Source organism: Coturnix japonica, chromosome 4, assembly GCF_054131305.1.
Source record: "Coturnix japonica strain WE chromosome 4, WE-NBRP24, whole genome shotgun sequence".
NCBI classification, from domain to species: Eukaryota; Metazoa; Chordata; class Aves; order Galliformes; family Phasianidae; genus Coturnix; species Coturnix japonica.
The window spans coordinates 26,313,823-26,456,202 of NC_140666.1; the positions used below are offsets into that span (position 1 = coordinate 26,313,823).

At 41.7% G+C, this 142,380-nt stretch overlaps 4 protein-coding genes and 1 long non-coding RNA gene across 26 annotated transcripts in view; 4 read left to right on the forward strand and 1 right to left on the reverse strand.

The window, feature by feature from the left end:
* The first annotated feature begins 3,002 nt into the window (after positions 1 to 3,002).
* Positions 3,003 to 79,860, forward strand: TMEM131L (transmembrane 131 like). Of its 14 annotated transcripts, XR_014945218.1 has the most exons (37): positions 3,003 to 3,151; positions 3,340 to 3,410; positions 9,474 to 9,517; positions 28,849 to 28,920; positions 29,312 to 29,435; positions 29,924 to 30,040; positions 32,307 to 32,417; positions 36,072 to 36,149; positions 37,633 to 37,786; positions 39,178 to 39,236; positions 39,581 to 39,689; positions 40,758 to 40,863; positions 41,436 to 41,589; positions 42,218 to 42,388; positions 42,678 to 42,747; positions 44,151 to 44,268; positions 45,077 to 45,221; positions 45,746 to 45,855; positions 47,178 to 47,250; positions 49,352 to 49,494; positions 50,080 to 50,222; positions 50,542 to 50,728; positions 51,718 to 51,903; positions 52,468 to 52,617; positions 53,192 to 53,808; positions 54,385 to 54,539; positions 55,819 to 55,943; positions 56,709 to 56,866; positions 57,280 to 57,465; positions 58,012 to 58,090; positions 59,122 to 59,207; positions 60,416 to 60,536; positions 61,449 to 61,537; positions 62,322 to 62,464; positions 73,401 to 73,558; positions 75,881 to 75,954; positions 76,874 to 79,860. XR_014945218.1 is itself a non-coding variant. In XM_015860914.3 (35 exons), exons 1-35 carry the CDS (start codon positions 3,028 to 3,030, stop codon positions 64,196 to 64,198), a joined length of 4,857 nt encoding a protein of 1,618 aa, XP_015716400.2. In that variant the 5' UTR covers positions 3,003 to 3,027; the 3' UTR covers positions 64,199 to 64,336. The 14 variants fall into 14 exon arrangements, 10 of the variants coding, with proteins under 10 accessions (XP_015716400.2, XP_015716401.2, XP_015716406.2 ...); XR_014945221.1 differs by lacking the exons at positions 73,401 to 73,558; positions 75,881 to 75,954; positions 76,874 to 79,860 and adding an exon at positions 63,920 to 64,336 and having other exon boundaries at positions 53,176 to 53,808; XM_015860914.3 differs by lacking the exons at positions 73,401 to 73,558; positions 75,881 to 75,954; positions 76,874 to 79,860 and adding an exon at positions 63,920 to 64,336.
* Positions 76,878 to 79,860, forward strand: LOC107313061 (toll-like receptor 2 type-1). The gene has a single exon (XM_032444347.2). The coding sequence runs from the start codon at positions 76,878 to 76,880 to the stop codon at positions 79,257 to 79,259; it is 2,382 nt and encodes a 793-aa protein (XP_032300238.2). The 3' UTR covers positions 79,260 to 79,860.
* Positions 79,861 to 80,002: 142 nt separating this feature from the next.
* On the forward strand, positions 80,003 to 91,967 carry TLR2 (toll like receptor 2). Of its 4 annotated transcripts, none has more exons than XM_032444349.2 (3): positions 80,003 to 81,049; positions 82,693 to 82,783; positions 84,411 to 91,967. In XM_032444349.2, exon 3 carries the CDS (start codon positions 84,442 to 84,444, stop codon positions 86,785 to 86,787), a length of 2,346 nt encoding a protein of 781 aa, XP_032300240.2. In that variant the 5' UTR covers positions 80,003 to 81,049; positions 82,693 to 82,783; positions 84,411 to 84,441; the 3' UTR covers positions 86,788 to 91,967. The 4 variants fall into 4 exon arrangements, with proteins under 4 accessions (XP_032300240.2, XP_085400900.1, XP_085400901.1 ...); XM_085544774.1 differs by having other exon boundaries at positions 82,716 to 82,783; XM_085544775.1 differs by having other exon boundaries at positions 82,731 to 82,783.
* A 20,537-nt stretch (positions 91,968 to 112,504) lies between these two features.
* SFRP2 (secreted frizzled related protein 2) lies at positions 112,505 to 117,035 on the reverse strand. The gene is made up of 3 exons (XM_015861006.3): positions 116,443 to 117,035; positions 115,505 to 115,585; positions 112,505 to 114,137 (listed from the first exon to the last, which is right to left on the reverse strand). The coding sequence occupies exons 1-3, from the start codon at positions 116,933 to 116,935 to the stop codon at positions 113,833 to 113,835; spliced, it is 879 nt and encodes a 292-aa protein (XP_015716492.2). The 5' UTR covers positions 116,936 to 117,035; the 3' UTR covers positions 112,505 to 113,832.
* A 1,881-nt stretch (positions 117,036 to 118,916) lies between these two features.
* The window catches only part of LOC107313078 (uncharacterized), a 32,783-nt gene continuing 9,319 nt past the window's right edge, over positions 118,917 to 142,380 (forward strand). For 5 of the 6 annotated variants that reach the window (XR_014945227.1, XR_014945226.1, XR_014945228.1 and 2 more), the window contains exons 1-2: positions 118,940 to 119,071; positions 141,085 to 141,156. This is a non-coding gene — a long non-coding RNA (uncharacterized LOC107313078). Of the gene's footprint in view, positions 119,072 to 141,084; positions 141,157 to 142,380 lie in introns of all 6 variants that reach the window. The other variant, XR_014945225.1, reaches the window with a different exon arrangement.

Consider the following 142,380-nt stretch of genomic DNA (forward strand, 5'->3'; position numbering starts at 1 on the left):
GATATGCTGTAAATTTCCTTCCTTAAAAATGAGCTAGCACTCTAGTGACTCACAGGGACTGTAACTCCAGCTGGGGTGAAACAGGGTGCGTGTTGTTGCTCGTGCTTTTATACCTGGGAGTAAGCTCATGGCTTGTAAGCAGCACCTAGTGAGGAGGAGAAGAAAAGTGGCATTAAACCCAGCTCCAGCAGGGAGAAAACTGAATGGAAAATATGCATTTTTAATATGCCACTGGGTAAGTGTATAAGAGCAAAACAACATTTGCTGTAACCTGATATCCCTCAGGAATGAGGGAAAAGCTGACTGCTCGCTCCTCTGAGCCAAAAAATAAGGAAACATTTAAGTGCAAGTGTGCATGAGAAGTAATGCTTCAGAAAGCCACGTGCAAAGCTGCAGCATTGAATAGTAAAAGGCAAACATTTTTACACCGAAATGCAGCCTGTTATTGTTTGTATGACGAGCTTTGGTACCTGAAAGAGAGCTCCCATCCTTCTGCATTTGCATAACTGACAGAAGGCTATTTTGGCAGGCCTTGAGGAAATATTGTACATTAACGATCTTCTCATTTTCTTGCTGGAACATAAACGAGTTTTAGTTGTAAACATGTGCATTCTTAGAGCCACCACCAGGATGGATGTGTTGCTTTTGCAGGGTGCACTGTTTGAGGAAGCAGCCCCATTGGGCAGTGGCACAGTGCGGAGCGCGTTCCCAACACCACACGTGCAGTTGTGAAGCAGCCTCTGTTTTTAGTGCAGCGCTTCTCTCTGTAGTGCCTGAGAGGCAATTAAGATGTTTCAATTACCTCGGCTACTGCAGGAATACATGAAAAGTTTGCTCTTTTGGGGCGATTTGGAACTCCTGCAGTGTTGAGGGACCACAAGCTTCAGCAAAGGCTCCAATGGAAAGAAACCGATGTGGAATGAAGGTGGGATGCAGTTTCAGGCCTGGGACATAGTGCTGCTTCCACTGGATCTCTCCTGTCTGCATGTTGGGGGCTGTGCATTGCCCCCAAGCTTGCAGCTCTCATGCTGTCTGACTGAGGGTCTCAGCTTTGTGTCACACCACTGACTTGATGCTGTAACTGTGAGGAAATAACTGTGTCCAGTTCCTCTGGACAACACATATGGGAGCCATCAGCGTGGCATCATGGCTCTTGGGGCTGGCTGGGGCAAATCCCACTTGGCAAATCCCTTGTGCTCACATGGGAGTGCAGACGTGCTGTTCTGCAGCGTTATTGCTGTGAGAGCAGCAAGTCAGGATTTCGGGAAGAGCTTCATCAATGTTTTGCTGCTTCAAAGCAGTCTTTTAACTGCAGCATTTCCACTTTGGATGTATTTCGAAACCATTTTTAGCTTCGTGCTGTGTATTTCCATACAATCAGTATCAGAATGCACCACTGCTGGCTCCCTGTACAGCCAGGCTTCCCGTCTTACTGCAGCACTAACTACTTCCAGTTGCTCTATGACTTTATCTGAGTTTAACCCTTTGGGCTCCCATTTCCCACGCCCCTTATCTTTCCCCAGCAGGTTTATTCTAGTCATTATTGGCTGCAGTGAAACACAGTGCAGCTGGAGCGACAGTAAGAAGAAATGTACTGTGCCTATGTGAAAACCTTTTGGGGTTGAAGGTGAAACCACATGGCAGCTCCTCCATCCCCTTCCCCTCTGCACCGAGCATCCCTCTTGCAGCTGGGCCCTGACAAAGGACAGAGACTGCAGAGCCAGCAGCAGGGCTGGCTGCGCACAGAGCAGCTTTCATCTGTTTATCCACAAAGCCCTATAAATGCACACAGCAGTGGCTCAGAAATCACTGCAGACTCAGACAATAAATATGTATGCGCGCTAATCTCAAGGGCAGGAGGAATTCAGAATGCGGGACATTTCCCCTATTCCCGTGTATGACCTACGGGCATACAAACCCAGAACCAGCCCAAACGCTCTGTATGTTGCAGCTACTGCAGGCCCAGCCCAGCCCAGTGCTTTGAGTGATGCTATTCCTCCCCAACGTGTCCAGCACCACAAGCCCAGCGTCATTGTCTCTGAAGCTTTCAAAGTTTCCCTTTAGTTTTAAATGCCTCTTTAAGCACAGACAATGCTCCAATAGGCTCTCTGAAAACAAATGAAGCTTATAAAGCTTTCAGTGCTATTGTAACACAGTGGGTCCCACGGAAGACTGCAAATCCTGCTGTGTGCAAGGATCCACCCCGCTTTCAAGTGGACGCGCTGTAAGTGCTAAAAAATGTGGGCAGATCAGGGCAAGGAGAGGACAATGTATGCCAGCATATTTTGTGGATTGCCTCGCATTTGGTGGTACCGCAGCACTGACAGCGCTTTGTAACATAAAGAGGTTATCTGTCCTCTCTTCTCTTTCTGTTAGATGGAGGGAATCTGGGGCTAGGCACACTGCTTAGGTGTGATGTCAGAGCAAGTGGCTCATTTCAAACACATTGCCTGACCAGAAAGGGCAATATGCTCTCGTTTATTGCAGTCTTGCAGATTAGCCCAGTGTTGTGTTGTCCTACACTGTTACAGCCCGTGGCAGAGCCCGGTAGCGACCTCCAGGCACTGGCAGGCAACACCCTCGTGGCACCTCGTTTCCCGACCGGGCCGAGGAAGGGCTGCCCTCGGGACCTGCAGCCTTATCGAGGAGCTCGGCGGCTGCTGCCGTATCCCGATACGGGGCTGCGGGCGAGCGATAGCGCTGGGGCGGGCAGCGCACCGCAGCGATGGGAGCTCCGCGAGGGAGACACGGCGCGCCGATTCTGCTTTTAGAATAAGCCCGTGGGTTGAAATGCTCCAAACTAATAACTTAAGTCCAGAGCGCGTTTTACGGCTTCATCGAGGAGGCGGGACGCTCGGAGCCGAACTCACTTCGGGGCCCGAATTTAACCTGCGCGACCCCCTCGAGCCCCACGTGCTCGGCGCGGTCCCAGGGGCGGGGCGCTGCGGCGCTGGGCGGGACCACCCGAGCGCTGCCCCTCCCGGCACCGCCCCCACCCAGCCGCAGCACCGCGCGGAGCGGTTCGGCATGGCGGGGCTGTGCTACCCGCAGCAGGGCGGCTACTGTCGCGCGGCTGCGGCCATGAACCTCTTGCTGGGCGTCTTCCACGTCCTCCTGCCCTGCTTCCGCCCCGGCGAGGCGCAGGGACAAGGTGAGCGCGGTGCGGGTGGGCGGCCGGGGAGGGAGACGACGCTGCGGGCGGGTCCCCGGGGCGGCCGCCGCGGTGGCAGCGCGGGGACACAAAGGAGCGGGGCCGCGCTCCCCTTCCCCTGCTCCTTCCTTCTGCCCCTGGGCCGGGCGCGGCCGGCACACGTGTGCTTTCTCTCTCTCTGCCCGCAGCCATCGAGCCCATTCCCGGAGTGGTGGAGCTGTGGCAGGCCGAGGAGGGCGAGCTTCTGCTGCCCGCGCAGGTGAGGGGGCCGGGGGCGGGGGGCGGCTTTGGGGTGGCCGCGGGGCGGGGGGGCGGCGGGGCCGGGCTGTCAGGCGGCGTCCATGTTCCCGGGGGCTGCTTCCCCTGCACGCCTTCCGCCCTTGGCCCCAGCTGGCCGCTTTCTGCCTGCGTGCGCTTTTTCGTTTCGTGAAGCGTTTATTTATTTATTTACTAATTGCGGAGCCTGAACGTGCCCGTCCGAATGCGCCTTCGCTTGGCAAATGCCGAACGTTCACACGGTAGTTTATGCATCTGTTTGTATTAAATCAGTCCGCTCAGGTGAAGCCATTTTTCCGCCCTCCTCTAATGACACATCATTTGTGATGTCACTCCCCCGTGTGCCGTGGTGCATTTTGGTTTTGTTGAGCTCCTTTTGTCGGGTAGTAACAGAATGCGTTGGATTCTGCCTGGAAAGAGGAGCAAGAATGGTAGAAACACGGGGCCGGGCCTGGGAGGGAGGAGCAGCGCTGGTAGCGAGGCTGAGCTTCTGGCACCGGAGGCAGCCAGTAGGCACTGAGGGAGCGGGGCTGTGTGCTGAGCTCTGCGCTCTCAGGCTGCACGGCAGCAAGCTGGGAGCTGTGTAGCAGCAGTCCTTGGGGGCATCAGTTTGAGGGGGAAGCAGTTCTTTTCTCTGGAGCCATTATAGGGTGCTTGGTGCTCAACCTCTGGTAGCCACTAGCGTAGGGAATGCAGCAGAGGTGTCGTTTTGCACCAAAGCTGGCTGGTATTGCCTGCTGATGCCCAATTTTCTGTAGTTAATGTATTTTGCTGTTCACTATGTGCCTGATGCTACTAAGAAGCAAAGATATGCTAGATGCTGAGGGGAGGTGTAGTCCCCAGGTGCCTGACTAACCTGCCTCTTGCTTGCTCAAGTCCTCACTTTGGCATTAGGATGCGTTGGGCGTAGGACCATGTAATGCAGTCATTTGTAGTTACTTGTCATTGCTGAAGAGTGATTAGGTCGCATTTACAGAATCACAGAATTGTAGGGGTTGGAAGGGACCTCTAGAGATCATCGAGTCCAACCCCCCTGCCAAAGCAGGCTCCCTACACCATTTACTTCCCAAAAAGATGAGATCTCTTCTGAGAATGCTTTCTTCTTGAGCATCCCAATGGAAATGAGCTCTGGTGTGGCTGCAGCTAAACTAGGTGTGAATGGTTCCTGAGCTTGGTGTGTTCAGTGAGTGACCCTGCTGTACCACTGAGGCAGCAAAAGAGGCTGATCTTTCATTGTTGTAGAGGCAGCACTGGGTATGCAGGAAATCAAACAGGTCTGATTCCAGTTGTGACAGAGCAAGAAGTGAAAAATCACAATAGGCTTGCTGAAATGCAGAGCTGGCAGTAAAAGCCAGATGAACTAGTATGTGTGAGCGCTAGTGGTGCAGAGGCTGCTTTGCATCACTTTCTGTTCAGAGCTGGAGGCTTGAGCAGCATCTGCCTCGTGGGAGGCTGCTTGAACAACAGTGGCAGGGCCTGGGTTCCTCATGCAGGTTTTTAGGACAAAAACTCAACCTTCCTGGCTCGGTTTTAACTATTCGCATTTCTACTTCCTGCAGGCATTGGCTTAGCACCTCTTAGACTTTTCCATTAGACAGAAGGAGTGAAGGAGACCTCTCCGTGTCCCTGTAGATGTGGGGTTGGACTCCTCAATGAGGAGTTCTGATGTTGCTGTTTGTAGCTGTTCTATGAGCTCCTGCGGAATAGACCATTTTTCTGTTTCAAGGGTCTTGGCCAGTGAAAGAAGTTCAGTGCCATTGCTCTGCTGCCCCCTGGTTAGTACAGAGCTTGGCAGAAGTGTTAGTAGGGCTCTTCAGATTCAGACAGACACTTTACCTGGTAACGTTTAAGTTCCCTTCTCCTGTTGGAAGGATGGTGAAACTCATTGGAGATTTGAAGCTTGTTGATAGACACTCTGCATGAAAAAGAGATCTGACGTGCTATTCCAAAGATTCTGCAGCGTTCCCTTATTTGCAAGAGCAGGCTTTCCCAGTTAGACACCCAGCAGGTTATTGCCCAATGTCCCTGCACCAGTGTGGTGATGGTGTACTGGGAAGGTAAGGGACTGCTGGGATGAACGGCTTCGTGCTCCTGGGTGGGTAGGAGACCTTGTTTGATAAAGGGGACTCCGTATGTTTAAAGGTACTCCTAGGGGAAGGCGTTGTGTTCCTTGGCCAAATTCTTCCTCGTCTGTTTTGGAGGCAGGCGGGAGGGAATGGGTGCTACACAGTAGCAAGGACTTTCCATGCAGGGAAGAAGGGAAGAACCTTAGGAGGGAGCCGTGTGTGCTGCCCTTCCAGAGCATCTCCATCCTGTCTGCATGTCCTCAGCACAGAGCGGGATAGAGATGAGCTTGCCTTGTCTGTCTAGGCCTTTGGCCTTTTGTTGGCAGCCTATCAGTGCTGTCTGATGCTTTTCCCTTTCTGTAGTGGCTTTGCACTATTATCTTGTTTTCCATGCATCATCAGTTGTCTGTGACATAGCAATTTTGAGCGTTTCTTGCTGCATGCAGCATTTGAGAATGGCAGTCAGATCGTTCAGTCTCCCAGTCAGCTGCCAAGTTGCCTGTGCCTGCTTTTGTTTGTAAGGTTGCAAGTGGAATAAAGACATCAAGCTAAAAGGAAAGGGGAGGCATTTCAGTCTTTGTATCCATCTCATAGAATCACTCTGCCAGCTTGCGCTGCATGTGCGCTCACTGGAGCACAGCTGCTGAGGCCTGCACGCCTCCACCCTCCTTGCTCTACCTTCTGTTTCCTCTTGCCTCCCTCTCATTGTTCACAGCCCTCCTCCCAGCTTCCCTCCTCTATATAGTAGTGTCATGCTGGTTTTTTTTGTTTTTTTTTTTATTTTATTTTTATTTTTTTAATATTTCCTTCTTCGGATTGTTTCTGTCAGTGTTACCTTTCTCTGCAGTTTGGCTGCAGAGTGGTAGGCTGGTGTCTGGCCTGTGTTGCCGTGCCTGAGCCTGAGTGATGATGGGGTATGTGAGAGGCTAGCATGCTTCCACTAGTCCTCTTCCAAGAGTAACATCTTTCTCCTGGGTTCCCTTCTTGCTTTAAAATGATGCAGTGTCCCAGCTTTCAGTGCTGCTGATATTCCCCTTGGGCCCAGTTCCCCTTTGTATACAAAGGTTGCTGTCAAGCATGGAGTGGTCTCAGAGCTCCTGCCTTCTCTTCCTCCTTTCCCTCAGCCTCCTTATTATAGCACGATGACAAACGTGGCTGGATTTTGGTTTTGCTTCCTGTTAGTTGTTCTTTAATTGCTGAAAAATGTGAAGCTTTGCCTACTCTGTCAGCTGGGAAATTAAGGGAAAGTCAGTGGGATTTTGGTGCTGGAAGTATAGTGAAGTGAGAAAGCCTTGATTAGAGCAGTTGTCTTTATTCAGATGCTTTATTATAGTGGGGATTTGGTTGTTTGTTTGTAGCTTGTTACTATTGACTTAAATGAAATGCTCAGGAGAAGTCCCTTTGTGTAGGACTTGATGCCCAAGCCCTACTCTGTTTTGCTAAAGAGGGGAGGAAAGAACTTGAAGTGAGGGGTTCAGGCCTTCAGTCTTCATGACCACAAACAATGAATACCATCTGTTATTTATGGTGGGCACTACTAGAGAATGTGGCAAGATTATCTCCATCAGAAAGTGCTCTGGTAAGTAACTGGAGGTTGGTTCATTGGGGGAATGCCTTGAATACATTTCAACTTATTTGCTGGTCCTTAGGAAGCTACAGTGACTGCTTATTTCAAATTATTATGATAACATTTCAGGTATTGAATTTCTGAGAAAGAGGAAGGTGCTCCAGTATTTGCTGTATCTTGATTGGTTACAGACACAAGGCAAATACAGAGCTGCATGGGTGTTTGCTATAAAGGTTCTGCCTACGTCTATAAGATTTTTTTTTTCCCTCTTTGGCCCATGTAGTAGAGATTTGTCTTCAGTTCTTTGGTGCTGATTGGGCTAACAAGGTTAATTTCTCATCTGGATTTGGAAGCTGGTGAACTCCTTGATCTAGTGCATGTACCTGTGATATGAGGCACTGTAGTATGTCATTCAGAGTGGCGTATCCTATCAGCTATGCTCAAATTAATACATGAAGTCACTTACTTCAAAGCAGGGCTTGTCTGAAGGCACATAATATATGTGAAAGCCTGAGATGGGCTTGGGGTGGGGATTATTTCTCTGGGCTGTGAAAAGGCTATTGCAGCCTCCCAGTTCAGCTGCTGGATGCTGCTGATATGACTTAAGGTGGGCTGGCAGTGCGGCTTGTGCAGGAACTGTCAGCCCAGGCTCTCATGCATTGTGTGACACAAGGGAGGCTCTTTCAGGGCATGAAATAAGCACCTGTCTGTGCTCAGGATGAGGTCTGGAGGGAGGAGGGATTTTATTTTCCTCTTAGGATAGGCTTCTGTAGCCTGCTGGCCTCATGAACTACTACTCCCTTGTATTACTTGGTTGGCAATATTGTAGACTTGCTTGCTTTGGTGGTTATGTGTTCTTTTTAAATAAATAAATAACACATCCTCAGTATAAGTGTATGTGTAGTCTGTTGTATAGAGAAGAGGGAAGAAGGTAGGATAATGCTAGAAATGGAGCATGGCATGTGTGCTCCAATTGAGGGGTGGTTTTATTTAGTTTTTTTTCTTGCACAGTTGTGTTTTCATGCTGTGACTGAACTGTAGATTGAGAAGGTTTTCTTCATCATTGCTTAATAAAATTGGAACTGTAGTAATCATAGCTAAGGTAGTGATGATTAGGAGCGAACACCATAGTGACAATCCCAGGTTTCCAATGTCTGACAGATGTTAAGCCATTTAAAGGGAGAATTAAGCCATTTAAAATAAGGATAGATTGCCAGCCTGCAATGGGAGAGGTGGGCGAGGAGCCTTCTCGTTTTCCTCAGCATTGTACAGAGATACTGGAAATTCATTGGGTGCTTGGAGGAACTGGAGAACAGGTGATGTCTTAGTGTCATGCCTTGCTGGAAGAGGCTGGCAGGCAAGGGTTGGCTCAATCCACAGAGGCAGAAAGTGCACTCTTAATTCTAAAGTGGATCATTTTTTCCCCTACTGTTCCATTGCTAAAGTTCATAGCTGGTGTATTATGGAACTACCGCCTGCTCCTGCAGGAGCTGGAAGAGCTATGCTTGGTGGGCTATCTGTGACCTTCTCTTGAAAATGTTAATCTCCCTAAAACTGTGCCTCATTTCATCAGCACAGATTGGGTTGTTGTAATGTGTTCCACTTTGAAAGTGTACCTACAGCTCTCCTGGAAATTTCAACTGATCCGGAACACAGTTACCTGCTTGTTTTAAATGAATTTCCTGCAGGGAGCTTATTGAACCAGCACATGAGTTCATTTCTGTAGGCAGCTCCAAGTGTTTAGTGGTAAACTGCAAGCTGGCACCATTTGTTTCCTACGTGTCTTGAAAATTACCATTGTCCAACCACTGAGCTAAGATGCTGTGCTTTCAGTTTACACTCCCTCCAATGTTTGTGTGTTTTGCTGATGGTTGGGAAGATCTGTATTTGGGATCTGAATGCCTTTGTTGGAACTTGCTGCTTTGTAGCAATGCTTTTGTCATTGCCGTGTAACTTGAACATTAAGGCATTTTACATCATTTTCTCAGATACTGGAAATGAATCTTACTGACACGGGGAGCATAATTGGAAGGTGGGAACCACCAGCGTTGCTGTACTTTGGGGTGGTGGTGGATGTTTTCAGATTTAAATTGGTTGTGTGAACAGAATTTTGGAGGGATGCATTTGTATAAATGGAAAAGAAGGCTGTTAAATCAGTGTCTGAAAAAATAACGAAATGGCCATAACTCATCACTTATTTGGCAAAATGAGCTGAGACCTCAAATGGAATGGCTAGTATCCACCTTAATTTGGATCACAAAGGAATAGCTGAAGGAGTTTCAGATTTTTCCTTTTTTTTTCCAGACAAGTCAGAGTGGTCCAACTCCAGCAGAATTAGAAATAGCGTGCATATCCTGAGTGTTGTATGGTGGTAATGCTGAGATCCTTACCATGTGTTCTCTTTCTTTGGTAGGCTGATTCTGAGGAGGATGTGGAAGAACATTCAGAAGAGCAGAGGTAAGTAAAACTCAAAAGAACACAAGAGTACTGAAGCTTTTGTTTGTGGTTTTTTGTTTGTTTGTTTTGTTTTAGGAATACATATTATTTTCAATATTTATGACTTACTGGTTTCTCTTCTAATATTGGTATTACTGTTGATATTATTGTTAGCAAATCCAGAAAGTAGCACGTATGAGACTGAAATACCCTCTTGCATCTGTTTCTTCTTACTTTATCTCTAGACTGTGTTAAATTTCATTGCTTTTACACACACACACACACACACACACACACACAATCCCATCAGTTCTGCTTTATGGTATATATTATAATTCATTTCTTTAAACAAGAGGATAATTTTGAGATCCAGAACATGCAAACATAAGTAGTCTTGGAGTGTTAATGTGTACCAGGAGGATAAGGCAGACTTAAAGCCAAAGTCTTATTATGCTGCTGTGGAACAATAAATAGTCCACTTTATTATTTGAAATCAGATAAATAATAAAGGTGTTAAGAAATGTGGCCTTCAGCTTTGCTGTTTCTATTAGTATCAAGCCGCCTCTACTTCAAGGTGTAAGGTAAATAGCATTGCAGATTATTTCATTTTTTGAATACACATTTTGTTTCCTCTGAGTGTCCAGATTAAAATGCTTGGACATCTACCAATGAAACACTTCCTTCCTTTGGTATGCGCTAATGTGGGTATGGCTTTTTGTGCCATGCCAGTCACAAAGATCACAGGACTTAAAATAAACATGTAACGCCGCTGTGTTCTGACGGCTGCAGTTAGCCAGAAATGCTTTTCTCGTTTATCTCCTGTCTTTGCCCTTAGCTGGGGTTTGAGAGCGAGTATATCTGATAAAACACAAATGCTGCTGGGATTTGGCAGCAGAGGTACACACAGGGATGGCAATGATTGACCAGTTCTGCGCTGGAGTGCTTCTTTGCAGAGCTTTTTTCTCCCCTCTTGCTGCCTCATCAGGAGCCTTCTCTTCTGAACCCAGCATCAACATAGGGCACTTGTGGCCTGTCTGTGTGGAGATGACAAAATGGCATAGAAAGAAGGTGGGAGTGTTACTGCTGCCTCTAACAGGTGTCGCTGACAGTTTGTGCTTGCTTACATCCCCTGATTCATATCTGCACAAGGGAAAAAGAACCATTTTTTTCTCCTCTTTGAGAAAAGAAGGGTGGGTGAACTGCTGAAAGCTGGCATTTTCCCTGTGTAAATACAGAACCTTCTGTCTTTCTGATGAGGATTAGTATGGCTTTGATGCATATTTTTTACTATATGCCTAAACATGCTCTGTTTCTTGCAATGTCATCAGAAGATAACAGCCTCAAATGCTGCACTTAAGGTGGTTACTGAGAAATAGGAAAAAATGATTTGACTTTTTGTCATTCCGGTGCTTAAAGACACTCTAGTAATTACTCATTTCCAAAATGAGCTCATTTTATGTAAATACGGCTTCTGGGGTTCACTGTTACATGGATGGAAGCATTCTTCTGTTGTCATACTCAGATGCTTCAGGAAACTTGCCTAAACACGTACTGATTTGTGCACAACTTTCAAATGGTTTTGGCTCTTATGCCTATAATGAGGGAATGTTATGAAGAAGACTTAGCAAAGATCTGTTGGAAGGGCTAGAACTTGCTAGGTTCTTTCCAGATTAACTTTGATTCCCTTGATTTATGTCACAGTGTGCTGAAGTCATGGGGATTTCCATTTCTTATAGCAGCAAAACCTGAGTACTTGCAGAATCTCCCATCTCATTGTCTGCCAGCATGCCCTAGGGAAGTCAGCTAAAGATGCTGCAGTCCCCAGGGCACTTGAAGAAAAGTATCTGGAAGCAGCAATGTTGAATGGAAGTTGGTGGAAACAGAGGATTCAGTTTTCCCCAGAGCTGAAGAAAGCAGAATGTTCAGAGTTTTGGGGCATGAATGAGAAGGTCTCTTCCCGAAATGCTGTTTTAATCACTTTTTAATTCTAGGCTAATGGGCTCTCTTGGGAACCTGTTAACCTACTTAAAAATGGTAAAATATTAACAGTCTGTTGGCTGACTTCCTGTCTATGTGCATTATGGGATCTTCCATTTGGGGGGATCTTCCTTTGCTGCTGTTTTTGTGTGATTGTGCTCGAGGAATGGATGTCATCACATTGTTTATGCCTTGATTAATTAAAGAAGATTGTGTGGAAGTGACGAGCTGTTGTCAAAATACCAGTTTTTGCAAAGAGCTGTTCCAGAGGTGAATGGGAAGTGGTTGTTTTGGAGGTCTGTAGGTTTGCAGTTGCCCTGAGTGAGAAGAGGGTAATTAGCAAGTCCTTGATCTCCATTCTGCAATTCCCAACCTTTCCATTGCTTGAATGCTACCATAGGTTGCTTTCTCCTGCTTTTTGTCTCCCTGGATCAGACTCTACAGTAAAAAATATTGGACCACAGATAATTGCGTTGCTGGATGTGCTGCTTCAAGCCACAGTCTGTGACAGACTTAGTCATGCTTGTTTGGTCTAACGTGTTAAAAGAAAACTTCACATTTCCTTAAGTTTTCTTGTACATTTGAAAGTTATTGGTGAAAAGTTGTCTTCTGGAAGGATAACTTTGGCTCAAAATACTAGAAGAATGTTGGTGATAGGTTTTTCTTCCCCTGTGCTGGGGAACAACACAGCCAGAATTAACAGGATTTGAAGATTTAAGTGCTTTCCTTATTACACTTGGACTAAAGCGGAATAATTCAAAAGGCACAGATAAAGGGACAGTACTGTTCAGCGTTGTGAGCAAGTAATTCATTTGAATTGTCTAGCTTTCCTGTTCAAGGAAGCGGACACTGATCTACCAAAAGAAAAAGGAGTTTTCCACAGGTGTGATATTCTTCATCTGTGGTTCTGAGGAATTAGAGAATTGAATTTCCAAGCTGAGGTGGTGAGCAACAGTTGCAGTAGTTTAAACAAAGTTGCACTCAGTAAAACAAGCCAAGCAGATGCTGTTGTGTGCACCTAATATGCACCATCCACCTCTGTTGGGTTCTTGCTACTGATACACTTCAGCCTCCAGAGTTGCAGCAGGCATTCAGCACTTTCACCTCTCCTGATCTGTGTAGTAGGATTGCTCCTTCAGTCAATTTTTTTGTTGTATCTGTGCTTTAGAAAAGGGGGGGAGGAAACAGGGAAAGTAAAGATAGCAAAGGAGTAGCGTACTGAAACATGGTTATTTCCTGGCATTGGTCAGCAAAATGTTTAATGTTGCTGAGGTGTAATAAGATCAGTAATCTGGAAGGATTTAAGCTAACAGCTGGGAAGTCCAGGGTGTATTGGTTGTCTGAGACAGCAGTGCAGTCATGGTACGCAAGTGCGAAATTAAGTGGTCAGTGCTCCTGCAAAGTACTTAGGAGGTGAAGGTACAATGCTTTGTCTGGGAACTAGCATACTTCACGTTGCAAATTTCTGTGTAGTAGCTTCTTACTGATGTCAATTTCATCCCTTCTGGTGGTTCAGAAGCACAGATGAGTTCTGGTGCTACGATCTGTTAAGTCACTTTGGAAATCTAAAAACTTACCCAGATGACTCATCCTTTAAAAATAAAAAGAAGCAGGCTATGACTTAGTGCCATAATTTGAAAACCCAGTTCTTGGAAAGTAATGGCATGGAAGTGGTGGTGTGCCAGAAATTGGGCTTTGGTGCTCAAGTCAGAAGAAGAAGGATTAAAGAATTAAGATTTTTTAAAATTATAATTTATTTATTTATTTGATATCAAAAGAAATCATAGAATTGCTCAGGTTGGAAAAGACTTTAAAGATCATCAAGTCTGATCAGAATTCAGAAAAGCATCCCAGCAAGGAGGAAAAACTAGTGTCCAAATACAGGCAAAGAACTGTTTTATGAGGTGTTTGCTTATTAAGCATTTTTACTAAGGTCAAAGTTGAGGAAGTTACTAAAATGAAGATCTGAAAAGTCACCTGAGAATGTTAAGGTATGATATTTAAATGGTTTGAAAGGAGCCAACGTCATCAAGTATTTTCAACCAAAGCATCAGTCCAGCACCACTAACCATTTAGGTTCCCATTATATTTACCATTTCCCCCCAAGCCAAGTATTTGAAAAAATTGTTGTGGTCTTTTCCTGGAATATATGCTTGACCTTAACTTGTAAACTGGAAATTGTTTAATTGGTTAAGGCTTTTCTTTGCACTTCATAAAGTAACACATTGCTGCAGTATGCACTAAACGGGTGTTCTCCCTGTATTATAAAAAAAACCCACTTGGTTAATTTTTGTTTTTAATTGTTATGTTGCTTTTGTTGCATCCTACTTACAACTTCTCCAGATCACCAGGGTACCTGTCATTTTAAGCTTGGTTGGATGCATGAGGAAATGAATGTTATGTAACTGTTAGAAGTGGGAAACACATACCTACCTGTTATCTTTGCATTCCTCATAGAGAACCCAGGGGATCCTGCGAAGCTATTATAATTAATAATTGTTGGAAGGTCAACAGAGTTAAGGAATCTCTTGTAGATGAAGTAGAAATAAATGGTTTTGGAAGGAACTATTGACATTACTGCTGCTTTCCTTGGTTTATGTCAGGCATGGCTGGGGTGGCACGCTGAATTCCTGCTTCTTTAATCTCTTTATCTCCATTTTAGAAGTTGTAATTCATTCACTGATGAACTTTGCCTTTGTGAACTTTGCATTGTATGCTGTTAGGGACAGCTGTGCTCCTCATGTGTGTTGCTCCTTCTAAAACATGGGGTCTTTTGAAGTTGTTGTTTGTCTGCTGATATGGGGAGTTAAATACATGCTTCCCTTCCTTACTAAATGTGAAAGCAACTTTCTTGTTTATTTCAGAGTCACTTTCAATCCTTTCTGAAATGAGAGCAGCAGCCCAGGGCAGCTACAATGCTTGAGGCCAGACCAGGAATCTCCTGTTCCAGCTGCTGGGAGCTGGAGTGTTTGCAGAAACTGTACTAGTGGATATATGCTTCTGAATGAAACTGTCTCCCGTGTAATCAAAACACAGAAATGCCGTGCTTTGCACTGTGGAATCCCGTCTTTTTCTTCTTTTGGCTTCTTCCTCATTTCCTCTTCCTGCTTAGTCTCTCCCACAGATCTTTTCCATACTTATGGAATCATTTCTTTCTTCTCTTGCTTCCTGCACAGGCCTGGAATGGTTGTAGTTCCAAGCCCACGTGGTAAGAGAAGGAGGCTGCCTTGCCTTCTCTGCTGTCCATGTGCTGTCCCCTGCCTTTGGCAGCCCTACAAGTCAGATCAGAAGACAACTCTTGTTTCAAAGCACTTCTTTGCCTTAGTTTTTGCCAGACTAACATTAGCCTGCCATCAATCTGTTTTCTTCTGCAGCTTCCCTTTCCTGCCCCCTTGCTTTCACACTGCCCACTGTTGAACAGAATGAAGGTGTGTGTGCATGCTCAAGCCTCGCTGTATAACATTTCAATTTCTTTTAGCCTTTTGCTAAGCTGTACATAGCCTGTACTTTAGGACAGAGTCTGTTCCAGATGTACACCCTTTAGGGCTCAACCAGGCCTTATCTGAGCACATGGAACAAGGGTGCTAGTCTCCTGCTCCATTGGTTTTGATATTGGTGCTGAAGCTGTGAGGAGTGGCGGCATGGGCTGCTAAGAGAGGTAGTACCTAAAAATGTGTGCGTGGGTTTGGAATGGCATGCAACCCCCCCCAATACCAGTGCTCCCCAGTGCTGCTGGGGAGCTGGGCTGCCTTCTGCTTTAGCAGAACCAGCCATGTTGTCACACAGAGGACAGGAGAGCACCGTGTGTTTAGAGAGAGAGGGGAAACAAAGTGGAAGCAAACAGCTGCTGTGGCATATTTGTCATTGTCTTAATCACTGTAATCTCAGTGTCACCTTAGCCAGTGTCTGTTATTTCTGTATTGTAAGTAGTTCAGAGCAAGAACTTTCCTCTTATGCTATTACTTTTATATTTTAATACACTAATGGTGATCTCACAGGTGCATTAATCTCAAGTTTATACTTTTGATTTGTAGACTGCTTTATACTTATAAGTTTATCTCAACTTACTCAATTAGTTTTGCTTCCGTAGTAACTGCTGCTTAGTTCTCTTTTTTTATGAGATCTTTATTCTTAGTAACTGTGTAATTACACTGATACGCAGTTAAAAGGTAGACATGTGGAATAATGGCCCATTTTCAGCAATCTCAAAATGGGCACCATGTAATTATTAGGAGTTTTAGTTTTCCTGCTGTTACAGATTGGAAAATCATTAGAAAGCAGAAGGAATAAACAGCTTGTTTGGGGATATGCAGCATTCTTTTTTGAATCATAAGCACCAGCCTGTTGGCTTGATTTCTCAAAGCTGACTATAAAATTACCTGAAATATCTCTGATGTGGCATGGTAAAGTGTTGCAGGCAATGCTGTTAGGTTCTTCTCATCTTCCTAGACAGTCAGAGGCAAAACAACCCTAGCTTCTAGCACCTCACCTATTTTAATTTGATGAGGAAATGTTCCCTGGGAAAGCAAAGTTCCCACCCTGGCAGTGTGTTAGTGGCATGACTTGTAGGTAGTTGGGTGAAGGACCCTACTTGTTGACTTCCAGTCTGGTACAAGAAGTTTCTGCTGCAGTAGCTGGTGAACAGTAGTTGGCAGAAATCCACAGACATCAAAATTAAGGAATTTCAAGCCCAGAATAGTGGATGTTGTTACCATGCTAAAAGCCAACTTTTGCAGTAAAGCTTTGTGAGAGCATGTGATGAAGCCTTGGAACTAGAAAGGAGCCAGTTAAAGTAGTGTAGAATGTTCATTGCTGTTGAAAGTGCAAAGTGTCTTATCTGTGATTCATGGTTTTCTTGTGTTTTGCTTAGAAGCTGAACTTTCTGACGTAGTATTTCTGTTTGGTGTTTGTTCACAACAGCATACTCCTTTAGTGAATGCGAGAAATGCAGAGAACAGCACACTGCTTTTTAAGCCTGGATTGTTCAGATACTGTTCTTTCAGGCTGTGGGATGGTGATTCTTACAGTAATGTAGCTGTGCCTTTGTTACAAGTGACCTCAGTTCATTTGCAGTCCTAAAATTTGAAGCTGACCTGGGCTGTGCAGGAGCTTGTACATCAGTGGAATGATAACTTGACCAACTTCAGACAGACTAGGAAGACTCTCAGAAACCTGAATGACATACGTAAAGAAGAAAGTGACCTTTAGTCAAAACTGATCTGACATTCTTATGTACATTCTCAGTATTTCTATTTTTGTAGGTAAATCTTTTCCCCCCCACTATGGTATGTTTCTCTCTGGAAACTAGTAATTTTCTTCAAGACAATGATGGATAGTCTCTTTTTTAATGTATCTCAGCAACTTTGTTTTGACAATAAAAAGTTACCTTTGAACTGAAATGGGTAGGCGGTCTCAGCTTTATGGAGTTGACTTAATGGAGTAATAGGTGAGCAGTTTACGTTCTGCTTATTTTATTCTCTGCTACTTCCTGTCTTGTTGGTAGCATATGTATATTTATTTCCTGAGTGAGACTTTCCCAGCTGTTTTTTAATCATGTGTGAATGCTTATACATAAGCTAGTGGAAAGTTAATGATCTTTTCTCTTTTTCTGTTCTTTGTTCCTCTTTATGCCTTTTCAATGCTGTTACTGCAGTGCTGTTCCCCTTCTTATTTACTAGGGGTTTTCTCCCTCTTGCCAGAGGCTCCAAAGTGAGATTATTCTTGATAGTCTCAGGCTTCCAGTAGCTTTAGAGACCAGTTTTGAGTCATTTAAACATCTGTGATCAACTCCTGAAAAGTTATTTCAAAGATGACATTGTTTGGCAAGCAGTGGATCCAAATGGTAATACTTAAGGCTTTAAGTTTGTCGGTGTGCTGAGGTCTTGACCTTTCCTGTGAAGCTGTTTCAGTTGTTTCTGCTGTTTCTGGTTATCAGAATTAAGTCAAGAAATGTCCACTTGTCATCCTACATCCCATGGTGCTCTGGCCTCTGTGAGCACCTTTGAAGAGATCCTCTATGGGCTTGGGCAAGAGTGTGCTTTGCATGAAATGTAGGAGCTGTGGATGTTGGGTGTCCTTCTGACAGATCAGGTTGTATTTGCTGGGATTAGTGCAAAAATTACTGTGTTTGTTCCACTTTTCAAGTGAGAGCAGTCTAATGTGACAGTGGTGATCATGTTGCACTGATCAGGATAAGTTTTGTCTGCAGTGGTTTTCCACATTGAATTGTGTTGTCTTACTGATTGAAGTTGTATAGACCTTAACTGTAAAATGCCAAGCCACGGTAGATGTACTGCCAATAAAAGGTAAAGACCTGAACAGAGGAAGAATGAAGGTGCTTACCCAATAAGTATAAACATGTAATTCCTGTATTTTTTTATGGGATTGTAACAGTGGAGTGTGTTGCAGTGCCCTTAGGAAGTGCAATACCGTAGACCATTTAGCAGCTTCTTTTCATGTTGTGGCTTTAATGTGCTTATTTTGATTTTGTGCTTGCCTGCCGTTAGTGCTTTGTGCCATGTGCATCGCTGATTTGTGTCTAAATTTTGATTCCTGGCAACTGGAGGAGCGTGGGGATTTGAAGGGCCTGTATTTGACCGACTCCTTGACCCGTGCTTTATGTGCTTTGTTTCTGTTAACTGCCTTTCTTCAATGGTTATTGTCCCGTTTCTGTCCTGATGTGCTCCCTCTTTTATTCACGGCCTTTGCTGCAAGCAGCTGCCTGCAAACCATGAGGTGCCTGCTGCCTGCTTAGGTATTTCTGTGGCCTGCTGGTGACCTACTTTTTAGGGCACTTAAATTCTCCTTCTGAAAAGGGGGAATTGCTGCCTTTTGTGAGTGGTCACAATGTTGCTTGGATAAAGCGTCTGGTCCTCCAGATTCATTTAGCTGCTCTTAACCACCAGAGCACTCCTCCATCCCCACGTTTTCAGGCTTGCTTGATGCTTTTCATCCCTGTAAGTTGTTAACGCCTTCTGCTGAATTTTACAAACTGTGGAAAGGTAATAAGGTGAGGTGTCAATAAGTAAATAAATGCGGTGGTAGCTACAGTTCCATGCATTATCTGCTGCTCGCTGTAGGTTGGAGTAGCACCTCATGCTTCCTGATTTTTCTCTATCGTTTTGCCACTGTTCTGATAGAAGCTATGTCTTCCAGCCATCTAAGATGGTTCTTCAAAGTTCTGTTGCTCCTTTTGTGTGTGTGTGTGTGTGTGTGTATGTGAGAGAGAGAGAGAGAGAAATATTACTGTGGGGTGTGTGTGTGTGTGTGTGTGTGTGTGTGTTTGGAGTTCCCACATGGGACCATGCAGAGAGAGGAGCAGGGAGAGGATCACAGGTGTAGCTGGTGAAGGTGTCCTTGGACCCCAGAAGAGTCCATGGTCTGTGAGTAAGTAACATCTGACTTCCTGCTGTTCTGGTTTTTTTTCGCCAACTCATTTTTGTCCTCTTCCTTACCTACCACCTATTGTACCCAAAGAAGCAGACAAGTCTCTGGGTGCCTGTCAGTTGGACATCAGAGCTTGTTTGCTAGCTGTAATATAGCGGAGTTTTTTGGCAGTGGACATTTGGTTAATAAACCTGTGTAACGGGAAGTGTTTCTTATGGTTCTCTTCTATTTAATATTAGAAAGCTGCAGTGTTGTGTACACCAGAAGAAACTGGCATATAGCTTGCTTTGCATTGGCTTCAGTGTGTTCCAGATGTTCTGTAAGGACCTGATTTCTGCAGTAAGCTTTCTAACTGCTAATCCTAGTAATGCTAAAATTTTTTGAGATTTTGCCAATTTGGATCCTCTGGTATAATTTTTTTCACATTGTATGTTTTTTATTCTTCAACAACACACTTTAATAGAGCATAAATGTTTGCTAGTACTGAGGAGCAGGTCACAAATATACTAAGAATGCTTCTTTTTATTAATAGCACTACATGGTGGAAGTGTCATTTCATTTTGCATGCCTGACCAAGAGAGCCAGTGATGTGAGACAGATGCACAAGCTCTGGGTATTTTGGAAGGTGCAGCAAGGGGAATTCTTCAGGTTTTCTGTGTGATGCTATGGTCAGAATGAGGAAATGATCTGATTCTGTGGGGGCTTTACCCCTTTTTCTGCCTGCAGATAGGGATGTGCTTGGAAATGTAAGCAGTGTTGTATTGGAAATGTAAATCTGTTTTTGAGACCAACTCCCTACTCTTCCCCTTTTCCCTTCCCATTTTTGGGCCATGGGGCCTACAGGCCTGCTGCCCCTGTCTTGAGCACAGATTGATCTAGATAATTCCATGACAGGGGATCTGGTTCTTGTTTCAAGAAACATTTAGATATACTAAGGGACATGGTTTAGTGGGGAAATACTGGTGGTACATTGGTGGTTGGACTGGATGATCTTGGAGATCTTTTCCAACCTCGGTGGTTCTGTGGGAAGGAAGAGCTTCTGGCTGGATGATTGGTGTGGATGGCTGGAGCATAAAAGTGTACAGATGGAGATGAAAATTCCTAGTGCAGTGAGTTAATAAAACATGAATGAATGGTAAGTCTTCAGTGTTTTATTGCTTTTAAAAATATAAAAAGTTCTTCAGTACTTCTGTAGAAAGTATATGTCTGGCATGATCAATATCATGTGTTGACTACATCAGATGGCAGACAATCTGGTAGGCTACTGCTAGAGAATGAAGAGCTTTGTGGAATGGCACTGAAACAAGGAGAGGGGGAGCAAAAAGGGTGTGATGCATCCCAGCTGGGAGGAGTGGGAACCAAGAGCAGGGTGATGCTCTTATGAGATGGAGAGGTGGTGATTTGGGGGTGAAGCTTGTTGTGGTTTTGTGATTTATTTATTTATTTATTCATTGCTGGTATTCCACATCAGAACATCATGAAAAACAGTGGGAGTTAAAGAGTCAATGTTCTGGTTCCATTTACTGCCTTTTATGAGCATTTGGGGTCTAAGGATGGGAGGGGCTGGGAAGGGAGGGGAGGCAGTCCTGAAGGACCTCATGGGCAGAGGAAGTGTGTGTGTGTGTGTGTGTGTGTGTGTGTTTATTTTTTCCCTTTGGGCTTTTTTGCCCCTTGTCACAGACTTGGATAACTCCATAGCAAAGCTGCTTTTTCTGTAATACTATTTGGTTATGGGCTGATACTTATCTTTTGCTTTCCCCCATGATTTTTCATAGTGGCCCAAGGGTTGGGAGCACAGTGTTTATCCCTTGCTCCTGGAGCTTACTGTGAATAAGGGAAGGTCATGTAATTGCAATTTCATTCTGTGGCATCATGCTTTAAAGTACCTTAAAGAAAAGTGAAGCCTTGCTCTTTTCATTTCTTTCTCCTTTTAAATTGTATTTCCGTGGTAATACGATACGGCTTGTGAAAATGCTGTTTGGTGACATGAAAAGTTAGAAATTCTTGGGAAGCCAGTGTGTACTGTTTAAATTTTGGATAGCTTGCGTGTACCTGAGAAAGTCTTGCATGAAGTTTCTTCTGCTGGAGGAGAGAAATAAGACCTTTAATAAGTGTGGCAATCAACTTCAGCTCCAACTTTTTCCCCCTGTAAATTTAAAATTAACATAGCTGTGAGAGCTGGGCTTGGAGTGAAAGGATGTTGAAAGAAGTACTTCTATGTTTTCATGGGATCATAGAATGGCTTGAGTTGGAAGAGACCTTGAAGATCATTTACTTTCAAGGCCCTGGGAAGTTACTATGCTTAAAGCTGTATGTTTAAAGGTTACTTTTTGTTTAAAGATTAGGGTGGAAATTGTCAAAATAGGAAACACACAATCCAGGCTGGTGTCAAAGCTGGTTTTTGCAGCTTTGTATGGCTGACTTCATGGCTTCTTTGGAGGGACAGACTATCAGTGGCATTGGCCATGCTAAAGGGGGTAAGCTAGAAGCAGATTTTCATTTATTCATTTCTTTTAAGTCCTAGGTCTGAATTTTATTTCTTTTGATTAGTTTCCTTTTTAGCCGTTATTTTCTTTTTTTCTGTTTTGGGGAGGGAGGGCATATTTAGTGCTTAACGGGTGCAATGTAAAGACTTCTTATCAGCTTTAAGATCTGTCATGAAAATTTTAGCTGTCTTTAAAAGTCTGGTTTTTGTTCATTGCAAGAGGAAACCAGAAGACTTGGATTAATGAGGAAACAGCAAGAGTTGACTACTGTAGGAAGATTAGTGCTCTTAATTATTAAGCAGGTCAAGCTTATCAGGAGCCACGGAGCTTTTTCATACATCTCACTGAACTGTTGTAATTTAAAATGGTTTTGGTCAAGTTGGACATTTTTTTGGCTGCAGATGTGAATAGAAAAAGGAAATGGTTGGGTGCAATGATTTTTGACAAGAATGTAACTTCCTATTAGTCTGAGCTTTGCAGCCCTTTTGGGTTTCTAGTCAATATCCTCCACTATGCTCTTAGGCTAGAGCAAGATGTGCTGTGCAGGATACATGTTGCATTGCTCTCACTCATGAAAGTGAAACGTTTGAAGTAGCATTGCTGCTGAATTGACAAACTGGCCCCGAACCTTGAGAGCTTTTTGAGTAAGATTGTGCCTGATTAAGTGATTTCTTTTATTTTTATTTTTAATTTATATTTAAGTCAGTAAAAAAAGAATGGTGATTGATGCATTTAAAGGCCAGTTTTATTTGGTCTGGGATCTCTTCTCTACTGTTACTGGTCCTCTGTAATGTTCATTTTTGAGTTTCAGCATCTTCTCTGCATCTTAGAAATAATTAGATCTTAGTTGTGAAGAACAAACCAGGACTCTGTAAGCAGTTTTAAGTTTTTGGAGGCTTTGGCAACTACAGGATAAATTAATTACTTGAGGAAGGGGTGAAAAAACATGATGTTGGCTAAAAATCTGAGGTTTGAAAAGCAGTACCAACTGATCTGTGTGCATTTAGGATTCATGCTTTTATTTCACATACTCTTGGAGTGGAAGCATTCATTAAATAGAGCTGAACAACATTATTTTCTCATAACTCCCAAGTTCTAGGACCTAATGATTCAGGATAAAACACTGAGAGTGCCCTGGCTTCTGAGGGAGCCACTGACTCATTAGGTGAGTGATTCTAAATAAAAGTAAACATGATAGATTTGGTGATATTTTACATTTGGGAGATTTAGTAACTATAAAACTAGATTACAAAGAAGGAGCAAATAAGGCAAATTGCAGGCTTTATTTCAGATAGTTATCATCCTCGTAGGTACTTAGAGGTGGCTTTCTGTACTGTTGCAAAAATGAAGAGGCAATTGTTTCACTGCAAGAAGGAAAAAGGAGAATGAAGGTAGTAGGTCTTTTGCCTGCCTGGATACTCCAGTTTTGCTGGCAGTGATGGAGATGCTTCTAAGGAAAATCTTTTGCATTTTAACAAGTGGGTCCAGGCTGATCATCTAAGACAAATAACTAATGATGCACCTTTGCCTGAATGAAACAAGACTGTGTGTGTGGCCACAAGTCGCAGGTTTGATGTAGGCCACTGGTGCCTGAGTACCTGATTTGCACAACCCTTGTGCTCACTGTGTGTGAGAGTGGCTGAACTGTGCTACAGCTGGAGGATCCTCTGTGATGCCCTCCCAGATCACTGCTTGGGGCTTTCGGGACTTTTTCTGCCCTCTGGTTTTTATAATCACTTGGGAAGGCTGGCTTAATAAAGCAGCATGGAGGTGTTGTTGGCTCCCTTTGTGTGGCACTGCTCTTTCATTGTTTTTGAAGCAGGCTGTCCAAGATGCCTAAAAAGTACAGGCTCCACCTGGAGCATCTCTATAGAGCTTTGGTTGTTGCTTGAAATCTGAGTGGCTGATGGATTTTGAAAGAAGAGGTTTCAGAGAACAATTTCAAATGTACCAAAGTCATTGTGAACTCATTTCTTAATGTACAGATTTCAGTTGTTGCAGAAATTGAGGACTGATTGGGCTGTGATTGATTGGGTAGTGGTTGATGGAGTTGAGTCCAACTGGTGACCCATTACAAGTGGTGTCCCGCAGAGGTCAGTACTGGGGCCCATCTTGTTTATTATCTTCATTGATGACCTAGATGAGTGTACCCTCAGTAAGTTTGCAGAAGACACCAAGCTGGGAGGTGGTTTTGGTCTGCCTGAGGTTAAGGAAGGTCCTTCAGAGTGATCTGGATGGGCTGGATGGGCTGAGGTGAATGTTGCCGTCTCTGGCAGTGTTCAAGAAGTGTCTGGATGAGGAGCTATGAGATATGGTTTAGTGCTTGTGGTAGCAGCAGCAATGGGAAGACGGTTGGACTAGATGATCTTGTAAGTCCTTTCTGACCTTGAGATTCCACGATTCTATGATTTACAGGAGGGAATAATTCTGTTCTGTTGTTAAACATGTTTTATTGTGCTGCGGCTGCTGCTCAAATATAAACCACACACACACCTGGGGAAGAAAGCATTTTCTTTTCACCAGGATATCTATAACAGCATCTCACATCTAACTGTTCTCTCCTAGAGTTCTTCACGGGTCTTCTGCTGATTTTTATCACATTGTGCATTTATTTTCTTTGGGTGTTTTTCAAGTAGTCTATTTAGGTGTGAGGAGGAAAAAAAAAGTAAATCTGTAGTCCTATTTTTTCTACCCTATTGTGAGCACTTTCCGATTACAAATTTGATGCACTTCTGGTTTTGTAATAAATGAAAATAAAACGCTGTTGGCCTAGGTGGCTATTCTTTAATATTCTTATATAAATCTTGCAGAGCTATACAGGAAGGGACTAGGTGGTGAGGTGAACAAAAGTTGCCTGCAAGAGCCATGAATGGTTGTGGAAACAACCTTGGCTCCACCGGGCTAGCTGGGAAAAAATATAAATAAAAAGGGTTGCTCGAGCCAACTGCCCCCTGAAGTCATGACTCCATCTGTAAAGCATGGGGTTTGGTTTTGGAGAGAAACTGCCTTGTCCTGTCCACTGATTTATTTTGGATCAGCTCCCCTTGCCTATTTTTAGCCAAAAGATGCAAGATTGCAGGCATGCAGGCCCAGCAGTTTTATGGTAGTAATGCTGTGTAGGCATCCCTGCTGGGATGTGTTCCCTGGTGTCTGTGGAGCAGCGTGCTTCTCCCACAGGCAGTGTTGTGCACTCACAAAGCCTGTAAAGGAATCCTGGTGACGAAATTGCCTGTCCCCAAGTGTGTGGAGGCAGTATGTCAGTCCTTCCCCTCCTCCCTAAACAGTGCAGAACTAAGAATAGCAGGGGCTTTTTGTCTTCTGAATTTCAGTGCCTGAAACCCTTACTTTTGTTCTTTTATCTGCTGGACTTAGATTTTTTATTTTTATTAATAAATCATGTGGGATGCTGGGTAACCTGGGTGTGTACAATTGGGGAAGACTGAAGGGGGGATCTGATCAGTGTTTATAAATGTCTAAGAGGAGATGGGAGGCAAATGGATGAGGCCAGGCTCTTTGCGGTTGTGCATAGCAATAGGACAAGGAATAGCGGCCTAAATCTTGAACACAAGAAGTTCCATACTAACATGCAGAAGAACTTCTTCATGGTATGGGTGGCAGAGCACTGGAACGTGTTGCCCAGAGAGTTTGTGGAATCTCCTTCTGTAGAGATATTCAAGACCCATCTGGATGCCTACCTGTGCAACCTGGTCTAGGGAGCCTCCTTTGGCAGGTGGGTTGGACTTGATGATTTCTTGAGGTCACTTCCAGCCTCTGAAATTCTATGATTCTGTGGCTCAGTGACCTGGCAAACAGAGCTATGCTCCTGGTCTGCAGAAGACTTCAGTTCAGTTGCTGCTGGGATGTGTTCCCATATCTACATTTATTTCTCCTTAATTAACAAATCTATTAATTCAACAGAGTACTTTCTTTGTGTTAGCAGTTGTCAGCACTGTTGAAAATACCTGGGTTTTGTTAAGGTGTCTGTCTCCTCTCAGTCGACATTTTATTTATCAGGTGTAGTTTGGGGGATGAATCTAAAATCGATCCATATATATATTGAAGTTTCATAGGATCACCAAGGTTTTGTTTCACTTATTCAGTTTACATACAAGAATTGTACTTTCCTCTACCATATGTACATGCTTTTGTATCTCAGAGCCTCATCCCTATGGGTCATAAAATTCATACACTGAGTTGTGCACTCTGTAAGTGTACAAAATGCCAAACATAAAAAGTCAGATTACATTTCTATGAATATACTGCAAGACCAAGAATCAAAAAAACCCCGTAGTACTGTCTGATTAGCGTCACTTGAAAAAGACCTCTTTCATGTTAAGGAATCCTGATCCTTTTGCCTGCTGTTTCCCACAACCACATGGATAAAAAAAATAACAATTAAATACCCCCTTTGTTTTTTCTCTATCTGTGATCAAAAAAAGGGCATGAGAGGAAGGATGGGAAGGACTACAAAGTAGCAAGTGTTGTTTTTCCCAACTACAGGTGTTTCTGTATGAATCCTCATATAACAGGTGTCCTAATTGTAGGATCTAAACTTATCAGCTAAAGAAAGAAGGAAGGTTTGAAAGAATTGATGGAAGAAAGTGTGATAAAATTCCTTGCAGTGAGCTCTGGACTTCAGCTCAGCTGCTGTTTGTCCTGCAGGTTGCTGAGGGTTCATATATGTCTATATATACCTGCACGTGTGTGTGTATGTATATATGCCAGATGGGTTGAGTCTTCTGAAGTTTTCTCAAAGAAGGCAATTTCTTCAGAGTAGACTTGTTTACAGTTTTATGGGAAACACTTTTCTTGTGTTCACCGTGGCCAGTGAAGTATGAGTAATACCTCTCTGGAACAAGATTTCCTTTTCTGTTCGGTATGGGTGGAGGATGGATAGAAAACCTGTTTGCTTATTCAGAGGAAATGTTTGTGAGTAGTATGTATTACATATAAATACTCACTTTGGGGACTGCAAGTTATTAATAAATAAGTTGTGCTGACCTGCTTGTCTACCGATATTCACTAGTAGTATCAAAGAATAATAAAACCTAAAGAAGGAAGAGCAAAACACTTTCAGCTGTGTGTCTAGTAGCACTTCATGTGTATGCATGATTAGCATCGCTGTGTTGGAAGCCTTTGGCTGGACTCACATGAACAGAACACCATGTCCCCTGAACCTTATGAAACACTGTGTCCCTCTGATGCCTTGTTCCCTACATGTGAGCATCTACAGGAATTCTTTGCAGAATGAATGGGATGCCTTAAGGTCTTACAGCTTGTGAAACAGTGAGCAGTAGCTGCCGGGAGTTCCTCTCCCCTCTTCTGTTTTTCTCCTGTTTCCCTCCAGTTTGGACTGCTTGTCCCCTGAGATTTTGGAATTTGGAAGATGGTGCTCTGTTGGTCAAAAAAAGCAACGGAGGAGGTGGAAACCCAGTGTCTCCACATCTGTTGTTTCAAGACTTCCATTCTTAGGTTGATATTTGTGGGCCTTTCCCAGGCCTGTTACTTTCTCGTGAAACATCCTATGTTTTTTTTGGTCATACAGTCTGCAGCCAACAGAAGTTTTTTGGCATAATTTGAAGTGAATCCATTTGTGAGAAGAATTTTTTTTTGTTTGTTTATTTTCAAGTAAGTGTTCTATTTTACAAGCAATTTCAGTTTTTAAGCATCTTAATAGATTTGTCTTTGAAATGTTCTTCTGTGTCAGATGCACTGCTGAGATCTGGATGGGGGAGCTCTGTTGATTGGGGTTGGTAAATGAGAGTGTCCTACCAGTCTCCAGCTCATTTGGAGAGATATGTTTACAAAGAGAGTTCTGCTTCTGGTGTTGGTGGACCTTTCTCTTTATAGCAGAGAGTTTGGGGGTGATAGGCAGAATGGCCCCCTCCCTTTTCCCGTGTTCCATCCCCATGGGTTAAAAGAAAATGAAACATGCAAAAGCAGTAGGTTTTTCCTTGCATAGGTTGTGCCATTTAGTGAGCATAGCTCTGCAGTTATTTTCTGGCACTGCTTCCTGGGTGCTGATGAGTGCTGCAGGCACTGGGAGCTGGCTGCCGGGCAGGGCCACGAGCAGCTGGAGGAATGTGGCAGCTCTGCTTTTGGGGCCAGGTGGGAGCTTACAGCAGCCCTCACGGCGTTCAGGGCAGAAGCAGCTGCTGTCCCATCCTGTGGGGTTGCCATGGGCAGAAGTGCTCATCAGTAATTCGTCACCACTGTGTGCTGTAGTAAGACTGGGCCCAGTGTATGCCCAGCATCCACTGAGGCTTGGTCTCAGCCATCCTAGGTCCAGACCGCCTTCTCCAGAACAAACAAGGTGTCAGTCCTGAGATGGTGCTTGTCACTTGGATATATCACATTCCTATTGCTATGACTGCAAGGGAGTTTGTTCCCTCTTAGGAGAAACATCATAAAAGTTGTGGGTTTTCATAGTAATAAACCTGTGTTGTTTTTTTTTCCTAACGGGTAATAAATTATGATGGCTCTATTGGTTTAGAATACAGCAGCAGAATTATGTGGGTACTTTAATAAATAAAAGGTGTAATGTTACAGGACTGCATTTTTAAACTGGGAGCAAATTAACCGTACTGCTGTTTTTTTATGCAAAGGGCCTGGATAACTAATGCTACCACAGCCCTTCTCTCCCACCTCATGCTTACCCTTGCTGGGTTGCTGATTAGCATCACCCAGTAATGACAAAGCTGGCTCTGGCAATGGATCTTGTAGACTCTTTTTAGGGAAGTTTTTAACAGTGTAACACTGGGTATGTAGCTGTAATAAGCGGGGCTGGGCTTGTGGTGAATGTTTTAGTTGAGAAAGTGGTGAAGATATGCTGGGATTTCTGTCTGCGTTATGGAGCATCAGCTTGTATGGAAATAAGGTGAAAAAGTGCTAGAGCTGTGGGGAACTTCACTGTAAATTTACCAAGGGAAAAGGAAAGATGATAATGATGACAGGCATGTTTCCACATGTTTCTTACTGTCTTCTGCGTGTAAGAAATGAGTTGGATTTTGTATTAAAGCCAATTAGGAAAGGACTTCTTTTGGTATCAGATTTTCACAAGCTGCTGTTTGCTTTTCTACATGCCTGTCTCTGCTGTGCTAGTACAAGTGATTCTCTGAATGTGAAACATTAAACCATGGGTCTGTTCCGTGCTGACACAATTTTCATAACTCAGGACTCTTATAAATGGATTCTCCTCTATAGTTCCCTGCCCAGGCTCAAATACAGGTGCCTCAGTGTGTCCAAGGAAATATGTGCAAGAAATGGAGGCTGTTCGAGCCAGCAGTGCCTCTGGAGTGAAATGCATTTCAAGCTCAGTTTTTATTAGTATGGGCTTTCCTGCATGTGCTGTTTTACCTTCTTAAAAGGTTGCTCTCATGTCAGGGGGAGGAATATATGAAAAACTTTGGAAATAGTGCCTAGCATAGCCTGTAGCAAACCTTCTTTCTCTGCTGTGTTGTGTCTTCTAAATACTAATTGTAGCTTCTTGTCTCCTTTTTTCAGCTTCTCAGCAAAAATGCCTCCAAATGGGAAGGCCTTACATTTTCACCCTTCAGTTCTGCATTTTGGAATGCAGTGAGTATCTTCCATTATCGTTATTTCAATTAATTGGGGAGGAACAGCTCTGCCAGGCTACATTTAGGTTGAAGCCATCAGTGAAGATCATTCCATTCTCTGGAAAAAAAAAAAAAAAAAAAAAAAAGAGAAGAAAAAGATAAGAGGGATAGTAAGCAGTTGTCACAGAGTTGGAATTATGTTTTGCACCTGGCTGTACTTTTAAAATTAAAATCAATGTGGTTATAGAAAGGAAGAAAAGGGAACAGGGAGCCATAACACATACTGGATAGATACAGAACAGCATTCATTTCATATCAGCGTGTTTCAGTGTGATTTGTTTGGATGCCTTTTGTGCATTGTCTAAACTTAAAAATGTGAATAACTTCCTTCTCTTTTTTCCCCCCTTTAGATTACTGGGTTTGCCAAGAGCTAAAATGCTGCATGCCTACAATCCTAGTAGAGATAGAGAAGTTGTAGTGAATTCAGTGTTTACAACTTCTAGACAGTTTCATGTGTCTCCCTCACATAGCCAGGTGAGTGTTGATGTACTTTTGGAAACTACATAATGACCAAGTGCAAAGCCTTCATGCTTCTTAAACTTTTAATTCCATGTTTTCTTTTGTGCCTTTTCTTTTTTTTTTTTTTTTTTTCTAGAACCTACAATTATTATTTTTTCTGTTTTTGCTAGCACTTTTCTGCTCATTTTTACTGGGACTGGTGGGGGAGAAGACATTCAAAACTTGCAGTAGAAAGTGTGTTTGACAGTAATTCAGAAAGAAAATAACTGTTCAGTGTTAAATTGACTTCAAGTCTCATTCTGTTATGTGCGGTGTTATGCAGTCATCCACAGATATGTTGGTGTATATTGTTCTGTTGATAGAGTTGAGAGATATGGGCAGGTGAAACTTCAGTGCTGAGGTTCTGCGTGTGGGACCTACATATACAGCTGTGTGCGTGGAAATGTCTGTGGGTGTTCTAACTAAATGCACTGAGCAAGCAGCCTTCTTTGTGGTCTCTGTAGGTGATTCCAGCTATGGGAAAAATTTCATTCAGAGTGCTTTTTCTGCCAACAGAGGAAGGCAATATTGAAAGCTCACTATTTATAAATACCTCATCTCACGGAGTACTTTCATATCAGGTAACTTCACTTATTTTTCATTTGAGCTTTGAATTTGTGTTTTTGAAAGTTGTATAAATACATTTTGAAGTTTAAAGAAAAAAAAAAGTAAAAAAAAAAAGTAAAAAATCAACTTCAAATGTTTGTTGAATTCCTGATACAAGTCAAGTGGAGTAGTATTTACAGTTGATCCCTTTTACCAGATCTTGCTGATCTCAATATTCCTTGTGCAAGTATGCATTTAAAATTACTTCTGCTAGTGGGGCTACCTGTGATAGTAAGTATATTTGTATTTGTTTCTGTGTACTTTGAACACTAGGGTCCTGTCATTGCTGCTTGGCTCCATATAATATTGCAGCCCTGGATGAACTGTTCTGGAATGTATTTGTCATGAGGGGGGGGGGGGGAATACCACTAAGACATTTAATAAGTGTTTCAGGTGATCTTCAGCCACCTCACAGGATTTTATGTAGATACGCTGGGGATGCAGCACAAGGTGAAAACTTCAAGGCATTGTAATGTGGAAGCAGAAGTAGTGAGTTTTGAATGGAGGTTGTCTACTACCTGATTAATCAGAGAAGAGAGCAAATATTAAGTTGTTTGGTGTTAAGATTTTTATAAGGGACGTTATGCGTTCCAAATTTTTTACTTTCATTGATTTATAAAAGAAAAAGTCTGAATTTGAATTTGATGACTTAAAAACAATGCCAGCTTTAATCAACCATTCAGTTATTCTATTCTCATAGTGAATTAGAAAACAAAGCCTGCTCATAAGGAAGCAGAGATAAGTTCACTGGAATACGGATTTTGGAATATGGATATTTCCCTTGGCTAGCACATACCGGGGGTGATGCCAAATGTTGTGGGAACTTCGTGTTCTAGAGTGATGGCTCTCTTCTTTTTTTGCATCTCTCTGCATTCACTCCTGACCCCTTGTTTTTGTTACCTGGCCTGCTCAGCCACTCCTTTTGTGAGCAAGTTGCAGGGAAGCAGTTGTCAGTGTCAGAAGAAACTGATTTTCTGGTGTTGGGCTGCTGCTAAAATCAGTAGCATGCTATTATTCATAGACCATTTCATTAGGCATATGTAAGATATGTAACAAGAAGTAACTGTCCATGGTTTCAGCTTTCATTAAGTTTAAGAGTTTCAGAATTGGATCTAACTGCAGCGGTTATACTAGCTATGGCACTCTTGAGAGCTCGAAAGCCTCAAAATATGTTCAGTATTGCTAACGTGTTTGTGCAAGAAGTGCATATGAAAAAGTTGCCCAAATGGAGAAAATGTAGCATTGTAGTGAAGTGTACTTTATAAATGTCTCCATCAAAAAGGAAACAGCCCAAAAATATTTCCTTTGATGTTATGTTTTCTATCCATAGCTGTCATAGGTTTTCAGTGAACGCTGCATTGACCTCTCACTTAAAAACATTGTTGTGTTGTTTCTTTTTTTTCAATTTAAAAAAGATTTCTTAGCTAGACATGAAAAACCTTAATGGATTTTTCATAGCAGGGAAAAATAAAACAAGCTGACATTATTTACATCTCATTTTCATAAACTAATCTTGACAGAGTGGAGTAGAAAGGCAGTAAAAAAAAGTAATAAAACATATTAACTTGCAAATATTAACTTGTGCTTCACTGAATATTGCAGACTTGTAAAAACAAAATGATCGATCAATATTTTACTCAGTTTTTGAAGACAAAGCCATTGAATTCAGAATGCTTTTGGGCTTGGAACGGAGTTTTCCAGCAATTCCCACACAGCCATAAAACTGTGAATGCAGTTGTTTGCCCTCTCTCCATTTTAGACAAAGACTCCCATGACATGTAAATGTTGTATGCGGTTTTGAAAAGTAGTTCTGCTTCACTTCATCATTTGTGAAGAAAACTTGGAAGGTGATGTCTCTATGGTTTAAAAAAAAGAAAAACAACTAAAAATGAGAGGAATGTCTGATAACCAGCTTAGCCAACATGGTTACAGTATAGAATTGCCATATTTTGGGTGTTTGTATTTTAATTGCCCGAAGAGCAGGTAGTGTTCAATTGCTCTTTCTTTCTGGGATAACCTGATGCTTTGCAGGTGAGCATTTTTCTTTTGGAAGAAGTGAGGTGAATGAAGATGCTGCTGTGCTTATTATGTATATAATTACTTTCCACACTGGAACTTTTCAAATTACATATGTTGTCTTTTAAAATAATATTTCCTCAGGTTCTTAGTAGCGAAGGAGTTCTGTGTATTACTGTGATAACTGAATGTTGACATAATGACTCATTTCTATTTTAATAACAGGTTTTTGGCATGGGAACTCTAGCATCTTCTCCAGAAGAGCCTAGAATACAGCTAGCAAATGCCTACTTACTGCTTCCACACATTCAGAGCATCCAGACATTGCAAACACAGGTACAGTAATACATTTCAAGCAGTAGTGAAATAGCCTACTCAGACATGAAAGAGTTTTGTTCTCAGGTTGTTGGGGTACAAGGAATTTTAACAGAAAGTCTAAGTGACTGTGGGAGAGAAGTAGTGAGTGATAAGAGTAGAGTGATAAGTGTGATAAGTGATGAGAGTGGGTAAGTAGTTTGATGATGAGCTGGTGTTTCTGGTTTTATTGAGAGAAACATCTTCTGGTCTTTAGACTATTTCCACTTTTTTATGATTCTGTGGTGTGTCATCCTCTCAGTTGTGCTAATAAAGCTCTAAATTAAAGAGGAGAATCGATCTTTTTAAAAAAAATAAAATAAAAAAATATCCATTGTGTAACAAGAGGAATGGGGGAAGGAGAAGCTGAGCATTTTATTTTATTTTATTTAGTTCCCAGTTTTACTTCAGATCCATTTCCCAGGCTGGTTCACAGCTGTGATATGCATGATTTATCACTTAATTAGAAATCATAGCATGCTGCATTCTTGGCAGTGCCACCTGGTACCAATCTTGTCTCAGTACACAAGATGCAAGAGAGCATTGACTTGGTTCTTCTAGCTCTGGGTATAATTTTTCTGCCTGGCTATAACTGGAGAATTCAGTGAATGCTGCCAATCTGGAGAGAAATGCTGCAGCAGTGGCACGGGCACATCTGTTGAATGTGGTAGGTGTGATCTAAATATTGAAAAGAAACTTGTGGCTTGTATTTGAGTCCCATTTGTGGAAGATATTTCTCTACAGATAGGTCTCTGCTCCAGAAGTGCCCCTTTCAGTTTGCCTTACTGATTTAGATCCCATAAAAGCTGATACGATTCCTTCTTGTCCAACTCATCTTTTAGGCTTAGAACCTGTGTGGGGAAGAGCTCTGTGAGATCTGAGTGAATAAAGACATGTAAACTTAAGGATATATGAATACTAAACCACAGAGATTTGAGTGAAAAAAATATTCAAGACGAATCAGTCATACCTGCAGAGCTGCACGCTAGTTTACCTCTATTATCTGAATAGAATACACTGTAATGTAAGTTGAGGATAGCATAAGCTTTTTTTTCTTTCCTCTTCAGAGCCTATAGCTGTTGGAAGTGCCCTGGAGATTGTAGGTGAAACCGTAATCTCATCAGAGGTGTGTGGCAGGCTTGTGTCTGCCTTTTTGGGGGTGATGAGCTTCCATGCTGCATCAAGTTTGTACTGATTAACTGTCGTCAAATCTGAAAGGGTACTCAGGCTGTTCTTCTGTCATTTCCCCACATCCTTGCCCAAATCTGAAATGAAAAAGAATGACAAAGTTGCCTTTTCTGCTGTTGAATTTTAACCTCTTTTTCTTACTGTTTTCATAGTTTCCGCTTGGGGAGGGTTTCATAATCTGTGTGCTCTGGCTGTGGTCCTGGATCTTTAGTTGAGTCGAAAGAAGAGTTGTATCCAACACTGAATTCATAGTGTGCCCACATCACCATTCAGCAGCAACTGGTTACTGCTAAGATTTGACATATGGTGGTGCACATATAGGCCATCTTTGTTTATTGAGTTTCGGTACCTACTCTGGTTGCCTGTTTTGGGGCATTGTTTAATATTTTCATGGCACTTAGCAGGCAGCCACATCAGTGCTTCATTATATTCAAAATGCTGCACAGATGTGGAGCTCATGTCAACAGGGAAGTGAACTGCAGGGATGGATGTGTTATCACAGGAGACTCAGGCATTCCTTTCCTGACTTTCCAGATGAGCTCAAAGCATGTGAACCAATGACAGGGGAAGTATTGTGGGTACCAACAGCAGCCGAGGGCTTAATTTCTATTTTGAGCTGGTGAAAAGGAGGTGAAAGGCAAATGTGATCAGTGTGATATTTGGGTGTGGAGGGGGATTGAAAGTAGGATAGCAGAGTTCTCTTGGTGTGGCATCCTGATAACTGCAGAAAACTTGAAACTGCTGAATCATTGCTACAAGAACAGTTTATTAACACCACTTCAGTGCTAAGAGTGGAAAGAGTGGAAATGGCTTTTTAGGTTCAGGGACTGTCTTAGAAGGAAAATAAAATAGCCTTCAGGAGCAAGAAGAAGCCTTGTTTAATGTTTCTTTTCAAATTATAATATAGCCAAACTGTAGGGTGTGGTTTGAACTCTATGAGTCCTGACAGTAATGCAAGAATATTTCTGTGAAAATCTTGTATAGAGCCTTGCCTGATTGCTGGCTCAATGGGGCAGAATAAAGAATTCTTCTCTGAAAGTGGCCATAGTTCAGCAATTACATTAAGTAGGTGCTAACACCTCATTTAGGACCTTGGAGATGATAGTGTTCTCTCAAGGACCACTGAGAAGGGAAATTTAAGTAACAAGCTTTATCCAACCAAAACACCTCAGATGTTGCTCTTGGTATGGTTTGACTGCCTCATTAAAACTCCAGTTAGCAGGTTTGGCTATGAGAGATTACTAAGTGATACATGCTTTGGAGTCAAGTGTTTTTCCTGCTCTCAAAACTGATGAGTACAAGAGAGCTCGCAGAAAGGAACAGCTGCTTGGGGTTGGTGCAGCCTGGCATCAGCCTGTGTTTTGGTGCTGCTGACAATCTTCACAGGGGTTGGATCGCCCTCTTGTGTGAAGCCTGGGTCATTGTGGTATGAAATCCACTTGAATTAGGGCTGCACAGTATGTGCTGTCCTTTCGGCTGTGCTTCTCTGAAACTGTTCCCTGTGTGTGTATGTCATGTAAATGGAATGCTCAGGTGCACCCTGCTCCTTTCTCACTGTCCTATGGAGGTACAGAGTAGGCGTTTGGATACTCTAAAACCTTTATTCATAGTCCTGCTTCTTAGCATCAAATGATTTAAATTCTTCAAAAGAAATTGCACTGACACCTTCAGAAACTTGAACCTCCATATACCGCATTCAGATGTTGTTATGTATGAAAAGAGACTGAATGGGATTTCACATCAGTCTCAAAGTCATCAAATAATGTTGCTGTGATCGTGTTACTGATAGTGACAGAACTCTCATTATAATTTTTTTGTAATTATTATTTAAAATTAACATCTGCATACTGGCTGAGCTGTGTGTGCAATTAAGATGACAGTCAAGATTTCTGAAGATTATCCATGAACTGTGCTTTGCTTTGTCACTCTTTAAGTGTGTTTTACAAGCCAGCCAAGTCACTGCCCTTTCTTTCCTTTTCCTTTCCCATTCAGTAAAAAGGTGAAGCATGTACTTTGTGTGTCCATTTGTACGCAAAACCTACATATCAGACTGTGGGAGTGCAGCATTATGTTCTTGGCTTAGGAACTGCGTTTCAGCAAAGTAATATATAGAAAATAAGTACTTGTATCATGTTTGAAAGGCTCTGTTGAGTGTATTTTGTTGTCTTATCAGAGTTTGTAAGGATTGCTCGTGTCGATGCTATACAGGTATTTAATAATCTTGTGTAATAATAGCTTGATAATTGCTATCTTTCTAATTCCTTTGTAGTGACTTGGAGTTGAGTTGCTGACCTACTGTACAGAATATTTATTTTCAAAGAAATCCTTTCATTGCTGTGTCATGCACATGTGGAGGCACTCTTGTTATCTTTATGCTATGTGAGCCAGATTTATATAACATCTTTCAAAACAATCCTCTTGAGGTGTTTTCACTTTCCTTTTTTGCAGGCAGAAACAATGAATAGCAGCCTCTTGCATGTTCACCTTGAATGCAGCTTACCTAATGATGCATATCAACAAGTTAAGGTATGTTTTATTATCATGTTCTACCTATTTTAGGTATTTCTTATTTCTACCTATTTTAGGCTTTCTTATTTTAAGCCAAGTTTAGAAGAATGTAGTTTTAAAAGCTGTAGCAACAATGCACTTTCAGATGATTAAGTTTAAAACTTCATAGAAAGGCCCCCTCACAGTCTCTGATCACTAAGGGCACTAGACTTCCTATTCCCAGGCAGTACCAGCAGAATCTCACTTTCTTCTTTGCCTGCAAAGGTTGACCTAATAACTAAGTAATAGTTCTCAGTGATGCTGGTGCTTGACTAGGTTCTTTATTCAAATATACAGGCTGGAGCTGTGGTCTGCAGCACCTTTCCTTCATTGGGTGTGGGTAGGTCAAGACTCCATAGCCATTTTTTCTCCACATTATGCATCACAGTGATTCTGTGCTGTTTTATTCCCGTGTTTTCCCCTGTGCATTGTGTAGTAAATGAGTCTAGGTTTGAGATGCACCTGGAAGTTTAGAGTTCCACACGGCACAGCTGCCCACCCTGATAGCAGCTACCCAAGGACACATCACCCGTGGCTTCCTCTGTGCATCTGGCAGCTATTGCAAGCACTGGGGATTTCTGTGATGCTGTGGAAGGGAGCTGACATCTGGGGAGGCTTCTCCTCCCATGTTACATGTTTTAAAAAAAACTGTTTTGCTACCCTTTCACTAGATCGCTTCACATGCCTCATGTGGAGGTCTGCTCTTACACCTCCTCCTCGCAGTACAGCAACAGAGCCCGGGCGTAGTGAGCTCTGTGGTGCGATGCAGGACAGATTTATGTTACTCACTCTTGATTGTCTAGTTTTGTTTTGCTTTTCACCTTTAGTATTTTGCAAAACGGTGTCTGTGTCTTTGTAGTTGCTGAGACTTAGCTGTCTTAACAGCAGCCACTGCTTAGAAAAAGGGGATAAGATCCAATTTGTATTTATCTGAAGTATTCTAGCCAGATGGCAGTTTGCTATTAAGAATTGTACATGTGTGTTTGTTTTTCTAAAATTACTTCAGTGAGAAATGGAGACAAAAAACACAGGATTTGGAAAAATTAACTGTAAACAGACCAGTGAACATGAACTGTTTTCCTACCATTAAGACACATGCATCAGTCTGTTTATGGCACATTTTATTGAAGTCAGAGGATTTAACAAAGGAAACTGTTTTGCAGTCCCTGAGGTGAGACTGACTAAGACAGTCCATAAATTTGCATTCTTTCAAGGTTCGGTGTTGTTTTTCAGTTGTTTTTCGTCTTTATTTTTGCTGTGTTGTCTGTATCTGCACTGTCCTTGGTTTCTGCTGAGAATTTTAGCACAGGTCCTAATTGCTCCTGCTTACCAGCATTTCTGTGCTGAAGATCATGTCTGTTAGATGATGCCTTCAATTAACTTCTCGAGATACTGCACATTAATGAATGACTGTGTTCCTTCCCCCACCACACACACGCTGTATCCCCTTGTCTCACTCTAGAGTTGCTGTTCTATGTCCGATGATCCAATGCTGCTAGAAATGAGCTTAACGGTAAGAATGGAAAATGCCCAACAAGATTTTGTGGAGCAAAGACAATACTTACTGGAGAATCTTTTTGTAGTTTTTGTAGCAATGGAAAAAACGAAGACCTCAGGTAAGTCCTAAGTATGACTGTTAATTGTAATACAATAGATTTTATATACGCATTATGATCTGATGTGCTAAATTGAATCAATTTCAGTGTCAGTCTGAATTTTGCAAATAAGGAAAATTGGCTGAACACAGCATAGCAGCCCCTTGTTTAGTACAAGGTTACTCATAGCTCAACCCTCTTTGTGAGGGTACAGACTGTAACTTACATTAATTTCATTCATATTTTCCCTGTGCTTTTACATCTGCTCAATCAGTGTGAAAAGATATTGTGGTTCTTTGATCTCTTCAGCTGTTTCCAATTCCCTGGTAACTAAATTAACAATAATAGGACAATGTACAAACAGAACAGTTTGTACGCTACTGGGAATAGTGTCTGTTGTGGAAAGTGGGATGATGTGTGCATTGTTTCTTTTAAGCTAAAATTCCACAGGCAAGACAATCAACTCCTCACAGTTCTTTCTGCTGTGTTTATTGGATGAGCAAATTTCATAAATAAAAGGTTTTCAAGTATTTATAGAGCTTTGCAATCTGTTTAGGTCACCACTCTGAGACATTTCTGCCCGTTCTACTTTCTGGTTGAAGGCAGAGCTGCCAGATTACGATAATATTTTTAACACACTAGTGAAAACTGGTGAAAACAAGAATATGATCTTTTTGACTTTTAAAAAGTTCTGATCAGGGTTTGATCACAGTATATGCAGTTCTTTCTGTACCTGTTCTGTGATGTGATATTTACACAAAGTTGATACACAAATACCCACTGTAAACCTATTTTCCCTGTTTGTGGGATGCTGATACGTTGTTGTGTTGAGTGGTGGATCTATGTTTATTCTGGTGCTGGCAGAGAATTTTCACATCTGTCATGTCAAGGGTGTTTGCTGTTAGTACTTCTGACAGTTAAAGTACTAGGCGTATGTTTATAAGGCTATTTGCTATTAAATACAGCACATTTATAAATGCTCATTGAATTGCAATTTGGTCATATAACCCTTTGGACTTGATGTCAGTGGGAAAATCCAAGTTGTTTTTTGTTTTTTTTTTTCCATCAGTACTGATTCTTTACTGTAAATCAAGAAATGGCACAGTGCTATCCTTTTGTGTTAGCCTGTATCTACTTATGTATTTTAAGTATAAGGAAAGGCAAGAACTCAGGCCTCCTTCCATAGAAGAATTAAGACCACCCTGGTGAAACAGGGCATGTCTTGGGGCAATTCTATACTCTATATTCTATACTTTTCCAGTGTTAAGTGCTGAATGTGGCTTTTCAAGGACAGCTGTTGCATGGAATGCTTTTTAAATTTAAATTATGATTGCTTCTAATTTGAGTGTCCTACTCAGCGAGAGTGCTTCAACCCCTGTTGAGCTCACCTTAATATTCATTCTTTTGAGCAGGTGATTTCACAGTGGATATGTACGTCTTACATTCTGGGAACAGCTGTGTGCGTATACAGGTAAGTATAGACTTCAGGTAGTTGTATTTTAGGGTGTTGGATTTGATTTGGGAATTAATTAGCCAACTGGTGTTATAGCAGATTGATCTTATTGGTGGCAAATATCACATTTCTGTATTTCTAAATTGTGCCCGGACATCTAATAAATCTCTTAGAAGGTCTACATTTGGTTTGGTGATGGATTTTTCCTTTTAAAAGCATAAGACTAATTAACTTGAATACCAAGGGCTCTGGCTTAGAAGTTGTGAGAAAATTGCAGATAGTGGCTTTCAAATGTAACACCAGAGCTACAATAATAATCATAGTAGTGCTGTAGGGTTCATTTATGTCTTGTCTTCATGCAGGACATCAGGCAGTTGTCACGAAAAGACAGAACACCTGTGGAGTTTGAGCCAGTACTGCTATCTTCATCATCTACTAACTTTACAAAAGTTGCTTCTATTCCTTGTAAAGGTACAGTATGCATATATCTATAGATAATGTTTAGGCAGGGTTTGATTATAAGAAACAGTAGCTTTTTTTTTTTTTAGCTGGTGGACTTTGAAAAAAATCTTAACAATTTGAAGTACATAAATTCCTTTTGCTAATGGTGTCCACCATTTTCTGTATATATGCTGCTTTTTGTGCTGACTTAGGACTCTATAAGTAATATGGTTTTCAAAAAGGGGAAGAAAACATTCACTGAAATTATTATCTGATTTTAAAAGAGGTGTAATTATTGTCTGTGCTTTTTCAACAGCCTTTTATAATTGGTGGTTATTTTCTGTTTCAAGTGTATTTTCTGAAGGACTATTGTATTTGTGTGGTCATTTTCTATGACATTTCTTGGCAAGGTCATTGAAGAGGTTTTTGCCCGAGACTAGGCATGTTGTGGAAGAGCAGAAGTTAAAGATGAAGATGCTTGGGGACATGATTTAGTGGAAGATTGTGAGAATTAGGGTAGCATGGTTAGGTTGTAGTTGGGCTTGATGATCTTGAACATCTTTTCCAATCTGAGTGATTCTGTGTGTGTGAAAGCAGACATTTCTGACTGCAGCCTGTTTCTTGTTCTGACCACTAGACTGCCATATGTAAACTTACTGTGTTACCGAAACAGGTTGTTTTCATAATGACGCGGACATTTGTTTTTCCTAATAAAATAAAGTCAAGTAAGGAGAAATAAGGGACTACGTTAAGTGATTTTTTTTTTCTTATTTTCAGAACACTTTTGCTGAAAGGGAGTACAGTTTTATGATAAATGAGAATGCTCTGCTGGTGACACGTGGTTAAGATTGGTCAGGTTACTCTTAGCAACCTTGTTGCATGCTTCATTAAAGTGTTGGGCATTGGTAAATTCTTAAACTGAGGTTTCAATCCTCTGAGAATTAAAATATAACCACTTAGTTTCTTTTTTCACCTGTGTGAAAATTGAGTGTTCCCCTTTGTTGTGTTCTTTGAAGTCCTCATGTGAAAACCACTGCAGATGTGCATTTGTTCTGCTGGCTGATGGTATATTCTCCTGTGTGCCTGTTCTTTACCCAGCTGCATTCTGTGACGATGCAAGGCCTTACTCTGATGACAAGAGGAATAGCCTAGTAGAAGGCAATACAGCACTACAAGCCTGCCTTTCCTGTCCAGTTTTAGAAGGGTAGGTCAAGGGTGGATTGTTGTTTGTCAACATTCATCGATATTACTCAAATATTTTAAACTACTTTAAGACACAAAGTTAGTTTGCTTTGTCGTGGAGTGATTCTAACTACAGTGAGGATGTTTCTTCCTGTTGTTGCTGTATCATTTGCTAAAGTGGAATTGTTATGTTTCAAATAATAACTCTTGTATTTTTAGGGGAATAGTTTCAGGAGGCGTTTAAAAAAAAAAAAAGGAAAAGAAAATGCCTTAACAGCTTAGATCTTAGAAGCTTTGTTTGGAGTCTGTGATATTTCCACTGTCCTTGTTCTTCCAATGCAGAAGCAGAATAGTCATAGAAAAAATCAGGAAACTCTACAGTTTTCTTTTGCCAGTTTCATCCCAGCTTACCTTATCACAAAGCAGTAGGTGATGTTGTATTATGACATATGTAAGTATTCTAATGGAAACTTCTTTATCCTTAAATCCTTAAGACAGGATTATTCAAGAATACTACAGTTATTGCGCAGACTGATTGCGTGTGCTCAGGGACAATTGCAGTTGTATTTATTTTTATTCTGTATTTACTTGCAGGTATTTTGATGTTGATCCTTCTGCAGCAATGTTTCATATTGAACCACACCATAATATTTCAGGATTTTGGTCCATATGGTTTACGAACAACTTTGAATTCAGCATTGAGCTGAATGAAGTCTACGTATCCAGAGAAACAAAGGACATCTTGAAGGTGAGTTTTATTTCAGCTTCATGCAGTGCTTTGTCCTTGATGACTGAAGAATTTGGTTCTTTGACATAAAGAGTGGATTCTTTTGAAAGACTGTTCTCAATGCCAATTGAAATTGGTGGGAAATAAAAGTGGCCCAGTGCCTGTAACTTAGGTCCAGCAAAGCCCAGTCTCTCAGTAGATATTATTCACCATCCAAACTTGCTTTTGTTTTGTTCATTAGCATTTTTCATTTTTTTTATTTCACTTGCAGCTACAGATGCATCAAATTATAGACCACTGCTCTGTTCTCTGAACTGTTGCTTGTGTTGTTTGTGCTCTGTAGGACTAAGCATTTCCTCATTGGCTGTAATGGATGTCTTTAGTACATAGATGAGCTTTGAAGTTTAGAAATCAGAATCAGTAATTTCCTTGTGCAGTGGCTTGATTCAATTAAGACAAAACAGATCTATAAATAAGCACACAATGTAGGCATCTAATTGGCCATTTGTATATTTAGATAAGAGATTTTCATGTGCACACTGGATGAATCGCTTATAGGCTTGTGTGTATTAACAGCAAAAATGCAAAGGCACTGCTTGCTCTAAAATTTGTTTGAGTTTTAATTCAAGTGTCTGTTGGTTCTTTATAGATTCTGAACTTCGCTGAGCCTTTGACTCTATCTCCAGGCTGTTGGAATGTATTTTCTTTGAAACTTGATGTGAAAAACAACGTAACAGATGTGCTTTCTAGTATTTGTTTGGCCACCAGTGTAGGAGTGATGATTGAAATACCTCTGCAGATATATTCAACTGTGTCCAAGGTATTGTATTCAGTTGTGCTGAATGATTGTTATGCACTGCAGATTGAACTGTAGCAGTCTCCTTCTTTGGCCAGAAATTTGCCTGATAGTCCTGAAAGAAAAACTCATTCTGCAGCTGCAAAGTTAAACCCACAGAACTGAATAGTGATGGAATTACATTTCTCTGGGTAACCTGAATTCTTGTCCTTATCTCATCCAAATTATGCACTAGGAAACAGAAATTTCTCCTGTTTTTGTTTTGTTTGCTTTTGTCATATGGTCAGTGGATTGTTTTGGTTTGTTTCTCCAGCAAGCAGATCTTCATTTTGAAGCCATTACCCACTGCGATATTCAGTGTTACCTGGGAAAGTCTGATTCAGGTAGGCTTGCCTTAAATTTTTTAAGCATGCAGTGGCGGTTCTGTAGCAGAGCTTATATTGAGAATATGGAGATTGTTAGTACAAGTCCTTCATTCTTTTAAAAAAATATGCTTTTCTGAGACTGTCTCCCATATAGTTGGCTCTGAGTAACCTGTAGTGATTATACTATGCCATATTTCAGATCTCTAATTCCATAGCACTTAATAAACCATAGTAATGTTATAACACAGTTTTGGACTTAGCGATATTTAAGACCATCCTCTAAGCTCTTAATGGAGGTGCGTTGCTCCTTGCTTTCTTCTTGTCACATCTTTCAGAGGCACTCAGGTACAATGATTAACCTGTCAACTAGCTCAAGGAGAGTTTAGAAAATGTACGTCATCTGGACCCAGATCCTGGAAATTCTGTGCTGAAAAAGCAAACAAACAAAAAAACAACCACATTGACCCTTTCTTTAGCCAGAGTTAATTTTGAATGCCTTCTCTATGTTTCTCATAGCAGTAATTTTATAGGTTCCTGCAAAAGATCAATTATCAGCCTTAGAAAACAGCACCAAAAGCTGTGTCCTATAAAACAAAATGATGCTTTTCTCTCAGCAACTGAGGAATCTCAGGATGGCTCCCAGCGCTGCACTGTTTTAAATACTTAATTGGCGTTTAGAGAAACACAGTGTTAGATGATATATGGACACAGTGCTGCTTGAAGAACGTGTAATTTGATGAAGGCTGATTCAGAATAGTGCATTTTAAAATTTTTTCATTTCTTCTTAAGAAGGAATTTCACTAAAAAGCTGGGTACCACACTCTTTAAATGTTTGTGTCCTCCTGAATGTGTTTCTCAAGGTGATGCTTTATTAAAATGTGATGCTGTGTGAGGTTTTGAAGAGGGCACTAATAGTCAGTCAAAGATTAAAGAGATTTGAGGAGACAAGTATGTGGCTTGAGGACTGATACATAGGCATGTTTTGGTAAACATCTAAAAAACAAAAGATATTTTAAAATAAAATTGAATAAAAGAATACTGCTGATATAAGTAAGTATTCAATGTTTTCAGACTTTCCATTCTAACAATACGTGTAATCAGATCTTTCTTTTAGGGGTATTCTACTTCATAATTTAGGATACTCGTACATTTAAAATAGAAAAGTCTAATGCACGTGCCTGAAAATACTGACCTGAACAAGCTGTAGTTGGTTTATTCAATTTGTCATCAGTCTCAATGGGTTATTTTAAACACTTGAGAGCCATGCATTAAGTTGTATTTTGTACTTTCAAACTAAGCTCACCTGTTTTTCTTTTGTAGAGTTCTGTGTAACGATTACTGATAATATAATGACTTTACAATAGCAACTGTTAGAAACAGCAACAGTATGAAAAAATATGAAAAACTTGTTATCGTTTTAGCAAATCTGCTTTGGCAGAGGAGTCTCTCTCTGGACCGTTCTGCCTGGGATGTGGATTCTGAGCTGGCAAGTGAGCTTTATGAAAGATGGCAAAAAATAAGACACGGGGAAGCCTGCAGGTTGGTACATAATCTGTTGAGTTGCTTAATTCAAACCAGTACAATGATGTAAGAGAATATTTTTATCCTGAAGCTTTCTTAATTATAATAAATGTTTTAGAACTTGCTTATACCCAAATTAGTTATCTTGAAGCCCCTGGAGTTTCAGAGCATCCCAAACTCTCCAACCATCTGTTCTGAGGCAGTGTCAGTGACAGTAAACATTTCAGATGACTGGACTTTAGAATGTAACTAATGTTTTGGTTGTGAGCTCCTCCATAAATACTCAGTATTAAAGCAGACAAAACACGCTTTACCTCATCAGTTATGGAGCTGTGCAAATCTTTTGTCAGCATGTCTCATAGCAGCATTCTCAAGATTAGGAGATTTGTACAGCTTTCCTGGCTTTTAGTCCTCAGCCTAATAGATGCTACATGTTGGGGATGAAGGGAAGGAAGCAGTCACTGTGTCTGAGCAATTTGTGTAGAGGCAGCGCATTAATGATACTGGCACCTTTCCAGAATAGAAAGATGGCGCTGTGAAAACTAGTTACTGTTGCAGGTCGAAAAGAGGAGATAGAATGAATGTGTGTTAAATTACACTGTCTGTGACTAGGTTAGAAGTTTATGGGCTTTATTTTGTGAAGAGAGTTTTAAAAGGTAAGATTAGTTGGTGTAATTAGTGTGCTGGCTAATTATCATCTTTTGGTTTTTGATTAAAAAATAAAAGGAGCTGGGCGGGGGGGGGGGGGGAGAGGGGGGATAGTGGGAGGGTGAAAGGAGGAAAACAACAACAAAACAACCAAATCTTTTTGATTTTACCAATAAAGGAGGAGAAACATTCTGGGATCAACTCACTTGATTCATAAGAAGCAGCCTGAGGAGGAGGTGTCATTTGCCTTTTTCTTGCCACGGTTGACTGCAGAGCCCAGCCTTACGCTCAGCTTCAATGCCACAGCAGTTAAAAGTAGCGTGGTGAGAATGGTTGTTCTTTTTCTCAGCTGATAAATGTTTGCTTGCTTAAGGAACAAGATCTGCAGTTAGTGTTTGGTGATGCTTAGCATTTTCATACTGCTTTTGTAGACTGATGTTTTGAGATCTTTATGCAAGTCTACTACAATTATTTATCCCTTTGACTCTCTGCTAAGTTCTCGGGCTGCTCACTTGTAATATTTTAATGGGAGGAGAGGAGTATAACTACTGATGTTGACAATTACAAACAAGCATTGAAGTTTTCTCACATCAAAATCCAAATAAGAGGGTTATTTTAAAGGGGGAAGAAGTTGGCATCTTTGCACATGTAGGTCTTTGTGCACTGTGAGCTGTTTCTGCAGTTGAAGCTGTTGTGGAGATGTGTCCTATTCCATGCAGTTTTGTACATGCATGGATAAATTAAGACTGAAGCCAGGTGGAAGTCCCTTGTAAATTCAACTCATATTACTAATGCTGACTTAATATCAAATATGTAGCTCTTAACTTTTTCCATCCCAACCTTTTAGGTGAAGTATTTCATACTGAGAAATCCTTCATCCTTTCCAGTTGCACTGCAGCTTCTGCCTCTCTCTTACTACCCTGATCCCCAAGCTTCACTGAGTCTGCTCAGCAAATGGTAATAAGTATAACTGTCTCAGAATACTGGTTTTTCTTTTCAAAATTGTACTTTCTATGCCTTATGATTGCTGCTTATTATTATGTGGGGATCGTATTCTTCTCCTTTTTGTAAGGTACAATCATGCTCAAAGCACCTCCCTGTTTGGCACTGACTGTGTAATGTACCTAATCAATAAAAAGAGCCAAACTGAGCATGTTTTCAGCAAATTTGTCTGCCAGCCACAAACTGTAATTGATGATCTTCTAAGATTTGAGGCTTAGTGCAATTTTGTGCCAGCTACCCAGGTGAGGGGAGCAACTCCCACATGTGGGGATGTACAGCTCCCAGCAAAGCTGGTTAGGAAGCATATGGTCTGTAGACTGTGATCAGCGAAGACAAAAGAAACTGAACCTAAACTAAGAGATAAATGTTCTTTTTTTCTTTTTATTTTTTTTCGTAAAAGCCCTTCTTTGGAGCTCCAGTCTTTATGTAGCTGCTTCCCTAACATCATTTATTTGTGTGTTTATGTGCAGTTATGTATATACACACACACACATATGTGTGCATGTATATAGACAGACACATAAATAACTGCACGTGTTTGCATACTAAATATAATTTCCTCACAGGCTCCTTATAGTGGCTTGAGATGACATGTTCTCTGTATTTTGACACTCATTTCAGGAGATTGCCTGGGTTTACTAGCAGTCGGGTTCACTAACTGATTCTTTTCAAACTAATGTCATAAAAAGTTGCAATAAATGAATTTCCAACTCAGTGGCTGGAGGTCCACTGATCCTCTGACTATAATTTTATTGGTTTTCTTATGTCTCTTGTTATTGCCTTAAGTACCAAATGCTTAGAACTTGTTTTCAGACATAAAATAAGTTTCAGTAAGTGGTTTTGATTTGCCAGCTACATGAAAGAATACATGAGTATGTCCCAAACTCTGAGCAGAAAAAGAGTCATAAAATTAAATTATTAATATTTTTAATGATTTGTTTCTAAACAGTTATGTAGCAGAAAAGCTGTGGGATATTTCTACTTATGTACAGCAAGAAATTGTCCTAATTGTGATCTTTTGCAATGCTGTGTGCTAAGAGAACTGAAATATCCAGGCAATTGTATGTTTTCCAAGCATATGCAATTCACATAAAACTGATTTGCAGGGTATTTTGTTAAAATGCAGATCTACGTTTGCACAGTATTTCACATCTCTCAAAGTGCAGTTGTAAAAGTATTCTGTTTTTCAGGACAGACGCCAATGTGTAAGAATAAGTCAGTGTAGTTCTGACAGGTTAGGTTTGAAGTGTTTGATTTTTTTGTTTTGGTTTGTTTAGGTTTGGCATAAATACTCAAGCTATTAATTTCACCACCACTGAGTTCAGGCTCTTGGATGAATATTCTCACAGGGTAAGATGTTTAATTTCACTAAGGGAAGTGATTTGACACACTAGTTGCGTTACATCTGAGTTGTTACCAAGTACTACTTAAAAGAATGTAACTGTGTTTTCTCAGTACTCTGTCAAGCCTGTGTTTTCGCAGTCAGTTTCTTTACAGAACTTGAGTCTGTTCTCCAAATTGAAGACAACCGTAGAGAACCTGTGCATGTGTGTGTTGAAAAGGTCATAGTTTGCTTTCTGTCTTGGGACTTCAGTTTAGCCCCAGGTTAACCAAGAAGCACAAGGTTTTTTGTGTTGGTAACCTTAAAAGATAACAGATAATTTTTCAGTGGAAGTAAATACTCGAGGATGGGGAAAGCTGCATTTCTGCTCTTTGCCTCAGTCTCATTGCAACTTCCAGGTTGAGGTTGAAAAGTCATAGCTGTATGTGATTCCCATTACTTCATTTTTAACACAGTCATAACTATGATTAACTGTACTTCCTGATGCTTAACTGTACTGCCTGCCGTTGCTGATCTGTGATTGTGCCCCAAAGTCTTTTGTCATGGATAGCAGCTAGACCATGTGCTGCCAACTTGAGTACTGTCAAGGTTGCCAGCAAGAGTTTATCCTTACGTTTTGTATGGGGCTCTGGGCAATCTGACCTAGTATTTGATCTAGCAGCTGGCAGCCCTGCCTATGGCAGGGAGGTTGCAACTGGATGATCCTTGAGGTCCCTTCCAACTTAAGCCATTGTACAATTCTAGTTTGTGCAAAAGCCTGGAACTCACATATGCTCCTTACTTTTTGTGCATGTTCTGTCTCTTTTAATTCTCTGTGTAGATGCAGTGGAAGATCCCTAGATTTTAAACACAAAAAGAGTCGGTTTGCTACACTAATCAAAACTGACCTTTGTTTTTTGGCAACGATGAAGAGTTGTAAAATAGTGTTAAAACCTTAATGTTAGCATGTGCGTTGCCTGTATTTCACACAGGGACTTAAGAAGCTATGGGAACACATGGTTATATAGTTACTTGTTATGTATGAATACAAGATGGAGCTTGTCTTGTTAGCCAAGATGACTAGTTGTTCACATTTTTGAACGTGTTCTCATTTTCCCAGTCACTTTAAATACACGTGTGATGAATAGTTAGGCTTACATTTGAGTGCAAGCACATCTGTGTAGGGAGTTACAGAGTGCAATTTGAAAATGTCATACGTATTTTGCTTCTAATGAATATTAATTGTTAAGTAAAGGCTCTGAAACTTTTTTAATGTTCTTTTTTGTTGTTGAATAGACTAAGAATAAAAGCATTTTGGACTAGAAGAGATCAGAAAAGCTACTAAGGTTCCAGCTATGAATTTTAAAACAACTAAGAAAGAGCCCATTTTGTAAAGATTATGGTAGTTTTGTGTGCATTTGGTTTCTCGTCTTGCTTTCCTGAGAGGAGACCCACAGTTCTGGAGTAGGAAGTTTCAGAGTAGCTCTCTCTCTGCTCCTCTCTCTGTCATTCTTCTCTCTCTCTCCCCCCTCCTCCCCTCCCCCCCTTTTTTAAGGGGAAAAAGAGAGTAGAGAGCAGTACTGAAATTAAAGTATATATATATTTTTATGCTATTTCCAGTCTCACTGACCTTCAATTAGTATGGTAGAGAGCTGGTAGAGAGTTCACTTCAGCTTGTTTCTGGTAACTCAGAATGATTAACATATTTGCCAACAATCAGTTTTTCTCTTAAATCAAGTTGCAAGCTCTGTGCCGAGGGTGTAATGGTTGCCACATTTCCCAGTTTATTTGGTATGCTGTCAGTTCTAGTTGTGTTGTGAAGTGTTTCAGCTCTCCTTAGATATGAAGGATGCTGTGTAATTTCTTTACCATCTGAGCAAATAAAGTCTGTTTTAAAAAATAAAGTAATACATTCTTCATAGGAAATGCAGTAATATGAACCCTTGCTCAAATAAATGACTTTATCTGATGTTTGTTATCAGATTGAAAGGTGTTAGTGTAACAGGTTAGTGTTTGTCGTACCTTGCCAGAAGTATCTTGTGCTGAGTAAAGAGGTGGTGCTTTGTTTTATTGATATCACTCAACATATATGTTTTCTGTTACTAAATAAATACGTTTTTTCTTTAACAGAATGCACACCAAGAGGATCTCATCAACAAGAAATGCAGTTCTGAGCTGCTTCAGTTAAATTTACAGCCACTAGAAACCAGAAAAATTGGTGTAATTTTTACACCAGTTGACTACAAAAGAGTGGCTTCAGTTATTTTAATCAGGTAAGCCAGATTTCACCTGTGAGAAGCAAACAAGTCAGTTAGCAAATGATTTTTCCACGTTGTGGAGTAAAGACAAATGGACCAAGTGTGGCAGTCAAAACACCTACAGTTTAATAAAAGTTGCTTGAGAGGTCTTTGTGCCTTAAATCTAGGTCGTTATAAAGTAGAACTTCAGCTTTCCTTTCTTTTTGGGGGGATTGCTGGGTTAGAAAATGCATATGAATGTGTACTGTGCTTATAGCCAAGGCTATTTTTCAGTCAGCAGACCAACAGCATTCTCATGTTGGGAGGCTTCGATACTTTAAACTTAACTCCTTAGTGATAGGATTTAAATACCCTGTTTGAAAGAGGTTATGGAAGAAAGCAACCATTTTGTAACATGATGTTACAAACAATGTTACAATGTTGTGATGGTGAATGGTTCCTGGGTGAGCCTGCATTTACAAGAAATCAGTCCTGGTGTGGCCAGTGATTATTACTGACGCACTGTTGTTTTGGTTGTTGGCATCTAGATAGCAAAGCCACAATCTTGCAAACTTTATTTATGTCCTAAAGGCTGATTGCTTGATTTTTATATTGTGGCAGAAACAACTTGACTGTTCTGGATGTGGTCAATGTAGAAGGCTATGGAGCCAGAGAATTACTTAAAGTAGGGGGAAGACTGCCAGGTGCAGGAGGATCTCTTAGATTCAAGGTTCCAGAAGCTACTCTGATGGACTGCAGACGACGTAAGTAAGAAGCAGCAGGACTGTGGTTTTGTAGCTGCCTGTGTTACTCCACAGTGGCACTGGCATAGTGCTATAATGTTAAATAAATGGAATATTGACGTAAAAAATGCTGAAGAGTGATCATGAGAGGTGTAGGTTCCGATGTCTCAAAACAACTGGCTGAGGCTAGTTACAAGTTCTGGAATTAAACTGCTGCAAAACAGTCTGTATTAAAAAGTTGGTCAATTCTGAATATTTAATTGAATTGAAAGTATTATTTCTGATGATGGAGTTTTTTAAGCACTGTAAAATAATAGTTCTGTTGTTTTGTTTGTTTAAGAACTGAAAGACAGCAAGCAAATTCTGTCCATCACGAAGAACTTCAAAGTAGAGAATATTGGGCCTCTTCCTATAACAATTTCATCAATGAAAATCAATGGTTACAGTTGCCAAGGATATGGATTTGAGGTGTTAGACTGTCAGGAATTTTTTCTGGCTCAGAACTCATCACGGGAGATCAGCATCGTGTAAGCACAAAGAAATTTGCTGACTAATTAACTTAATAGGAACTTTGAAGTAATTAGTTTCAGTAATAGACATTCCAGTAATGCAGACATGCACACAGAATTTAAACTCTGAAAATAAGTTTTGTGTTTCCCTTTTCAAGTGAATAATATAATGAATTTTGTAGTAGTTCATTGTTCTTAAAAAGCAGCATGCATGCTTTTCTCTGTGAGTTACAAATAAGCAAAAACAAGAGTTGTCACGGCAAATAAGGAATGCTCTACCAATGACTCTTTTTCATTCCTTGTTTTTCTTCAGTTTGTCCCAAGTAGCCTGACTACAATCTAATCATGTTTACCTAACATTGCACATAGGTCTAAAACTGGTTCCTATTAAAATCCTATCGAATTAGTCATGGCTTAAACATAAGGATAGGTAACATTACTGCATTACGGTAAGTATGGTTATGTATACAATCATTCTTCTGGTGATTGGAAAGGCAAGTCACACCTTTTAGCAGTACACATAGTAGCCAAACAGAACATTGGATAAGCCAGGGCAGTTAGCAGAAGAAGGGCAAAATCTGATGCTTTCTTATGCTTTCCCTTATCTTTCTAGCCTTGTCTGGACTTACCCTAGAACCTGACCCTTTCTGAACTGGCCGCCCATGCACTTCAACTGCTTTCAATAAGAGTATTTTAGTTTTCATGAGTTAGCTATCTTGCACCTTGAGAAAAGAAAATTCAATCACTGCATTGCGTTAAGTGCATGTGTTCACATGGACATTGCACATGTTTTACTCCTTGAGGATGAATACAAAGTCTTACTTCTGTTATACAGGTGCTAATGCATCTGTGTAGTTTTAAGCAGACAGTCATGTACTTTGTTGTATTTTTTTTATATTACTAAATTAAAAGTCACATTGTGTTTTGTTGTATTAACGTGAGTTCAGTAAATGAAATTTAACCCAGCAATGGAAGAATAACACCAGCTCTGTTTCCTTTCCTGACAGATTCACTCCTGATTTTACATCTTCATGGGTAATCCGGGAGCTTACACTGGTGACTTCTGCTGATCTAGAGTTCCACTTCACGCTTAATGTGACTCTTCCTCACCATTTGTTACCACTCTGTGCAGATGTGGTGCCAGGACCCAGCTGGGAGGAGTCTTTCTGGAGGCTCACTGTCCTTTTTGTAAGGTAATGTGTTCAGAGCTTCTGGTGGAAAATCAGCAAGCACTTCTGACTTCTAGATGTGAGAACAGGGCCTAGGTATTTGCTATATCTAAGTCTGTGGGAACTAGTGTGATCCAGTAGCTTGTAATAGAGTTTAAAAGCATTTCATTATTCTCCTCCTGTTAAACCCCCTTGTTAGGATTCGAAAGAAGGGTTGTTCTAACTGTCTTAGAATCTTATTAGGTCTTAGAATCAGATTATGGCTTTCTCTTCTAGGATAAATATTATTTTAGATTTTGTTTTCCTTATGAAGCTCAAGATTGAGATGTTTTTTTTTTCCAGATAACAACTAGTTATCTCTAGTAAGGACTCTTAAGATTTAAAAACAAAACAAAACAAACAAACAAACAAAAAAAAACCACCACAAAGACAAGAAACCACAACAAGAAACCACCATTAGGATAACTAGTTTGCTTCTTCTTATCTGCCTTCTTCCTTAAAACTGACTAACAGGATGTTTGAAAGGTACATCCTATTACAACATTGCTGACAATTGTAGACACTGGTATTTGTTTTCTTCTTTGACAGTTTGTCCCTACTCGGTGTGATTCTGATAGCCTTCCAGCAAGCCCAGTATATTTTAGCAGAGTTCATGAAATCAAGACAGAGAGCAAATCCTAGTTCTTCATTGCAGCAGAACAGCAACTCTGTTGATGTCATCAGCTCTGATACTTACAAGTAAAAATACTTTTTCTTCTTTTTTTTTAATGTGAAATAGTGCTTTGCCTGCTAGTGTTGCCTACTTTGATATTACTGTAGACTGCTTTAGATGAGATCCTGTTCAAGGTGACCTATCTCAGAGTGTTTTCAGTATTGTGGCATATGTTTGTCTTCACAGAAGGAAGAGGTAAGAACTCAAGGGTTTATTCACCTTGAATATTGTTGGTAGTACGTAGGGTAAAAACTGTGTGGTGGAATTAACGGATACACAATGTACAGCAGCCATGGAAAGCTAAGAGTGAAAAATAATGTGAATGGTCCTCAGCTCTGATCTCTCAGGTCTCTGAGCTTGGGCATTTGCTTAAGCATGCGTGTGTGTTTAAAGCACATACTTAGTCTTACTCAGCTCCCACAGAACTCAGAATGCGTTTGGCTGGGGTGATGTCATTTCCAGCTAACACATTTTCTTGGCTTGTGAATGTGCTCCCTTTGATTAAAAGAATATACAATTAAGCAATTCATGGTAACTTCATAAATTTCAAAAGCAACCAACAAAAACCAACAAGTCTCAAATAGTTTTTGTTTTCTACAGGGGCAGCTGTAAGACATTTATGGATTCCTATAGTTCCTCAGATAAAGGTAAAGGGAAGGGCTTCATGTCTGTAGGCGCTTCTTCTAGCCGAAGTCAGAATGCTGCAAAGAGGAGTCCTGCAACCTACAGCCACTCTCAGAAGAAACACAAATGTTCGGTTTACTACAGTAAGCAAAAGCCAAATGCAGCAGCTGGCAGTGCCATTGCAACTACTGAGGAGAAACAAAATCAGATTATGGAGAACCAAATCTCAGCACCAAAAGAGGACATTTGTGCTGATGTTGTCAGTGAGAACTGGGTAACTTTAAAATATGCAAATGGCATAAATGTTAACAAGAATTTAACTCTTCCAGAAAACTTTCTGGGCAAAGAAGAAAGTGCACTGAAAAATACAGTTCTCATTAAAAGTAGTTCTTCAGAGTGCAATCTGAAGGAAGATCTTCAAACATGTATGTTTCCTAAGGAAACTAACCTTAAAGCTTCTGAAAATCTAGCTGAGCTCAAGGAACAGGAATTCAGTCCTGTGAAGGTGTCAAAGAAGCTACCTGAAGGTCACTTGTCAAGAAGTTCACCTCAGCAACAGCCGGAACTGCAAGAAATTTCTAGGAAAATTAGTGGTAATTTTTTAAAAAATGATCAGTTACTGAATTGCCTTTATCTTTCCTGTGGACCCAAAGGACACACTAGAGACTTAAAATCCCCCCCGTCCCCCCCAGAATTAATCTGTCCTGTTTTGGAAGGTCTTCTCTCTGAGCTTGTGGGGTTTTTCTTTTGTCTATTATTATTATTATTATTATTATTATTATTATTATTATTATTATTATTATTATTATTATTATTATTATTTAAAGACCAGTATTCTCTAGCTTCCAGTTCTACCTTCTAAACCCCATGGCTGGGACCCAAACCATTCAAATTCAGATGAGTAGAAACTGGGTGATTTATGTGTGCCCACTAGCTTGCACTGATACGAAGCTACTTGTTACAGTTGCTGTCAGAATGTTTGCACAAGTATTAGCTTTGACATTTGAAGTTTTCAGCATCAGCAGCTTAATTGTTCTGGAAAGCTTATGGTTTGGGAAGTGTTTGTGTTTGTTTGAAGATGGGGGCCAAAGTGAAGGTAAAAAACAGTGTGGATGCAGCTGGGAGCTGCTTCTCTTCTCAGGCAAACTCGTGTTACTTTTTATTTGTAGGAAATAACCAGCAAGTGCTTCTCAGGAATGAGACAGAAAACTGTGAGACCTTAAAAAAGCAGATCAACATGAAGCCTTCCACTGAGAAAAAGATTAATAAAGGACGTAAAGAAGAGACGCTGTGCTGTACAAAAGAGGAGATCACTTCCTCTGAGGTTTGTATTTCTGCTTTTTAAATTTAAAATGATCTTTATTTCTTTTGTGTACATGTATAGGTATGTTTGTATGCATATGTAAAGACTACTACAGCCAGAGACATAGTTTGAAACACTGTAAATCAGATGAACGTGGAAGAATGCAGATCTGCTGTCTTGCATCCCTTGCATACTAATGCTGCGTTATAGAAAGATGATCAGTTTGGGTAAAAGCTAAAGCAGCCTTCATACTGTGATGTTGGTTGCATCACAGGCAGATGTTTTCTCCTGTATCATCAAAGCAAGCAGAGAAAGACTGGAGTCTGATGGCAGGTATCAGCCACAGCAATGATGTGGGAGTATATCCTAGAGAAGGGCACATCCTCCTTCACTTGCCAACCTGCTCTCTGAATCTAGGGCTTTGTGTCAGAGGTTTGCTGATGAGAATAAAGCAGGCAGAAGCCCCTTAGCAGATTGTGAAGCTGCTGAGAAGAATCATTCTTCATCCCTGGTTTCTGATCACAGGATAAACACAGTGCATTGTATGCATGTTGTAGACAGTGTAAAACATGAAAAGAGTGTCATCTGGCAATAAGAATTAGTCTAAGAACTTGGTTTATGTTTGTGACCTGTTTACTGTGTTATAGTTGTGTGGTAGTAAGATATAATGAGAATTTGGTTACCATGTGTGTTTAGAAAAGACAAGGTCTATTCTTGTTTTGGGAACTGTTGTTATAAACTCCTTTTCATGTGCAGTTGATAGTGCTTGTTTGTTTTGCCTTGTGTTCCTTAAAGTCACTGTTATATGTTGGTTAAGTTACCCCATAATTTCCGCAGTTTAATTCAAAAGAGTGCCCCCCCCCCCCCTTTCCAGTTGCTGAGGAAAGGGAGGATTTATTGCTGCTGAACCTGCAGACAGACTGCTCATAAATCTGGCAATGTTCGTTCTTTTTCTTTTTTTAGCACATGGGGGATTTTATTGACCGCCTTCCTTTTTTTCCCTGTATTTTTAATTTCCACGCAAGTCAGGGCTGGATGCTGTGAGGGTGAAACTTTAACACTAGGAATTCAGAAGTTCTTCTCTCATCATCTGTTGAAGGAAAGACTGATAAAGCTGATGATGTAGGAGAGAGAAAGTGCTGTGGAGAGGCACTGAACCTTACAGTAACCATGCAGTTGGGTTGGGTTGTTTTGTCCAGAAAAAAAAAAACCTTTGAAAATCTAATGGAGTTTGTTTTACTGAGGTAACTTTGTTTTATAATGTATGTATTACCTTAGCTCTTTATGTTTAAATCTTCAGCAAGAAGATGCATTTAGGAAGAAGAAGCCTCAAGAGAAGAAGGAAGGAAATGTACCAAATATGAATTGGAATAGAAATAGAACATCTCGGAAAAATAAGAAAAAGAATGTTAACATATCTACAAGGTATGTGTTGCTTCACTGAATCGTGAAAAAATCCAGAGTTGCAGTAATGTTTCTTCAGGGTTTTGCTGAGTTTTGTGTAGTACATTAGGCAGATTGCTTTATCTCTTTAAACAAACAGTCAGTAGCACTGGTCTGGGGCTTTATTGTTAAGAATACGCAGTATGAAATATCGCCAGCAAAAGAAATATTTATTCATTTGTAAACCTGCATGTGAATAGACTCAGTTCACTGCATTAACTGTGAATTACTCCATAAAATATATACTTTTTTTTCCATAATTCTAATGTTTGTGCTACATTGCTTGTTAGTAAAAACAAAATACAAATTTTAAATAACTGCTAGAACAGAAATACTTACTGGGAGAGAATCTTCATTTTTTCCCATTCCTTTGAGTTAAGCTCACAATTGTACAGAGCCTACATGGACTGACTTTTTAATGTGAGTGGTTCTGTTGAGGTCAGTGGACTTAACGTCAACCTAGATCTCCATACAATGCTAGATTGTGCTTATTGCTATAGCGTATAAATGCCTTCTTCGTTAGAGAATGGAATTATACTTGCATGCATTGTCTTGCCCTCTTGAGAAGTAGTAGTCTGAGTGATGGAATATTGCTTTTTGGGAAAGCCTTAACAGATAGTTTTTAGGTAAAATTGAGGGAGAAGACATTCTGACATTCTTGACAGCCTTTTGAGTTGGGGTGTTTAATACCTTAAAAGGAAAAAATAATGACGTGCAAATGTGTTTCTTTGGGTGTGGTTGTATTAGGGTCCCTGAGCAGAGTGAGTTGAAGCATCTGTGCAGTGAATATGAAAGACTGGACCTGAGAACGAATATTGGAATAAGAGCCTGGTGTCCTCAGGGTGATGGGGAAAATTGTAAAGCAGACCAAAAGCCTGGGAGCTTGCGTATGCAGGGAGAAACAGGTATGCAGTCTGAATTATCTTAAACTGGGGAATAATCATAAAATGTTTCCCTGGGAATAGAACCGTACACATTTCCTCTCTGCCCCTGCTGTGTTCAAACTCTGTCATGAAGATGACAGGGCTGGCAAGAGGAGCAGGCACCAATTCCTTCCCAGAGCTGGTCAGTGCAGTGGTAGGGCTGTCATTCCTGCTCGTTTTGCAAGGGCTGCATGTGCCACTAACTGTGCTGTATCCTCACTTGTGTTCATTGCACTGGAGGTGTCTCTTAGGCTGTAAGCTTCTCATGGTTGGGGCTGGCATGTTCATCTTGATGAGAATTTAAGTAGATACTACCTTCTCCTATCAGGAAATTTAGGGAATTGCTGTAAATACCTATTTTAGGTAACGTTTATTTATCTTAATTATTTCTTTAGAAAGCTTTTATCAACGACCCAAAAAGAAGTGTTTGGAGAAGTTTTGTTCTGATTCAAGCTCAGATTGCGGAAGTTCATCAGGAAGTGTTCGTGCCAGTCGTGGGAGCTGGGGTAGCTGGAGCAGTACCAGCAGTTCTGATGGAGATAAAAAGCCCATGATTACTGCCAGGCATTTTCTTCCATCCCGTAAGTTCTGTCAACATCATATACATCTGCAAATAGAGGGAGAGTTTCAGCCTTCCTGCTGAATGTAGAGCTGCCATGGCATGGAGCGTAACTTGCCTTTTTGTAAGGGAGAGCACCTCTCAGAGGCAGCGGGACACATTTAATAACTTGGTACCACAAGTTTGTGTGTGCATAAAGTGTCACAGTCTTATGTTAGCAAGAATGGTGTGTAAAGAGTCTGAACCTGTGATATGATGGATAATGATTTGTGGGCACGTTACTTTATTGTCAGATTTTATTACTTCTTTAGAAATCATATCAAATAAAGAATAACTTTGATAGTAACAAGGAATCTCTTAACATTTCGAGTGCTGGTAATTACTGAAATCAAAATACATTTAAGACCAAGTAGAAAATAACACTTTGCATGTTAATGCAGTTAGCGATACTCCAGTCTAAGAAGAAGCTTTGTTAACGCCATTGATGAGTCCGTCTGTGTGTATAAATATTCTGTACATACTTCTTTTTTTAGGATCTTTGATTTTTCACAGTCATTCTTTTCTTTAGGGGAGAATATTTCACAAAACGATTTTCCATCTGAAACTCCTATCACTTTAAATCTGTCTCATAACATCTGCAATACCAGGTAAAAAATTTGAATCTATGCCTGTAAGACATGAAAGTAATTCCACCAACTTGAAACCTTGTCTCATTTTGGTGAATTATACCTCTTGTTTTATTAGATTGGATTTCTTATATTTTTATCATATAATTGCACTTTCTGCTTGGAAGAAGAATCTTTCTCAGTATGTGGGAAGATCTGTGAAGTTGAGACAGAAAAAGGATTGTGCAGGGGAAATGTAAAACAAAATTTGAGAATGAAGGAAATGATTTTTCCCCACTGATTTCTTCCAGGTCTTAAGGACTTGATATATTTCCATTGGCCCTTAATTATATTCAAGTAATAATTGTTAAGAAAAAATAAATATATGTATATATGTATATGGAAGTGAGACTTTCAAGTTGATGTTATTCTTTTAATGAGAGTAATGCTCTCCTAGGAAATTGATTTCCCCCTCCCCTTCTTTCCTTTCTACTTCTTCAATATAGTAGAGATAGTGTCTATGATTCTTATCACTGTGAATCCTCATTTCACTTCTCATTCATGACTATCTGTTTTCACTAGCAAAAATTTAATGCTTTTCCTCTGGGTTTCTGTCACTTAAAAAGTGCTCCCTTTCCACTCAAAGTCATTTCTTTGATGGCATTTGATGAATACAGAATTGGTGTTCATGTGTGTCTTTATACACACAGAAGTCAACTTGTCTGAAAATTGTTGGGAGCACTGAAACATCATGAGAGATCTTATTCATCTTAATGGAATATAGCTTGTTTTCCAATTTCAAGAGAAGAGCTATTAAATTAATTTGCAATAGTTTAATGCTTGGATGACTTAAGTGAGGTTATTAAGGTGTATTCGTTTTGTGTGTGTAATTTGCTGATGCAGTGGTAATTCAAAATAAGGGGAAAATTGGGGAAAAACTGGGAAAGCAATAGCAAGAGTTGTATTCTCTAGAATATTTTTTCTTTCATCTGCATATCTTTCTTTTGAAATACTTTGGAATATGTATATTAAGAGTATCTTGATTTAAGAGATTCCATTTTCTTTTCATTTAGCAGAGACACAAATAGCATTCCTCAGTATCCTGATACCTTGTGTCCCAATTTCACTGATGTAGTTGCAGATCCTGAAAAGAATAAAGGTTAGTTACTGAATTAACAACTTAAGCTGGCTTTGCAGTCTTTGCCAAGCAGTGTCAGTGATGCTGCTGATGTATATTCAGTGTTCATACACATGCTGTTAGATCTTGACTTCTAGGCAAGTTAAGATTAAAGTTAGCAAACAGAATCTTACAGCTTTGATATTCTTCTTTATCTTCTCTGTGTGAATATAGCATTTTGCTTTCTGCTGTCATTTTAGGTCCTTTTCTTCTCCTGCTTTGAGGTTTAAGTCTAAAAGTAGCGTGGCTGGGATGTGAGACAACCAGTTCCATATGTTAAAATGAAGCTCAGCACTGGATCAGATGTGACCACTTTTTCCTCTCCAAATTTAAAGTCAGGACTTGCTCTTTTTGGAAGGAGTAATGAATGAGATAGGGTCAGAGTTTTGAAATGCTGAGTTCTCATCCTTTGCACCTCAAAAGGAAATAACTTGTTCAGTGGGATTCGTAGCAGCAAATGGTTTGATGTGGTCAGGGGGAGTTTGAAAACTGGTTAAAATGCATAGCTCTTTGAGTAGCATGCTGCTGTACATTTTGCTGCAGGGTGGATGTCTGGCAAAGAACAAACAAGGAAATGGTAATGAAGTGTCTTTGAGCAGTTAGGTTAGAATGATAGTTAATGGTGATAGGACAAGGGGGAATGGTTTTAAGTTTAAGGGGGGAAGGTTTACATTAGATGTCAGAGGGAAGTTCTTCGCAGAGAGAGTGGTGAGGTGATGGAACAGGCTGCCCAGAGAGGTTGTGGATGCCCTGTCCCTGGATGTGTTCAAGACCAGGATGAATGGGGGGGCCCAGGGCAGCCTGACTTGGTACCAAATCTGGAGGTTGATGGCCTTGTCTGTGGCAGGAGGGTTCAAGGTTAATGATCCTTTGGGGGTCAAGAGGAGGAAGGGCCTTTTCAACCCAAGCCATTCTGTGATTCTGTGATTGGTGACTTGAGAACTCTTGATTGTTTTGTGGAATTACAAATTCTTCATTCAAGTCTCTGCCTACATATTCTTTTTTAAGGAATAGAAATGTTGAGATTTGTTTGAAGATTGGTGTTGGTCATATAAATATGTTGGTTGATACCTCCAGATTTTTCATCTGCCATATAATCTTTATTGTGGAGAATCAAATGTTGCAGTGATATTCACAGTTGGTGAAAGCCTCCTTCCTGTTTTGCATGTCATATCTTTTTCCCTGTTTAGGTCTTTACCCAGCAGGAGACCTGTGGCCTCCCCAACCTGTCTGCCTGACAAACAGTTTAAACTACAACCTTGAGAATAATCTGCCATGCATGATCCAAGAAACACCCTCGATCCACAACAGGCAAGTTACGCTTCATGCAAACAGCACAGGTTATGTTTTGTTGAGGTTTTCTATGGTCAGAGGGCTGCACTTGAGTTCATCTTTAACTATCATTTACCTTGCAAATACTATAATTCATGCCATTGCTTCAATCCCCTGGTCTTCCATGTTTTTATTCATTATTATGTCATAACTTCGGTCATATGAACTCACTGGTCTTCCTATTCATATACAGGTATATGCCTTCAGTTCAAGTCATATCCTGTCATCTAAAATGAAAAAGGGGGTAACACAAATCCCCAGATGATAATGCTGTAATCTCAGCCAGGCTGTTAACCTCAACTGTAAGCTGTCATGTCTACAGACTGCAGACATGATGATTTAGAGTAATGGCTGGAAGTCTGCTCTCTAAGTCGAATCTAAGAATTACTCTTGAAAGTCTTCTAGAAATACTTGGAATTATTTGAATGGAAACAAGTATGATCCCTACACTAAGCATGCATAGTTTAGGAAACCTGTGGTGGGTGAGGTAAAAATCCCCTTATAGAGTGCTCTGCATAGAAATACTGAAGAATGCATGGCATTGCATCCTTTTTGGTTTTTGTTTTTTTCATCAAATAATGGTTTTTCACTTCTTTTTATGGAGGAAGAAGTTCAGTCCCACAAGGTGTTGCAGAACTTTGGTAGCTGTCACTACAGATCGTTCAACCTCCCAGGGGGAATAAGGAGTTCAGTGGGAGGATTGCCACGATTATGTGCTGGCAGAGAGCGGATGGTGGCAGGATTTGTATAGCAAGCAGAATGTGAAAAGCCTCATCATCAGTTACAGGCATTTTTCACCCAATAGCTTTACAGTGAATATGTATGTCTAAATAATTTTCAGAAGTTCTGCAGATTGTTTCTGACAGCACATTTTTCTTTTTCTTGGGACAGCTTCATTGACTGGAACGCAACTTGTGACAGCCAGTTTTCCAACATGTATTGTCCATTTGAGATGAACGAATATGGTGCTATTCCAGAAGGTAAGATGAAGTAAAAAAGTTATCACTGAGCATGTTTTTTCTCTAACACAACTTTGTAAACAAAAGGCTGAACTTGTCCATAAGCATCTGGGTGCTTGAACTTTATACTTTCCAGCTGACTGGGTACTCTACAGGAAAAAAGCACTGACTGAATGTGGTAGATGGGAAAGCTGATCTTTGTATAGAATCATTAAGCCTGAAAATACAGGACTTGGTACGAGAAGGAATAGAGAAAAATGCTCGTGATCACAGTATTTACACAGTTCTTTTTTGCACAGTTTTCTTTGTTTCTCCTCTGGCTTGCTTTCCAGTGTGTGAAACAGAAGGCCTCTTGTGATCAATTACCTTTGCAGGCTAGAGTTTCTTGGCTTGGGACACACTCTGGCAAGAACCTAAAATTCTTTAGCATTACCTAAGCAGTAATTAAAGATCAGGCTACAGTATCGCAGGCAGCAGGGTAATCTCTTGGGTGCTTAGAGCTAAGGCATGTTGGCAGTGAAGCCGGGATAGAGTCTGCCATGCTTCTGCAGCTAATAAAGACTGCTTTCTCCAGTAAAGAGATTGCCTACTCTTTATCCCATTCTCCTGACAGTGGTTTATTACTGGGTCCCTGGAACAAAATGGTAGTCTCGTTAACAGAAGTTATGCTTTGCTGCTGCATTGCCTGGAAGCTGCCTAAAGTCACCAAAAGCTTAGCTTAGTTCTAGTATGTCTCGCTCCAAGAAGGCTCAACATTAAATAAGGCAAAAGCCTTATTTTCTCTCCCCTGTTTTATAAACTGCAGAAAACATGAACTACCCCAGCAGCTTCCCGGGCACAGCTGCAATGCAGAACACAGCCTTCATTGACCAGAGCTGCACCTCCACCTGGAATGCACCACACAACATGCCGCCTACCTGGGAGCCCGCCAGTTATGTCAACTCCACAGTGAGTATTGCCATTGCCAGGCACTGCCTTCTCATGCCACTTGAAAAGCCTTCCCAGTGTGTATCTGCTTTGCCTTTACCTACTGCTTGTGTGTTGCCCGTATTTCCTTTAAGCGGCCTGATGTGTGTTTGATGTTGGTGTTGGTAGCATGGATTTCTCCCAGTTGTTGGTCAAGGTTGGTCCAGGGCTTTGTCTATGAAACTTTAAGATGGATTATTTTTGCTTGTGAATTGACTAAAATGATCTTACATATGGAAAAACATTTTGGACTTGCATAGTCTACTGAGACTTTTCCCTATCAAAATCAACCTTTCCAGATGAGGGTAAAATACAGAAAGTGCTGACAGCAAAACCCAGAGAGATGTGGAAATGGTAGTGCTAAGTGGACAGCTGCTCTCAGTGACTTTGGCAGTTGTTTTTCTTTTGTTTTTTTGGTTTTCTTTCCTGGGAAATCCAAGTGATTTAAGCTGGATTTGTGTAGATTTTGGAATGCTGACTTCAACCTCTTACTGTCTGGACTAGCCATGTCTTTGTCATCCCACAGTGCAGTGTGTGGCTGACCTCAGTTCCAGGCAGTCTTTACTTGCAACTATATTTTCTTCAGCTCAGATTTCAAAATCATTTATTATAGATTTATTTTTTTAACTACGTTTGTAATACGTTTGTTTTGAATAAAAGTATTCAAATAAAACAATAAATAATAAAATGCAGAACTGAAAATTCTACTCAATTTAAGAAGTAGCAAAACTGGTAGAAGGCTGTTTCCTAAAATAGACGTAGCTTTATTTCATACTTTATTCAAGAATGCCAAGAAACACACAAGGTAGAGATTGGAAAATACATTGGATAATTCAGTTCATTTCCCTGGCAAACTTTTCACTGCATTTCAGTGTTTCATTCAATTTTAAAAGTCCCAAGACTTCCTTGACCCTTCTGAGAGGTTTCCTTGCAGACTAATACATCTTGCTCTCCAGGAGGTTCTTCATAAGCTTGCGAAATTTTTCTGCCTGATCTCCCTAGCTCCCAGTTGGATTCTCTTGTCCATACTGAATATCCCTCTTCACTTCTGGCGTGCATGGTCTTTCATTACTGACACATACATCAGCCTTTTTCTTGTCATTCCTTAAGCATCCTTCTGTTTTAGTTTTAACTCTCCAAACCACATGTGATGCTCTTTATGTCATCCGTTTATCCCTTGTATTTCTTAATAACCCAACCAGAACTTAATACTGTATTCTTTTTACAGTGATATTGGTGCCATGCAGAGAGCATGCTAATGCTGCTGTAATCTTTCGGGCAACCATATTGCCTTGTCAGCTTGTTTAATTTTCAACTTGTGAGTTTCCAAAGTTCTTTGCATAAACGTAGCTTCTTCCCATTTCGTACACTTCCACGCTTTCTTTGGTGAGTAGGCTGTTTTGCAGCTCCCCGTGATGCTTTTATCTTGTTCTGCAGCCCTACCTCTCGAGCACCCGAAGCTTGTCTCCAATGTCTGGACTTTTTGGTTCCATCTGGGCACCACAGAGTGATGTTTATGAAAGCTGCTGCCCTGTCGGTGCCACGACCCAACACTCAACTCATGTTGAGAACCAAGCTGTTATGTGTAAGCAGGAATACTATCCGAGGTTTAACCCGTTTCGTGCCTACATGAACTTGGATATATGGACTACAGCAGCCAACCGAAATCCAAATTTCCCACTTTCGAGGGACTCGGGTTACTGTGGAAATGTGTGAAAGGAATTTGGTTTAAAAATGTGAATAAAGATGCTTGCAATTTTGATTACTAGAGTAAGCTGGTTGTTGAATAGATTACGATGTTGGTGGATATTTTGGCACTTTTATATTGAAAATAAATTTTTTTTTTTTTTTTTACTTAAGTCTGAGCATTCAGTGCATTTTGAAAAGAAAAACATTCAGGATGCTGCTATTGTCAGGTGAAGGGTATAAATTTAAACCTCAGAACTTTTCAAGAAGAAATGTTAGGTTCTTAAAAGCATCCATGAGCTGATACTGTGCGTATCTTTTGAGGTTTACATTCTGTGGTGTGAACTAGCTATCTTCTGGCATTTGCAGGTACAAAGTCACACCTGCAAATAATTGTGTTGTACTGAACAGCAGCACTGAGTGCTGCTTGTTGATGCAGGTCAGACATGTTCCAGGTGGTGCCGCTCTTGCTGCTGACATAGTTGTCAGTATAAACTTCTGGAAACAGATGAATGGCTGAATTGTGGCTTGCTTGAAACTGCAAGCCATCAGTTGGCTGACAATCATGCTTGTGCTTCGTGGGTGAGTGGGCACTTCCTGCAGGAGCTTTCCTTGCCAATGGCTCCTGATACCTTGTGTTTAGATGTTTAGCCTTTATGTTGCAGTGCATCATGTTTTCAGTGAGCTTAACTTGCCCTCGTCTAAGTGGCAGCACTTGAATTGGAGCAAATACTGCTTTAAGAGCAGAGTTCACACCACTCTCCAAATCAGAACAGCACTGTTCATATTTTGGAGGCTGAACCTTTGTAGTGGGAAGAGCAACCAAGGAAGGACTGTGACCCCATTCCAGGTGGAATTGTTACATCTGTGTCTGCTGATTGTCACAGTGGAGCCTATTCTTCTGGCATTACAGAGTGTGTTTGGGAGTCTTCACTCTTCAGGTGAAGATGGCAAAGTGATTGCGGCATGTCCTCTGCAAGTGGGCTTGTTAAATCTGAGGAAAGGGCAGGGGTGCAAGGAGCTGCCCTTCACTTGGAGGAGGATTATGAAGCAAAGTCTCTGTGGTGGCTCCAGACATGGCAGCAGCTGCAGGTTGCGGTTGAGGAAGCTCAGGTGGACCGGGAGGAGCAGTTTCCTGCTGCACAAAGATGAGTATTCTGTTTGACATAACAAACTGAAGCTCTTGCATTTCTTATTATGTGAAGGCAGAACAGCTAAGGTGCTGCAGTGTAGCCAGTGAGCCCCTGTGCAAGGCTTCTTGGCAACCTAGGCGCCCAGACACAAATTCCAACTCTGCAAGTCATGTCACATTGCTGAGCTATCAGACCAGCTCTTCTGACCTGCTGGTTTGGGTCAGAAATGCTATCTTGGTTCTTGAAATGTTACCTCAGAAACATTGTATTTCCATAGCTTTTTTTTCAATAAACTGACTATTACTATCAAACAAGTTTTGTTGAAAGATCCCCTAAGCGCTGTTCCTTAATGCATGTTTGAATTAGCTCACTAAGAAGAAGGTGATCAGAAAGCTGGATTTACTGTCAGAAAAATCAGATCATCCCTGAATGCTTTTCAGAACCAGGAGTCTTTGGCTGCTAACCCATGATGCTGAAAAGGACTCTGTGACAAGAGTTTAACAGTAGCTGCTGCAAAGTTCCCATTTCATATGAATTTTGTTTCCTGAATTCAGTGTTAAGCCACAGGAAGTAGTCTTAGCCACTGACATGCTTTAGTGCACCTGTTGCAGATGGCAGTGGGCTACAGAAACAGTAGAAGAGGAATGCATACGCAAGAAGGACAGTCATCTGGTTTAAAACGCAGTTCTCCCTGGAGCTGGATGGTATTAATCAAAATGGTTTGTATAACTTTTTTGTAACAATTACAAAGGAATGTAACAAGCTCATTAAGGTTACCAGGGATAATTGCTGCCATCGGGAGACATCTGTTACTTAATGAGCAGTCCACTGAATACAAGTAGAGATTAGGGCTCAATTAAAACCCTTCCCTCCTGCAGTAAAGGGGAAGATGAAATAATTCCACTATGCATTTCTTTGCACCAAAATAACTAATTCTGCTAATTCTGGAGAGGTTGTTTAAATGAATAGCTACAAAGGTATCTAATTGTTTTGAGCAATGTAATTTTGAATGTCTTGCTTCATGCCAGGGATTTCTATTAGCAGGTCTGGAAGCTTTGTTGTTCTTTCTGAAACTGCTGTTATTATTATTTTTTTTTTATGAGAATCTTCAAAAACTGGAAAAATAGTCATGATTGCAAAGGGAAGAAACAAAAGTAGTGGTATAAAAGAGGAGAAACTTGTACAGTTCACTAGTAGGGCTGGTTGTGGAGGGAGGGAGGGAGGAAATTATAGGCAGGGCCAAGCTTTCAGCATGGGTTTCTATCCTATTGTGAATGCTATGTAAACTCAGGACGTTCAGTATTTTTCCAAGGAGGGACTTGAAGAAGCAGCATCCTCTGCTGTTCCCTTCCTAAGAAGCCTGGTGGCATCTTGGCCATGCACTGGGAGCTGGAGGGACTGAGTCTGAAGTTACACTGATTTGCACAGGACACCTTGGCTGCCTGCCTGGTGTGTACCCATTTTCCATCCTGGAGCCAGCGTGCATTTTGTGGAAGTTTATAGGTACTATGCAAGACTGCATCGATTGAATGGAGCATTGAACTGACCCAGCCTAGCAGGGCTGCAGCGAGCCCCTCCTGTGGCTGAGGTCTGTGTGATTTGCACAGCTATGGGATGAAATGAAGTGGTGGAGCAGCTCCCTGGGACTCTGGTAAGTGAAGCAGGTCCGGGTGATGCTCCCCTCCTTTCGGAAGGGATTTGAACTGGACAGACTGGTTTTTGTGGTGGTGGGTGGGGCCTTGTTTTCTAGCATTTGCTCTTATCCTTTCCAGCCCTGGGCAATGCCTGTATCTTGTTTTTCTTAGTTGCTGAATCACTGCCATTGTTTGTCCTCTCTGCATGCCTACTGTGAGCTATGGGTGGAACAGATGGGTGTTATGTCTGCGTCACTGTGACCAGGTTCTGATTGTAGCTCTGCTTTCCCTGCCCTATCCAGCTGTTGGGTCAGCCGACCTCATGCTCCTCACAGCAGCTCTGGAGCTCATCATTGGTGCAGGGACCCAGGTGCACCCCAGTGCTGACAGTCTAGCATTGCTGCTACGTTAATCTATGTGCTGGTGACCCTGAAGAAGTGCCACACTGTACCTGCCTGATAAAAAGCCTGCCTTGTTGCTGTGGGTTGCATGCCGTGCACCTTGGTTTTTCCGTGGTCTCTGCTTTACTTTGTAGGTCTCTGCTTTTTTTTGTGGTCTCTGCTTACTTTGTTTCTTATTGCTTGCTTAAATCACAGCAGCACATCTCCCACCTGGGGGAGGCAGGGTGCTCAGGGTCACAGCTGTCTCGAAGCTAAGACCTATAGTTGTGCAGGGTGGTAGGTTGGGTGCTGCAGTGAGGCATCGACACCCTGCAAGGACCTGCTGGGGTTTCTGGCTCTGACTGAGTGACAGTGGGTTTTGCTTAGCATGGCTTCATGGTTTCATTAGTGTGAAGGTGTTACACCACGCCATGTGTGAAATGGCAGAGCATGCGAACCAGATGTCAAAAGTGAGCACAGAGTCTTGCAGAAGATTTAAAGAAAAAGCACTATGACCTTTCCACTCCTCAGATGGTGACAGAGCTGTGGAATGCCTTGTTGGCTGCTCAGTGCTACAGAAACAAAGCAGGGTGATGGTAGTGCTGGTGAGCAAATGGAAAACAATCTCACTGCTGCCCTGTGTCTCCAGCAGCATGGAAGCCCATAGAATCATGAAGGTTGGAAAGTCCACTAAGATCATCTCATCCAACCATCAACAAATCCCCACTAACTATGTCCATCAGTGCCGTATCCTCCGTGTTTCTTGAACACCTCCAGGGATGGTGACTCCACCGCCTCCCTGGGCAGCCTGTTTCAAAGCATCACCATAATTCTAGAGAGTAAGTGTTTCCTAATATCCAACCTGAACCTCCCCCAGGACAACTTGAGGCTGTTCTCTCCGTTTTATTACTGTTACCTTGGAGAAGAGGCCAACCTCCACCTCTCCACTGCCTCCCTTCAGGCAGTTGTAGAGAGCAATAAGGTCTCCCCTGAGCCTCTTCTTCTCCAGGCTGAACAATTCCAGCTCCCTTAGCTGCTCCTACTACCTAACCAAGGTAGTATTGTTCTTGTTGAAGGGCTGACCTTAGGGATGAGTGAGAGGCTCTTACAGAACCTTTGTTCTGGCTTTCTCCCCACTTTTCCTGTGAGCAGGCCCATATGCCAACCTATTAAACCAGAGATACGCTGTCTTGATCAGACTACCACTGGCATTTTGTATGAGAGAGCTTGTTATTGAAGTCCTCAGAGGACAGAGTATTGTGTTCTACAAATAAAAACAGGAAACAGATGGCACTAGTTTCAAAAGTTAAGTGGTTTTTAACTAGTCCAGTGTCTAATTCTCTTGTATAACTACAAAAATATTACATTTTTATCTTTGTAAAGATCAAAAGAACAACTTTGAAGCACTTAACAGGCACATGCAGTCGTGCATTTTAATAGGTGACAGACCAAATGTATCCATACGGTAATGGGACTGACTTGCTGATTTCAAATTCCTGCACGTATTCTTGTAGTGCATAAAGCCTAATGACTGCTCTGTTTTTGTGCTTTTTTAAATTACTACTACTGTGGACCCAAGGTTGCCCCAAACACACTGCAGACATTAAGAGGGGAAATGTCTGAAAACCAGAGCTCTGAGAGAGAGCCTGATGAGGATACATTGCATGGTGGGGAGAAAGCCTGAAGAGCTGCATGTCTCTAACCTAAGCTCATTATGTCAGCACCCACCACATTTTTGGGTCAACACACGTAATTGTGGATATCCATTTTACCTTCCTGAAGGAGATGAGAAGTAAGGCCATAGCATGCCTGGCTTAAGTTGGTACAAGTTGGCTCTGAGCTCCAATGTGATATCTTGGGCAGATTGTGTTGATTGTCATGTTGCTGTGACAGAAACCATAGTGCTGCCCAGCAGCTGGTGGAAGTGCAGTGTGCCAGCTGCTGAAAATTCAGCAAACTGTCTTCCAGTTGTAAAATTTATTCTGAGAACTGTTTTCCAATGGTGTGATTTATTCTGAGGGCAGAAGGAGCTTTTTTTCCAAAGCATTCTGGGATGCAGATATTTTAGGATTATGGTTGAGCTAAAGCTTGCTCTTATAGAAGATGCTGACTTTTATCAGCTTGTCTGCGAAATATCTGCTTCTGCTATCCTCAGATGTAATGTTAAAGTATGTCTTGCTACCATTTCTCATTGCCCTTTTCTTCAAGCCAAACCCCATAATATTTTAGGGGAATGCCATGGTGTGTATGATGGATCTTCTTCCATCTGTTTCTCTGAGATGATAAGGCTTTCCAGGACATGGGTTTCTACTTTATTTGCCTGATCTTTATGCTGCATGTGTGTTTGTTTGTTTGCAAGGAATCTCACTTTGTAGTTGCCTTGATTGAAAAGCATCCCTTTGGCAGTGGGGGCAGAAATAAAAGGCATAGTTGGGATACCCCTGTTCCTGGGACGGGTAGTACCCTTCCTCTGCATTCCCCATTTTTCTTTGCAAGTAGATCATCTATAAGTCACACTAACACAACGTGCTTTAGTAATCAGACAACACAGTCTTAATTCAATGACAATTGAGGGGGAATGAAGCAACTTCACTACCTGGCTTGCTCTTTAAAAATGCAACATGGGCCTGGGCAAGGCTGGTTCTTGAGAAGGCAAAGGAAGATCTGTTCCTTATCTCCACTCCTTTGACTTTTTGTTTCCTGGTTTCAGTGTTCTGCAATGTTTATCAAGGTATGTTTTGGCTCTGCATCCACCTGAGTGAAAAATGGCAGATGGAGGAGGCAGCCGCCCAGCAAAGCTGGCATCTTGCCCTTGAGTGCGCTAGTGCTGTCAGACGGAGTGCCTGCCTCCTTCCTCCAGACGGGTGCTGACACAAGCCTCCCTGTGCATGGCCACAGGAGAAAGCTCAGCAGGCCTGGAATGGCTCTCTAGCAAGGGGAGGGATTATTGGGCCTTTTTGTTAGCTTTGGCAGCGCTTATGCTTGTTCTGCAGAAGCCAGAAGTATCATGGAAAGCAAATGGAAAGGGACTGTTTTCTGACCAGTTCCTTTTCTGGGTGATGTGGGCTTCTCAAGGGACTTCCTGTGGGGTACAAATGGGAGAGAAGTGCACGAAGATGTCCCTTCACTACTGGCAGGCTGTTCTGTAGGAGCTGTACAGAGCCAGAACAGGTAGGAGCACTCCCTCCTCCCTTATTGCTGACAGCAGCAGTGGTGTTGGTGCTGTCCTGGTACGTGGTGAGGCATATGGGCTCACAGCTTTCTGCCTAGCAAGCTGGCTCACTAGCTCCTTGCATGGCTCCCATGCAGGAGCAGGGCTGCTTGGTGTGTACTTCACAGTGGGGAGTGTAAAGAAAACTTATTTTCTGGGGAAATTTAGACCTTACTCAAGTTACAGAAAAGTTTAGCACCCTGATCTATCTGTAGGTGTCCTTGTGTATTGCAGGGGGATTGGACTAGATGGCCTTTAGAAGTCCCTTCCAACTCAAATGATTCTATGGTGATTCTATGATATCTGACTAGCAGGGAAGAAGAGTGCAGCCAGCCTTTGACCTATCTATCCCATCTTCCACTATTTCCTTTTTGTTCGCTTTTGTTAGTGACTTTTAACAGATAGTATTCAAGTGGAAGGCTGCATAGACACCACCATCATGGATGGAGACATATGTGGAGTGGAGTGAATGCCAGGAGGGAAGTCCTCCCACCAGAGCGTCATGTACTTTAATGCTGTGCATGGCTTGTGGATCCCAGAGATGAGCTGGGAACAAAGAGCACAAGGAACCAACCCAGGGAAATAAAGAACTCTGAAGGGCTGATTTTAAAGTACATTTGCTGAGAGTCTTAATCATGTAACAGGAAATTAATTTAAAATGATGTCATAATAATAGCACGTGAAAGGAACACGAACATAGCATAACTTGTATAAACAGAAAGGGATCTGTGTGCTGACACTTGTGTAAGTGCAAAGCTGAAAGACAGGCAGGTGTGCAGCCTGTGGGCCAGAGGATGTGGAGGGCTGGCTTTCAGGCCCCAGGAACAGAGCTCTGCTTGTGCCCACAAGTGCAGCCCTTGTGGGAAGTTAAGTGCTGGGGGACATCTAACCTGGTGCTCTTTCCTTTAGCAGAAAAGGTTTAAGATTTTGTTATCCTGTGGTTAGATTGATTCAGAAGTAGTCCTGTCCTGTGATTACAGTGATTTTCATAGAATCATAGAGTCACAAGGTTGGAAAGGACCTACAAGATCATCTAGTCCAACCATCCTCCCATCACCATTGCTACCACAGGTCACTAAACCAGAGCTTGTATCTCCTCCTCCAGATGGCTCTTGAACACTGGCAGGGATGGTGACTCCACCACCTCCCTGGGCAGCCATTCCAGCACCTGACCACTCTCTGAGAGAAAAAGTATTTCCTCATGTCTAATCTAAACCTCCTCTGGCACAACTTGTGACCATTTCCTTGGGTCCTGTTTGTTGCCTGGGAGAAGAGGCCAAACCCCTCTGAAGATCTAAAAAAGCTGGTTTGCAAAAATTATGCAAATACAAAAGAAAACTATAGAAATAATCCAGAACCATCACTTTCACGGTATAGAAGAACTTGGGAAGAGCAGGCTAGCTTTTGTCTAATTTAAAAACGCGGTGTTCAGACAGCAGATAAATCTGCCTGCCCTGAAGAAATTGCTCCTGACATTCTAAAACAAGGATTCGAGATGGTTGCATTTCTTCTTTCTGCAAGTCACTGTCATGTCTCGAATACCTGACAGCAGCAGAGACAGAGGGAGGCAGCAGCTGAACACAGCCTGAACTGCCCGTGTGCAATAGATCTTGGCACTGTCTTTTTTCAAGTGAATAGAAAAACCTTGATAGTATTATGGTTTATGTGGTATATGATAATAATCTGATTCATTTCCTGCTCAGATTCTTGCCCAAATGTTAAGTCTAAATTTTGTTGTTGTTGTATAAGAAGCAGTTAAGGATGTATCTCTGCATCCTTGCATGGTATTTCTCATCTCTGTACAGGAAACAAATTCTAAATGGTTCTGCTGCAGCTTGATCCCGTGTCCAGGAATGTTTCTCTTCAACAACTCTACCAACAAAAAAAGGAGCACTTTTTAAATTGTATCAAGGTAGGATGAGGTGCATGTACACACTCCCCTCTCCGCTGAGGATGTACATCAACATTTGGGCCTTTCCTGCAGTGAAAGGCCCCAGCACATTTCCCTGTGCCCAGCCTTGGATCAGGGAAGCCTTCTCTCCTTGTAGGAAATCACAGTGCTAGGATGCTACATCCTTGTTTCCTACCACCGCCTGCTTGTCCTAGTTGGGCACAGGGAACCTTTTGCTGTTTGCAGGATGCCCTGGGAAGTGCTTGGAGCAGTCACACATAACTTGGTGTGCTTGCACGCACTGAGCAGCACTCTAGGTGAGTCTCCTGCTGGAGCAACAAATTGGGGTGATGCTGATAACACAGCTTCCTGTGTTTGCTTATTAAAACGTAAGGTACAAAAGGAGCTGAGTTGTTTAGCTTTTCCTCACAGGCAGCTGCTTTGTGTTGATGCAACTTCCTTGGGAGGCAAAAAATCAAGAGGAAAATTCAGGCTCTTTTCCTGTTGAGTCATGCTGATGCAACTATTCCAGAAGACAGAGCTTTCTGTGTTGTTAGTGTCGGCCTTTGTGTCGTAGTCTTCAAACCTTCTACATGCTACAGCTCTGCTAGGGCAGCAAGTCTGCTTCGTACTTTTCTGGCTGAAGGCTTCTGGAAAGGATAAGAGCAAGAGAATGGGAAAAAAAAGCCTGTTTCCTTGATGGGGCAGTCTGAAAGTCTGGCTGTGGTAGTATGCAGCCACTTGCACAATGTTATTGCACTGTGCCACGGTGGCAAGGCAAGGGCATTGCAGAACGAAAATTAGGGGAATCTGTGCTTCTGCTTTTCAGCTGTGTCTGCAGATTTGGGAGGGTATGCCCGACAAGGAATACGGTGGAGTTAACATAGCTTATTTTACATTATAATGTTCCTTTTTATTTTTCTTTTCTTTTCTTTTCTTTTTTTTTTTTTCTGTTTTATCTTTCTTTTTCTTTTCTTTTGTAGTTTGAAGATGAATACGTGAAGCACGGTGAAGCACGTTAAAGCAAAGGCACCAGCGATGCATGCCAAGTCTCTGCTCCCAGACTTATGAACAGATGCCAAGCCTCCTGCTTCCAATTACACAACCCTTCCACCTCTTGCTCCAGAGGCAACATGCACAGGTTTGACCATCTCTAGGGGGACAGGAGGGTGCTGCAGGCTCAGCCCTGCTGCTGCTGGCAGTCGGGTGCAGCTCATCTGGTGAGCACCAGGAAGCAGCCCTATGCAGGTTACAAGACATTTCTGCTAATGCTGCTGGCTGGCCAACAGCCTCAGGGACTTCCTCCCTGTCCTGCTGACTCGGCATTTTCTTCCAAACTAAGCTATGGGAGGGTGTTGCCTGCCCTTGGGGAGGCCCCCCCTCCATGCTCTTGATTATCATTTCTTAGTCTCCTAAGCAGAACAGCAGCACAAGAGCGGTTCGGACCATGGATACTGCCATGCGGGTGGAAAGGGAGAAAGGGGGGGACTGGCTGCATGGTCATCTCAGGTGAGACTGTGGAGTGGGTGCAACTGAAAGAAAGAGATCTACCTGTGGAGTTTAAGCATCACACTGTCAGGATGAGAAGAAGGCTGCAGCAGCTGGAGCCTGCTCCTCAGTACCTGAGGACTAGCATTGCTTGGTTCGTGGCTTTTGACCAGCACGCCTGTTTCTGTGTGGTTCTGTCCCACACAGAAGCATAAACATGTTTTTCTATCAGCTTTGCTTCACATCCAGCTAATACGTTCTCCTAATACATCCTGACTTGCCTGGTGGAAGCAGGCTGTAGCCAGAGACTGCCCCCCACCAGCAGCAGGTATGTGGGTCACGGTGCTGGAACTGGTGTCAGGGAACTGCCTGTGGTGGGAAATGGGTGCTGCATGCACTGCTGTCAGATGCGTGGTGACATCTAAAGCTTCAGAAACAGTATCCGCAGCTCTGTCTCAGCCCCGCGTTTCTTCTAACAAAGACTTGTGTAGGGTCTTTGCTCTCTGCAAGAGCATAGGCTTGCTGCAGCTTTGTGCCCTTCTGCTGGGAGAAAGCAGTGGACTGGCAGGGGTACATACCTGCTTCAAAGCACTGCAAGGAGGGAGGATAATGATATCTTCAAGTTGAGTATGGAAGAGGAGAGAAAGCACTCACAAGATCCAACTTTGTTCAGTGCAGTTACTCTGGAGAAAAAGCAGGTGAAGTGTATTCTTGCTTTAAGACGGGACTTGATTCCCACTTTGATTTTGAAAGAAGTTGTCTCTGGCTGATGCTGTGGGAGGCAGCTGCTGGTTTCTAGCCTCTGCAAGGCAGTGTGTAGGGGACAGTTCTGGCATCCTCAGGCTGTTCCTGCCTTTGGATAACCTGATAAATCCTGACAAATTGATGTGGAATGTGAGAGAAGTCATGTAGAATTTGTTTCCCCATTCATAGAAACAAGCAGAAAATCTACTCTCATTTCTTGGCTTTTTAAGCTGTTCGGGAAGGGTCCTAAGGGAAGAATGGCAGGCTCCCTCTAGCCTTCTTCTTCTGGAAGAAAGTGGAAACTTAGGCCTTATCTCATACTCTTGCGTGTGATCTACGTCTCTCTATTATCACCCTATGCTCTCTGCACAAGAGAAACCCCTGAGGCCCAGGGTAGAAGTGTGCTGAGAGCAGGCTGAGCTTGAGCCTTGGGAAAAAGTTGGTGCTGATGGGAAAAGAAACAACAGCTAACCCTTACTTCACATCTCTGCAGGTGCATGGTGGTGATGTCAAAGCAGGTGAGGAATTGTTATGTGCTGAATGAAGTACAGGGCCTCTTGTATTAACATTTTTAGATGTTTAGATAACCCAAAGTCCTCCCTGTTTGAAAAACAAGGGCCATTCTGCTGAGAGGTATGAGAGGAAAGAGACAGCTTTTGGGAACCTCATGGCATCTCCTCACCGAAATGCTGCGCCCTGCAGCTTTCTCCATCCCTTTTCCAGAGCAAATGTTGTTATGCTTATCATCCATTTTAAGGAATGATACAAATCCAGTTAACAACTCCCCAGTGCATGCCAAGCAAGAAATATCAAAAGTAGAAAGATAGGGAGCAGAATTCTGTTCTTCCTCAAAACTATTTCTGCACCTAATGCTGCAGGAAGTGATTGGGAAAGAATAACTTGTGCAAAATAGTTGCATCAGCCTTTCCAGTGCTGAGAACTGACTGTCAAGAGGAGAGAAATCTGCTTCTGAATTTCAGCTTGCAGAGAAGAAGGTGCACGAACAACTGGTTCTCATCTTTGTGTCCCCATTCAGCAGCAGTAATAGAAAGCAGAGTCTGAAGGGCAGTGTCATGCATGGTGGGCAATCATGAGTCTTAAGAAGCTGTGGCCAAGTAGTTAAAGAGCACTGGGAAGCTTTCAGCATAAACTTTTGTCAGAGGAGTACAGACAGAAATATTTTGTAGCTCCAGACCTTCCATAGGGTTTACAGCCCTTGTTGTAATTGCAGATATGAGATGACTACGTGAACCATACAAGATCAGTATACGAAGAAAGAGAAATTAAACTTGCAGTACACAACGCGTAAGTATTTACTCTTGGCAGATCCAGGACTGGGGGATGCTGTTTTTCTGCAGTACCAAAGCTGTTTTCAGCAGGCTTGTAAGCTTTAATAAGTGATTTATGTTCTTTTGTAACCAACGGTGAAATGTTCTTGGGCATCAAGGGCAGGAAACATAGCCCCTCTGTAAATTAAAATCAGTATTGTTCTAATTATGTTAGCTGATGGTGTGATGGCAGTGTCTAACTCTTATCTGTTCCCAGCACTGATTTACTGTAAAGGGAAGTAGTTGTTGGATTGGGTATCAGCTTGTTTAGCCTTTCCGATAAAGAAAGTAAATTGTTTGCAGAGTATTTAAAAGGGTGTGCCAGGAGTGCACTCAGCTTTGCTATTTAGAAGCCCTGAGGCTCTGCTGTGGGAGACCCCAGGATCTCTTCAGCAAGGTTTGCCACACGGTAAGCCCTAGAATATGAAAGAGCTGGCATGGACTGCAAGTCAGTCCCATGCCTTTTTTGGTTTTTTGGCTTGTGAATTCCTGGTAGCAGTACCTATCTGAATGACAGACCAGTGCTGCAATGGGTGTGATTCTAACTGTCTTTCCCTGCTGAGGACTGAGACATCCCATTGTAGTTTGTTCCTGAGAGAAGATATAATACTAAAGAGTGAGGAGGCAGGGGCTGTAGTAGATGTCTGTATGAAGGAATTTAGAATGGCCCTTATGGCTGCTGAGACATTATGTGGCTGTAACTCTGGGACAAATAGTTTCCCATGTTTTCAAGCTTAGGCAGCTGAAGAAGGAGAGAAAGTTAAACATCACTGGATCTCTTACAGATAAAATTTGAATCTGAACTTCCTAATAAAATTAAACAGGATTTTAATTGTTACCAGTTGCTATCCAAAAACAAGCTCAAAACTATCTCCTCTCCTTTCTGTTATCTACAGCAAAATGTTCAACCAAAGTAAACAGAAACCAACAACTAAGCTGATGTGGCAAGCGTGGCTGATCTACACAGCCTTGGCTGCATACCTCTCTGAAGAACAAACCCTGAGACAGGCCTGTCTCTCATGTGATGCCACTCAGTATTGCAACTGCTCTTCCATGGGTTTGGACTTCATTCCCTCGGAGCTCACAGGCAAAATCACAGTGTTAAACCTGGCCCACAACAGGATAAAGCTGATCCGGGCACACGATCTGCAGCAGGCTGTGAACCTGAGAGTCCTACTGCTGCAGTCCAACCAAATCAGCTCCATAGACGAGGACTCGTTTGGCTCCCAGGGGAAGCTGGAGCTCCTGGACTTGTCAAATAACAGCCTGGCTCACTTGTCCCCAATGTGGTTTGGGCCCCTTTTTTCACTCCAGCACCTCCGCATTCAAGGCAATTCCTACAGTGACCTGGGGGAAAGTTCCCCCTTTTCAAGCCTGAGCAACTTGAGCTCCCTCTATCTGGGCAACCCACAGTTCTCTGTCATCAGGCAAGGAAACTTTGAGGGCATTACGTTTCTCAACACTCTGAAGATCGACGGTGGCAACCTCAGTCAGTATGAGCCTGGAAGTCTGAAATCGATTAGGAAGATAAATCACATGATCATAAGCATAAGAAGGATTGATGTGTTCTCAGCAGTCATCAGGGACCTTGTGCACTCTGCTGTTTGGTTAGAAGTTAGAGAGATCAAATTAGATATTGAAAATGAAAAACTGGTTCAGAATTCTACTCTTCCTTCAACAGTACAAAAACTTACATTTAATGGTGCTTCATTCACTGACGAATATATTAGCCGAATAGCAGTGTTATTGAAGGAAATCACATCTTTGAGAGAATTAGAAGCAATAGATTGTGTGCTTGAGGGGAAAGGAGTGTGGGATACAAAAGAAATCGCACGAAGTAGACTAAGTTCTGTTGAAACAATTTCCATAAAAAATTTGACTATTCAGGATTTTTATCTGTTCTTTGACCTGGAAGGTATAGAGACACAAGTAGGTAAGCTGAAAAGACTCAGCATTGTAAGCTCTAAAGTCTTCATGGTACCGTGCAGACTGGCACGGTATTTTTTATCACTGTTATATCTTGATTTCCATGATAATTTGCTTGTAAATAATCGCTTAGCTGAGACAATCTGTAAAGATGCATGGCCTTCATTACAAACTCTAAATCTAAGTAAAAATTCCCTGAAATCCCTAAAACAGGCTGCCACATACATAAATAATCTACACAAACTGATTAATCTTGACCTCAGTGAAAACAATTTTGGTGAGATTCCAGACAAGTGTGAATGGCCTGAAACCCTGAAATATCTGAATCTCTCCAGCACTCAAATTCCCAGGTTAACACCTTGCATTCCCTCAAGTCTTGAAGTGCTGGATGTTAGTGCTAACAACCTGCAGGATTTTGGACTGAAACTATCATTTCTCAAGGAGCTTTACCTGACAAAAAACCATCTGAAGACCTTGCCTGAAACCTCAGCCATTCCTAACATAGTGGCCATGTCGATCAGCAGAAACAAGCTCAACAGCTTCTCCAAGGAAGAGTTTGAGTCCTTCAAGCAACTGGAGCTGCTGGATGCCAGTGCCAATAACTTTATCTGCTCCTGCGAATTCCTCTCCTTCATTCACCATGAGGCCAGGATAGCCCAGGTGCTTGTGGGATGGCCAGAAAGCTACATCTGCGACTCTCCACTGGCGGTGCGAGGGGTACAGGTTGGGAGTGTGCATCTGCCACTGATGGAGTGCCACCGGTCCCTCCTGGTGTCCTTGATCTGCACCCTGGTGTTCCTGTTCATCCTCACCCTGGTGGTCGTTGGGTACAAGTACCATGCAGTCTGGTACATGAGAATGACCTGGGCATGGCTCCAAGCCAAGCGCAAGCCCAAGCGAGCCCCCGCAAAAGACATCTGCTACGACGCTTTTGTCTCCTACAGCGAGAACGACTCCAACTGGGTGGAAAACATCATGGTGCAGGAGCTGGAGCAGGCATGTCCGCCCTTCAGACTGTGCCTCCATAAGCGGGACTTTGTGCCCGGGAAGTGGATTGTGGACAACATCATTGACTCCATTGAGAAGAGCCACAAGACGCTCTTTGTGCTATCAGAGCACTTTGTGCAGAGTGAATGGTGCAAGTACGAGCTGGATTTCTCACACTTTCGCCTCTTTGATGAGAACAACGATGCGGCAATTCTCATCCTGCTGGAGCCCATTCAGAGCCAGGCGATCCCCAAGAGGTTCTGCAAACTGCGGAAGATAATGAACACCAAGACCTACCTGGAGTGGCCTTCTGTTGAAGAGCAGCAGCAGATGTTTTGGGAAAACTTGAAAGCAGCTTTGAAGTCATAGGACAAGTGAGGAGCTCCTGTTTCAGTTTACTTCCAGAAAGCATATTTATATTTATTTACAAATACATAAGATTATATATCTATATATACACATCTATATGTATGTTGCGTATATATATTCTGTGTATTTTTATTATGAGTTGCACATGTTTATTGAGTCTTTTGGTAACCTGAAGTTGTCTCTGGAAGGATAGAGTTATATGTGACTTTGTCAAAGTTTGTGATGCTGGAGGAAGGGGAACATAAATGATTGTTTCTGTCTATTTCCACAATGGTTAGTGCTTTTTCCTTCTAAGAAATTTAACATTTTAACTTTTTATGTCTGGTGAGAACTGGTTTTCCTGTGGATGGATAAAACTGTCATGTTACTAAATGAAAAAGAGCAACTTCAGGCTTTTTGGTGATTTTATGCTCTCATCTTCCAAAATCCTTGCCAGTAGCAGTGATATTTGGGAGCGGTGCTGGACTTTAGATAAGTTTCTAAATCAATTAGCTGATCTTTGTAGTGTTTTTCTATACTCTTTCCTACTGTTGTCATATCACTAATTCCTAACAATTCCATTGTAATTGACGGCCAATAATAAAAGCCAAATGCTTCAATAGTCCCATGTCAGTTCCTCTCCTTCCACTTTCTTTATCTGTGCCATCAAGGTAGAAGGCAATTAAAATTACCTTATGAGGAAAGACTGAGATTTTATGTCAAAATATGCCTCTGAAGCCTTACCAGTGCTGTGCAACACAGGCAGCACTGAATACATACATCTGTCACAAGTCTGTCTTTCTGGGTAATTATTCTGGAGTCTGTACCCCATGTACAGAGTGGGTTTTGCACAGTACTTGTTAAGGAAGCATCCTTGTCTAATGCCACCTTGTACAATGACTGTGGTGAAGTCCATGGGCATTAAATCAATGTCTGTGTTTCTTTCTCATGCTTCTTTCTTCCTATAAAGGCCTACTTCTCACTTTGTTGCTACTGTGCATTCTTCTACCTGCCCTGAGAAGTTTTCTGGCCAGGTGTTTCTAATGAATGGGCTAGATGTTGTTGCAGGCAATTACTTTGCGATGAAATGTCAGAGCATTGGTATATGGGCTGAACAATATCTGAAAAATAGGGATATTTGCTTAAACGTGTGTCTTTGGGTGTGTATTTGTATGTACTCACGTATACTTGTATATGTATACGTATGTAGTCATGCTTCTGTGTGTGTGTGTTTGAATATGCACGCACATTAGATTACAGTCTCTGTGGGTGTAGCATGGTGCATACCCTGCTTTCAGTTCTACTTTTTTGACGTAATGACTTCTGTAGGGTTGGTCCAAAGTCTGCATTTTTCACTTCACTCTGTTGGATCAAAATAGTGCAAGGGCTAGTCAAATCTAAACTCCTGGCAAGTGACTAGTGAATCATGTGGTAGCAAACACTGAGCATAGATGAAATTGACTGGGAGGCTGCGTGTCTAGAGGTAAGGAGGGAAACAGATGTTTAAGAGACAGTCAGGCAGAAGTAGGTGGATTTGGCTTTGTGGTGTGCTCTTACCGTAGATCCACATTTTATGGACTCGCTCATTTGAAGAAGACCAACAGCATTACTGATTTTGTGCCAATCAGATCCTCCACATAGGAATTGCCCTACAAACATAGCTGAATCTGAGAAGTGAAGTGGGAAGAAAACAGCCACATGAGAGGAAGCTGGGTGAAGAGAAGTCATCAAGAGAGAGAAGAAACATAAAGCAGGATAAGCAGTATGCAGGCACTCGAGGTGGAGCACCAGGGAATGGTTTCTGCACAGAGGTGAGTTTGCAGGCAGATGGAGGCTGGAGGTTCAGAGAAAGAGAGGCTGTGATGCTATTGTGAGAAGTGAGGAGGGTGTACTGGGGCAGTCTAACCTCTGCCACCAAGTCTTCCTCCTCAGCACGGGAGATTCAGCATGCTTGGGTGCTGGGGAGGGGCCACCACCAGGAGGGCATAGTGGGAAGGGATTTCTGACGGCTAGCAGCAGTTGAGCTGGTAGGAGCAATTACAGGTAGCCGGCAGGGCTGCGTGGCAGGCAAGTGGTGATTGGAACTCTCCCCTGGGAGTGCAGTCAGCAATGTCCTTCAGGAAACAGGGATGAAGTGAAGCAGCTCATGAAAAAGAGACAAGTTGGGTCAGGCTGTGTCACTTGTGCTCAGTTTCCTCTTGGAAGGATGCCTTGTGTGTGCTTTGTCCCATTCATGTGTTGTCCCATTTATTTGTACATCACTGCCAGATGCCCAGGGAAGAATAGATATTAACATGAGCTGCTTTTGTTTTAGGAATCCAACTAGAAAGAGCTCAGTAAGCAACAGTTTCAGGACAGTGGGATGAACTAGCTCCTTACTTCACTCTGTCCTATCACACATCGCCTTACATATGTGAGTGTGTATGTATATACGTATATACGCTATTAATGCATTACTGGTGAGTGATACCCAGGATGTACTTAACACATGCACAACTGAATGGGAGGCAACAATTTCCCAGTCTACCAGTGGATTGATCCATGTTGCGTACTGTAACGTTTCTAGAATTTAATACCCCTCTTTTACCTTGATGCCTTTTCCCAAGCTATAATCAATTTGCAAGCTATTTGCATGCAGCTACGTTTACCTTTAGCATTTATTAGCATTTACAGAACCTTACTCTGTTGACACTCATGGTTTTGTTGAAGAATATATTCACATACTTCTACTGTTTTGGGCTAGGAAGGATAAGCTTGAATGTGCCTGGGTTATCTTTGTAAACCAGAAACACTTTGAGAATTTAATTAGTTACAGTGCCTTATGGTACAAGTGTTATCTGTGTAAGTTTTCACATATTACCTGTGTTTCAGCTTCTGTGTGGCTATTTTGTATCCATCACAAAAGGGAAAAAAATGATTCCTTAATAGGGTGATAAATGGACAGTGGAAATGTATCTGGATGGGTGTGGAGGGGCCTGAAAAGGAAGGGTATCCTGGAAGTCAGGAAGCCTTGCTACTAGACAGGAATGGGAAGAGAATAGCTGCAAATGAATGAGAGTAGGAATAGAATTTCTGAGAGTGCCTCATGGGACAGACAATCAAAACAACCTGGAAAAGACACTCAGGGAAGTGACAATACAGAAAAATTCCTCCTGTTCCACTAAACTGGATTTATTCCCCCCCCTCCCTGATATTAAGGAGAAGAGTTATTCAGCTCAGCTTGTGTTTCCAATATGGTACCTGTTCAGTTCCCTTTTGTTCTGCTGATTTTCAGTCTGTAAATAACCAACCTATAGATAGATTTTGATGGACTATGCTGCCAAGTTGGTTGTACTTTTTTTAAATTATTATCTCTTTTCCTAACTAATGTGCAGCTTGATACCACCTTAGGCTTGCTATTCATTTTAGTAATCCCACTTGAGTGTATTGCTTGTGAAACTGATCTATGCTGTAGCTTTTTCTCCTATGGCCTTACAGCACTGTGCTATCCAGACAGATTCACATAACCAAAGAAGCCCCATAAAAGAACCTCAACTGGACAGCAGGTGAGTGTGACTATAGATTATAACTTTGGATGGGATTCACCTGCCTAAGCAGCTAGACATCTATCCACTGGAGCTTTATTTAAGATGATGGTATAATTTCTTTTGGAGGTATACCTTATTATGTGTGCTAACAAGACAGGATGTGGATTTCCCCTAAAAGCTGTTATTTCTCTCCATTGACCTTGAAGAACATGATTAGTGACCACAGCTTGAGAGTCTGGGGAGATTATTGTGTCCTTCACTCTACATCAGAAAAAGAGATTAAAGGAAAATGCTGCAAGAAGTCCAAATGCTTGTCTTTTTTAGGTGGTAACAGATGGAAGGATCTGAAAAATGAACCACATCCCTTTCTCCTCTCTCTGTATGTTCAAACACCCTCAGCTAATTCTGCCCCTTTTGGGTGATTTTAAACATCTCTAGCTAAAATAATGCAAGTAGAACAGGAGGACTTGCCTGTATGAACTTGCCTGCTTGGGTCTGCTACTGTAAAACAGTCCAGAGTATGAATTCCAAGTACAGTAGTTCTTTTGCACAGTGTCTTAGTGGGATGACTGAAGGAGAAAGTATTCCTCTGTGGGTCAAACTAACCTTTGGGAACCAGTTCATTTGTCTCTTTGGAGATGGTTCACTCAGTATAGTACCAACCTCTCAGGCAAGGATTTTGTGACACACTGGGAAACATTATCTCATACTTTAGAAGAGCTCTTTGATCCTTGCCAAGAAAGCATGAACCAAAAAAAGGTTTTTAACTCAACATATAATAAGCATTTTTTAAGGGAAAACTGCCCTCCCTGGCTTTAAGAACTGTTATGTTCTGGTTCCTTGAAGGAACTAGCTAATGTCTCTTTGTTGGAAGTCAAGCTAGGTATTTTGGTATGCTCTATAATACGAAAAACCAAAACAAAATAAAACATGTAATAAATATAATGAAAGACATGACTGTGAGGAGAAAGAAAAGTGAAAGAGAATCTACGTACAATCATACGGGTTATCTCAAATCATTTCAATCCAGATCATGAGGAACTGGCTGTGAGGCTGGAAAGAGAAGTGGATCTGTTCCAGTCAACTGATCTGATCTGCAGGAAGCTCCTAGAACCTCTGATCCAAAGCAGAAAAAGCCCCTAGCAGAGGGGGAGGATATGGCATTAAAAAAGAAGATCTAGGAGTCAGCAAATTACAATGGTCTGTTTTCCCAGTTTAGGTTTCAGTATCGAGTATTAGACTGATCACAACATGATAATGATGACCTACACAGACATATTTATCTCCCTGCATCTAGTATGTATCTGCCTGGGATAGCCAAAGGCAGAAAAAATTAATTGAAATATATGCAGCTTTCTTTTCTGTACTGTCAGAAGTGAGATTAGACATACGTTTGAATGAATACTAAATGTGAAAGTTACCCATTTCTAAGTGGACAAAGGGTTGGATTAGTAATAATTTAACAGATATTCAGGTCTCTGGCTAAATTGGTGAAAAATATGTGCATTGAAAACAAATGAAAATGCATTGAAAACAAAAGTTTTCATAGTATCTTCAGAAAGACAGAACACTAAGGGGCACGGTGATTTAGCTATATCCAAAGTGTGGCTACTGCAAAACTAAGTAAACATCTTATATTTTGTAGGTGATTCAAAGTATAGGCAAAATAAACAACTATGCATACTTGGAAAATGTGGGCAATCTGCATGACCTTGGCTGTATACTTTCCTGAAGAACAAGCTCTGAGACAGGCCTGTCTCTCATGTGATGCCACTCAGTATTGCAACTGCTCTTCCATGGGTTTGGACTTCATTCCCTCGGAGCTCACAGGCAAAATCACAGTGTTAAACCTGGCCCACAACAGGATAAAGCTGATCCGGGCACACGATCTGCAGCAGGCTGTGAACCTGAGAGTCCTACTGCTGCAGTCCAACCAAATCAGCTCCATAGACGAGGACTCGTTTGGCTCCCAGGGGAAGCTGGAGCTCCTGGACTTGTCAAATAACAGCCTGGCTCACTTGTCCCCAATGTGGTTTGGGCCCCTTTTTTCACTCCAGCACCTCCGCATTCAAGGCAATTCCTACAGTGACCTGGGGGAAAGTTCCCCCTTTTCAAGCCTGAGCAACTTGAGCTCCCTCCACCTGGGCAACCCACAGTTCTCTGTCATCAGGCAAGGAAATTTTCAGGGCATTACATTTCTCAACACGCTGAAGATCGACGGTGGCAACCTCAGTCAGTATGAGCCTGGAAGTCTGAAATCAATTATGAAGATAAATCACATGATCATAAGCATAAGAAGGATTGATGTGTTCTCAGCAGTCATCAGGGACCTTCTGCACTCTACCATTTGGTTAGATGTAAGAAAACTAGCATTCAGAGTTCCTGAAAAAATACAACTTTTGGGAAATATGTCTTCCTCTTTGGCAGAGAAAATTTCTTTAAAACAGTGCTTGTTCACAGATGCTACTGTACCTGGGATTGTCAACATTATGGAAGGCATGCCAAAATTAACGGAGGTGGAGATGAAAGACTGTACACTCCTGGGCACTGGACACTGGCAAAAACCAATTCAGGCAAACCAGTCACAATCTTTGAGGGTTCTGACAATAGAGAATTTAACTATAGGAGATTTTTATTTGTTTACAGATCTTCATTCCGTACTTGATTTACTATCTCTTTTTAGGAAAATCACTGTTGAAAATACCAAGGTGTTTCTGGTACCGTGCAGACTTTCACAACAACTTCTGTCATTGGAGTATCTTGACCTTAGTGCGAATTTACTTGGAGATCAGAGTTTGGAGCATTCAGCCTGTCAGGGTGCATGGCCTTCATTACAAACTCTAAATCTAAGTCAGAATTCATTGAGTGACTTAAAAATGACAGGTAAAAGCTTGCTTCATCTAAGAAACCTAAATCTCTTAGACCTCAGTGAAAACAATTTTGGTGATATTCCAGATGTGTGTGAATGGCCTGAAAACCTGAAATATCTGAATCTCTCCAGCACTCAAATTCCCAAGTTAACACCTTGCATTCCCTCAAGTCTTGAAGTGCTGGATGTTAGTGCTAACAACCTGCAGGATTTTGGACTGGAACTGCCATTTCTCAAGGAGTTGTACCTGACAGAAAACCATCTGAAGACCTTGCCTGAAGCCACAGCCATTCCTAACATAGTGGCCATGTCGATCAGCAGAAACAAGCTCAACAGCTTCTCCAAGGAAGAGTTTGAGTCCTTCAAGCAACTGGAGCTGCTGGATGCCAGCGCCAATAACTTTATCTGCTCCTGCGAATTCCTCTCCTTCATTCACCATGAGGCAGGGATAGCCCAGGTGCTTGTGGGATGGCCAGAAAGCTACATCTGCGACTCTCCACTGGTGGTGCGAGGGGCACAGGTTGGGAGTGTGCATCTGCCACTGATGGAGTGCCACCGGTCCCTCCTGGTGTCCTTGATCTGCACCCTGGTGTTCCTGTTCATCCTCACCCTGGTGGTCGTTGGGTACAAGTACCATGCAGTCTGGTACATGAGAATGACCTGGGCATGGCTCCAAGCCAAGCGCAAGCCCAAGCGAGCCCCCGCAAAAGACATCTGCTACGACGCTTTTGTCTCCTACAGCGAGAACGACTCCAACTGGGTGGAAAACATCATGGTGCAGGAGCTGGAGCAGGCATGTCCGCCCTTCAGACTGTGCCTCCATAAGCGGGACTTTGTGCCTGGGAAGTGGATTGTGGACAACATCATTGACTCCATTGAGAAGAGCCACAAGACGCTCTTTGTGCTATCAGAGCACTTTGTGCAGAGTGAATGGTGCAAGTACGAGCTGGATTTCTCACACTTTCGCCTCTTTGACGAGAACAATGATGTGGCGATTCTCATCCTGCTGGAGCCCATTCAGAGCCAGGCGATCCCCAAGAGGTTCTGCAAACTGCGGAAGATAATGAACACCAAGACCTACCTGGAGTGGCCTCCTGATGAAGAGCAGCAGCAGATGTTTTGGGAGAACTTGAAAGTAGCCTTGAAATCTTAGATAGTGATATTAAAAACCAAGCCTGTAGCTGTGCTCTACTGGATTTATTTCCATCGACTTTGTCCCTTTATCTATCAGTATCCATCTAACAGGGATCTGAGCTACTGTAATTGCTGTTACTTGCTTCAAAATTATACTCTTCTTGTCTCTGTGATCATGAATTTTCTGAGTATTTTAATCTGCAGTCTTATGAAAAGCAGTTTTGCTTAAAGATTTCCTGTTGAAAAGTTTTTAGATACACAACTATCTCTTTTATATAGCTTTATCTTTGCAAAATCTTTACATAAGAGTCTGCTTATGCAGCAGATATTTTCATCCTAGCTCCCATACTGCATATATCTAAGGACTGATTCTCAATAGCGTTTCATAATCCTGGTAAGTTAAATGTTAAAAACTTTTAAAAATCACAGCAGCAAAATTTAATCTAAATACCTGCCTTCACACTGTGGTGCTTATTATTCTTTCTTAGTGAAGAGATGCTTCAGAATGGGGTCCAAGCAATTTTTTTACTTGCTTAAGTGAAATTGTTGAAGTGTTCACTTGGAGTATGTCAAACACTAATATCTATGTAGTCTTTGATTTCAAGACCATACTTTTCTCTCCGACCAAGTAGCCTTAACACCACTGCAAAATGGGTGTTCCTCACCTTTGTTCTCTCTGCAAGGTAGTCCTCAAAACCAGAGCAGCTGAAGACTTTCCCACTTCAAACACTGTTGGATGGGCCCATGTTATCTTAGGAATATGGCTGGGGCAAGGATTGTAACTGCTGAAGAAGTGGAGTAAACAGAGATACCACCACCAAGCTCTTCCTTCAGATGTAAGTTGAAAATGAAGGGGGATCTCAGTAAATACCTGTCTTGGAGACTCGGAAAGTTTCAGACAAACCTTAACAGCTTGAATCTGGTCAGCCTAAGAGATAACTACCTACTTGATCAGCTCAGTGTTTAGGCATAATGTTCTTGGGGCTGACATTTCCAGGTATGTACAGAAGCAAATCTTGAAAGCCTTCCCATGGAAATGTTTACAGTACATATTACTTCATCTGGGATTAGATCATAGAATCATAGAACAGCTTGAGTTGGAAGGGACCTTAAGGACCATCTAGTTCCAATGCTCTGCCATAAGCAGGAAAACCTTCCAGTAGGACAGGTTGCTTACAGCCCCAGCCAACCTGGCATCCACAGCTTCTCTGGACATCCTATGCCAGAGCCTTATTGCCTTCCAAGCAAAGAATTTCTTCCTAACATTTAATCTAAATCTATCCTATTTTAATTTAAAGCCATCATCACTTTTCTATCACTACACATCATAGGAAGGAGTCTCTCCTCTTTCATTTGTGTCCACTTTAAGTATGGAAGGCCATTTAGACTGTGTCCAGGCTAGTGCTTTTATTGTGTTTTGGGTCTCAGGCATCTAAAGTGTACAGAATCTCTGTTGAATGATTTGAGTATTTGAGTTTGTACATGGAAAGTCTCATCTCACAGTTAGTTTCCTTTTGTGTTAATACTTTTAGAAGGTTTTCTTCATAACCAGTTTTTCACTGAGAGCAGAAGTTCTCCTGTTCTTTGCTAGATATTTAGAAGACTGAGGAACAGCATCCCTCCATTTTATTCACAATTAGGCATCTCTGAGAGTGTAACACAAAAAGAAAGATTTATTTATGTGTATTTTTGCATATATAAATGCAAGCATATAAGGCATTACAAGAACTACTAACCTTACTAGTTCATCTGAGCAAAAAGGCCACCTGCCTTCTATGCACTTAAGATTACTCTTCCACTTGACTACGATTTATTTTATTGTATCATATCCTATTTTTAGCATCTTAAACTTAGCTTCATCTTGGTGGCTTCTGGCAATCTCTGATTTATTGATATATATATCAAGGCATAAGTAAAGATAACCTGTATTTGTTTTAGTGACAATGTAAAAATTTCTGGCCGTGTTTAATTTGTGTTTAAAAGCTACTTTACTTAGGCTATGACCGCCTTCTCTGACTCCTAAGAAGAACCGCCTAGTCTTGCATAAGCAAGACTGTGTTTCAGTTCTTTACAATGTGGCCATTGTAGTATAGAAGTCAAATGTTCAGCTGCTGAGCAGGGAAACTTATGTTCCACTTTGATATGTTTATTTAAACATTAGCATCGTACATAGTTTGCGGTTAGTGAGCATAACTTCCTCCTCCTATGTTTGAGAAGCTGGTTGTTAGAAGTTGGGCCTTTTGAGTGTGGTGACAGTAAGTCAAAGAGGATGTAGTCCTCTCCAAATAAAGTTGCTCCTTTCTGTTGGAGAATAAGGAGGAGGAAGTCATTTGAGATGCAACATGCAGTTCAGAAATTGAGCAGGCAAAATGATTTGTCCCTAAAGTCACTGAAAGGCACATGTTCTAATTCTGAACATGCATTTATTAAAATTTATTTAAAAAAGAGGAAGGGGCTCAATTATTAGAAGTTAAGCCAGTCCATAACTAACTGAAAATCAAAACAAGTGTAGGTATAAAGAGCAAAAGAGAAAAACCTTCTGCATCCCCTACTGCCTTCAGAGTACATGCAGTTAGGCAGTCCAGCATTTCCTCTGCCAACAGACTCATACCTTTAGCTACCTCTGCAATAGGAAATATTTGGCAAAATTTCAGATGGCCTTCCCTCCACAGAGAGGTCTATCTAGCTACCAAGCATGCCATAAACACTACTGCTATTAGGTCTTTCTACAAGTGGCAATGGAGCAGAGTATGTAGGAATTATGGTACAGCAGCTCTTGTAAGAAGTTAAGGGAAAAAAAGAAAAAAAAATCTAAAGGTAATCTTACTTTACCTCACATTAACAAGATGATGAAACTATTCAGGTGCTGTGTTTCAGACTTCAACGTATACAAAGCCATTATGTGACTTAAAATTCTCCTTATCTACCACACAACTTCCTGTAGTGAAAATTTCAACTAGAAGTCACTAACAGTATTTAACAATGAAACAAACTTTAAATATTGGCAGTTTCTTTTTCATGGGCACACATAATAAGAAAATAAGTACTTCTTTTCTAGCTTCTAGCTTTTCTATCTTCTCATTAAAGGCATCAATTTCTTTAAAAAAAATGCTTTCCTTGTATGCTGTACAGTCTTTCTGTAATGTGAAAAGAGGCACAGTCTTGCAAAAGAGTACATAGCACATCAGAGTTGTACCAACCAGCTATACCAAAAGCTGTCCAGTCTCTTACAATTAAGCACGAAATATGCATATTGCTGTGCACAAGAAAAGATCCAACATGACATTGTCAATAATAGTCCGACTTCTGTTCCAGATATAGGAAGTAATTAATGTATAGGACTATGCCTACAACTGGTTGTCAAGCCACCAAGTAGCAGAGCCAGCCCATGTAACCCGCGTTCCCACCTAACCTGTCATATAGGAATTTGGAGATAAAAATTACCAGTAAGTAAAACTTGGTGTCTTCCTTAGCTGAAGTTAAAGAGAAAGCATTGGGTTAATGTTTTGAAATGTCTTCAGTTCCTTTTTCTGGAGGAGTAAGATTACATTTAAATTTCCTCCTCACATACAGTTAAAATAGACTTAAAAATTATTTCAACTCAAGCAGTTTTCTACAAGTGCAGCAGCAGATCTTCAACAAATACTTCTGACACTGGAGAAAAAAATATAGTTTACTAAGAGGAGGGGAAAAATAGCAACTGTTCTGAAAGTGGGCTATGTTAAACTCATTATTTAAAGGGCTAATGCCACTGCATGGTCCTTCTAAAACTGATTCACATACTTTAAAATATTACTCTCATTATATAAATGATTTCAGAATGTCTTGAAATCAAGGAGGAAAATATAAACATACTTTTTTTTTTTTTTTTTTTTTTTTTTAGCTTGCTTGGAGTCTTAAATAAGATAAAGCCAAACAGAGCTATCATCTTCCCTAAATATAATTGCTCTTTAATAATAATAGTTTTCCCATTTATGTGATGTGGGCATCTCATCCCTCCACTGCAGATCAAAACAAGAATTAGCAAGTAATCAGGCTAGAGTTTAGAAAATCCAAATCGAAAGCACACTTGTTAGGGAAAGGATGTGGGTAACTCAATGCCATCTTCAAATCAAGCTTTTTGCCACAGTGTGGGCAAGTCTCTTTCTTGCCAACTGTGCACCAACCACACATGCATAATTAATGAAACCTGGCATCAGGTGTATTTTCAATAAACCCTTCAAATGTAAACAAGGCTTAGAACATTAATCTGCAAATGTATTCAAACCATCCACAGATAATTGTAATGACTGATTATGGATACTGCCTTGTTTTAAAACCCAGCAGTTTCAAATGTCTGAAATCATTTAGAATAGTTAGAAAAAGCAAAGTTCTGAACATCCAGACCAGTATTCATGTTTTCCTGCACACAGGAAACTGCAAGACTTATGCTCTGCAGGAGGAAGTGATTTGTAACAGTGTTCCAGCACGTATGCTGTGCCTTTCTTACTGGTTTCTGGAATGCAAAATGCTGTGCTGTTTGGTACCCCTGAGAATCAGTCACTGGGTGTTCTGCTGGGCTATAGGCTACAAATGTGCCATCTTTTGGGGAGGCTTCCACCCCTCCTTGAAACTACCTGTCACACACAGACCCAGGCGTAGACAGGGGAAATCCTTAGCAGTGTGTAGGATCCTGAGCTAGAGGACCCGACTGAGAGGATTGCGTGCCTGGATTTGCTGGGACTGGCCCAATATATAGTCAGGCTGGGCATGAAGTATCTGGAAGGCGGATCTGGGTAAGCAACTCCAGGATTACTGCTATTCTTGCTTCAGTTTATCTGTCAAAGAGTTGCATGGACTCCATTTGTCACAGAACTGAGTTATATTTCATAGTTTGATTTTCACTTTTCTGCTGCATTCTTTCTGAATGTGTGGATTTTTCCTTTTTTCTTGGCCTTTATTACTGTTGTGATTATTTTTTAAAGCAGCTTAAAAGAGGAGAAAATGGCTGTTCCATAATCATATGGAAAGGATGCATATGATTGCAGGACAGCTGGTGGGTATTTTCAGTGATCCCTTCTTCATTTGTATCCACAAATATTTTCTGCCCACAGACTGAACAGATGTCATTGGACAGATTTCTTGTTGTTATGCCAATGATGTTGTAAAGCTGTCAAGATTGGTTTAACAGGAAAAAATAAAGCCAAAAATCCATGAAAATAGTATTTGCTTAGTGTCAAGTATGCACAACTACAGTTTAAAAGATGTCAAAGATATGAATAGCAGGAAAATGAGCACAGTCATCTCCATTTACTGGTGCCAGGATTATTACCAAGTAATAATTAAATGTTACTGCAGTTTCAAGAACTTAAGCAACGGTCTGCTTGATTTTGAGAAACCAAGACATAAGAGGAAAGGGAAGATAGAACTACATAAGAACTACAGAAGAAGAACTACACAATAAGCAACTATAAATAAAAAGGACAGGAGAACAAAATTATTTTGTGAAGTGTGAAGAAGCAGCCTGTCTTGCTCACCGTGCCCACTAAGCTGTGTCCCTCAGAGCCACAACTTCACCTTTCTTGGACACCTCCAGGGACGGTGACACTATCACCTCTCTGGACTGCCTGTAGCAGTGCCTCACCACTCTTTCTCAGAAGAAATGTTTCCTAATATCCAATCTGAACCCTTCCCTGGCACAATCTGTGGAAATTACCTCTCATCCTATCATCATTACCTGGGAGAAGAGCCTGACCACCATCTTGCCACAGCCTCCTTTCAGGGCGCTGTTGGAAGTGATAAAGTCTCCTCTGAGCCTCCTCCAGACTGAACAACCCCAGTTCCCTCAGCAAAAGAGTTCAACTGTTTGTGGCACAAGATCTTCTCTCCTTAAGGGAAAGCAAGGTTAGTTGACTGCAAGAGTATCCAGTAGACCTTTTTCTCAGAAGTCCAGGGACTCAAAGATTCAGGAACTCACTTCTAGTCTTGGCAAGTGGTATCCAGAATGATGATCCCTAGCACTTAAACCAATGGTGGAAGCTATATAGTTTAAACAGATCTCTGCAATGTCTCTGTACGTCGCTCTATTGTATAGTCCATAAAAAAGCAGTGTCACATCAAAAACCATGAAGCTGTCAGTATTGACTGTGTCACAAAACCACAGAGGAATACTCAAGTGAATCTATTATTGACCAGAATACCAGAACAAAATATCAGCAAGTTTTGTAGTCCAGTTAGTTCCTGCTTCCCTCACACTTCAAGTTTAATTCTTTTTCTTTTTTCTTTTTCTTTTTTTCCTTTCCCCACAGCAACAGTCATCATCCTACTTGAAACATCAGTATTAAGGGATTCAGTGAGTGAGTGCAGTGGCTGAATAGTTTCAGGTTTTTCCCTTGCTCTCATAATATCATAAATACAAGTTGTAAACTGACTGAACATCAAACTTCACACTAACTTTGTGACTGATAAAAATCAAGAAGAGAACCTGAAGCTCCAACACTAAAGATTCCATTTGTTGAGATGACTGGTGAAGGGACCAGCCAGGAGAGATTCCAATACAACCAAACAAAAATCCGTTGAAGAAGAAATCTTATTAGAGCTGTGTTACAATCCTAGCTCCAAAATGGAGTCCTTATTAGCTGAAAAATGGTATCACAACCTTCTCTTGGGTAATCCTATAAGCCTTAATTATTTCAAAATTCCTTATCAACTGTTATGTTTGTCTTGATGTTAATTTTAATGCTCTTAGCCTCTAGCTGAAATGCAGAAGTATTCTGTCATGTGAACGAGGACTAGGATATGAATCAAGTCCCACAGTTGAAAATTCCAGTATTGATTTATTATTAATACTTTAAGGTCTGGACAATTCCATAAAATAATACATATATATTGCTGCTAAATGGAAGCTTTAACATCTGGATCATATTATTCCAGATTTTCCTCATCCACCCATCACAGAAAGAGGAATTTCCTGACAAATCAGATTGCTGCCCAAAGGTAAAATGTTTTTCTCATTACCATACTTTAAAATGAGCTCAAAAAGACCTAGAAATGAAGTCAGCATAAGCATCACAGACAACTTTACCATTTTCTGATTATGCAGATTAAACAGGTCACACAGGCATCAACTGAAAAAATGTCCATCTGTACTCTGCCCCTCTCACAACATTCCTCACTCAGAGCGAGTAAGAATGCGTATCGCAAGCAAATTCAGCAGAAGGGCTTTATTCCGCTATCCTTTCCATCTGAAAACATATGCAAACATAAAGAAAATAACTGTGTAGTAATCAGATTTTTGTGACAGACTGACCTTAACCAGAACTCATTAACTTGGCAACCCAAGCTAACTGGCTCTCTAAAAATCTAGTTTCTTTTGATGTAGACATATTCAAATACTCAAAAAACATTTGCATGGAAGAAGTAAGACGACAGTTGCTTTGGGTTTCTTTAGGTTAAAACTAATGTGCTTACAGTTGATGGCTTGCTAATAATTGGCAGAGATTCCTCTATTAAGTAAATCACAGAACCTTATTTTCAAGTACAGCCTCATTACTTGTGTACAGAAATCAATACTGTCCTAAGTGAGCATAAGTTTGGAACTGCATTCCAAAGTAAGCTCTTGTGACATGATTGCCACATCATACAAGATGTATAATCATTAAAATGGGGCCAGAAGAATGGCTCTTCTTGTTCAAAGCTTCTCTGAGACCATAACAAATCTGCTTTTCTATCTATCTCAGATATTTTTAAGATTTCTGTTGTGCCGGGGAGGTACAATTTTGTGCATATATGTCATATTTATTTAACTTTAACCAACAGGCAGCTCCCAACAGCAAGCAAATTGAATCAAAAAAAGAATCAGCTGGGTACCTGATAGTCATAATTTCCTTTGGGAAAATACAGAGTCAGAACAGTAATAAACCTTTTCCTCCCTTCCCCATTTGATATGTTAGACTTCTGCTTTTTTGTTGAGCAGAATGGTTAGGAAAGACAAGAACAGGGGAGGCATGGCTTTTAAACAGTCATAATTCTCTGAATATTACTTGTGGTTGCCACTCATGTCTCAGAGCTACAAGCTCACAATTGCCTCCACCTCAATGAATTAAAGGAATGCCCCATTTGTAAGCAAAATGGAGAAACTGGAGCGTTATTTGAGCACAGATACAAATCTATCTACACAAGACTCTGTAGTTATTTACAAAAATCTTAAACAGCAATGCCAGAATTCTGAAAATAATTGAGGAATGATGATTTTCTCTAACATGCTTCCCCATCTTAAGGAAATATCACCCCCAAATATAATCTACCATTTAGAAAAATACCCATAGTTGCTAGAGCAGCCCACAATCGCTTGATTCCAGACTGTCTTACTAGCAAAACGCCTCCTTTATTCCCCTCCCCCTGCTTTCTGCTGGGATCACACTCCTGTTACTTTATACCTAGCCATCTGGTGAAGGGCAAGCTCTTCCTTCTTACCAAAATTATCATCAGCTGAGCCTTGGTTGCTTTGCTGCAAGATTTTGCTCTTGATTCTTTGAAATAAGACCCTTCCCCAACATGTCTTTTTTTCATTGTGAGACATTTTATGTTCTCAATAAGCCTGCAAAAGGCTCTTTTGGAAGCTACAGGCCATCGCTGTTTCTCTTGCATCCAGTAAGTAGTTGCTGCTATTTTTGTTGTCATTGTTATTTTTGAGCTGATAAATACTCTTTCCTTTTTGGGCTAGTTTTATGCTCCTTTTGGCCTTCACATCCTTTTTCATTAAAAGAATCTAAGCATATGTTTTTCTTTTCATATTTGCAAAGTGTTTTGAATAGGAGGGAGTCAATCACTGCAGTCCTTTGCTTTATTTCACCTCCCAGAAATGTGCAGTTTTTTCTGAGCTCTACATCTAAGAACAATAGGAGTATCTAGAGCAGGGACCGGCACACACAAGCACCCATCCTTAACGCAAGGAGTCTGTCAGAAAGGTTTTCTAGTTGGTGTTTCGTTCTAAGCCTTAACATGCAATGGAAGACTGGGGCTGCATGTTACATTGTATCAAACAAGGGAACGAGATTCTGCTGTGCACAACCCGCTTGTGAGTGATGCAGGCAAAAACTGAGTTGTCTGAAGCTGGATGCCAAGTAAGAGCAACGTATAAGCAAGCAAAATCAGGGGGTTGTTTTCCTTTTAGCATATGGTCGTTTTACAAACTTTGAGTTATTTAAATGTTTCCCACCAAACCAAACAGAAATGATATGCACATTAATGCAAGCATAACAACTGCCACCTGGAAATACTGTGCTGCAGAAATCTAGACCCAAACGTGCTTAGTGAAGCAGGAGATTTTTTTTTTGCTGTTCATTTTAATGTCAAATGGACAATTTCCTGTCTGAGTTAACTGGGTTGCTTAAATACTGATTGTGACCACCTTTACAGCTTCTGCTCTCAGTGGGTTTCTTATCCAATGCAACAATACCTACCAGTTATTTTTGCACCTGCCTTGTGTAAGGATGTTGATACCGTTCAACTTTGTTGGTTTGTTCTGTTTGTTTGTCTTCAAAGTAGAGTAGATAAAGATGTAGGCATTTACTGTGCTGGTAAACGTCCATAACTGCATGACACAAGCGAACTAATGGGAAGAGATCATCACTGTGCTCAGAAATGGCACAGAGGCATCCAGGTATGAACCATGAGGGCAGTGACAACTGCATACATAAACCTACGAGTTGCTTTAGTGAAAAAAATGCTGAAGTGACTTGATGTGGAACAAATGTGATGAACCAGCCACTGGCAGAGACCTATTATGAGTTGCAGCATTCTCTTATAGGATAATTTCATAGATGGATGGATGGAGAAAGGTGGTAAGCGTGAAAATACATTTGTCTCAGAGCAGAGCATGATGCAAAACTGTTAACTTCAGGTGCTGATGGTGCTATTTTTATTGAGAGGGACTCTTCCCCAGTTCCTCTTTTACAGAGGGAGGCCTCACTGCTGCCAAACAGCTATGCACTTAGAGCTTAAGCCTTGATGTGTTTCTGATGGGGATGTTCAGCTTTGTTTATTTTAAAATGCACAGCAAAAGCACAAAAGCCATCACGAGTCTTACTGAAGTGTTGCAATACTTGTGCAATTCTTGAGCACTCCTAAATCAGACTAATTGCATTTAGAAGTATGTCTTCCATAAGGGATATGTTGCTTTTTAGTTCAGACTTGGCTCCTGTAAGCCAGTAGTTGGCAATGAAGATGAAGTTGTAAGTTACACAAGTAATATGATAGTATCAGCCCAGGTTACCTGTGTTCTGACACAACTAAGTAGATGTAATACATATTAACTTACTTTAAAGTGCTGCAGTAGAGGGTAATGGCAAAGGAATGCAGAGTGCACTCTGCTTCAACTCACATAGGCAGATAGGGACCTTCTGGCCATCATAAACCATCACGGTTTATGCAGGTTTAAGGTGTGTTTGGTATGCACTTGGTGGCAGTATCAGGGAAATGACATACATTGTCTGTGCGAGTTCTGTCACTTTGGTATTCTGTGTTCATCAGTGTTCTTTATTCTACGTGCTTGTTGAAATCAATAGTGCTAAGCTGGATTGGAGAGAAATACGTGAAAAGCTAACATGAAATGATTGAATGGCAGAGCAGCGCTGTTCTAGAAGATAAATGAAAGGGAATGTCATGGTGAAACTGCATTTTATTTCCTTGTACTGTGTGTGCTCAAGGGTAGCTGCATGTATGACTGTGAAGGCAGAGTTGGTGACATGAGCCCCTGAGAGCTGCACTCCTTCTGACTCCATCAGACACTTCATATGCATGAATGCTGGCATGGCTGACATGTCACCACTGCTCCTGATGCTTCAAAGTAGAGCTGAGGTCAGTTTCACAGCCTCTTCATTTCAACTTTACGCCACTGTGAAACTCCACTCACAGTAAAGCTGTCATATATCAAGCTGGTTTTATATCCATTACTAAAGCAGTTCCTGTAAATTGTATCTAAGCTCCATTCTTCTGTTTAACAGACCTGTCAGAAGTCACAGGGTTTGAATCAGCCTAAAATCCTTCAGAGTCTGAGCACCAGTTGCCAGGGAATTAGAAACTGATCGAGGCTATTATCAATGTTACTGCAACCACTTATCTTAACAACAATAGCAAAAAATAAAAGTGTGTGTGTGTGTGGGGGGGGGAATTTCAACCTACAGATGGCCTGGGGTGCTCATCAGATCATAAAGTGGGAGATGCTGAGAAACTGCTGATATGCTTAAAATTCTGCCTGTCTGAAATAGATGTACAGCCCCCATTTATGCAGTTGTTTTATTTATTTAACACTTACTTAAACCCCACGCTGCTTTTCAAGGACTCGCCCTTTCCGAACTGTCTGACTTGTTTAACTCTTGGGGTGGAAATCACATTGCTTTGGCTTTCTCAGACTTGCAGGGAGAGGAAGTGAGCTGTAGCACCATAAGCCCTGGTTTTAGCACCTCAACCACAAGACAAGCTTTCTCTCTGTTTTGGTATGTGCATGAATAACTTGAAGAGAATCTTGGGTTCTCTCAGTAAACCTTCCTTAGAATTACAGCTAGAGAATGGTAGTGACTTTGTTTTCCTACCTAGCTGTAGTTATTAGGGACCTCTTTGAAAACTCAAAGCCTTTTCCTTAAAGGCTCCAACCTGCTAAAGACTGACTGCAGCATCTCTGTATACATTCATTTGTGGCCATGGTGCTTCTTATGTGAATTTAAGCAGACATTTAATAATCTCAGATGTGAGCCTCACATAATCTTCAAATGCAAGAAAAAATGCAAGCTCAGAAGGTGGCTAAAACTATTGCTTCAACTCACTTCCCCATAGAATTAGAATCATAACTGATATTTATCTTCCTTCAGGGGTTAATGAGAGTTTCCTCATCCAATACAAAGGAGGCAGTTTGAGCTACAAAGCAGCCTCCTAAGTCTGAGTGCAGTGGTGTCCTTTTAGCAAGAAGAATATTGGTCTCAGTTTCATTTTGACTCAGATTGACCTGGATGTTAGTTCTCCTCTGACCTGGAGCTTTCTGTGTCTACTTTTCAGGACTCAGCAGCACCTCCTGGCTCCTAGATTTATGCTTGCACTGAGCTAAGCACCCTGATGCAATACTCAAGTATTACACTAGCTGATGTACAGGAGCTGCTCTGCTCTGGCATAGCTGCTCATTGGTTTTACTTTCAAACCCCATGTCTGTAGCATATACGTGCCTCATGCAGCAGAGGCATCCCACCTCTACCATGGGCACAGTGCTGAGCGTTCCCCAGGCAACTTTAAAATGATGGCGAAGGGACTATTTCTTCCTATCAGACCCACACAGACCATACCTAAGGAGAAGCACTGCACTACAACAGCTACAAAGATACTCTCTGATTTGTTTTGCTGAGCAACTGACTAAGCTGACAGAAAGAACAGATCCGGTAATTTTTATTTTCAAAAGGAAGTTCATGATTAGTTTGCAACAATTAGACAGAGCAATATGACAGGAAAAGGTGTTTCACTAGAGATGTAGTAACACAGGATCAGCATGATAGAAAGGTACTATAAGAGAAGGGAAGAAGATTGCTTATCCATATCAGAAGATTCTATGTTCACAGGGAAAAACTCCACCACAGAGGGGACTCCAGAAAGAAATCCTTTCTTTCAGTGCCTCTCCAGGGCAAGATACAGGCAATATCCTGAGCCTACACTTTGTCTTGTACTGGAGCATGCCCCGGCTGCCTGCACCCCATCCTTTGGTCAGATATCTGTGGCTGCATAACTATATCACCATACACTGATCATCTCCCATCTTAAATTGTGTCAGCCCGCATTTCTATGGGCAATTGTGTAAGCATTACAATGTGTTGAATCTCTGTATTAGGGAAGACTCACCTTCTAGCTAACTTAATCATTGGTTCACACAGTGAAGGAATGGTGTGTATGGGAAATGTTGAATTATGGCCTGAACTATTGGTTGATCACCTGATATGAGTAATGAGTCAGTTGTGGGAGCACAGGTGAAGGCAATTCATCTGTGAGGCTGGAAAGGATGGAGCCTGGCTGTACCTCTCCTGGATCCCATTTAAAGGTGGATTGCCACTGAGGAAAGATTTCTTTCTGGAGATATCTCTCTTTGGAGTTTTTTACTGCAAGCCTAGAACACGGGTGAGCATTCTGTTCCATTTATTTTTTATTATTTTTTCCACATTGATAATCTTTCTAGCTACAAAGCAATACCATCCTAACCATGTCACTCTGCAAACTGTATGTTTGTTAATTGTACAGTCAAGTATAGGCTTTGACATTCTAGTACAAGTCAGCAGGTACCGTGAAAGCAGGACTTGCTTCTGGAGTTCATGTGTATGATAATGTACCTTTACAAATGTACTGGGCCATAGCTGAATTAAACTGTAATTATATATTTATATACAAGTAGTTAAGCTATACATGGTGAAGAGAAGCATGGACTTAGTCTGTCTGGGAGACGTCCTGTGAAGATGCCCAGTGGTGGTCCATTGTACAGAGACCTGCATATTGATGCTTGGAACTTGAGTTTGCAGCAGTGCTGTTCAGATGTGGTGGCTTAACAAACTGATACCTGCTGGCTGGTTGCTGCCACAGATAGAGGGTAACTGTAACAAAAAAATTGTGATTGTGTCTTTGTGTTCAGTTTCTTTTCCCTCGGTAACAGGGAAAAGAGGAAATAGCATTAAGTTGCAGGAGAGGAGGCTCAGGTTGGATATTAGGAAATATTTATTCTTAGAAAGAGTGGTGAAACATTGACACAGGCTGCCAGTGGGGTCAGGGTGTCACTGTCCCTGAAGGGGTTCAAGAAACATGGTGTTGTACTGCTCAGAGATGTGGTCCATGCATATTGTGGTGATGGGTTGGGGTTGGACTGAATGATCTTAGAACCATGAAGGTTGAAAAAAGCACTATGGTTCTATGATTGAATGGGCTAAGTATCAGTACACTGGTGATTCTGACATAAACAACTGTTCAAAAAACCTTTCTGTAAGTGTGTCCTCATCATTTCTGTGCTTTCTTTAAAATGTTGCCCCCAGTGGAAAGTGCTGATTGATATGTAAACTCAGTATGTTGCAGGGCTGTGCATCCCCTACAACACAAATTATATTACAATAATGTAAGTAAATAAAATCAGCCAGTGGTGGAAGGGGAAAGCCTTATCTGCTAGAGGAAATGATATCTGATTTCCATGTGAGTGCATATAATTTTTATTAATCTGTTTATGCATTTATAAGTACAATGAGTTACATTTGATTTTTTTTGTTTTGTTTTTGTGATTTCACATAAGTTTCTGTACTGGTCATTTGTACTGGTCAAAATTTGAAAGTCTAAAGAGCATTTATCAAAGTAGAAATACTCAAACAAAAATTTGTATATATTTTCATCCCACTTTTTTCCTCTCCTTTTTTGTTTTATATAAATGTGGCTATGCAGACTGAAGTGAGACTAGGAAATAAAGGAATGTTTCTGCATAAGCTGTTGGCTCATGTTATGCAGAGAATCCATTTCAGAATGACTGAAGCTCCAGTGCAGGTCTATCAGATAACTTTAGTAAATTCTCTGTATGTGATAACTGTAATACAATGCTGGAAGGCAAAATCCATTAGGAAAATAATAGTAACTAGTGAACATATTTTTAAATCTAATGGTGCATACAATTTACCAAGAAAGTAAAATAAATAAAAATATTGGATATATTTGTGATCAAAGAACAAAGCAAGATGGACATCAGCTGGTTTCACTAGAAGCTTGAATGACTGAAAATTGTTCCCCTATTTAGGCAATAAAATGTTGTATTTCTAAATACCCTATAAAATGAAAATGGGATCTCTTCTAGCAGAAGTTGAAAGACTGTTGCTTTTAATTGTCATTTGCACTGGTTAAAATTAAAAGTGCAAATTTCTGTGTACTAAAATATGCATGCACATGCTGTGCTCTGTGGATTGTCTGTTTTATGTCCAGCCTCTGGATATTGTCATAAAATAGGAACATTTGTGAAGGAGGTGCTCTTAAAAAGCAGCAAAGCACCCCAGTCAAGGGCTAAATAGCAAGATATGGAAATGTGTTTCTTCTCATGTGCAAAAATTAGAGTAGTAAATATCTTTACTTGAAACAATGACAATCCAAAAGCTGATCCCTCTACTTACCCTAGTGATGTGACTCATTTATAGATAGGAAATTTCAACAGTAATGTGACAGATCTTCTCAGTCACTTTTAATTTCTCAGCTATTAGAGGTGTTTGGTTTTGTTTTGCTTTTTGTGTTCTGTTTTTTGTTTTGTTTTGTTTTTCCCTGTAGAAGTGGAAAACTAAAAATGTTCATTTCATAAAATAAAAGCATTGTGATTTTAGTAGTTCCAGGACCCCAGAATGTGGGGAATGATAAAATCTTTGGGAAGGCTTGTAGTGGAGCCATGGTAGAACTGTCTTGCATAACAGTGCTATCTGGCATCTGTCCACTGGGGAATTATTATTGCAGAAGAACAGCATCACTTTTGCCTCTGGCTACATTCATCTTGCCAAAGGCATCAGTGCCTCAGAAAATGGTAACAGAATGGGAAGGCACCAAGAAACCCATGACTTGTGGCAATGCAGCTGCTGAGCAGCATGGTGTGTCTGCAGACAGCTCCTGAAGCTACAACCTCTCAGACAACCGAAGGCCCTGCATGCCAACAGCATACATCCTACATCTTGGATCACACTAAAATCCATGCAGCAGGGTAGCTGTGTGCATGCTTAGATCTTGTTGAATTGAAGGAAATTAAACATCTTCAAATTTCAATATCATCCAGTGTTTTACTAGACAGAAGTGAGCCTTGGGGCTAATGCCTGCCTCAGAGAGGCACACAGCCTATGTCCTGCTCTGCTGCAGGGTGGGAAATTTCTGCCTCTAAAATAGCATTGGGACAGCAGCAATTGAGTCAAATGCTCACAATCCTTGCCTCTACGTTTTAGTTGTATTCAAAAGGGAGCGTGTTCCATTTAGTGTTTATTCAGTTCTGCACCTCCTAGCAGACTGTCCCAAAGCTCCCAAATTTTCAAACAGTTACATGGGGATTTATCCAGCTAAATCCCATTATAGTCAATAGGAGCTGGGTGAATAATTATGCTGTGGATCTTTGTCAATAACAAGGAAAGTTGCTAGTTACTGCTGATTACGATGGTGACTTTTTGTAGATACAGATACACGTGTCTATTGAGAATTGAACGTAGACCACCAGGTTACTTCACGTATTGTTGCTGTTTCCATGTTTACTGTGTGTGTCACTTCAAAGAACCAGTGTTGATGACTTCTGGTCCACTGTGTTAGCAGTCCGTCTCCTCTCCATCTTCTGTTGTTTCCCTTCACAATCTGAGCAACAAAAAAATGGTGGTGTAAATAGAGCTCCAACAAAGAGGTCTGTTGAGCCCACAATGCTTCCCTGAAAGAAGGCTGTCTAAGGGATGAATGGGACAGCCTCAGTCTAGCAGTGGCAGGGAAATAGATGACGCGGCATCGGACAGCAGCAGCCAGCAGGGTGCATACGCCCAGTGTAGTGGCAAATAATGGTTAAGCTAGTCAGTTGGAGGACTAAACGAGAGTGCATTGTCTAACCCTGTAACCGTAACTAAATTGTAACCTGAAAAGAGTTTATAAACATCTGGCCTCTTGCTCTTCTCTAAAGCTTCGTAGCTAAATCTGAGGTGCAACGTTTAAGTCAGTACCACTTGGAAATATTACAGTCCTAAGGAGATTAGTTACATTTCAAGATTATAGCATATATTAAGATGTGGTTTGAACGCCTCTTCTGACTTTTTCTGTTCAGTTTTCCTAAGACAGACGTTTATGATTGATTCCAATTGGAAGCATAATCATTTGGAAACTCAATTTGGTTTCACAATATTATGCTGCTAATCCAACAGCTTCATTCAGTAATTCAAACAGTATTCTAGTCTAGTGATATACTTTAAATTCACTAATTGTTCTATTCGTGTATTTATTCAGGTGCTTACCTGCTTAAGCCAAGCAGAGCAATGCATCTGTATGTTTTGATTTCCCCCAAATTCATCAGTGCAGGGGCACATTTTCCTGTTCACTTAGATTTTATTTTAATATTGCATTTCAATAGCAATGAAAAGAATACATCAGATTAATAAGTGTGTGGTCTCCTTTGCAGAACGGCTTTTCAATCTTTTTATAGCTTTCATTATTAGTAGGATAGCATCAATGTGCTCCACATTTGTATTGCAAATACTTACAATAGTTGGAATCATTTTCTTATTACTTAAACAATGCACTGTCACAGCAACAATTGAAATTTCCGTAGGCTACAGGCTCACAAATTGTTTCATTTGGTAAACCTAATTTATAGGGCTGCACAAATAGTTGCTGGGTTTAAAAGCATTTTGGCATCTGAACTGAAAAGAATGGTTACAGACTGAAAGGAAACTTCATTCCTTTAGAACTGTCAGCACATCACCAAGAACTGATTTGGGGTTATTGAAATGCTTTGTTGTTGTTGTTTTTTGTTTTTGTTTTTTAACACCTGGCAAACTGTTTCATTTGGTTTCCAGGTGCATTCAATGAAAGGAGAGGATGAGATCATAAACATGAGAGGGAAGTAGTCCCAGCTCTCCTATTGTATCTACTAGTTGAATGAGTAAGGCAACTTACCTGGGATGTTAGTGACTTAAAATTCAAGACTTTGAAGCACTTCAAGACTGTAGTAAGGTTCACCTAGCACTCAAGTGAAAGTCTTACCATTGGAATCAAAGTATGGTGGAATGGGACTCTATTTCTTACAGTATCCAGATTAAAAAAAAAAAAAATCCCCAAAAGATCAATGAAGTAAAATCAGATGCACGAGTCAAGTATCTTATGCTCCATTTCCTTTAACTGTGAGTCTGACATGGGACTGTGACATATATTTACAGGGTCAAGAGGGAGACAGAAGATCAGATGTGGTCTGCAGCCCCTTAGATCTTCTCCTCCTACTGCTACGCAGGTTGAGTAACCCAGTCATTAGGCCATAGCCTAATTCCATCTTTATCTGATTTCCTTTATAAATTCATATAATCTAGAAAATCTTCAGTAGCAAAGGTCAAGAATGAAACACCCAGAATAGTCTCCCCTGAAATATATAGCTGATAAAACCTCTAGGTACTTAAACTTTTGATTTAAGCTAGTACACAGAGCACAAGAGATAGAAGAGGACTGATATAAACACACAACCTGGGCAAGTGTGCCACCTTGTCCCACATGCCTACTTGTGAGTGTGCGAATGTAGCTGATGCCATTGATGACTTGCAAATCTGCTACTGAAACCATGATATTGAATTACAGAGTTGTGAACCCACAACCTTGGAAGAAAAAAAGGCATTCATGACGTGAATTAACCCAATTTATTTCAGTCATTCAAACCAATAAACAATGAAAAAAAGTCCAGTAATCCATACTTGATTGAAGGAACTTCTTGTAGCACAAAGACCAACCAAGAGAGATGGTGGGTTTTTTATCTATCTGAAACCTCCACTAACACTCTAACTTTTATATTGCATTTTTTCAAGAGATTTCTGATTGGGGAAACGTGTTAAAAAGGAGAAAGTAACCCTTTACAAGCTATTTTTCCCCCCCATAGTGTTTTTACTGTCTCTGGAGTAACCTAGCTACTAACAAGGCATTACTTCTCAGTCTATCTGGACAGCATGCATTTTACACCCCTCCTGGGTATCCTTCCTGCATTTTAGCATTCTTAATTAATAACATTCATTTCTTTTTCCTCTCTATTTTTTTCAGGATGTTTTTCTCAGGCTCAATTTAAAGATGCATCTGCTATGTCATTGTTGTTAACTCTAAATGCCTCCAGAAGTAAGTAAAATACAAGAAGAGGAAGCTTTGTCAGGTGCAGACCTAAGTGCATGCGATCTTTGGTCACTCAAGGTCAAGCCTATCAAATCTGACTATTCCCAAATATATTTTCTTTCCTTGCCTTTGCCCTGGCAACCTCCCTGCTACCTGTAGGATTTATACTGTAACAGGGAGAATAAGCAAGAAATGTCAGATTAACAACTCTGTTCTGGGGTTAAGGGAGCAGCAGAAGACTTAAGGGTGAGGCAAGTCCCTGCCCCAAACTGGGGGTTCACTGTGATCTGTTGCATCCCTATCTCTAAAGATAAACTTGAAGAGCCAGCCTTCCTCTGCTTTCCCAGGGATTTGCACTCTTATCTCTAGTCATTGCTCACCAACACTTTTATCTGTCAAAACCTACTCTGCTGCCCTAGCAACACACATCCAGGCTATTTTCCAGCTGACATAAGCTTTCTCCTCCTGATGGCAAATGCTCCCAACATTTCCAGCTGTCAGCCATTCAGTGTCTGCCACACGTTTCACTGGACTCTGCACTTGACCATTTGCCTGATGCTGTACAGTGACAATGCCAGCACCCTGACTGCAGTCTGTTGTCTGCTTCTATCTTTTTGCACTGACAGTCAAGGTTTCTGTTTTTAATTCAAGGTAGCATCCGCTGTTTTATTTCTATACAAGTATATATTTTCTTCCTACTTTGTCAGCTATTTAAGTACTATCATAGACCAGTAGTTTCAGTAGAGAACTATTCTATTCAAAATATTTCTCTTCTCACTGGATTTTGAGCAGGAGCAGCTCTTCTCCCTTGTTCTACTTTCTTTGTTTTAAAGGCTGTTTCTGTGCCATCCTGTCAGTAGTGTGTCAGAAATGGCACACCAGCTAGATGAGAATCTCACTCTCAATTAGGTTATGCTGTTACGATGTTCACCAGCACCTTATTCTTATCTCTTTTTTGAGTGCTGCTGTGTGTAACGTTTTCCACAAGCTCTTCTGGTTCCTCTTTCTCCTTGAGAGGATCAAAGACAGAATGACTGTGGGAGACAGACAAGCCGGAGGGAAGCTCAGTTTGCAAATGCAGTGGGCCTGGACCTTGGTGCTTCACCTTATCAAGAGTATTTATCAGTGGAGGATATGTGCTGTAATGTAGTCCTGGTTCTAGATGTCTCATGTGGTCCTCTTGACCTTCACATAAGAGAAGATTCAATCTTTGTTCCACATTCCATTTGAGAAATGTCATTATGTAGGTGACTTGAGTTGAAGTTGACAAGGGATGTGAAAAATAGCAAGTAGGGGTTCTTCAGATACGTTACTGTAAGGAGATAGATAAAGAAGAGTGTTCCCCCTGTGATAAATCAGGACAGAGAACTGGCTTCCTCAGATGTGGAAAAAGCTGAGGTATTAGATAAGTGCTCTGTCTTGGTCTTTACTTTTGGTCAGGCCCCTCCCTGTGTGTGCCAGGATCCTGAAGCTCTAGGTGTGGGTGAGAGGAGCGGATTCCTTCCTACTGTATCACTGCAACAAATCTGAGACCTCCTCATAATACTTAGTGTATATAAGCCCATGGGGCTGAATGATAACCATCCTAGGGTTCAGAGAGAGATGTTTGATGTGGTTGCTGAGCCACTCTCCATCATACGTGAAAAATCATGGCTGTCTACTGAAGTCCCTGGTGACCGAAAAAAGGGAAGCATTACTCCCAGTTTTAAGAAAGGGAGAAATGAAGATCTGGGGAACTATGGGCTGGTGAGGCTAGCCTCTACTATGGAAGACCATAGAGCAGATGCTCCAAGAAGGTGTTTTAAGGCACATAGAAGACAAAGAGGTGTTTTGAGGCAGCCAGTGTGGCTTTACCAAGGGCAGATCTTGGCTGAACAATATGGTGGCCGTCTATGGTGGAGTGATGGCTTCAATGGACAGGGGAAGGGCAATGGGTGTCACCTTCCTGGACTTCTGCAAAGCCTTTGACGTGGTCCCTCACCACACCATTCTCTCTGAATTGGCTAGGTATGGATTTGAAGGATGGACTGTTCAATGGATTAGGAATTGGCTGGCTGGCTGCAGCCAAAGGGTTGTGATCAATGGTTCTGTGTCAGGGTGGAGGCCGCTCACAAGCAGTGTCTCTCAGGACTGGTTATCTTCAACATCTTCATCAGTGACATAGATGATGGCATCAAGTGTACCCTCAGCAAGTTTGCAGATGACACCAAGCTGAGCGGTACAGTTGATATACTGGAGGGAAGGGAAGCCATCCAGAGGGACCTGGACAGGCTGGAGAAGTGGTCCCATGAGAACCTAATGACGAGGGAGGTTTAGGTTAGATATTAGGAGGGAGTTTTTCTCAGAGAGGGTAGTGATGCACTGGAACAGGTTGCCCAAGGAGTTTGTGAATGCCCCATCCCCGGAGGCGTTCAAGGCCAGGCTGGATTAGGCTCTGGGCAGCCTGTTCTGGTCGTTGGCAACCCTGCCCATGGCAGGGGGGTTGAAACTTGGATGATCATTGTGGTCCTTTTCAACCCAGGCCATTCTGTGATTCTACAATTCTACAGCTTTCTGTTTAGTACTTCTGTACTACTTCTTCCAGCTGCATGGTATTACAGTTGTTACCAGGCCAGTCTCACTGATGAATACAGTTGTTGAATGCTGCTGAATTGTTTTGTCGGAAGCATACAACTCTTCTCTGCTGCTGACTGTGTCTTCATCAAGTAGATGAGAAAGGGAATGCTAACCTTCCAGCAAGACTTCTAAATCTCAGTACTGGATTGAGAGACTGATTTAATGAATATCTGAAGGCTGTTTCTGTGAAGAAGTCAGGGTGTTCTATTTCAGTCTCCTTGCAAGTCATATCTTGTAGTGAAATGCTGGAACAAAAGGGTTAAGGTCATTTAAAATTTCAAGCTTGTTGATCAGACTGTGGTGCCTCTGTATGCTCACATTTTCAGCAGCTAAATCTTGTTTCCAAAATTCTTGGATGCCAAGTACATTAAATATATTGAGGGCATATGTGATACCAAGTTTTTAAACGTATGTAGTATCTCAAGTAGTGGATAAACTTTTGTGAGCATATAATAGCATTAGATGCTATATTATTCTGCCTCCAGCAAAAATAATTTTTGGTCCTGTTGTTGTGTAACATCCTTGGAAATCAAAACCTAAAGATATGTTGGGAATAGAATTTATGCTTCAGTGATGTGGACGCTTGAAAATCCATGCTCTGTTTCAAAAATCCCCATAGTGTTTAAACAACAAGAGCAAAAAAAGCACTGTTCATATCTCTGGGATATTGCAGTTATAGATCATAGAATGTAAATGAGAACCTTGAAAGTTTTCTTAAATTGAAGAATCCAGCTCTGATGGAAACAAAGAGGTTAGGGGAGGCTATAAGATTACCTGTAAAATCATTTTCTTCCCTTGTTCAAAACAAATTAATATCCCCCTTCTCTAATTCTTAAATTACAGTTCATCTTTCTGATTTTTTGGGTTGCCCTAGTTTCTGAAAATCTACCTCTCCAAACTCATCACTTATTATACCTAAGCTACTGTTTTGCTTAGTAAAGTGGCCTAACTTAATTCAGGTTTGTGCCTCAGACTAAACTAAAATGATTAATAGCTCAGTGTGTGCCCAGTGATATGAGTCCTACAGCCACTAAAGCACCTTACTGTAGGTTTTAAGTGGCATATACACTCTTAGTTATGTCTGTTACATAAGGCATTGAGCACAACACCTAACCTATGTTGGTCTGTCTTGCTGGACAGTTTTCCTGTGCCTACATCAGCTGGTTTTGAAGTTAGCTCCACCAGCTGTGTTGCTGTGCAGCTTTCTGTGTTGGAGTTATACTGATGGCTGTGAGAACAATGGGCTGGCTGGCTGATTGCTGAGGTGCTCCTCCTGGCTGGGAGACAGGCTTGTTGGCTGACCTCCACTAGTCGCCTGCAACTCTGCTCTGAGATAGCGGCTCATATTTTCCAAGGTATCTAGGTGATTTAGGAGCCCACTGCTCACTCTGAAGGGGCTGCATGCATTTGGAAAATGTTATTCTATTAAACCTCACCCCATAGGGATGTAGCATGGGCTAATTTATGTTTGTAAGGCAGCTTGAGGTCTTGGATTCCTATGATGTGAATATCTTGCACTCTTTGTTTAGAGGCAAACAAGATTCATTCCTGTGGTTGTGTCATCAGACAGGCAGTACTGAATCTGCTCTGCTGATAAGAAGGCAATGTGTAAATAAATCATAGGGACATACCTCTGAAGCCTAGAAATAAGAACTTCTGGCTCCAAAGCAAAACGCTTGGGCTGCCTAACCTGAGGGAGACCACCTACTGTTCTGGAAGTGATCAAGCCATCGCTCCTCCTCCAGTGTTACCAACAGCAGCCACATCATGAGGACTCACAAGACTTGGGAGTTGGTGAGGGCAGAGCAGAAGCAGCAGACAAAAGGCTGTTCTGCCACCTTCTTGTGGATCTCTCATGCTATGGCAGGTACCAGGAAATTATGAGGTAGAGGATTGTTGGTTAGGTTTAAAATTTGAATTTGGACAAACTTTTTTTTTTTTTTTTAATATTTCTTATACACTTGGGGAAAATGAGAAGTTGGGGGGAGCCTTGGTTTATAATCACAGTGCTGCCTTGATTATACACACTTCTTTTCATGACTGCAGAGGACTTGCTGGATGGCTTCTGAGTGAGTTATTTTACCTCACTGTGCCTCATTTTCCTGATCTACAGAGCAGGGAAGTTAATGCCTGTTTTTTGAAGGCAGTCTGAGAAACTGAAACAGGAACTTCTGTATAAATTAAGTATCATTTCTTAAACTAATCCATTGTAGTCAACTGCCTTTATAGTTTTTATGAAAGCAAATACAATGGAGCTACACAGTTGGCTGCCCAACAGTGTTTTATTTTTTTTTGTTGTTTTTTGTTTTTTTTTTTTTAATTAGAGGAAGACAAAAAGTGTCTAAAAAATGCAACAGTAAGTTGTGTTTTTCCATCAGTTGGAAACAAACTTCTGATAAAACTGAATCACACCATACCAGGTAATGAAATCACTCCACGCTAAATACAAAACACTGATCAGGAGTAGCAAGTCCCGATCACTTTTTACATGTTTGTTTCACTCTCTGCATGGCATAATCAGAGATTTTCAGTCATTGTTGAGTGAATAAGAGTAAGGGTAAAAATGTGAAAGATGTATGTATTTACTTCTTTACCAGCATCTGCCAAATGAAGTTTCCTCAGGCTGCGACTCAGAAATTCTAATTTTTGGTTGAAGAATTTGCAGTGTCTGGCTTATACACCTTTGGGAATGGGTTGTGTGATGCTAACCCTGATGCTCTCTCTCCTCAGTGTGGAGAATCTTTTCCCACAGTGATGTTAGAACAGCTCAGCTCAGAAAATGTGACTATTACTCTTCATGTTTGCCCAAACCCTGTTTATGTGAAAGGTAACTCCACCTCTGCCAGCTCACCCTGAGGTTGGACTATCCTAGTGAGTCCATCCAGGGCCACATGCAGAAGGCTTAATCTGTCAGGATAGAATGCTACTAAACCTGGACATCAATTATACTAGCAGATTCAAATGTTGGCAGATCCATTTTATTCTTGTTTTCTTCCATGATTTTGCTGGTGTAAGAGTGTTTATTTTGTGGTGGAAGAAGAATATTTTTTTTCTTCTTTTTAAGACAGAGCAATGTTGGTTGTAGATAATGTCTTTTCGTACATCCAAACCATTTAAGTATAAGTCTGTTGTGTAGTCTTCGCCTCCGTATGACCCCAGAGTGAGGAACTTGTGACCTGTCTGTCTTCATCAGCATCATTACTGCTACCTTCTAGATAGCCCAATTAAGACAGTGTTGTGGTTGCTCTAAGAGGACTTAGTGTCAGTTAGGCAGGCTGTATGGAGCAGTCCTGGTTGTTTGGTTTTGATCCACAGAGACTGCATTGCAACTGCTGCCTCTTCAAAGCACTTTCCTTCACCAGGTGGCACAATCTGATTTTTCTGCAGGCTTGTCTCCAGCCGCCTGCCCTCTTTCTGTGAGCTAGTTCCCTCTAATATCTCCAAGACCCATTTAGTGACAGGTGTTAGGTGATGTGCTGAGGGAGACGGGTATTTATGTGACATTGGGATGATGAGGGACACAGTATGGATATGAAAGTAGTTACTCCCAAGTGTGAGAAGACTCAAATCTGTTCCTGGGAAGCTAGGTCCATTCAGAAGATAAATGTTAAAGATGTTAATTTCAGCAAATTGAACTTTAAATAGATACTGATATTGGACTTTAAATAGATACTGTTTCACAGAACCTGAAGAACCAGTTTGGAACTTAGGTTTCTTTTTTTTTCACTGTTACTGCTATATTTCTGAGGATGTTTGTGAGGATTGATCTTGTCTTGTTTGCTCAAAGTCCTACCATTGTTTGTATGGCATATAGTAAATTCATGAAGACTTGGGAAGAGGGCAAATAAGATTCTTTCTAAAACAAATTTAACATGATGATCTTTAGTCTATTTTCTGTCAATCCCAATAGCTGAAAAATCACAATATGAAATTATTATGACTATTTACGTCTAAAAAAAATCTTGGGTTGGATTTGCATTCTCTCAGTGAATGGCTAACATAAAGCATTGTCCTTGTAAGTACTGGGCTTGTCATCTTCTTAATGTGAGTAAAAGGAACTTTATATGCATGGCAGCACTGGGAAGTAAGATTATTTTTCACAGCACCTCATGAAGTGGTTTGGTTGTCAGTAATGTTAAAGACCATCTTGTTCTAGCTCCCTGCCATGGGTATCTTTCTGTAGAAGATGTTCAAAGGCCCATCCAGGATAAGTATAATAAAACTCTAGCAGGTAATGCTCTTCCATAGATTGCATTTGTAAGAAAAATGCTGAAAGACATTGCTCTAGTTACACTATTAGGGTAGTGCAAATGGTTTATTTTCTAAATAGAAATAGTGAAAGTGCACACAAAACATACTTTGTTCTACCATTTAAATTACTCTGAATTGTTAGTTACATATCAGGTTTTTGTCTATTCTTGGATTCCTTAATGCAACTTTTTCAAGTGTAAGAAATGGATAAACGGGTATGATTTTTAAGCAGTTCATTTCATTGCTATTCCACATCAGCGGTCTTCTGGGATGGGATGAAATTGTAGGCAGTCAAAGAAACCACAGAAAACCTTTCATCTCGAAGAGCTCAATGTTAAAATGACGTAAGCGTACCCCAACTTTCATGTTACATGGGTTCGTCTTTGGGGAAATGAGGTACTGTGTGCTTTTTTTAATTGCAGCCAGCATTAGAAGTTTCACTGTTGGTGACTGTTGGTTATTTGGTGTAGGAGGGTGAACCCTGCTTTGCCATGACAAAGCTCAGGTGAACACCTTTCTCCCAAAACAGATTAAAGTGAATTTGTCCCAGAACAAATCAAGACAAGGGGAAAACTATGATGTAAAGTTTATATACAAGAATATAACATTTATCTGGAGTATTTACAAGGTTAATTAAAGCAATATTTTACAACTCTTTCAGGTTAACCACTAGGTATGTTACAATTAGGCTACAGATGGCTTAATTTGCAAAATAATAAGAAAATGTTGCACTCAGATAAACCAGTTCCAAAACCTGTTTTTTGTTTGTTTGTTGTTGTTTTTTCTTCTAACTAATGGGCTGAGTCTTGAGGAAGATAAAACTTGAGAATGGTTAATATACCCTTACTGGTGCCTATGTATCACATGCAAGAGTTGTAACATGGCCTATATAAATTTAATATAGATGGCAAGCCATGTCACCTCAGTGAAAGAATAGTATACCTTGTGACAGGCCAGTCGCACACATCTGTCTTTCTCCGTCTCCTACTTTTGCACAACAAACATCCATGTATACAGAAAGGCAGCAATATAAATGAACCAGCATTACCAAAATGAAGAGGGAAAAACCTCAGATAAGAGTCACATTTGCAACCATTAAAAAAAAAAAAAAAAATTAAAAAAAAAAAAACAACTGTTAAGCGAGATAGTTTAATACTTCCCCAAAATAGTCATGATATATATATTTTTATTACATTTAACCTATGTACAGAAACGAAGGGCTCTCCCCCTCTCGGAGATTGGTTGCTGTGTCTCCTGGCCAGGGCATTCTTGAGGTGCAGAGAGGCTGAAGAAAGAAGGTTGGGGAGGCCTGGAGAGCTCAGGACAGAGGAAGCTGATGAAGCCAACGCAGCCAAAGCCACTAACACTGCAGTTTGCGGATGCTGCGGGAGAACCGCTTAAAAGCCCGCTGCCCTTTCTGCCACCGCTTCAGCGAGGTGATCACCAGTTCCCCAGCTTGCTTTTGCCCCATGACCAAGTAGGGGACGTTGATGTCGTTCATCTCGTCACAGGTACACTGGAGGCCACCTTTGAGCCAGAGCACGATTTTCCTCAGATCCCTCTCGGTCAGCCCATTCAGCTTGTAGATGGTCTTGCTCTTTGTTTCAGGGGTGATCTTGGTATCCCCATTGATGTAGGCAATCTCCTTCACTTTTATCTTCAAGGCTAATAGAGCGAGGGGAGCCGTGGTGGAGGGGGAAGCGAGAGGGAGAGAGATTAAGAGTTTTTTTCCCATTAGTGCACATAAAGGAGACCTGGGGAGGGAGGTGCTCTATTGCTAATTAAACTGTCAGGGCTGACAGAAGAGGCAGCAGGTGGCTCCATTTCTAAAGCCAGAAAGGGCATGCAAGTCATTTCAGTTTGAATCAACCTTAGGGCTGAGAGTTTGGGGGATTCTTTTCTCCCCTTCCCCCTCCCCCTCCCCTTTTTCCTTCCTTCCTACATTAATATTTTCTTCGGCGTTTCTCCTGTTTGCAAACAGAGAGAGGGCAGCTTTGCTATGTTAAGCAGCACTCCAGTTTTTGCTGGGACAGGATGTATTCCTGAAATCCAAGAATATGAAGGGGTGGTGGGGAGGCGAGTACCTAAACCTAATCTGAAACCTGATCTCTGCTGCAGCTGAAAAGTTCTAAACTTAATTTATTAGGCTGGAGAGGATTGTAGGCAAACCTGCAAGGAAATGATATTTCACATACATTGTTGTTTCTTTGAAAGAATAGATCCCATAGAGGGCAAATTGGTCCAACAGCTGCATTTGATTTGGTGAAAAAACGAGGAGGGGGATACAAGATGCTTTAAGAATCTGTGGGGCACATTTAGCTTTAGGAGGATTTATCTGAGTACAGTTTGCCAGGCCAAAGCTATTGGCTGTTTTAGCAGTTATGTCCTGCAATCAGAGTTCCACAAGTTGTTGGGTTGTTTTTTTTCTTTTCATTTTAAGAGAAGCTTTTGAATTTTCGCAGATATTTCTAGTACAGATCTGCCTCTCAGGTATAAATACTGACCTATTATAAAAGGATTCCCCTCCTCATTCTCCTTTTCTCCTGAAATGCTAACATACGGATAATGTGCCCTTCAGTTGTCTGTGTTGAACAGGCTTTCTCATCCTCTTCTAACTCCAGATCTTCACATTAAGTTTATATCCTCAATTGTCTGTGCATTACCTTCTCTTTTTTGCTATACGTCATGCAGCTCTTTCTCATATGTCTAAGTGAAGCTTTGCTGTACTTCTCCCCAGGCAATAGTCTAGACGAAAGATTCCTTTTTTTCACTTTATTTTCTATTCAGCTTGCCTGCAGTGTCCACATAAAAGAGTACTACTTCAAAACAGTACACATGAAAGGACTTTAAAGGGCCGTTTTTAACTCAGAGATGCAATTTTGTGTTTCTTGACCAGAATGGTCAGATGCATTGGGATGGATGAGATGAGACAAAACCCTGCCTTTATTCAGACACATCTCTCAGACTCCACTGGGAGTTTTACCTGCTCCTAATCCCTCAAGTTTTTATCGAGGGGCTCTGCTGCCACTTACCGAAGTCATTTTTGCAGAGGTTTTCCATGATGTCATTATCATCCTCATTTTTGTTCTTGCAGGCATCACAGACTTTGGGTGCTGCAAACACAAGGTACAGACCTTGTCAGGCTCAAGGAGAAAGGAACAGCAGGTGGCGTTGGGAACCCTTTGGGGAAACACAGCTTTTCCAGCCGGACAGACTGTGTGCCTTCTCCCTCTCTTTGATCACAAGCCACTGGAGGAGAGCACAGAGGGTGCTCTTAGGCTTACACTAAACCAACCTTTTTCTCTCTTTTTCTTTCCCCTATTACAAAAAGAGCAAAAAGGGGGTGGGAGGAGCTCCCCAAACCCACGCTTCAGCAATCACAGAATCGCTCAGGTTGGAAAAGACCTTAAAGATCACTGAGTTCACAACCATACTACCCTAATTAACAAACCTCCACTAAATGAAGTCCCTGAACACCACATCCAAATGGCTTTTAAACACGTCCAGGGATAGTGACTCAACCACCTCCCTGGAGAGCCTATTCCAGTGCTTAACAACCCCTTCTATAAATGAGTTTTTCCTGATATCTAACCCAAACTTACCCTGGCACAACTTAAAGCCATTTCCCCTTCTCCTGTCACCTGTCATCAGTGAGAAGGGACCAACCCTGCTCTCAATCTGTAAGATACTGATTGCTGATGACTGCTGCAGGAGAAGGATGCCCCTCATTACTAACTCAGGGAACCATGTGGCTCCAGTCAGGATTCACAGACCTTCTCCACAAGGAGATGATTGCTGCCAGCCTCACCACCCAGCACACCTGAGGGGCAGCTCTGCAGAGCTGAGCCCATATCACTTCATTTCAGGGCTGTGGGGAAAAGCAGTAGTTCCCAGGGCTGGGATATTGTGGAGAGAACCTCCTCGAGCCTGACTGAGCTGTGCACCTGGCATCAGAGCAGCCATCTCTTACCTTCCCTGGTGACTGGGAGGATGTGGTCACTGCTGGCCAGAGGGATGCAGAGGTCATTGTCCTTGGGGAAGCGGCTGCAGTCCAGCATGTCGGGCCAGGGGAAGCCGAAAGCAGACATCACTGGGGCGCAGCTCTCCTTCACCTCTTCACAGAGCGAGTGGCACGGCTGGATGATCTCGTCCAGGTCGTCGATGCAGACGGGAGCAAAGAGGGAGCAGAGGAACTTCCTGGTGTCGGGGTGACACTGCTTCTGCACCAGCGGGATCCAGGTGGAGGCCTGTTCCAGCACCTCCTGCACCGTCTCATGCCCCAGCAGGTTGGGCAGCCGCATGCTCTGGTACTCGATGCCTCGGCACAGCAGCATCGGGGCGGGGATGGGCTTGCAGTTGGAGCGCTTGTAGGAGAAGTCGGGCTCCCCGAAGGGGAAGAGCCCGGCGGCCGAACCCAGGCACTGGGAGACCAGCAGGAGCAGGGCGCAGAGGCGGCGCGGCATGGCGGGGCGGTGGGCTGAGCTGAGTGCCGAGCGGGCCCCAGCTCAGGCTGCTCTGCTGCCTGACCAACGGGGACGGACGGAGGCTCAGAGAGGTGTGGGGGCAAACGGGAGTTTTCTGGATGTTTTGTATGCAAATGGCAGGGGGAGAGGGGGGCTGGGAGGAGCTTGGTGACAGCCATCCGGAAAGGATTGGTCACTACTTTCTTGCTCTGCTTCAGCTCAGGGGGATTGTCTTTTGGCAGGAAATCGTTAAAAGTGTGTGTGTGTTGGGAAGGGGGGGACATCCCCGCGAACAAAAACCCTCTGAGCCCCTTGTCCGAGATGGGGCTGCGGGGCCACTTTGGGGTCGCGGCTGCTTCGAGCTGAGCTCTACAGCTCCCAGAGCCGATGCGGAGCAGCAGGACGCTCCTCTCTCCTCGTCTCCCCCTGCCCATGTTTGGTCTGTGCGCTGCCGGAGGTGAAGTGATGTCGCCGGCACACTTCCCCAAGCTTGGGGCCGTACCATCTGCTCATGGGACCGGGAGGTGTAAGCCAGCTCATTGTGGGAAGGTGCAGAGTGCCCCCCACTTGCAGCACCCAGGGCTGCGAAGGGCAAGGGGGAGTAGAAGACGTGAACCACAAGCATGCTCCCTACCCACGATGGAGGTACATCCCTGCCCGTGGGGCTCTCTCGCAGCTGTGCCCGAGGGTCTGAGGATGGACCTCTACAGAGAAGCTCCAAACCTGCACCGAACCCTCCTGCCCAGCCTTCTCCTGCAAGGTGCTGAAGACAGAGCTAGGCAAACAAAGCCAGGCAAACCCCAAACATAAAGCTGCTGGACCGACAGCCCTCTCCACATCAGGGATTATTCCACAGCTCTGAGCGTCCAAGGGTTTTTGACATCCTATTGCCTGGCATGTTCTTCTGGGGCTAAGCATGGGACTGGCCCTGTGCCATGCAGGCACATCCCTTTCCCTTCTGTCTTCACCTAGAAACTCCCTCAAGGAATTAAGTTTGTGCTTATTTGCCATAAAGGGAGAAGCAGCAGACAAAGCACTGGGATCCTAGCGCAGCTCTATTGCATCTTGAATATTTCTGGGATTTTCGGTAATATTATTTATGGGATTATAATTGAAGAGAGTAGGTCTGTGTAGTATCATTTTGTGGTAAACCACATTCATTAATCAGCTACTGTGAATATATCTTCTTATAGAGATGTTTTATGGGAAGCCAGCCCTTCCCATAAAACCCTTATAATTTCTGTAAGTTGCACAGTCCCTATATATCCAGTTTTGGTCCCTGTCTGTGGCATAAGAAAGGGAGAGGACCTGCAGCATCCACTGAGAGGTCTAGGGGCAGCCATGTTTACTGGTTGCAATATTTTCCTGGGCTAGCAGCTGGTACCCGTTTGAAGCCAGTGCCAGTCATTTCAGGGAAGGTTTGGAGGACCTTTCTAATAGTGCATTCTCATGGGTGTGACTTCCCTGTAGACCAGTCTCTCAAACACTGAAAACAAATACCGTGGATGTCTAACACCCCTTGTGAAAGTGCTTAAAAGCAGTCCATTTCCTACAGCACCACATATTCTTGCCATCTATCTGTGTTCAATTCATTCCTTTGAACAACGGATCTGTAGTTCTTGGCCTCAGTCAGCTTCCATGGCACTGAGCCCCACAGATGACTTCTGGTGTCCATTTTAAGCCTGCTTTGCGAAGTACTGAGATGCCAGAGGTTGTCGCTGTTGCTGCTTGCAGGAGATGTCACCTCCTGGAGGTGGTCCCACAATCCTTGGACCCCAACTCCTCTTCAGGAAAGAGGATCTACCAGTGTGTTTACTCTTACTCTGGATGAATGAAAGGGATCTTTATAAAAATGATATATAAATGTGTGCATGTGTATGTATATATATATATTTGTAATTTTTAATCTCTCTCATTTTTTTAATGCCTGTCTTTTTATCTATTTATTTATTTATTTATTTATTTATTGTGCCGCTGACAGCCCTTCAGATGGAGGTCAGTGTGGTCAGAAGACAACTTGCCAGCTGCCTATGCAACTCTCCACAGACCCAACTAGCTGTGCCTAGAGCAAGCAAGCACCCAAGATCTGAAGAGACCATTTAGACTACAGATAATAATCATTTTCTACAGCAGAAGGTGAGACATTTCTGACAGAAATCTTCTCAAGCTTACTTGTTTGTTTCCCATTTGCACAACTTTATTTTCCTGGATTTTTTTTTCCTGGATTAAGCTTTGATTTGAGATGAGGTTTTAAGATACCTCCCTATTTCCATTTCTAATCAAGTTCTGCAAACTCATTGGCTATAAATTTGAAACGACCTGAAATCATGTAAACACAACCAGCCCAAGCCTGCCAGACCGAAGCAATCACTGTTACCCTCACTTCTCTCTTGCAATAAAAATGCTGAAGTAGGAGGCTGAGCTCTGTGCTTGTCCATGCAAGTGGGGTAGGGCTCCCTAGGCCTTCAAAGCCAGATGTTGATTGGGGGCTCAAAATGACACAGGAGTCTGGAGTGAGCCCTGGTAAGGTGGCTGCTGTCTCCCCAGATCCTGACAGATAGACCTCTATGTTTGCCTTCCTCTGCAGGAGCAAAACAGGACTTGTGGAGGCTGTGTGCCATGAGTGGATAGCCTGGGGTCCCCACCCTAGAAAACAAACTGTGAAGAAATAATCTGATGGATGGTAGTGAAAATGAATTAACAAGGTGTGGGGAAAATGACTTGACTCTTCTGTTCTTGAGAGCAATCTCTGCTGTCTAAGCAGTGTGTGTGGTCTGTGTCATCGATATCAAAGTCATGGTGCCACTTTCTCTGCCTCAAGCCTTAGTGTGAGCTCAGATCTTCTGTACCTCTTTCTGTCTTGTTCTGGAAGCTGATCCTCATCAATGCATTGATGCTGTCATAGTAAAAAATGGACAAGATTTGCTCCAATGCAAGCAGTCAGTCTCTCCTTTGTATATTTTTTCTAAATCTGCTTCCCTGAGATCACTTATTTTGAGATCCCTCAACTGACTATATAGTGAATGTGAGGGCCACTCTGCAGCCCTCCATAACCTGCTGACATGTTTTGCTGGTGTGATGAGTTTGAAGTAAAAGCCTGATGCTTTCCTTAGGCTGAACCCTGCTCCTTTACTGCTGATGCACAGGCAATATCATGCTTTTTGGCTACAAAATCATGGGATAAGCTGTGGCTGCAGGGGACCATGAGCTGCTGCAGCTTGCAGCTGTGGTAGCCAGACCAAGCAGGCTGGAGAGATCCTGGCCCTGGGGACTCTGTAAACATAAACTTGGGGCTTGAGCAATTACCCTTTGGTTAGTAATATTGTAGAGTGGAGTGGAAAAACTGTGGCTTTTTAGCTCATTCTCGTCAACCCGTGAAATGGCAGTGGTGAGGACAAAGCTGGCTTTCTTCCCGTGGTGGGAAAAAATAAAAAAAGCTTTCCTTTAAAAATGATCTCTAGTGTCAGAGGATCTGAAGATTATTATTACTTGAATCTCACTGTTGTGTTTGTTGGGGAGGGGTGGGAAATAGTATTGCGCAGGTTTTGACGTGAGGCAGCTCAGCAGCAGATCACTCCTGACTGTTTCAGTGGCTGATAAGGTGGGACTCAACATTGTCCAGATCTGGGACTGGGCAGCAGTCTTGTTTTCTTTTACCACGGTGTTTCAAAGCTCTGTTGTCAAAAACTGCACGTGCTGTAAATTTATCTTTTTTCTTCCCCCTCCCTGTTCTGAAAGGAAACCTAAAGAAATCACCTAGCCTTTCTTTTCTTCATTTACAATGCTCAGGCAGCAGTCAGTGCATGATGTAGTGAGCAGCTCACTCATGGGGTGCTGAGCATGTGCTGAGCAATGCAAGTTGCTGTGTGCATGAGGGAAAATAATTGTCTGGGAATATGAAAGGAGAACCTTGTAGTGGTGCTTGTGCATGCTGTGTAGTTACTTCTTTGTCCAGTGACACCATGTATCGATATTTAACATGCCCTGATACTACCCACTACTCTTGGTCTATTCTGTTCTCCAGAAGCACTGTGCTGGGGATTGGGGACTGAAACTCTAGCCCATGTGTAATCTGTGTTTGATGTTGCAAAGGGTACAGATCAGACTGGGGCTGATTACTTTCAATCTGAAAGCAAACCCAAGTCACAGCACGTTTTCTAGTTTTTCTGTCTGTATTTTAGCACAATAGTTCCCTTGCATTTAGTATCTTAAAATCCTCCGGCAAGTTTTTCCAGTTTTGAATGTTTTCCACAGGAACGTTATTAAATATTATTCCAAGCCTCTGTATTCTTAATGTTGCATTCTACTTTCCTCACCTCACATTAAATGGTAAATATTGGTACTTGGATGCTGTGCTACACACACACAGATTTGTATATAACTTTAGGTCTATATGCGTGCTAGTGCTTTAGCAAGTTATGATCTTTCAAATCTATCTGACATACATCTATATCTGGCTACAGTTTTTGTCATGGTAAGCATTTTTTCTTCATGCAGAATGTCTGTTTGTGATTACTGCTCCTGTTATTATCTATCTCATCTATGTGCTGGATGACAATTAGAGATAGCAGAGACCACAGCCTACGTGACTCCAATTGCATGGTACCTGGTGTTCCTAGTGTATTTTATTTAAAAAGCTATAATGTAATATATCTTTTATTTCCTCTTCACTTTATTTTCTGCCTCTCCCCTCCCCGTCCTCTTGCAGTCTGGTAGTAGCAAGCAGAGCCCTGCTGCTGGGGCAAAGATAGTGCTCATGGCAAGGGATCTGTGCTCCAGGTAGGGCATTCATGCTGCAGGAGGGAAGAAAGGAAAATAGCTGCTTTCCCAATGGAATGGCAGTGTGGGACAGGAATGCTACCTTTATTGTCCACAGTAAGACTTCAGTACTTGTTGCCAGCCATGAGGGGTCTAGCTTCAAATTTCTTTCATCGAATCAGGACTTGGATGGGCTCTGACCACCTGTGTTCTAGGTAGGTCTCTGTAGCGTTCCCCTGCTCAGTGGCTTGCCACTGCTAGGGAGCAACTATGGGTTCTAGTATGTCTTAGCTCCAGCCCCATGTTTGAGCTCAGCAAGGTGTCTCAGACAGCAGGTGGCTTTTTCTGATCCTTGTCAGGTGACTTTGTCTGCCCTGTGGGCATGTGTGGTCAGGTTTACAGCTGAATAGTCTAATGGCCTCAAGGACTGGAGATGTGTTAGTTGCCGAGAGAAACAGCTCCTGAAGAGCAACTTGAAATAAAACATTCTTAAACAAGTAAAATCAAGAGAAGCTGTTGCCCAAAGCTACATTGTTTATAAATTATTATTAAACCTGATTTAAAATAAAGCAGTGAGACAATTAGATCAGTTTGACAAAATTATCAAATGAACAAATGAGTCTGTGTTGGACTGTAGATAAATTACAAAGTGGTTTAAATCACCAAGCCAGTAGGCACATACATCAGTAATTAAAATGCATTTAGAGACCATAAAATTAAGTATTTCAATATATTTATTTTTATAAAATTATAGATGTTTGAGGCCAATTCTGACATAGGACCAGTTTGAGTACAATAGCTGTTGATGGTGTTAACTGAGTACTGTTCAAGAAGTTAAGAAATTAATGAGAAAAGCAGCAATAGTCACTTAGTGAATAGTCATCAATGAGGAATATATTCAAACTTTTAGCTGTTGTCTCCAATTTCTTCTTTCTTATAATGTTTACCTCCTTGCAAATCTGAAGTTCAGCTTTAACTTTCTGAACTTGAAACAAAACTCATAGCGATATCCATCTGACATGCATTTTGAACACACTCTTCTTCCCCGTCTGTACTTTTCATTTACTGATACGTGCAGATACACTGCGGTTAACTTAGGAAGAAGGGCTGAGGGATGCTCGCGCATTTTCAATTGCTGAGTTGCTTTGTACAATTTTCCTTTCATCTGCGTGTTTCCCAATTTCTTGTCATAAACAAATATGATACGCAAGTGTTGTGTTTTTCTCTTACCTCATTATCTTAATTTCCTTCTTAAGAAATTGCAGTGTACTGGAGCAGCAGCTTTGCTGAACAAAAATGTTGCTTTCTAGGTTTATTGCAGACTTCAATTCAGACATCTGTGTTTTTTGTGTGATATAAAAGTGCTGTGGGCTGAAACTTGACTGTAAGATAAACCTGGCTCAGGGATCTGACCTTAGCATCTGAGTTGGTGCTTGGTTTTCTAGTCTGGTTGAAACAGTGCTCATTTTGAAGGAAGCTGTGTCTTGCAACCTAAGTTCCCAATCAGTACGTAGCTGGTTTGATTGGCTACGGCTAGGGAAAACTTAATTTCATGTTCGGGATGGAAAAGGTGAGAGCATAATTTTCTGCTTTATTTGTTTAAGATTTCCTCTCTGCAAGGCTTCAGAGCACACAAAAGTTTGCATAGTTGCTGTAAATAAGGTTGCAGCAGAGAAAGTTTTAGATTCAGGTTAGAATTAATATTTACGCCTGTGAGAAAAGAGTGAGATTATGTTGTTTAGTGAAATTCTATATATAATTCTATAACATGGAAAACACAGATACCTTGGTTTACACACTTGTATCCTGAGCTGCTTAAGAATTGGAACTTGAAATTGTCTGTGCTGGAAGAAGATGAACAAAGCTGAAACAAGTCTCTATTATGGTTCAGCACAAAACGGTCTTATTGCAATTTCCAATTAAAACCTTAAGAATGAGAATATTAGATCTGATAATAGTTTCTCTTTCACATGGATTTCTGTCACCTGTGTCTTTTTTTTCCCCCTTTTCTTTCCTTAAGTGCAGCATGTCTCTGTGGGCCTTTAGATTTCAGCTGGTGCTGCATTGCACAGGCCCCCAGGGTGTGCAGCTAACAAAAGCAGCTCATTCTGGTCTTGAGTCATCAGCTAGGTCGGGCTCGGGAGTCTTATGTTGCCATGCATATGAACAGCTGCTGATCCTTTCTGTCGAGCACCCCAAAGTGACAAAAGTCGCTGTGCCGGCGCGGATGGCCCCAAATCCAAGCAGAGCCGTCCTTGGGGCAGCCGCCTTCTCTGCCCTGGGGAGACAGCGTCACGCAGGGCTTTGCTCAGTGCGCAGCTCCGGGTGCCATTAGCCGCGCTCCAAGCACACATCCCATTCCAATTATTCCCAGCACTGGGGTCAGCGACCTCACCCTACCGTTACATCATCCCATTGCCCATCTTAATAGGGACGTTTCTCTTCTGCCTCCTTCACAAAGGGTCCACTGACAGTTCCCAGGAAACCTTTGTCCGCTCCACTGCGGCTCTCACCCGCTGGGGGCCTCAGCCCTGGGATTCCTCCCTCTGCTTTGTGTCACTAGCCACGGGCATTTTACAGCACCATTAACCCAGGCCCCCAACACAGGCAGGAAGGTTCAAGGCAGTCTGCCTTCCTCTCCTCCCCCCACGCCTCCCCTGCCCCATTTTTTTTTCTTTCTTTTTTTTTCTTTTTTCTTTGCCTTTTAGCATAGAAAATATCATCTTCCAGTCTTGGCTACTAAAATTCATTCAGTGTGCTTCGACACAAGTGGAAAAAGTGAGGAAGGAAATCTTAGGGTGAGGCGTGGTGTGATGTTAGCCTTGGCTCGCGTGCTGTGCGGAGCAATCTTCAGCCCTGAAGATAATCTCATTGCGGTTCACCTGAGGTGTAATTAGCCCTCGAACTGATCTGAGGGGCTCCAGAAATCTGCAAGATGTGTGTATCTTTGATTCCCACGTTTAGGCTGTCCAGATTTGGGGACTGGACCGTTCTTCTCTGTGAAGAGCAGGGAAGAGCCTAATTGAAATAGAAAATTGCTTTTGTTCTTCAGCCACATGCTATGTATGGAGAACATGTGGCTGGTATTTGGTTGCAGGTTCCCCAGGATGGCTTTTGCACTAAGTCTGTGTCTCCCAGTGCACTTGTGCAGGTTATTTTAATATCCTTACTCATGCTCTGAGTGGGACTGGCAAAACTGAAAGGTTTAGCTCTTCAGACTGCAAAGCCAAAATAATCAGGCTTTAAAAAGTAATCTCATTGGACATACTCATCTGTGCTTTGAACTGTTTTGACAACAGATTTCATCCCCCTTGCTATCTCCCAGAGTTCCAGACACAACTGAGCTCACTTCTTGCTAGAAACCAGAGCGGGTCTGCAGTACATATTTCATTAGGGAGAAGGAAGGGGCTAGGTAAAAGGCTAGTAGACATAAATATGCATTATGGTGTTCAAAGCATTCTTTTTCCCCCTTGAAGTATTTCTTAGACCAGTTAGGTGAGAAATTCATTATATGTGAGGATTTTGTAATAGCAAAGTGAATTAGCTGTTTGCAGACCTGCTTCCCTCTGTAAATGGGAACGTGCCATGTGACAGTGGGCCAGATTTTACTGTTCTAGGCATTACTGATATAGCTGTTTATTCTCTGAGCCTGGAAGAGATCCAGCAGGATTTAGTTTTATGAGGTTTAATGTAAAGGTGTAGTATTTCATGAGATGAAATCATAACACAGCGGGTTTGCAAGAATTCTGAAAGATTATTTTTTCAGAGTGTTGGCAAGCACAACTCTCCTGTGAATTACGTGTCTAAAAGAGAAATGTAGATCTTCTTTCATTGGGTTGAAATGATAAGTAATCCTTAATCCTTCCTAGATGGCCTGTGTCATTAGTGCTGGCCATGCACACAAATGTGTGCAGGTAACAGCTTTAATTCTGTAATGCTATGCTATGCATGGCTGTGTCTCTAGCCATAGGAGCTATCCACATATTCGAAACACCTGCTGTTATTTTTGGGATGTGACTCTGAATTCAGTTTTTTTTTCTAGACCTCTTGATTTTGTGAAGAAGGGAGAAAAGCATCTGGCATCTCTGACCTATTTATAGTTGTTGAGGGCCTAATAATATTATTTACTGCATCTGCAATGTGTCCATGAATACTTTTATTGAGCGTGATCAGAAGATTTTCCTTGGACTATTTGACTGTGGAGAATGACTATTGAGCAGTTACTTGAGGTTTCCCTCTTTATGTTTCCTCATATATTAAGCAGATGATATCTAACTGATTTAATGGTGGCAACTCTCAGCTACTTTTCTCTGCGATATAGCAGCCTCCCCATTTAATTTGCTTTGTTCTGGGAAAGCAGGAAGATGGCTTGAAGAAGAGACTCGAGGCTGAGAAAAACCTGGCTTTCATTTTCAACTTTGCTTAATTCAGTGTGATTTTAAACAAATCATTGTATCTCTCTGCATATGTTTTGTTTTCTATTAAAGGGGCTTAGGAAAATCTGCTTGCCCCGGAGGGACGTTGCTAGACTCAGTTCTCTAATATCTGCCCCAAGGCCCTTTCAGTCTCCTGCAGTGCTGAGCTCTGGAACTTACCTTATTATTTAGCCCAGCACAGGGGAAATTTTCAGCCCTGTTATCAGTCTAATCAAAGATCTGCTTAGGCTGGATGAATGTTCACAGGTAAAACAAAGTCCTTCAGCTGTGCCTTTTTAGGACAGTGTATGAGGAAAGCTTGGATCTTACTGCTTACAGATTTCTATACATACTTGGAGTTTTGTATACATATTTCATAAGGAGAGGGCAAATACTGACTACTTAACTCAGGTCTGATTTAGGAACTAGTTTAAGAGCATTTCCACCATAACATAGTCTTAACTTGGGTCACCAGTCACCATGTAGCATCATGTTGGCATCACAGATGGTCAGAAGAGGCAGTGTATTTGTTACTTTGCCCTTCTGTTTGTACTTGGAGGTGAGAGAAATATGTAACTGTGCTACTTCTTGGTTTAAATTTACATATAACCATTTGCAGAGGGGACCTTGCACACTGATCGTCTTGTGGTAGCTGGGAGCTTAAGCTCAAAATGTCTTTCAGTTTGGCATCCATTAATCAAGCACTGCTTTCGAAGGCGTAAGTCTGATATTACTGATCGTGTTTTACTCTGTACTGATTTCAGTGCAGTACGTTCTTAATGTTCTTGTGTCCTTTGCAAGTTGCATGTCCCTCTGATGGAGTGACTCCTCCCCACTCTAAAAAAGGAGAATGGTACTGAATACACAAATAGATAAGAAATTTCCTCTACTATGTTTGTCATTATGGTTAAGAACCATCACATAAAAGCACTTAGAGAAATATTACAGACTAGCATGGAGTAACTAATTTTTTGCTCTGAACCCCACATAAGGAAAAAGTAGAGGTGAGGCTCTCATATGGCTGGAAGGAGCCTGCCATGAACAGACCCTGGTCTCTGTTGGAAATGTGAGCTGGCCTTGTATCTGCTGAATGGATAATAAAGCCTCCTGCAGGCCTTATGCCCTGCTTCATGAGATTTCTGATGATAATATAAAACCTGATACAGATTATGGGAGAGCTACTGAGGGGTGGTGATCTGATAGTCCTGGGTTCTATGTGACCCTGTTTGGTGAGGAGTTTGGTGGGGAGATCAGGTGGTCTCAGTGGTCCCTCCCCACCTCAGCTATTCTGGCATTCTGTGCATTTCTGAAGCCATGAGAAGTATGGCTGTGTGGGGCAGTTTGAGCCAGCAGTGCCTTGAAAGTGGTTCTCAGAAGTCTAGAGTCACCATTAATGATCATTTTAACTGCCTGGTTGTTGTGGCTTTGGAATACCACAAATACACAGACTCATATTGTGGAAGCATGTACAATGGAACATCCTCTGGTAAAAATAAATAAAAAAAGAAAGCCTGCCTGTCTCATAACAACAACACAATGAAACATGAAATGTTCTTTTCTTGAAAATCCAATTTTCTGTGATTTATTTTGCCAGTCCATAATCAGAAATAGCTGCTCCATCAGAGTAGGGAATGCAAGTAGAACTGAGGTCAGAGTTCGACACAAAAGTGATGTATGAGCTGGAGTCAAGGAGGAATTCTGAGCTCCCAGAATAGAAAACATGCTGTAAATGTTAAACTCAAGGTGAGAGGAGTCACAAATACTTCAAATTATGGGTTCTAGGGGAAAGTGAAAAGATGATTTCCAGAAGGTAGCCAGTATCAGAGCCATCATTTATCCCTAGTGGGCATCTAGAATAGCATTCAGAAGTGGTCTCTGATTATGTTTTTCAGCTTTCCCTGGTCTGTATACAAGAACAAGATCAGTAATGAAAAGTGTTATTCTTTTGTCAGTGGTCCTGAGAGGAGAATTTGACTCTGAAAATGCTGGAGGGTTACAATAGTTTTCAGAAACTAGATTCATTTAAAAAAAAAAAAAAACAAAAAACTTGTAAAGTATGGAAAAACACTGCATTTTCATCTGCTCTGGGGATGAAACATATAGGGTTTCAGAGGAGATGAAGCCTCCTGACTGTGCTGAATCCCATCCTTCCCCTAACAAATTTCAGGCCATTTGTTCGTAGCGCACACTCCAGCCAAATCCCTCAGTTCCCGGGGGTAATGGCACTCTTTGGACAGTCTGCCATTGGTTAAGTGCTTTGCTGTGAGGAGCCCTTTTTTATTGCACTGAATTGCTCAAGCTTTGCTGGAAATCCAAGGTTTTGTCTGTGTGCACGTGTGTGGATATACTTGTAATAACTCTGTATTTAACTGTTCCCGTGTGTGTGTGTATGTGAATGTATCTGTGTATGTACATACTCTCTGTATATGTGCATATTCTGATTGTGTGCATGTACACTCAGAGGACAGATTGAATGCAGAAGTTGCTTTCTTACCCATTTTATGTAGCTAAAGAAAAGGCATGCTCATTATGGTTGTAGTGCATCTTTACAGTTTTTCTCTTTTATTTAGGAAGGCAAATATATGTATGTATATTAGTGCAAACCTGTATTGATATCTTTTCATAAGCAGTGTATCTGACTTCTATCAAACAGCCTGTGTCCAGTGCAGCAGTCAGTAATTCCAGGCACTGCAAGTGTACGTTGAGGCAGGAAGGTGTTCTGGAATAGAAGGAAGTGCTACATCTTATGTGAAATATAGAGAAGATAGCTGTGTTACTGTTTGTTGTTGTTGTTTGGGTTTTTTTCTTCTGATTTCCCCTTTTTCCTGAGATTTATATGCTTGTCCTTGTAATGAAATTCAGGAGGTTAAATGTGTTTTTCTTTTGTAATTCATCGTTGTTTCCAGTGCAAGAACATCCCAAACTTTTGGAATCTGTCTGTTCAGTTACTATGCACTTGGGTTTCACTGTCTCAGTGCCATAACAACTCTTCCTGCATGAGCAATACATGTTGGAGTGGTTGATTCTTTCAACCCAGGAAGAATGCAGTACTGGGATGATTGGCCCATGATTTTGTGGAAGTGTGTAGGATGTCTGACAGATAAAAGATACTTTGTGTCTGATTATAATCCCTTGCAGCAGTTCTTCTGCACTGACAGGAAACCATGTAGAACATGGGTACATCTGTGAAGTCCAGACTAGGCTCCTTTATTTTAGCTGACACCAAAGGAAGGGAGAAGTTGCTATAAACAAGTGTAACTCTTGAAGTTTGGAAGTACTGTCTTCAGTAGTTTCTGTGGAATAAGGCAAGAGCTGTGGATGACTTAGTGCAGAGCAGGAGCCTTCTCTCCTAAGGTTTAACACAGAAATCTCATTGACCGTAGTTTTGTGAGGCAAGTTGGAGCAGGTGCACTCAATATTCACTACCCATAGCAATAGTCACATCAGACAAACAGTTTTTGAAATGTGGTGATCTGGTTGTGAGCTTCATAAAAGGGAAATGATGAAAAGACTAGAATGCTCTGCTCCTGCACTTGCCCATGACTTTCTTCTTTTTCTTACTTCAACCCTTTGTTGCCAAGAAGGCATAGGTATACAAAGTGTATTAAGTAATTTACTGAGAACTGCCATTCTGCTCCGATCTCAGGCCTTCATTAAGACTATCATGTAGTCTAGTCCTGGTCATTCCTCTACAAATATTAGCTAATAAAGCAAAAGTTTCTGGGAGGTTTGCTTGTTTTCTGTCCCAGAATTTACATAGAGACACAGAGGCTGCAGGTCCACTATGTAGGCTGGGCATTAGCTGTCATGATAAGATCTGAGGTCATGAATCTCACAGGTGATTTGAAGTGAGTGTTACGCAGATAACCAACTAATACGTAAGTTGGCATTATGACAATGCAATGGGGAGCAAAGCATATCCGTAGGACACCATTTGCCTCAATCCCCTCCTCAGTTTATTTTCCAGTCACCAGTTGTTCTAGCACACCCAAGACGATTTGTGATTGCTAAGGCAATCATCTCTGGTTCTGTCTCCCACTTCCCAGAAGTGGCCCTCCTGTATATCCAGCTGTGCTGGGCCTTCTAAACCAGTACCAGAGCTTTTGAAGACATATGCTGTGCCTTTCCAAAACTATGTGGTGAAGATCATGTACTTTTGCAGACCTGTGGTAGTAGCCAAAGGGGCTGCCTATATTGATTTACTAGCAGGGCTTGGGAGAGGGCTGTGGGAGCTGGAGGGAACCTCGGCTCAGTAATTTCTTGGACTCTGCAAGGGAATGTGAGTGTGTATCTGCCTGGAGGGAGAAGGAAAACTAGGGTTTTAAGGAAGATCACAATCTCATTTCTCTTCAATCTGTGAAACTAATACACTTCTGCAGAGCAACCTCTAGCTGTAGGGTTTTCACTTTCCGGTTGCTTCCAGTGAAGATGTTTGGAATGTTTTCTCTATGGTACAGTATGTACAAAGTTTTGTTGATGGATTAGGTAATGTTTGAATTTTGTATGAAAATGCGTGCAATTATCTCTCAGAGCTAAAGGGAAGGCCAATACATCCATCTTTGATCAAATGCACATGGTTTTATTTTCCACTGTGCTGCACACACAAGCTTTAGTGATTTTTTAAGTTGTACTTGAGTAGAGATTGCATGGCACATAGAGCAAACTTTCTGGTAAGTGAAACAACATGATCTAGTGTTAATGAGCCACTGAAAACTTCTGCATTTTCTGATACCTTCAGAAGCTTGATCTAGCTGCATGGGTTTAGATTTTCATTTCCAAAAATTTATTAGTTTATAAAGTTTATAACATTTGTTAATGGAATAAACAAGTTCTAAATATTGGAGAAAATGTATTTGGCTAGTAGAAATTCTTGAAGCCCATTTCTCTTTGCGAACCTCACACTGGTGATTAAGACTGAAGACTACTTCTGTCTGCAAGGTACAGGTCTTATGTAGGCTTCTGTTTTAATTTACTGCACTTGTATGTAGGTTTTTCAGACTAGTCACAGTGGTCTCTTATAAATCGCAAGAAATAGTCCACCCACAATACTCTTTCCAGCCCTACACAATGAGTTGAGGCTTGTCAAAGTCCATTTTAGAAATCTTGAATAAATCTGACATTATGTTGAGACAGCTGTTAAATATATTTCTTTTTTCCCCCCAGGTTTCCTTTCCCTCACTATGAACAATGCAATTGGTTTAGTGCTATTTTTAGCCTGACTTTTCATTTCAGTCATATGTATTCCTATCTTCCAAGCAAACTTAAGTAAATTTATTCTAACATGAAAAATACTGGGAAAGTCTCTACCCCCCACAAAAAGATTTTACAAGCTGAACTGGAAGCTGGCACATACACACTCCAGATGCCCAAGTCCACCATTAAAGGAGTGAAATTGGATTTCGGGGTACAGCCCGACTTTTACACACCTCTTCCCTCATAACAAATATCTCTTCTAAATAAAAATGCTGGCTGCTGTTGGTAAACTAGCCTTTGTGTCTGAGGGCAGTTTGCTGTAGTCTGCAGAAGGGATGGTGGGAGTCTGCTGATTTTCTTACTTTGTTAATAGGCTTTCTGTGGGAGATGGAGAGGTTGGCTCAACCTTGTTGAATGTCGACTTGCTGATAATATGGTGCCGGGAAAGAGAAATAGGTAGAATAAACAGAGATATTTTGTAGCTAGGCATAAGATAAGCTCTCTGCTGTTTATGAAGACTGTGGAACTTGCTTGCTTACTTGCTCACCAATGGATTGGTGAGTTATCATGTTGGTAACTTGTGACAGCTTTTGTCTGGCATGAGAAAGTGGTTTTTTTTTTTTTTTTTTTTTGTTTGTTTGTTTGTTTGTTTGTTTTTTGTTTTGTTTTGTTTTTGAAGAAAAGATAGTGAGAAAAATTTGACTCTTCCTCCTGGAACTGTTCAAGGCCAGACTGGATGGGCTCTGGACAACTTGGTTTAGTGGGTGGCAACCCTGCCTATATCAGGGAGTTGGAACTAGATGATTTTTAAGGTCCCTTCCAACTCAAGCCATTCTGTGAAAAACAGATGTATCTTCTTGCTGTCGTGGATAATCCCATGATGTATCTGATGTCAGTGGGAGTTTTGGTGCTTCTCAGGGAGACTGTGACTAGACCATACTTAAGCTGGTGAGAAACTTTTTCTGTCCTCTGGAAGTGCTCCTTTCTACTCTACTCTGGGTTTCCACCTGTAGAATCATAGAATCATACAATCATAGAATGGCCTGGGTTGAAAAGGACTATAACGAGTTTTATATACCTAGTTTTAACCCCCCTGCTATGTGCAGGGTTGCCAATTACTCCAGATAGGGCCTCCAGAAGAGCTGAGTAGATGGTGACAATCACCTCCCTCTCCCTCTGGCCTCTTTTAATGCAGCCCCAAACATAGTTAGCCTTCCAGGCTGCATGTGTATGCTGTTGGCTTATGTCCAGGAGGAGAGAATTTCAAACAGGCTTCACGGGAGTTCAGACAAGGAGCACTTTTTCTTGAGGGTGAGGATCCACTCCTTTAAGCTCTGGTATATGGGCAAAGACCTCTGTTCCCAAGCTATGCTCTGTCTGATGATGCTTATTGTTGAGTCAGGAACAGGACAAATAGGGTGGGTCAATGTACTCTGGCTGTGCTCATAGCTAGCTGTATGGTACACTCTGCTTCAAATTTGAGAGTGAAGGAATAACCTCACTAGCTTAGGAAAAAAAAAAAACACCCAAAAAACACTATAACTAAATCCTCTATTGTTGCCTTTCCAAAGGGGATTAAATGAGACAATAACCAATAAAAAATACACAGAGTCTGTCTTCAACTGGAGTTTAAACAAAGAGGTCTGGGCTTTTAAAGTGCTTCCTCAAATGTGCAGCTCTCTGGGAATGTCTTCTCCCAGAACTTGCCTGGCATCGCAACAGAGAGTGCTTTCTCCCTGGATGCAGTGGCCATGGAAGTGAGGCATATGATGAGGTGGCAGTGACGAGCGGCTCACTCCCCCTGTGTCTCTGTGTGTGGCCAGCACTGCCAGCGGGTTGGAAGCCCATGCACTAAACAGCTTGGGCACCTGCATGCCATCCTGGCCTACCATGCCTCACAGTGATGGGATGGATAGCCGTCTTCACTTTGGAGTGTTGGAGCAGGGAGCTCAGCTGCTTTGCATTCATTGCCAACCTGCTTTATGTACTGCAGTGCATGGGACAAGTAGACATGAAGACATGGGACAAGTAGACACAATTGTGTCTATGGTCCTCACAATTGTAAACTTCCTGAGATCACAGGGTGTAAAGCCTTGCCAGGTATTAGATCTTCTAGCATCAAATGGTGACTAATAAATGTATGAACTGCAGATGTGGTGGTGTAGGTGTACCTATTGCTTTGGATCTTTTCTAGTATTAATTGCTAATGACTGCTGGTCATGATAATGCACCTTTTCTCCTTGCCTATTAATGGAGTGCAGAGATGCCAGACCAGATAAAGGAAAAAAAAGCAAATTTCTGTTGGAACCTCCATTTTGAGCTGCATATTTACAAGTACAGAATGATACTATTTGCCTACTGTGTGCTTTTAAATATGTATTTCTGCAGCCACAAATACCAGATCACAATATTTTAAATAAGAAAAACCCTCACATCTGGAGAAAATGAAAAATGGAGCCTTAGCAATGTACAAGCCAGGGTTTGTACAGAACTCAGGTGTTTTGGGGTGCCAGTAGGTGTAAAGATCAGTGTTCATGTGACAAAGTTCAAATTCATTATTCTTTCTGTTTGTGTTTTAGACAGAATCAGAAACTCTGCAGTCTGAGACTGTCTGGCATCAGCTAAACTTTAATAATTTGAAATCTCTTTGTTTATATCAGTATCCCAGGGCAAAGCAGCACCTTGTGATGTACTTTCTTTTCCTCCAAATTCGTATCTTAGTTTCATGCCTGTGCTAATGACTAAGGTAGATGATTAGCAATGGACATCCCTTTTCTATTTTCCCTGACCGTCATTCTCTCTTGACTATACTTCTCTTTCCTTCCTCTGTTTGACTTTACAGTAGTACTGCATCAAATGTTACTCATAATCTTTTGTCCTCAGCATTTTAGATGCCTTTCACAGAGACAAGACCTCAGTGCTGTGAAATTCTGACCCCAGTGTGGTCTCATGTGCAATGTGGTTCAAGCTTCAGCAGTCTTTTGCTCTGTGTTTTCCTGCTGCACAGATTTTTAGGGGGAGGTGGGAGTGAGAAGGATGTATAAAGAGAACTATCTGAAACATGGTCCTTTTCTCACCATCACCCCCAAATTCTGTTCATGCACACTCCTTATATGCAAAATTAGCTAAAGGAATTAAGCACAGTATAGCACTGCTTGTGAATTATAAACCAACCTTTTATTAATGTTAAGTCTTTCTCTTACTTCGAAAATATCTGGAAAATATTCTGTCGATATGCCACAAATTGCTTTAGAATTTTTTCTTTGAGTTATTTTGTTCCCTTCCCCCATATCTGCAAGAATATTGTTCAAATCCCAATTTTATGGTGTGTCTCTCCAGAATAAAATATAATGTTCAATTATCCATTCCATCTACAAAGTTCTGGATGCACCATCTTGCATTACATAAAGAAAACAATATGTTTTAAAGAAGAAACAGAAAGAAAGGATATGACATATAGAAGTGACGGAAGAAGAGCCTTCCATTATGTTTTGTGTAAAGTCAGAGGGTGTAACATAAACCAAACAGAATTCAACTGTCTTAAAAATGGAACAGATACACAGCTTAGGTTATGCCATGCTATTAAAAGCTTCCACCAAGATATAAGTTCAGGAATAGAATGATGTTTCAGGTAGCTATTGTAGAGATCTTATTAAGTACATGTTTTATACACCCATTCCATACACCTGCAGAGGTATATAGGCATTTCATAGAATCATAGAATGGCTTGCGTTGGAAGGGACTCCAAGGATCATCAAGTTCCAACCCCCCTGCCACGTGCCAGCTACTAGACCAGGTACTAGATCAGATTGCCCAGGACCCCATCCAACCTGGTCTTAAACATCTTCAGGGGTGGAACTTCCACAGCCTCTTTGGGCAACCTGTTCCAGCACCTCACCACTTCCTCAGTAAAAAAACCTTCCCCCTGACATCTAATCTAAATATCTCTAATTTAAAGGTATTCTCCCTTGTCCTATCACAATCTACCCTTCTAAAAAGGTTTATTTCCTTCATGTTTATGAAACTCCCTTTTAATACTGGAAGGCCACAATAAGGTCTCCCTGCGGTCTTCTCTTTTCAGGCTGAACAAACTCAGTTCCTTCATCCTGTCTTCACAGAGGAGGTGCTCCAGCTCTCTGATCATTTTCATAACTCTCTTCTGGACCCTCTCCAAAAGTTCCACATCCTTCCTGTGTTGGGGGCCCCAGACCTGGATGCAGTATTACAAATGGGGCCTCACAAAGGCAGAGAGGAGGGGGACAATCACCTCCCTCTCCCTGCTGGCCACCTCTCTTCCAGTGGAGCCCAGGATACCACTGGCTTTCTGGACTGCAAGCACACACTGCTGCCTCATGTTCAGTTTTTCATCAACCAGGCCCCTAAGTAAGTCATTTTTAGCAGGACTTATTTCAAGGACTTCTTCTCTCAATTTGCGTATATACCCAGGATTATCCTGACCCAGGGGTAAAATCTAGCACTTTGCTCTGTTGAACCTCATTAGGTCCACAAGATCTCACCTTTCGAGTTTGTCAGAGTCCCTCTAGAAGGCTTCCCTTCCTTCTGTTGTATCAACCACATTGCTCAGCTTGCTGTCATCGGTGGTCTGTTCCACTTTGCTCTGTAACTCCCTTAAAATTTTGCCTCTGGAAGTCATCCTTTATTGCGGGCTCTAACAACTGTTATGGCACTGATTTCTCCTTGAGGCTTCTCTTCAGCAAGAAAACCTGGACAGGACTGTGGCTTCTGTCTCTGTTTAGATTTGCAAAAGCATAATTATTATGAATTGTTTTCCCATTACTCTGAGTTGGTGTTTTGATGCAGCACCTACTTTGGAGCTGAATGAATGAATCCTTATGTCATTCAGCATAGTGAAATCTCCCTGATGTCACTGCCCAAAATGTGCTGCATTCTCCCATAAGACTCTTCAGCTTTCTTGTGGCACTTTTTATTGTGGGTTACAAGAGCCTGGTGGCTTTGGCACTCCTTGCTGTGGGAGCTGCTGGGGCCAGCACTGGGGTTTCCTCTTGGGTAATGAAGAGACCTGATGAAAGCCCTGTGTTGAGCATTGAGGCTCTGAAGTCTGCTAATTGAGGCAAGGCAAACACAGGGCATTAATTAGCTTTAAATTCAGAGTGTGAAAATGTCTTCAAAGTGAGCCTGAACACAAAAAAAAGATGTTTGCTCTTCAGCGCAGTTGCCTTGAACATTACTGACAACGGGTGGGCAAGCTTTGGAGAGGGAGAAGCTAGGAAGAACCAGTTCTGCCTTCTCCCCTGGGAGACAACCAAGGTATCAACAACCCCTGGTGTTTTTCCACAGGGGCTCCTTGCTCTCGGTTTACTAGAAAGAGCATTTCAAGCATTTTTCCTCAGCACATCTGCTTTTTTCTTTTCTTTTTTTCTGCAGGAAAGTGTAGTGGCTCTTTCCTTGGCACCTCACCAAGAGCTCTTGGCAAAACTGTCAAATGTGTCATTGCAATGGGAGGCCTCTTCATCTCAGCTTCAGCAGTGGAAGCTGGCTGGAAAGTGTGGGCCAGGCCTCAGAGGACCAGTTGCAGAGTACTCTCAGTGGAAATCCTTTGACTCTGGAGCTTTTTTTTTTTGCTCTGGCAAACTCCCTCTGCCTTTTTGGATACAATGAGGGTTGAAGACACTTGGCTTTTGTTTGGTTATCCTGGAGGGAACGCTTTGCTTTTCATTTGACTGAATTTCTGGGTGGTAGAGAGGAGAGTGCTTCAGGATGCATTGATGTTTGCCTTGTGTGAGGCTGCCATTTGGTGACCTTATGCCTCCTGAGCTAGGTGTTCTTACTGCAGGAATAGTCTCTTCCTCCCCCTTTATTATAGACAAGTAGAGGTTTAGGTACTTGAGGGAAATGTAACATTTGCCCACTCTTTATTTGTAGATCTAAGAGGGACCTTGGTTTTTGAAAATGCTTTTTAAGTAATGGCATATGAAGAGTGAGAGAAAATGCACAAGCAAGAATGCAGTTTAGTATCAACTCTGATGATTTTGTCTTCCAAAATCAGATGTGCCAGTTCCTAGATTATTTCACTGTCTTGTAGGATGTAATACAAGAAAAACATGTACTCAGTGTAGAGGAAGGACCTGCTCCATGCACTTCCCAGGCACTGAGGTGAGGCTTACCAGCCTGTAGTTCCCCAACTCTTTCTTTTTCCCTTTCTTAAAAATGGGAATGGTGTTTTCCTTTTTCCAGTCACTGGGGGCTTCAAATGACAGCCATGACTTTCCTGATATGATGGAGGGCAGCTTGGCAACCACATCAGACAGTTCCTTCAGGACTCTGGGATGCATGTCATCCAGCTCCATAGACTTGTACACATTCAGCCTCGTGCAGTGGTCTCAGACTTGCTCATCTCTTGCAGGAAGTGCTCTGCTCCCCAACTCCCACCCAAGGGTTTAGGGTTTGTATGGGAAATTGATAATCACAGCCTGAACCTCTGATTAATCAGCTGAGGCAAGTGTCAGTCAGCTGTGGGAGCACAGGTGGGAGTAATTTAGCTGTGCTCCCGGAAGGGGTGGAACTTGACTCCACCTCCTCTAGACCTTATTTAAGGGCTGACCACCACTAAGGCAACATCTCTTGGAAATTGCTCCTTGGTGGAGATTGCCTCAGCGTTTCCCAGCAAAGGCATCCATATCAGTGAGTCTTTCCTTATAAATAACCTTTTGAATATCTGTTACCATCTTTGTATTGTTCCACCTTACAGGGTTCACAGTCTCACACAAGTTGGAAGGGACCTTAGAGATCATCAAGTCCAACCCTTGGGATTCGAGCCTCCTGTGTAGCAGAGTGGCACTTCTACCACTTGCACCACAGGGGGATTCAAACCCGGGCCTCCGGAGTTACAACACGGCATTTCTACCACTGCGCCACCGGGGCACACCCGGTGTTGTAAGAGAAGTGGGAAGCCTAAGAGACCTTGAAGACTGAAGCAAAGAACTTGAGGACCTCAGCCTTCTCCATGTCTGTTGTAGCCAGTTCTCCCTTTTCGTTTACTGGAGGGTGTGCACTAAAGATTTGCTGTTCCATGAAGGCTGCTCTTCAGCACTGGGGTGTAGCAGAAGTCCTGGAATCTGAGATGCTTATTTTCTTCCAAACACCTCAAGTTTCTGGAAAAGAACTTCAAGGAAACATGAACCCTGAACACTGAAGAACATTTGAAATAGCAGAGGATCTGTCATTGATTTAGTTTCACTTCTAGCACCACTCCTTCAATCAGAAACATCAGATAACTGTATGCAGTAATTACCCCCTTCCTCCATGTAATAGCTGGGGTTCTAGCAAACTGCACAAGCTGCTTTAAATACAGTCATGTTTCCCTGAAATTCACTATGGTTATTGGCAATTTGGATTAAAATCACAGTTCCCTCTGAACCAGGTGGGTCCTCCCAGTGTGCTAATACTTCATAAAAAAAAAAAAACAAAACCAGAAAAAATAGAAAAGTAGGAAGAGTTTAAATGACACCCAAGAAAGGTGTGAAGGTGCATCGTGCACCCTGTAAAACTGACTTAGGGAAAAGACAAGCCGCCTTAATAGTGTAAAGAGAAGTCAAGTCACTAAAAGGGGTTGCAAGTTGGGTGGTATAAATGCCTATAATCAGGCTTTAAAAGTGTGTTTAACACAACTCTCCTGACAGAAAGGAAACTATGGGCATGTTTCCAAATAGGTTGTGGTTTGCTTAAGTCTTCCCATGAATATGTGTCTAGGAAGTGTGTTAGATGTCTCCATACCACTGTAATTAACTCTTTTTTTTCTCTTGCCATGCTACTTTGGTCAGATCTTCTGGGGGTAACGTATCTTGGTAAAGCTGGGATTCCCAGTTTGGCCACATGCGAGCAACAAGTAAGCTGTGGGTGCTGTAGACTGATATCCCCCTGCCAAGCAGTGAGAAATGGCCTTATCTGGTCAAGGCTTATCTCCCAAGGGCATTTTTAATTGGTCTAATTATCTGTGATCTTTCCCAGCTGAGGATGGTAACCTGTGACATGTTCCAGTACGTCGTCTCAATTCAAATTCAGATAATTGCACTTTCCCTTTTTTTGCAATCTCACTTGGTAGAAGTGTATTCCTCTTCAGGACCATATTAGCTACTTCAAATCTTAAATTGATGTCTCATGTATTAAGGCAGCTGCAGAATTTCATCTTGTTGGAAAAACAATGATTTCTGTGCATAAAATCCACCATAACAATTCCAATCCGCAAAGAGAATAAGTGTTACTCATTCCAACAGCAGCATTTGTGCACAGCATCTATTATCCAGAAACCTCATGAAGTTCAACAAGAAGAGCAAAGTTCCTGCAGAGGAACAACCCTCTGTGTAGCAGTACAGGCTGGATGCCAACCAGCTGGAAAGCAGCTTGCCAGAAAAGGACCTGAGGTCCTGATGAACACTAAGTTGAGCAGGAGCCAGCAATGAGCCCTGGGAGCAAAGAAGGCTAAAAGTGTCCTAGGCTGTATTAGGAGGAGTGTTGCTAACATGTCAAAAGGGAAGATCCTTCTCTTCTACTCAGTGCTGGTGAGGCCACAGCTTGTCTGCCATGTCTACTTCTGGCTCCACAGAATGAAAGAGGCATAGACATATTGGAAAGAGTTCAGTGATGGTGGCAACAGAGATGCCAATGAGACTGGAGTATCTCTTCTATGAGGAGAGGCAGTGAGAGATGGGGCTATTCAGCCTGCAGAAGGGAAGGCTTTTCATCAATATGTACAAAATACCTGAAGAGTGCAAAGAAAATAGTCAGGCTGTTTTTAGTGACTCTTTTTTTTTCTAGTGAGCATGATGGAACACTAACACAGGCTGTCCAAGGAGGCCAGAGATCTCCCTGGAGATCTCCCAAAGCCGCTTGGACATGGGCCTGGGCAGCTGCTGTGGGTGGCCCTGCTGCAGCCAGAGCTGGGCCTGACTGACCCTGAACACTGTGCCAGCCTCAGTAGCTCTGTGATTCAGGATAAATTCCGCTTTTTAATAATTTCCTGATGTACTTTGAAACAAAACCATGTGAAGAATGTGTGTGAACCTATCTAGAAGTACAGTCTGACACGGAATCTTTTTGTTTTCTCAGGTGAGATTTGCCACATATACTGTTCAGCCTTGACCCAAAGGTTTTCAATAGCATCAGACCAACAAGAATACAAGCCAAATACCTAAACCTTTGATAGAAGAATGAGTCTTGTGGCCTGTCTGCTATATTCATATTCACCTCCTCTTCTTGAGCCTTTCTGATTGTTCTTGGTGGCTGTGACACTATAATGGGATGGAGAGTATTGTAATAATTGCAGGATGGTAAATTCTTTGGCTACAGTGAATGAGAATGAGCAGCAAATACAGCAGCTTCAGTAATGAAGGAAAAGAGCTGCTTACCTTTGGAAAGCCTCAGATAGGCAGGGATCTCTGACAAGCGATATCATTGTCTCCATGTCAACCCTTAAATGAGGTCTGAGAAGGGCTGGATCCTGGCTTCACCCCTTCACTGCTTGCACCTGAGCTCCCCTGGGTTGGCTCTGCCTTCCCACCAGGTGCTAGACCACTGTTTCAGGCCGTAACTTAGTATTTCTACTACAGTGGCTTATTTGGTCAGTGTTTATTAATACTGTACAGGTCTGCTGGGTTTGTTGGATCTGTGCTGGCCTTTCATAGCCCCTCTTGGCTGTGCATGGGTCCTTGTCCATATGAATACCAACTCTGATATCAAGAGCAGAAGTTCTGTGGGATGTTCCATATAGACCCAATGCATCTTGTAGTCTCTGTCATTTTGCAGGGAAAAACAAGGAGGCAGCTGAACCACAGACCCTGCTTTGAAGACCACCAGAGCTGTTCCAGCCCTCTTTGGGTAAGGCTTGAAGGGAGTCTGGGACTTTACTACCTGTTTGTATACCAGTGAAGTAAGGAAAATACCTTTCTTCTCAACTTGGATGTAGTGAAGGCAAATGCTTTCTGGTTATGTCATTCTTTCCTAAAGTAAAATGCTTTCAGAACTCCACTGGACAGATGGAGCTCTGCACACATGGTTTTCCATGAATATTGCATTAATCCATATTCTGTGTTATAAATTACAATCAATCCATTCTTGTGCTAACCAAGCTGCAGCTGCTCCCAGCTGAAAAGCCTTTTGAACTCTGCCAGACAAAATATTCCAAGTCTCATTCCAAGGTGCATGTCATTGTGGTTCTCAGGCTCTCATATGTGCTTAATTTAGAATATTTATCAAAGTATGCATTCTGCTGATGGTCAAGTGGGTGCCAGTGCTTACAGTGATGTTGTCTGCAGACTAACAAAAAGCTGAAGTTCTTTCAATAAGTGGTAATACATCGATTTCAGCTTCAGTACAGCTAATCTGTAATCTAATTTGCAGTAAATCTTTCAAAAACCAGTGAATTAAAGGAAAAGTGTCGGCTGCAAAGTTTAAGGGTGGATCTGGACTTCCTCTGGGTTTGTGGTCTCCAGATCTAGGACATGTCTTTTTTTTTTCTGTTGTGAAGACAAGAATTATTTGTAAGTGTGGGCACAAGAACTGAGATGCAAGTTTTCTTTTGGTTCTCATGTAGTCTGGTTGTGCCTTGGCTTGTTAGAAGAAAAGAACGGCCTTGCCCTTTAGGTGTAGATTTCACAGAACAGAGGGAGTTTAAAACAGTTATTTCAGTTAGATGTCTACCTTTTATTTTTTACTTTCTTTTTCTATCTTAAAATTGGTATAGTGGGTTATGTTCAAATTCTGTGAACTAATAAAAAATAAACTTACTGATGACATAATGTGAGTATTCACTTCAGTCAATGTGAAGTGTTATGTGATTCATACTGAATCCACTTTCATGTTGACTGGGATAGAAAGATATGAATTGTTTGCTCTGTGAGCTAAAGACCTTTATGTTTAGGGCTAAGGGCTGAGTACCCTGATCACCCTACCTTTTCCAGTTTCAGGCCAATTCCTGGGATTGTCTGAGCTACAAATAATTCTGTAAAGAAGTTATTAATACGTTATAGTTGGTTGCTAGTGAAGTTCAGATTGTACCAGATTTGAAAACTATTAAGCTTCAGTTATGTCTTGCCAGTAGCT

Excerpts from the sequence above, each read along its gene's own strand:
- TMEM131L (XM_015860914.3), top strand. The coding sequence starts at position 3,028 with ATGGCGGGGCTGTGCTACCCGCAGCAGGGCGGCTACTGTCGCGCGGCT. Across the intron at positions 28,921-29,311 it reads GTTCTGCATTTTGGAATGCA|ATTACTGGGTTTGCCAAGAG; the intron begins GTGAGTATCTTC and ends TCCCCCCTTTAG. Across the intron at positions 32,418-36,071 it reads TCCAGACATTGCAAACACAG|GCAGAAACAATGAATAGCAG; the intron begins GTACAGTAATAC and ends CCTTTTTTGCAG.
- LOC107313061 (XM_032444347.2), top strand. The coding sequence starts at position 76,878 with ATGTTCAACCAAAGTAAACAGAAACCAACAACTAAGCTGATGTGGCAA.
- TLR2 (XM_032444349.2), top strand. The coding sequence starts at position 84,442 with ATGCATACTTGGAAAATGTGGGCAATCTGCATGACCTTGGCTGTATAC.
- SFRP2 (XM_015861006.3), bottom strand. The coding sequence starts at position 116,935 with ATGCCGCGCCGCCTCTGCGCCCTGCTCCTGCTGGTCTCCCAGTGCCTG. Across the intron at positions 115,586-116,442 it reads CCTCCCAGTCACCAGGGAAG|CACCCAAAGTCTGTGATGCC; the intron begins GTAAGAGATGGC and ends TTGTGTTTGCAG. Across the intron at positions 114,138-115,504 it reads CCTCTGCAAAAATGACTTCG|CCTTGAAGATAAAAGTGAAG; the intron begins GTAAGTGGCAGC and ends TCGCTCTATTAG.